The sequence below is a fragment of the Lonchura striata genome, chromosome 3, assembly GCF_046129695.1.
Source record: "Lonchura striata isolate bLonStr1 chromosome 3, bLonStr1.mat, whole genome shotgun sequence".
NCBI classification, from domain to species: Eukaryota; Metazoa; Chordata; class Aves; order Passeriformes; family Estrildidae; genus Lonchura; species Lonchura striata.
The window spans coordinates 7532596-7664703 of NC_134605.1; the positions used below are offsets into that span (position 1 = coordinate 7532596).

General features: G+C 41.6%; 1 protein-coding gene across 3 annotated transcripts; it reads left to right on the forward strand.

Annotated features, from left to right (window-relative positions):
• The first annotated feature begins 39447 nt into the window (after positions 1-39447).
• On the forward strand, positions 39448-109229 carry SUSD4 (sushi domain containing 4). 3 transcript variants are annotated; one of them, XM_077781862.1, is made up of 9 exons: positions 39448-39572; positions 40130-40285; positions 79487-79699; positions 86938-87117; positions 90443-90631; positions 104509-104700; positions 105213-105357; positions 106594-106976; positions 108151-109229. In XM_077781862.1, the coding sequence occupies exons 2-9, from the start codon at positions 40165-40167 to the stop codon at positions 108348-108350; spliced, it is 1623 nt and encodes a 540-aa protein (XP_077637988.1). In that variant the 5' UTR covers positions 39448-39572; positions 40130-40164; the 3' UTR covers positions 108351-109229. The 3 variants fall into 3 exon arrangements, with proteins under 3 accessions (XP_077637988.1, XP_077637990.1, XP_077637989.1); XM_077781864.1 differs by lacking the exon at positions 39448-39572 and adding an exon at positions 39897-39994 and having other exon boundaries at positions 108149-108287; XM_077781863.1 differs by lacking the exon at positions 39448-39572 and adding an exon at positions 39946-39961.
• The last annotated feature ends 22879 nt before the right edge of the window (positions 109230-132108 follow it).

Genomic DNA, 132108 nt, shown 5'->3' on the forward strand with positions numbered 1-132108 from the left:
AGTGCTATGTTTTCCTAAGACCTTGTAAAACATTTGTCCTCTTAAGAAAAAGCTCATCTCTACATTAAATTTCATAGTATTCTAAAGAGTAATATCATAGCAATGCAGGCAAAATAATCTAGCATTCTGCATTAGCAATCAGAAGGTATTTCTGGAACTTTCAGGAATGATCTGACAAGACCATGTATGTTGTGGTCAGTGACATGTCAGAAGCTTCTCCCCAGGAGCAGAAGGATTGCAGGCTGACATCTGTATCCTCAAGGCAATGTGGGGCCAAGACTGTCTCCCTCTTTCTCTTCAGTGCTGGGCTTGAGAGAGGCTTTTCTTCACACCTGCTGGTTCCTAAGCTCTTCCTTTGAGCAGGAAGAAAGCTGTTTGTTGTTTGATTCCCATTTCTGAAAACAGAATACCTGGTGACAAACTCCACACCTCACATCTCCCAGCATTTCTTCTTGCTGCTCACAGCTGTCTGACTAAAAGGGATGCATGACCTGTGTCAGTATACTACTCTGCCTTTCTAATTGATGTCCTCTAGTAAAAGAGAAATAAATATTTTGTTTGGGTTGCAGGATAAAAGCAAAGTAGGAACCACAGGCTTTCCCCTGCTGTCCCTCTGCACATATCACTGGCCATGACCTGTGTGCAGCTGTCATAGGTTGCCACCAGTTTCTCCTGGCAGATATTTGCCTGCTGACCAACAACAGACGCCTCTGTACCTGAAAGGCAAAGTTGCCTGGGGCAAGATGAGCTCTCCAAAACCACCAGAAAATTCTGGTGAATGCTCTGCCTGTTCAGTAGGATGAATGTGTCCTTCCCTGCCCTACGTCTTGCATATGCAACACGTCTCCTTGCTAACCATGCAACAGGGTGAGCTGGCTACTTGCAGCTTCAGATTTGCTTTCTGCTCACACGCGCTATTCATGAGTTCATTCCAATTATGGTCAGAGAGGCCTCTCTCCACAGGACTGGGAAAACTCAAACATATGCAAAAATCCATTGCATGCTCCCACTTCTTCTCCTTTTACAGCAAGCCAGATGCCCCCATCACAATAATTCTCACAGTTATCTCAATGGCTCTCACCCTCCTGTACAGGATGGGCAGAGTGCTGCACTCCATCTTCCTTTATCTTTGGAAAGCAGGCAGCTCCAGAGGAGCCACCTCTTCTTTCATTTGTTCTTTGAGTACAGCACTTGGCTATCAGGTCTTAGAGAACAACTGCTCAAAAATAAGCCTTTTCACGGGATTGAATGTGCTTCTCCTTTTCACTTGACGTGTCTGCAAAAAGATGATTAATGTCCACCTGATTTTCCTTCCCTATGCTGCAAGCTGGGCAAATGTCTGTGCTCATCAGTTCTCCCAGTTAGTCCTCATGGGGCTAAAATAGCTTTTTGACTAAAATGCCTGCAGCAGCTTCTGTGGAAGCAGTGGGGCATGGAGAGCTGAGCCACAGCCTGGGCATCTGGACTCGCACTCTTACACTCTGCATGTTGGCTGTGCTTCATTTTTGGAGCTGTGAAGGGCTGCAGCTCTCCTTAGATTTGAGTAGCTCAGTCATGGGGAATTATAATACAGGCAAGTCACAAAGGTTCATGAATTTGTGATCTGTTCCCTGTCACAGTGAAAACTCTGCTGCGTGGCATTCTCCACACTTTATAGATATGGCAGGGCTAAAGAGACTCCCACAGAAACTCTGCCACAGGTCTTCAGATCTTTCCTCTCTCTTTCCACTTGTCCATAGAAATGTTTTCCTCTGCACTGCATGCTGGTGAACTGGAAACTTGAACTCTGTACGTTTCTTTGGTAAAATGAGATTCACATTAGACCACATTCAGAGTCCCACATGCCTTGTGCACTAATTGCTTTGTGGTTGCCTACAGAGGAACTTCCCATGGGTATAAATCCTACCCCATCAGCATCTGACTCCAGCTTTGCACCAGAGTTAAGTATCTGCATTGTGGACAGGACAACCACAGGTATTTGGGATTCTGCCTATCAGCTAGGAGAACAAAAAGAACCAACCTTGTATGTGCAGTTATCTGTCCACCCTCCCAGAATAGGAGATTTATAGGGAGATCAATCCATCAGTGCAGGCTAATGATCAGACCTATGGCTTATGAGTGAGCACAGAAGGAACAGTGCTTTACAAATTTTCTTTCAATCTTTATTTCAGGCAATCCTGCTGAACCTGACTCAATGGTATGTTTTAATTCTTCCTTTCCATACAGTCCAGACAGCCAGGCAGGCCTGGAAGTCATGAGATACTGTAGGCACATTCTTTCTTTCCATGTCATTCAGGATGCATCCAACATCCCAGCCTGCTATTGTTATCCCAGGCTAAGCTTGTAGACTGGAGATTCAAATTCCATAAAAGCAGATGAGATTCTGGGTGCAAAAGGAACCCAAATTCCAAAGCTTTTGAAGTTTCTCCACCACTAATGATGTCCCCAGTGATAGTTCATCTTAAAGTGGTGCCCTGCTCCTGCCTGACAAGCTTGTTGCCATGGTGTCTGTCTCTCTCTGTATAACTGGCACGTACAGCATAAAAACCTCTCTTTTTAATAGAGCAAATTACTTCACTTGTTACTGTTGGCCACTCATTAACTCCTTCCTCAGTCTTTGAAATCTTCGATGCAGGTCTCACCTGACTTGCACTGTGTGGACAGGAGGTGCTTGGGGAGAGTTGTGTGCAAAGATGAAGAGCAGGCAGCAGAAAATAATCCGTAGGAAAATAATCCGTAGGACCTGAGGGATGGTCTCAAGAAGAACCTTGACAAACACTGGAATAACAACCAGGTAGAAGATGAATGAAGCAGCTTTTTGTCCACTCAGGAGCTGAGCAACATCAGGAGCTGGAGAAAATGGGTTCTCCTCTGACCCTGCAAGCTTCAGGGAAGAAGACATGTACACTCCCTTCAAAATACATATGGCTGACTTAGAAAACAAAATTCTCTTTTGCTATTTGGAAAGCTCTGTAAAACATTGGTGGTTTTGTCTATTCACTCATCTCTAAACACGTAAAAACTACATAGTCAGCCCAAGGAGTGATTAAGGTATTTCTTCTAACCCACCTTTTATTCATTCAAAGAAACCATGAACCATCAAACTCAAAGGTATTTTCGTTAAGTTAAAACTAGCTGGTGTGCTCCTCAATGTGATCCCTCACCAAAATAGGTTTTCCTAAGCTAGTTTAAACAGTGTAGCTTGATCTCACTCTTACAGAGATGATAACAGTGAGGGCCCTCTTCCAATGTCTTAAAGCATTTCAAGCCTCCCTAAATTCCCATATCCTTTTTGATAGTCTCTCTCTTATTTTCCTAAAGGCACAGACTGTCATATTTTTATCTCTGCTGTATGCTTCTTTTCAGCTGATACAGTGAAATGTTTCAGTGTTCCTTTGTTATACATAAAAAACCACTGGAGGTTGGTTTTGAAGGGGAACTTTCGTTATCGTCCTCAGTTGTTCACTCCCTGCCAGTGAGGACACAAGCTAGATCACAGGGTTTGCACTGTGCTCCAGACTTGCCCCACCACCAGCAGTTGCTGAGGTGGAGAAGCAGGAATAGCTGCAATCACTGGCAAACATCACCCAGGTGCTCTGCTGAGGCTTCTTTGAAACAGCTTGCAGAACTCGGGTACATGGGGCACAGAATCCCCAAGAAAACTTTCAGTCTGTACACGTAGAAAACATCTCAAATCTTCCCAAAGACGTGTCTTCATTGCATCATAGATACATGGGTACAGTTACCTCATTTCAGTGTAAGTGGATGTTTTCTCTGTGTCTTTACTCAGCCCTGTTGGCTCCGTGGGGACGCCACTAAACTTCCCACCGCAAATGTCACTGCCCTGGCAGTGGCATCACAGACTATGAGGAGAAAATGAGCAGACAGCCTCCTTGCCATTGAAGGCCTGCTTCTGTGCTAGACACAGAAACTGGTTTATTGCTAACCCAGTAGCTCTCATTGCCTTTAACACCTCTGAAACTAGTCGGGCTACTTGTTTGGTGAAGCTTTCAAATGAAAAGGAGAATAGGCCAAGGAAGCATGACATTGCTTTAATGCTAAAATCATCAGTGCTCTCTTTAGTAATGATGGGCATCCTTTTGCCACAGCTTAGCTACAGATAGCACAGGATGTGATATTTCCAGAGATTTCTCATTTCTCTTAGTTTCTCAATGCACCTTTACTTGATTAGCCCGCACTCCTAGGCCAGTTCTTGGGCACAGCTCCCTGGATACCTGGACTTCAAGATTACCTGTCTTTAATGTCATCGATATAGGCTTGATCAGGAAAAAAAACATTTCTTCTTATTTAAAGAGCTTTAATTGGTAGTTGATATGAGTAAGATATCTGGCACGGTCTCTAAGCCAGCCAGCTTAAAACTGTGAGTGTTTGTAAAACTGTGTGTGTTTTTCCAAGCTGTAATCACACTCTTAGTCTACTGTGCAAATTTACCCAGTACACATACCAGAGCAGGTATGATCTCTTGGGAATTTCAAGGAGCTTTGTGACCAACATATTTTATTTCAAATGGTGGTTTGCTATGTTTCAAAAGATCGTCGTATTTACTTATTAATTTGCATGGAGTTGGAGCTCAGAAAATGCAGTGCTTGTCAAACATGAGATTGATGACTGGTGGTGATTGGTGTTGTGGCAGGCAGTGGGGCATCCCACAGGGTCTCTGTGTTGGGATGCAGCAGCATTCCCAAGGGATATTCCAGTGTGCAGTTTGTTTCATATGAAGGATGATCCCATCTGCCTTGAGTGAAAGAATCTTTGCTGGGGAAGCCTTGCCCGGCAGATGGCAACTGTGAATACAGGAAACTAGGAAAATATTTTCAGCTTCAGAGAGAATCACTATAAAATTAATTAAACAGGGAAAAAAAAGGATTAAAGGAAAAATGAGAAAATTATAAAGTACTAACCTGACCTCTAATTTGTAAAGCACCTTTAGCCAGAACCCTGAGAGAAGGAGCTATCTGAAACAGCAGTAGTTAGCTTAATAATAACGATGCTGATTCCAGCAGGGAGTGCCAGCTTTCTACATGTTGATTTAATTGGAACTCATCTCAGTTTTGGGCTGGGATTTTTTTTTTTTTTTTTTTTTGGTGTGTGTGTGTGCTTTTATACATGCTGATAATGTTTGAATTGCAGACACACTGGTCTGGTGCATGAAAGCTTGAATGAGAAGTTATCTAACCAAATTTTAGTGTCCAAGCTGACAGGAGTACAAGCAATGAACAAGCTTTATGGAGAGAGAAAATACAATTAATTTCAGAGTTTACACCTTGCACTCTATGGTGATACCAGTAACGTGAGTAGGAAGAAAAAAAGAATGATTTTTAAAATTATGTGGGTTATCATTATAGGTTACCCTAGCAAATTTAATTTTGCCTGTATTCATAAAAATCCTTGACCCCCTGCCCCCACCTCCATAGGATGCAAATATTATTCTAGTTTATAGGATATCTCCCCTCAGTACCTGATGTCCTATCACTATTCTGTGATATAATGGAGCTCTGTAATGGTGATGCCTTACTGTCTGTAGGGATGTATGTTTCTTTTAACATAAGGTACATTTTGTGAATAACATATAAATGAGAATATCTTGAATAATCACAGTGTTTGTCGAACCATGGTATTGCTTCTCTGGATTCCTACACATACAATAGATGGAATTTCCTCAGATACCAGGAGAATGTTTTTTTATTTGAACTTTCTTTTCCTCTGAATGAACTCTTCTGTTTTGGGATTCCTGGGAGAAAAAGGTAAGTAAAATACTGTTGGCCAGGTCTCATTCATTTCATTTAAAAGGAGCTGGTAACACAGTGATAGCTGGCTTGAGGATACTTGATGTTTCCATCCCAAAGTACAAGATCATTTCACGGAGGGTTGGAGACAGCTAAATCAGAACTCAGCTAGAAGAGGAGTAATTCTGGCTAGACTAACAAGGTTCATTGCATTGAGCAGAAAGTGCTCAGCATATTTTGATATTGGTTCTGGTAGGCTGGAGTTTTCCACTGTTTGTAGTAAATTATGCTCCATGACATAGGAGTGGTCAATAGAGAAATCTGGGAATACAGCTCATTCAGAGGCACTGCAAAACCAATTATACCACCAGCAGATCTCAAAAGTACCACAGAGCTAGACAAGCCTATGCTGCAATATGCCTTCAACCTGCACTTCCTATGTCTACATCTAATTAATTTTCTTAATTGCATAACAGCACTCTTCCTAATTACACTGGGGAACCACTCCTGGTTCTTTATCTATTGCTCAGACTCTTCTGGCTGTCATTGTCTCAGCACAGTCCCCAGCCTAATTTTGTGCTAGCCCACACAGACTGCCTGGGGCGTGCTGGGCACATCCTCAGCTGCTGCAGTGACATCCCCCAGGCCCAGATGGATGCCCTCACTCACACGGGGCTCCTGGCTCAGTAGGGCCCTGCAGCCACGGGGCTGTTGTGGAGACATTACTGTGTGATGGAAGGATGTTGTTAAGGTCTCCTGTGAAAAAGAGCCAGCAGAAGCTGCTGGCAGTGCTTATCCACAGTTTTGTTGGTCCTACAGTACCCAGGAGCTGGGCTATGTGCTCCTGTCCTAGGTTATAATATTGGGGTGTATTCCATTCTCAAGCTGCAATTCCTTTATTTCTTTCCTTATGTCAGAGGTAATTCCCTCCAGGAGGACCTGTTTTTTTAGCCACATGACTGATAAGATCACACATTCTATTGTGAGATACTCCACCCAGAGGGAGGAGCCAACGATGCCATCAAGGATATCGGTGGGGCTGTGCAAACAGCAAGCAGATCCCTTCTTCCAAGAGGAACAGCTGAGACCTTCTCTGCACTGCACCCCAGAGGGAAACTACATCAGTCTACAGGAGCACTGCTTGGACAGAGCCATTCCTGCTACCACCACCCTAGCCAGCAAGTGTCAGGTTGTATCTCTAACTCTGTCAGTGGTTCTTTTGTGCTATTGTATATATTTAGTTCTTTGTTCCCTTTTCCTAATAAATTGTATTTCTGACTCAGAGCCTCTCACTGGTTTTGCTTTTCAAACCAAGACAGTTCCTCAGTACCATTTAATTTGGGGAATACTAAGTCTTTATTAGTAGATGGCATGCTCGTGAAACAAGGAGCACAATGAAAATGAAAAAATCACCCCCAAATGAGCTGACAGACAGAAGGAACCTCCCACTCCAGGTACCTCCATTTACCCCATCATTGTAACTGGAATATACAGGGCTGCAGGCAGGCACGCAATAAAACCATGCAAGGGGAAATGCAACCAGCAATTAAAAGCCAGGTAACCCAAAATCCCAGTGTGAGGAGTCTGGTTGCCAGGGAGCACACACATCCCAGTGCTGCCAAATACATCTGCCAGGTAGTGGTGCACTTTTCCTTTCACTCAGACTGAAGTTAAACACCTGAGGTGCACTCCACATCTATCCATGGCACCAGTGTGCTTTAACACAGCATTGGTGCATCTGGGTTTCCACCACTCCTGGAAAGTAGCTGGAGTCTGGATCCTTTTGGCACTATCCCCATATTTTGCTGAAACCAGCCAAGAATTTCATAGTAATATTTGGTAGATTTTGTATCTTTTTTCCTCCTTTGTTTTCAAATTTTCTAGAATCTGACTTCTTAGCCAATGGGTTTGCCAGGAGCTCTCTCAAGAAAGCATCTGCTGTATTCCAGGAGAAGAAGATGTTCAATATAATATTGAAGTAGCACACTTAGACCTGATCAAAGGAGATAGATTTTACAAATTCTAAATAAAATGCAAAACTTGTTGTAACTGGATGTAGTTGGTCTAGAGTATTTGGCAAGATGAGAAGAGGGATCAGACATTTGTATGGCAAAAGGGCAACCAGTGGTTTTGCTTTAATCTTTATTGCTAACCACCTTTTGAAAATTATGAAACTTCATAATTTTAGGCTTTGACCCAACCACTAATATTAGAGATTAAGAGCAAACCTGCTGTGAAGTTTAAAATAACCCCCCATATATGTGGCTACTCTGAAACACTTGATCTTGGACGCTTTGAGACAGGATGGTCCACTGGATTGACCAGAGATCCCTCCCAGGAGACCAGTGCTTGCTCCACGTTTCCTCAAACAGACTTGTCCCCATCTGCTGTGCAGGTACCACCAGTGCTTTGAATTTCACCCCTCTGGGTTGCCAGAAACCTCATGCCAGCTTCTGCTTGGCTGAACAGAGAGGAGCTGACATGCCACAGAGCAGAAGGAACTTGTGCCCTCTCAGAAAGATTTCACTTTTCCTCCTCCTTCCTTTGCTGCTTTTACTGCATCTTAAATAATTGCTACAGAGTGATGTTTATTCTTTATTCATATGTTTATTCTTTATTTATAGATTTATAAGGCAATGAAATTGTGAAAGGTATTTGCAAAGTCCAGTTCTGGCCAATTATTGAATTGGCTGAAATATTTTTGATTAGTAACAATTACTCTAAAGTAGAAGAGAACCCAGAAAAGCAAAATTGGTTTGTTGTTTTTTTGTTTTTTGTTTTTTTTTTTCCTGTACAGATACTTATAATATGTGGGCTTGAGGGCACTAAGACAGATACCAAAATAATTTTATATTATCCCGATCTCTGCCAATTGAGAAAAACCTCCCTGGGACTCTAGGGCTCCCTCAGGAAGCACAACATGGGAACAACCCATGGCTCTGATTTTCAGATCTGATGATGACAGTGACTATAGACCCCAGATCTCCTGAAAGCATCCCTTCCTGACTCCTGTTTTCTAGCAGCTCTAGAAAATTACTTGTGGGATGGAAGAAAAAAGACACTAGAATTTAAAAAGCTATCCTGGCAGGGATCAGTCCCCAGAGAAGAAGCATCTGGGTGCCCAAAGGGACAAATATCTCTGTCTGTAAACATGTTTCTTAGTGATGATGATACCCAAGCTGTAATGCTTCCTTTTCATCTAGCCCTTTTAACTCACTCCCAGCAACACAAGGCTTTGGCCTGAGATTTCCCCTGTCATCCATTCCCACAACCAAGATCTGTGAGACACATCTGCTTTTAAATTGGGTAGGACATGTACCAGGTGCTGCATCCACGAGTACTGCACAAACGGTGAAATCCAAAAATTGCCTTTCAGCACAGCCTGATTAAAACCAGTATAAAACAGCAGCAAGGTCTGTCTGAGCCTCCAGACCAGTCATATTGTTTTGGGATCTCTCTCGGTATGTGACAGTCTGCTCTGCTGGAATTGCAGCACCATGCATCTTGGTGTTGAGTTTTAGAAGAGAGTTCTCTTTCAAAAAGAAAAGGTCCTTCTGCATGCAGGCTGGCAGAGCCCTATGTCTTCTGTCACCCACAATATCCATTTAAATCTATATGCTCAGTTCCCAAGTGAAAAAATACTTAACTTTCTCGATGCCCCCCATTAGCCTGGGCAGATGTCCCAGACCTTTGTGTTTAATACAGGTTCCACCAAACAAAATAGGCCCTGATACCTTTTTCCAGCCTGGATCCTGCATGGAATCTTTGCTTCAAGTGAATTTGCAGTGTATAAATGTTTGGGAGCTCACTGCATTATTTCCCTGGTGATAAAGAAGAGAAATAAAATCTGGACCACACTTTTCAGGATTTATAGGAGTAACAGGAATAAAAAGACAATAAAACATGAATTATCACTGAAGTCACAAGCTTGACTCTAATACAAGCAAAGGTCAGATCAGATAATAAAACAGTTCATTCTTTCCACTTCAGATTAGGAGGGTACTCTAATCCTCAAAACAACCTTGTTGAATATACTCACATATGCCAGTGCCAGTGGCTAGCTCTAAAAATAATAAATGCGATTCATTTTAGTTTTGGACATGAATTTTTGACTGTCATGACTCAATACACAGGGAAGAGTCAAGAAGATATCACCAGTTCCTGCTCAGAGGAAGGAGTTAGTACCACTTGTTTTCAAAAGCATTTTCAAGACCCAGTGAGAACTTGTGTGTGGCAGGACCTCACAGGGATGTTCACCCCATTTTAAAGGTCCTCTGCTGAGAAACCTGCTTAAGAAACATGACCAGAATGATCCAAAGATGTGTAAATGATGGAAAGGTGTTGCAAGTATCTCCTCTCCCAGAGAGGCTTGAGTGACACAGTCTGAGCTGACCTTGCTGTAATGTCTCACTTTGATTGTTGAAATTCCAGTTAACACTTTTTTTAAATTATTATGTCCATTTCTCTCCTGCATGTAGCACCTTCTGTCTTTAAAGAGACATGGACAGATTGCAAAAGCTCCCAGGTATTGATTTTGTTGACATTAAACTTTAAATTTGAGCTGATTTCTGAGCGGGTATAAAGAATATTGTGAATTTGTTTTAAAAATACCTCCATGGAAACACACTAAAATTGGCTGGAAATATTTAAAATGTAACATAATCCTTATTTGGATTTTATAGTGATACATATAATTTCTCTTTAAGAAAAAAATTGGAATGGCTCCATGATGTCTGAAAAGTCAATTAGAATAAAGCTTTCCAAGTGGCTGCATCCTTTATTTCCAGCTGGGAAGAGATGTCCCTGACTTTATATTCAATACAGGTGTTCTGCCAGTGACTTCCACCAGTGCTGGAGCTGCCTTCCAGAATTGAGTGCAGAATCAAAGTCAGCACAGGATGGATCCCAAGCCTGAACCCAATCCCAGCTCACATCCACTGCTTTGATGCAAACTCTGCCCAGGGACAAGCTTTGGGTGAGCCCTGGCATGGGGGAGAGGAATCAAGGACTGACTCTCTGTGTCCTCTCACAGAATCACAGAATATTTTTCTCTTGTTTGATAAACATTTTGTGACTGTGACCTGAACACTGCAAGATAAAGCTCAGTTGGGTAATTTTAATGAAATCTCAGAGGCTTGGAGAGAAAATTCTGGAGGTGTTTAAAGAAAGTGCTTCTATTTCACACTGTGATGCAGCAGCTGAAATTAAATTCTGATTAATATTGATCAAAAGCAGTAGTAAGTGACTGTACTGACCTTTGATTGTCAGTGGTTTTTTAATACATGCCGGAGTTCAAGCAAGTAAAAGACCAAGGAGAGATGGCCGGGGGCATGATGGGGAGAAAAAAGGGAAGGGGTATTAATATAATAAGTGTGGCATGTACATGCCTGTTATTTAACTACAGCTCCTGCCTGCTTCATACCCTCAGGCAGCCTGAAGCTAACTAATAACCCTGTCATCTGGAGAGAAAACACAACACTGATCATCACAGTTTCACAAATAAGTAATTTTAAATTAATTATATCACATCCTAATAAGACCAGCTCTGATTGTCTCCTATCTTATCTTGGATTACTTTATCAGCACTGAATAATAACTTTGCAGATAAACCTGGGAGTGCTTGAGCAGCAGCTGATGCTGAGTGTCTCTCTGTGTCACTGCCTGCACCTCCCTGACCTCCTGAAGTCCTGATGAACAAGGCTCACCGTGCAGGGAAAGCCAGGGAATTTTTCCCTTTTCATTTAGCATTGCCTGATGCCATCCCACAGCTGCACCCCCAACCCCCCTGCCCCCACTGAGCTTATTACAGTCACCTCAGCTATTCCAGATTATCTCAAGGTTCACCCCAAATGCAAACCTGGAGTTTGTGACTCAGCTCTCCTATATGAAGCTATGCTCCCAAGCAGCTCCCTCTACCATTTTGCTAAGCCCAGAGTCTGTTGGATGACAAAGCAGCCCCTTTATTTTGATATTCCAACGATATGAATGGCACTGACAAGTTGGAGAGAGGAGAGCTGTACTCATGGTGAAGTACCAGAGTGGGCAGAGGGAGATCTTGGAAAACTCTCAGCCTGCCTCTGTAACAGCTACCTGAGAAATGATCCTTCAAAATGCTCTTTTTGTCAGAAAGTGCCTCTCTGTTGAAATAAATCAGGCTTACTGCATTTTCAGTCTCAGAAGAGAGCTGAAGCAGAATCAAAATATCAATGAATTGATGCAATTTCTTTTTCCTTAAAATTTTAATTTACAGGAAAGGCGTTTGAAATCAAAACATTGGCATGGTTTTAATATAATCTTCAAGCAAAAAACCCTCATGGTTTCTCCTTTTAAACAATAAAGGAGAAGCAAGGATATTCAAAGTAATGGTAACTGTCTTAGGCCAGTAAAATATTCCCCACCTGGCCTGGCATGCTACAAACTGGACACAAATTTCAATTTTGCAACAAATGGGGGCAAGTAACTGCTATAACAAACTGTGTAGGAGACACTACATTACAGCAGTCCTTCAGGTCACTCTTTGAGCTCATGCAAGAAGGATTTCCCTTCAAACCATTGATGACTGCTAATGAGCTCCAAGAGAAGCACATTAACTAATGGTCACCCCTTTTGCAGATGTCTTTCTTTGAAGAGAGAGAGAGTGGCAAAGCTCAAGTGTCAGGAGTTCAGGAGCTGCAAGAATCAGACCCATTAGTATCCTCCCAGCAGTCATATTTTCACCCTAGGAAAATGAAACTTTGCCCAATTGGCAATATTTTATCACTTTTAGGATAAGAGATCACCTCTCTCAACAGCTGTTTATAGTTTTTCCAGTAGAAGTTACCTCTGTTAAAGATAACCAGGCCTGATGACTTCATTGGCAAATGTTTTCAAAAAGTTTGATCTGAATGCAGAGTTGGTGGGAGCAGGAGTGAATTATAGACTTGAGGCTCCAGTCAAAGTAAATAGTTTCTAGTGAGTGCTCAAAAGGGCAGTTGTAGCAGGATGTTGTGCCTGGAGTGGGGGGGAACAACTCGAACAACACTGGTTTTGCAAAGCTATCAGCAGTGAAAGGAGAAGGGGGCTGGCACACTGCTTTTGGTGTTGGATGATGCTGAAAACATCCTGACTCATCGTTCGCAAAGATAAACATCCTGATAGGGAGGTGAGGATGTGGCAGACCTGATAAAGTACCTGATATAAAGGGACAAGCAAGTGATATTGCTGATAACTTATCTAAAGATGCTGAGCTGACACAGCTGGCCGGGAGACATATGACGGACAGAAAATCACTTTATATATAAAAACCTAGTCCTGCTTTTTAACAACAGGGTCTTCATGGAATCACAGAATGTTTTGGGTTGGAAGAGACCTTAAAGATCATCCAGTTCCAGCTCCCTGCATGGGCAGGGACACCTTCCACTACGCCAGGTTGCTCAAAGCCCACCCAACCTGATCTTGAACACTTCCAGGGATGGGGCAGCCACAGCTTCTCTGGGCATCCTGTGCCAGGGCTCACACCTTTTAACATACTCCTTCTTGGAGTGTGTTTGGAGATTCCTCCCTGAAGTGGGGACACCCCTGAAGGTGATTCCTTGAGGATGAATGAAAGAGATTTCCCTGCAGTCGTTGGCATGGGTGAGTAACATCAATCTCTACTTAATAATTGGTTTTGCTTGCTGCAATATAATTGCTTCAATATTGCTTCAATACTAATAGCTTCCTCTATTGTGCAGTAAATAATTTTGATTAAGATCTTTTAGTCTAGTCATGAAATTATTTATTTTTATATAAATATATTTGGTTCCCCGTCCTTTACCTTGTGGGACAAAGTTGTATGAAGGTTCAATTACACCTACATAATCATTGACATAAATCATTGACAAATCTGGGGCTAAGATTGGATCCAGCAGCACCTGGACTCCTCTCTAGGAAGGAGTTTAGAGAGCAAGGAGGTTCTTTCTGTCCCTCATGACTCAACAGAAGGGCTTCTCTAATAAACTTTATCCGAAACTTGGCGCTGTTGAGGCAGGACGTGAATGAGACGACTCCACTCAGAAGGTGAGAGTAAAATGCTGATTTATTTCAAAATACATCACTCTTTACAGACAGCTTTGTCCAGGCCAATTCCATTGGTCCTGAAGTGAAAGCAACCCATCCCACTGGTGCACAGTGCATGATGCACAGTGGTAGAACTTAACTATAAACAATGTGAAAAACAAGAGAGATAAAGAACCTTATTTACATTACTTTCGGCACTTTCTCAGGCTTCTGACTGGTTAGAAACTTTCCTTTTCTCTCTTTGAATGAATCTGAGACCGACAGAAGCTCTCATTCTGCCTGAGACAGCAGGATAACCAAAGCCAAACTCATGCAGATCAATGAACTCTCCACACTTGTATCGTGTTGATTTTTGAATTCATGGGAGGCCTGGACAGCCCAGACTGGGAACCAAAATGGTGCTTGGAGCTGCACCAACTTGTCTGCCAACTCATGTGATCCAGCTGTCTTTCTGCATCAGGGAGAGAACTGAAAGAGGGAGATGTCCTGACCCTCAGCTCTGGCTCCTCTCTAGCTGCTGACATAGGTTAGGGACAACTTGACAAATGGCTCCTCTGCAGAGTGTGCTGAGGAGCCCAGGGTCCAGGCTGATGCTTTATGTCCTGTGCAGTACGACTGAACAAGAGCCATACGTTTGCCAGGGGACTCATTTAAAACATGTTTTTACTCATCCGCTCCACACTGGCACAGTGGTCTTGTCTGTAGCATCACAGAGGAATTTTCTCATTATTCTACTCCCTGGGCCATATTGTTTCCATGTGCTTTTATCTTGTTTTTCAGTATAGAATTCTTGTCATACCATTTGTGGCTGAGACAGATCTACCAAAGGAAGCAGAGAGTTTTATTCTTGCAGCTTTAATTTGGACTCCGTATTCAAATCCCTGTGATCTTATGAAGAGTCTGAGGGCAAGATGTGCATCACTGCTCCTCTGGACTGTTGCTGGTGGCATAATGTGGTGCCTCTCAGGGCATTCTGAGGACATCAAAATTGATGCCTGTGTCTTTGGTTCTTGTCAGCAAAATGGTTTTTCTTTCCCCACTGGGTATCAGACTGTTGCACTGCACCGGTGCTGGCTGGCCCCAGGTGCTCCTGGAAGTCCTGTTCAGCTGTGATGTCACCTTGTGTACAGCACTGACCTCAACCTACCCCCAGGCTAAACAACAAGAAGCTCTCTTGTAATGGTTTTCTACAAAATGCTGCATGCAATCCCTTAGTTCATGAACTTCCCTGAAAATAGTGACTATATTCGGATCTTCTTGCAATAGAGGCAGGCTTTTGTGACTAGACTAGGGAAAAGGATTGCTCCTAAGCCTCTGTGGAAAATACCTTGTGAGAATTGATCACAGGAGACATCCTGGCAGCTCAGATGTGGGTAATGTCACAAATAAATGACAGTTAATTTGAGAAGGGGAAAGATGAAATGAGAAAGTGTAAGGAATAACAATCGTAAGTTTAAAATCCCTAAGGAAAATATCAAGTCAATATTTAAGGTCAGAGCAATTCTATTTTTCAAGCAAAATCATTGCCTTTATTAAGAATAAAAAGAGTGATAATGTAAATGTCTTGACACTGTGTTTTCATTTCAGGCTTGGTATAAATACTTGTTTAAATCACTGTCAATCTAGTCCCTCCTATATAGATCAGACTCATCTTTTCCACATTGTTTCTGTGCTTTTTCCATTTCTACCACATCAGCCCATTCTGACCTTGAGCAAGTCTCCCCCTGTATCTCTGCTCCCTTTCTGTAAAATGTGGGTGATAGTACAGCAAGCCTGCAAGGAAAAAATGCCCTGGAAGTACAATTTCAGAGTGGGTGCTGTGAACATAGCTCAAGGAAATAAGCTCTCAAAGACAAGGTGAATTCAGGTTTCAAAACAGCTTTGATGACAAGTCGATCTAAAATTCTTGTTCCACTTGCCCTTGGCTTTTTGGGGTGTTTCTAAATCGTATTCCAGTGCAGGACCCTGGAGCAATGGGCAAGGCAGTGTGGCTGCATGTGCTGGTTCACATCAGTGCCTTTGCTATGCAGGGCTGAGTGCCAGTCAAAGGCTCCCCTCTTCCAGCTCCAATTAACTTCATGTCGTTCAGCAATGCCTGCTCTGCATGCATCTGCTGCTTCACCTCTCGTGTTTAGACTAATGAGGACAGAGCCCACACATCTTGTCAAATGTTTGCTGTGGTGATCACTGTCACATTCTTGGAGAGGCTTGAGAAAAAAAAATTAAGGCCAAGATCACCAGCACCCTGAACTTGGGTAAGAAAAGGGGATCCTATGTATTGTAAGAATATATTATATTCTTGTATTTGTATTTGGTAAGAAAAGGGGATCCTATGTATTGTAAGAATATATTATATTCTTGTCTTTGCATTTGGTAAGAAAAGGGGATCTTATGTATTGTAAGAATATATTATATTCTTGTATTTGTATTTGGTAAGAAAACGGGGATCCTATGTTCATGAAGATGCTGGAATAATGACACAGCACATCCTGGAGATGTGAAGGACATGTAGGTGATTGGAACTAGGAGCCAGCATGAATACAGCAAAGAAAACCCTGCTTGCCAAACCTGATAATCTTCTGTGGTGACACGGCTGGGCTGGGACTTGAGGGGAGTACAGAGGCCACTGGCCGCTTCAGGAGGACTGTCTGCTGGAATAGCCTCATGGAGAAGCTGGAGAAATGTGGGCAGGCTGAGCAGAATGGGAGGTGGTTTGAAAGCTGGCTGAGTGGCTGCGCCCGAAGACTGGTGGCCCAAAGTGGCACCAAGTTTATCAGAGATCAGGACCAGCAGTGAAGCCCAAAGCAAGGGGAAGTGAAGACCAACAAGTGAAGGGAGATGACCCTTCCCCTCAGCTGTGCCCTGATTCTTCCCTTGTGTGTCTGCCAAACTTAACATCCCTTGAGAAAGAGACGAACTTCTACCCTGCTGCGTGTCCCTCTGGTCTGAGCCCTGCCCCGAGAACTGTGGGTGCTGTGTGGTGGGAAGAAGGCAGTGGGGCAGGAAAAGAAAGGGAGGATGGCAGCAGCAAGGCTGCCTTTCAGCTGCCTCTGGCTGTGCAGAGGTGATGTGTGGCCAGTGGGGTGAGCTAGTGTGGGAAGGAGGGAGAGAAGGTCCAGCTGTGCCCCTCAGGGAACACAGAAGGTTGGAAAGGCACCAGGAACACCAGCACAGCCTTGGTGGTGGTGATGGAAATCTGCCCAGTGGGCCAGAGAGCCCCAGAGGGCAGAGGGTCCCAGCTGTGCCACGCTCAGGGTGCTGGTGCTGGGTGGCAGCTCCCCAGAGACCCTTTCTGCTCTCTAAGTACAGCCTGGTTTCTGCAGGGTGATTGCAAGCAAAGGGCTCTGACTGCCCTGTCTGAAAATGGTGGGAGTCTTGCTGCTCACCATTTGAATTTTGGAAAAAAAAGGCAGGGTGAGTCTTTCCTCCTGAACCAACACAACTGAGGATGCTGCAGGGTGAGTTTTCTCCTGAACCAACACAACTGAGCATGCTGCAGGGTGAGTCTTTCCTCCTGAACCTCTGCAGAACTGAGGATGGTGCTGCTGCCCTTTGCCCAGAGGAAGTTGGTGCCCATCACGCTGCAGCAGGAGAGAGGGAAATCCTTGGGAACTTTCAAGAGTGTTGAGCACTCCAGGTACTGCCTGCTTCACCTCTGTCCTCAGAACTGGGCAAATGGGTCCCTGATCCCCAGCTGAAGCTGGGAGGAGCTGTGTTTGCTTGTCCCCTGAGTGCTGTCATGCAAGGGTGCACAGATGGAGGACATCTGGAACAGTCAGGGCATCCACTGGATGTGGTTCTGTGGGGACACACAGCTTGGAGGAGGCAGAAAAAGGCTGGACCAGGCTGTCCTGTAATGTGACAGCTCTGAGGAACCTCCAGGCCACAGCTGCTGGCTGCTTGCCCACCCTGCTGCATGGCACAGCCAGCTGGGAGCACTGCCTGGCTGTCCCCACTGATGGGTGGAGACTCCTGCTCTCCTTTCTTTTGCAGAGGGAGGGATCAAGAGCAGAAGGAGGAGAAAGGGGCTGCCCTGCCCTTTGCTTTGTGGTGGAGCTTGGCCACTGCCCAAGCTGACAAACTTCCGCCTGAGATGGTTTAAAATATTCCCCTCAAATGATGCGCCCGCTATTGATCACACAGAGCTGCAGCTGGAAGATTTCATTCAGTTTGCACAGAATGACTCAACTAAATGGTCTGCTGTCTGCAGAAATGTAATTTTAGAAAGGAGCTTAAAGCACCTGAGCTCTTAAGAACTGTGCTAGGTTCTTTGCCCTTGATGAGAATGGTAATGCTGCACACTTGAAATGAGCCATTGTCAGGGTACACTGACTTGTTAATATTCCCAGACACTGGCAATGAGGAGCACTGTAAATATCACTTTTTCCTGCCTTTGTGACTCCAATTCAGACAGGCCAGAAGGGAATAAACTCTTTAACAGAAGCAGATATATGAGGGTGATGAGAGCTGGGGACCTTAAAACTCCAGGCTTGTGTTTTTTGCAGCCGCTCAAGCCAGCGCTGGAGGAATACAAAATGCAGATGCTCTGATTTTCTGTCATTTCTTAACCCTTGTGCATTTTGTATGAGGGGCTTTGAAAACAAGAAGCACGAAGGTAGAGAATTGATGTGTGAATATGGCTTTCCCTTGAGAAAGGAAAAATGACTGTTGCCCTTGGCAAGCAATCAGGAAGATGCATCTGGTGCAGTATTAGGAGACAGGTACACTGCACAAAGTGAGAGAGGATATCTGTGAGACTTTCAGTAAGATGCAGAAGTGAATGATGGGTGGAGAAGTTGCAGAGGGAGACCTTCATAGGAGCATTTTTCACAGTATTAAATGAGGGGAAAAGAGAAACAGGAGTGTTTTTCTTTTAGATCCAAGGTTTCTGGGTTCCTTTTGGTCTTTCCATCTAGGGGCTGACTGAAACCTCTGCATCTGAACATGGAGAGATTTTCTCTGAAATTCAGCACCTTTTAAGCAGCCTTATACTTACAGGTCTGGTACAAAGTACAGACATAGCAGCCATTGCTAATGGCCATAGTAACCACACAAAATACAAAGAGTTTTTAAATCCCAGTCATCCAGTGGATAATAATGCTGGAGGCAGGTTCATGCTGTAATTTGTATTCAAAGCCTGAACATTAAAGAGAGACCATTGCTAACACCTGAAATTCAGAACAGGTCTGCTATTCACAGCTGGAAGTTAACAAATAGGTGTGATCTCTTATCAGTTTAATATTTGAAATGAGAGACTTGAAGGTTTAATTTTCTCCAAATATTACAAAGCAATCTATGGGAGGAAGAGTAAATTGCAAAAATGAGTAAGAAAAGATTGTTCACTCTTTATTACAACTCAGGAATTAGTGAGAAACAGATTAAATTATTAATCACAATAAATGAAACTAAGCACATCTGCACACAAAATGTAATTAAACTGCACACCTTCTTGCCACAGGATGTTTTTTAAAGAAGCAAGAATGGGCAGAAGAAGCAATTAGACAGAATCAGTAAGAAAGGTCTCTTATGGGCCATTAAGCTCGGGGAAGTGGGAACAACCTTCAGAAGACAGAACCAGTGACAGTCAGCAGATAGAGAGCATACCAGGGGAAGGAGCATGCTATGCTTATCCCATTTCTCATGCTTTTTTCCTACACACCTTTCACTGTTCAGCCTCAGAGAAAAGATGCTGAGCTAAATGAACCTGTGGTATGACCCCGTGTGGCTATTCTCATGAATTATCCAAGGCACAGTTTAGACATGCTAGGGATGCAATTCACATCCACACAGAGCCCCGGCTCAGGGCTCTGCAAATCCTGCTGGGCATTCACAGGGAGAATTTCAGCAGAACCTAAGTGGCTGAGTTCATGCATTCATGGGATCCCACTTCACCCTATCTGAAATTGCACGCTACCTCTTCGGAGGCTGCTGCTTGGCTTGGGTGCAATTTTATATGCAATTAGTCAAACATCCTCTCCTGCCAGGTCTGCCCTGTTGTGAACAATTAGTGCTGCAGAAGGGAATGCATTCCGAAGCTGGAGCCCGGGGATTCCTGTCGATTTGCACTGACAGTATGCTCACAAGGAAGGAGCTGGCAGTCCAGCTGGAATTAAGTGCTAGCAGACACAGAGGCAGCCACACACCACCCCACAGATGGTCCAATTCTTGCTCGCATTTTCAGCTTTGCCCGACTTGAGCACTCTTCTGTTTTTATATATATTAAGCCAGATACTGAGTAAGCTTGAATGTCCAGAAATGCATTTCTTAATGTCTCAGCCACAGAGTTAGTAGATTTTTTAATGTGTAGCCCATGGGAAGAAAACAGTCAAGTCATTATTTACATACAGGACATATTATTTGCCAGAGAAGTGGGAGCCAGCTGTCAGGAGTCTGACCTGATGCAGTTCCCAGGGTGGCCAAGTAGCCTGAGTGCCAACTCCACTTAAAGAAGGGACAACTTGAGCTAGCAAAAGAGATCAGTTTGCTCTTAACAGTGGTTCTCCAGAAAAAATCATGCTTTGTGGTGATGAGTTTTTCTGCACATTAAAGCCTGCTCACAAGTAGCTGGGTATCTTAAAAACCCTTGTAGAAGTTACTTATCAAAAAAAAAAAGAAAAAAAGGAAAAAAAAAAGGAAAAAAAAGGAAAGAAGGAAAAAAAAGCAGCAAACTGTCTCCCAAGTCTGCAAGTCTGCCCTCATCCAGAACTAAATTTTCTGGGGGAGGACAAGAAGGGGTCATTTTTTTAGCGATCAGAGCTCATGTGTTGGAAAAGTTATCAGATGCTGTCTTTTTTTAACTTTGTAAAGCCATTTAGCTATGTTCTGGAAGTAATTGGCTTTTAGTACTCTGGCTAATCAGATCCCTTCTTGGTTTATCCTGGACTAATTAACTCTCATCTCTTCAAATTATTCCCAGTGCAGCTGATCACCTAAAGACCTCCCATCCCCATGCAGCAGCTGCTGTCCATTGCTGATAAGGTGAGACATCCTTCCTCACGAGCTGTCTTCCCAAGCAAAAATAGAACAAAATGTTAAGCAGTGCCAGAATAATGTACCAAATAGCAGCCTTTTCTCTAGCTGCAAATTTTTCCTCTCTGGGGAACACTGCCTACAGTTCTGGATGCTGTTTTTCTATTATATGGGTTGTAAGATGTTACCAGGAAACAAGACTGCGTGCACAGGGGACAGCTCAGCTGGATCAAGAGCCTTTGCCCTTCTGTGGCTGATGATCTGTGGGTGGTAAAAGACTGCAGCCCTACATGGGTTATAGGGTGAGGTGTGCAACACCATTTCCCAAGCATGAACAGCATTCCTGGGTTACATATCACCGTGCTCCTCTGCCCCTGTTAGACAAGAGCGTGGATGCAAAGAATGGGTAAATTTGTTGAGGCTGTGAGTGGAAGACAAAGCCACACACCAATGCTAATGTTCAGGATTTGTTGCTTTGGAGCAATGCAAATGCCAAGAGCAAGAAAACATCAGTTATTTAATTCTGAAAGGTAGAATGAAGGGGGATGTTCTTTGGAAAAGAGAGAGCTGAGACCATTAAAGAGTTTGGGTTAAACATGCTTAGAAATGCTATCCCAGGGGGTTTGTGTTTCTACTGCCATAGCTGTGAGCCTGTCACAAGAAATTCCCTGAAAACACTCAAAAGACTCACAGAGAAGCTATGAAGGTCCACTGTTCAGAAAACTTTTGCTAATCTTTCTCTCTCTGGTGCTAAAAGAGAAGATGCAGCCTGTCTGTGTTATTGCTTGCCCCTGAATTCAGCCCTGAGACTCAATGACATGTAAGGGAAGGTGGCACCAAAACTGGCTGAGGCTGTTTGCTTCTCAAAGCAGTCCCAGGTGGTGACTCAGTTACTCTCTCCACCCAGATGGCCACACAGAATCCCTTGTTATCTTTTCACATGACCCTTTCTGATTATTTACATGCCCAGCTCTCGAGCAGTCAACCTTGGCATCTCTAGCACAGGAATGGAACCCTGTGAAAGCCTTGACACTGAACCCAAAGTTTCAGAAGGGCCCTTCCTGTGTGAGCCACCCAAAATGCAGTTCTGAGCAGCTGCTGCAGTCAGTGGTGTCTGAAATCCATCTCTGGATCCGAGCATTGCAGCACGGCCTGCGAATCTGTGCATAATTAACCTTCCAGATGGAAAGATGAGGAGACATCCCTCAAAAGATGGATGTGCACTGAAATTTTAATTAACGGTCAATGACCTTTAGCAGTGAGACAAAGTGGTCTATGTGCTATGTAAGGCATCATAGACATCCTAAGAAACTGCTGAAATGATTAATTTATTTTTTTTTTTGAGTTGGACATTTTTCTGATAAGATTTCAGCAATCTTATTCAGATTGGAAATGTTGCTTATCTGCTTTTCTCTCAAGGATTTTAACACCTTCTCAGGCCTTCAGCAGACCACAACAGGATGACTAGATGGTCCCCCAATGTAGCTTTATCAGTATCCAAATCCATCCTCTAGTTTTATTTATCCCAGGACATCCATGAGGAGTTAGCCCACTAAGTGTGTCTTCTTGAGTAGGTTCAGGGGGTGCTTTGCTTCATTCTATTCCCTCACTCTACTCAAACATGCCTCTTACTCCACATCTTCCAGATACACCAACCACAGCGTCTAAAGTCTCTCAAGGTCTCTCAAGGTCAGTGATTCTTTTTCTTAGGGTTTTGGCTAGAGAAGTGGGGAGACCACCAAGAGGTTTGAAAAGACAGGAGTCTGTGAAGGAAGGCAAGAGCCTCCTGTGAAATGGAAAAGGTAAACCACCTCCCTCCAAATTACCACAATTTCAAAATTAAAAGGCTCTCAGGCAAAGATATGGGAATGGGAATAACAGTTCTTTAAAAGGAAAAATAAATAAATAAATAAATAAATGTAATTAGTACAAAAAAACTAGTGATGGAGTCTGAAACCTGACACCCTGAGGAGTCAGAGTGTTGGTAATAGTCCAGTTAAATGGTGGCTGCTCCTCCTGGAGTGGCAGAAGAAATGCTGCTGAAGCAGTGATCTGTAGAAGGGTGGAGTTTTCTCTGAAGGTCTGGTGATGGAGTAGGTGGGCCTGGTCTTCCTCTGGGAATCCAGTGGGGAAGAAGCTGCTCCTCTGGGAACCCAGCAAAGGGCTGCTCTGATGTCCCAAAAAATGCTGATTTTATGCAGGTAGGGGTGCTTGGCTCCTCCCTCTGGGTGGAGCATCTCACCATGGGTTGATGGAACTTTACCTGTCACACAGTGAGTATTCAATGGCCCATTAACAGAAGATATCTCCCCAGAGGGAGACATTGTTCTTGGAAGAGGTAAGAAAACTGCCCACTTCCAACAGATGGCAAATAGAACACATGCTTATCTTGCAAGCCAGGACAACCAGGAAAGCACTGAGGGTACATCAGTGTTACTCCAAGAGCTGGGTTGCACGTCAGGTCTGGTGATCAGCATAGAAGGGAGAGGGGAGGATTTCTGCAAAGGAGCCTGGTCCCACCTGCAGGACAGCCACAGGGAGGCAGGAGCACTTCAAAGTGTTTGGCTGGCAGGGAACTGCTCTGCTGGTGTAACCTGCCTTGCCTGGTACCTACACCTCCCTTGAAGAGGCAGCCATAGGACACTGATAGTATTAAACATATTATTCTTCTTGGCTGCAATTTTTCTGGATAAAGCAGACAGATTTGCATAATGCCATCTAAAAAGGATGCAGATTCATCTGTATGATCAGATTACATGTAGCTACTTTGAAATTGCAGGAGGCAGTATGAAAACTGGAGTTTGGGATTGTTATTTGATCCCTAGTGTGATAACTAGCTTGAAGAAGCTGAATGGGTAAGATTTCCACTGTCATTTAGTCATATTCACCAACTTTTGCCCAGAGAGACCTGATCTGTGGTAAGGGTTGGGGGATAATTAGATTTCTGTCTGCTCAACTTCAGAATTGTTAAAACTCGGCATGACCAGTTCAGCTGAACAGTTCCCCTGATGTTAAGGGATTCAACTAAAGAAAACTCAAGCTCATTTTAGAAAGGCAAAGTAAAATATATTATCACTAGGTTTTTCCACAATGAAAAGGAATTAATAAGATGCCAGTTCACCCAGTTATCTTTCTATTGCAATGTTTGCAGCAAACAACATTGCTGTTATAAAAAGAAATTCATTTCATCATATCACTGTGGCATTCCCTATTTGCTCTATTTAAATATAAAAAGTTTTGTTTTGTGCCACATAATTCACCCATACAGATTTTGAAAGCCAGTAAATAGTCTGAGTACTGAGATATTCAAATTCCTACAACACAGAAAGCCATTTATGTTTACAGTAAGCATCCTCACAGCAGTAGGAGCAGTGATACACCCCACAAGAAACTGCTTGTTTCACTTATCTCTCTGTCCAGCAAATCGACAAGGCATTATCTAGAAGACCAAAATCTTGTCACTAGAGATTATGAGAACTTCACTATTTAATGCAAACAGAATACTAAGTATGAAGAGGGAAAAAGTTAAAATTTTTCATGATGCCTAATGAACCTCTCTGAACTTGGATATCTTGCCCAAGATGCCTGGAAAACACCTTATTCCCTTCAAGCCCAACTAGATGAGATTGTTGAGATGTATATGAAGTAACCTTTTTACTCCTTGTTCTGGGATTAGCAGTAGAATATGGGGCAGTGTTTTCAGAGGTTATTTGAATAAGGCTTAGTGAACTGCACATGGAGAGCAGCGTCCTTTTGTACCTGGATGTGAGTTATGATTGCTTTTTTATGTGTTATCTGCTTCAGGTTTTTAGTGCTGCTGGATACAAAGGCTTGCAAGGTTTCAAACAAAAACATTTAAATCAAATGTAGAACTACATCCCTGTTTTTTTAGTTTAGGGGCTTGGATTGGGGTTTTGTGCTATTATGTGGCGAGAGAGTAAAGAGAGAGAACCAGCAGCTTGCTGGGCTCTCTCTCAAAATGAATGCATATCTGACTGCTTTGTAGGTGGTGACATATCCACTTTGCTGTCATAGATCAGATTCTTCAGCTACTGCACCCTAAACAAAACATAAACCCAAATATTGCCACAAAATGACATTTTTTTCCATAGCTTTTAAGATTTCAGTTTGAAACTCACCATTTCACAATTGTTGTTATAGGACATGTGAAAGTATAATGTGAGCCACTGCTATTTGCAAGGTAAAGAAGAAAAAGGCTTATTCTCTGATTCTAACTTTTATACTTTTCCAAAGGTGACAGTGGATTGGAGAGTGAAGGTGCCACCTCTCCAAAGACATTGGACAAACCACTAGTACATTTTCTCCACCTCTACGAAGGAATGCAAAACAATATGTTGTTTATAGAAAATTGTGTGAGAAAGTTTTCTAACAGAATGTAAACTCAGAAAGCTTTAGAAAATCTTAAGAATCAAGGCAACACAAAATTATGTTCATTTTTGTCTAAAAGGCTAAAGAACTTTCAGATTTATCTCAAGACTTTGGTATTTGTAGAAGAAAATGAGTGTGGCAATGTGATGCCTGAGCTGGTATCTTTCAAGCATGTTTCTCTGTTGTTTTCTTCAGAAACTGGGGGATCATTTCTATGAAAATAAGCACATAATCATTCCTAACACAGCTTTCCTTCTCATCAGAGTCAAACTTTATAGAAAGCAAGAAATTTATGCAAGACATAAGCATAAACACTATAATGTGATTTGGTTTCAACAGATATCCTTCTTTTGCAGTGAGAATGGGTTTGAAGATGATTTCTCCTACAAAGAATGTAGATTGGTCAAGTATTTCTTCTGTTGTGCATAAAAGCCTTTTATTTTACTAGTGTCAATGAACAGCCTTTAAATTCCCAATGTGTAATTCTAAGCAATTGAGCATGGTGTGAAGCACTTTTCATGGAAATGCTCACTCTGGGATTCTCTGAGCAGACTCTCAGACTTCCTTGGTGCCTGCAGTGGCAATGCCCACCGTGGTTGTGCTTTTCACAGCTGGAGTCTTCCCTCAGATCCTTGACAAGGTTAATCCATCCTCACAGAAAAGTAATAGGAAATTAATTATTGCAGTCTCTGATAAACAGTGAACTTTTGGGGAGCTGGCAGGGCCAGTCTAAGCACTAAGAGAATTCAGCCAGGGGAGACTCAGTCGCAGGGCATTAAGCAGTTTAGCTTCTCAGAGTGCAGGAACTCTTCTATTTTAGAATTATTGACAATTGCACCTGAACGCCAAGTAATAAGAGCTTGAAATGACTCCAGACTGATTATCACAGATGGATATGTAATGGAATAGCCAGAGGTGATAAAGACATTGCAGAGGCTGAAAAGGAAGTGGCTTACATCCCAAAGTCCTGGGATGCTCGTTTGCTCTGCTGCTAGAAAGAACAGAAGCCACTTTGCATTTTTCCTTTTCTAAAGCCATCCAAGATGTTGTTTGGTCAGAGTTGAAGTGAAAGTAGTGCTGATATGAGTTAGAAGCATTTTGGATGCTTGTCAGGGAAAATGTTAGGGTGTTGAACATCTATTCCTAAAAGAACCGAAGTCGAAGCCCAGTTCAGCAGCAGCTAAAACCTCATAGTCATACAGTTGGAATTACAGATCTGTGGGCAAATTTAAATGAAGGTATCGTTCCTCAATAGTTTTAACAGTACAGTGCAAGCATGACAGTGATAAGAGGAAGATATGGATGTCAGTGTAGGAACTAAATCTGCTCTAATCTACTTGAGTGTAAATCCACTTACTTCAGCTGCATAGCACCTGGGAGTGATTCCAGGGTGAGAAAACAGAATTTCACCCCACTATACTCTTTTGTTGTTGTGTATTTTTCTTTATGATCTTTTACCTTGTAGTCACGGCAGATAAGGTGAAACTGTAAATTGTATATTTTCAGAATTGTGCATTCCCAAGGACTTTTCTGTTTGTAAAGCTGGAATGTGATCAAGCAGGAGGTACAGTTGAGATAACCCGTGCTAGTACAAACAGGAGCAGAGTGCTGAAAGATTTCAATAATGATCCTCTAACTGCTGGGGCCAAAGGCAAATCCCCATGAATTGCAAAGGACTTGTGATCTCGGTTTCCAGCAGGTGCCTAAAGCTGTTATGGCAATCCTGTCTCTGCTTGGGTAGCAGTGAGAATAAACAGATTTGTGAAGGGACCAGGAAAAGAAAGCCTCTTTCTACCAGGATTATTAAACAGTTCTTCCTTCTATTGTGCACGCTGGTTTTAGGTGTAGAATCAACACTCTGCAGGTTTTATCTGGCCCCAGAAGCAATGGCTGGGATGTTTGCAGCTCTGCCCCAGCCACAGCCAAGGGCTGCTGAAGGAAGCAGAGAGTTGGGATGCCTGGGGTGGGAAGAGGACACAGATGCAACATCAGTCCCTCTCCTCACAGAACAATTTGTCAGATAATTGTAATCATGCTTTGGGATATATTCTGAATAGCCCATAAATTCTTATGAATCAAATTGCCTTAGTCAGCACTGCAGCTTGTTAGCATTAAATTACCATGGTATATAATCCAGAAGGTAGAACCTCTAAATCTTTTGAAAGGTTTGTTCTTCTGACTAGTAATTTAACAATCTTGTAAGAAGCTGAGATATAAGAGCTTTCTGGCAGAGAAATAGAGAAGAGGCAATGAAAAAGGTGTCATGTACTCATCTGAATCAATTGTAGTGTCTAACTTACATTTCTAATGAATGATGAAAGGTGAGATGATTTCTCTCATTTTCCTTTAAACCAACCTGGGATCAGATATTGTGATTGCTCCTTTTTTTTTTTTTTTTTTCGCATTGTGTGTGGTTTTGTATATGTATTTGTGTGTGTGTGTGTGTGAGAGATATCCAGGTTTTTTGGCAGGGTAAAATATATATAAAATCAGGATGTTAATGTACTGCATGTGCTTTGTTGCATTCGCTTTCTGTGTCCTGTCCATGCTTATGTAGATAATGGAATGATTATCAGTTTTTGATGAATGTCTTCATTTCAGTGCTCCCTTACATATCTCCTGGGCTTTGCTCTGTTTGGGTTTCCCACTGTTTTTGCAAATAATAACCTAAAAGCTTGACAGAAAGCCCAAATAAATAAATAAGCATATTTCTTTGGCCTTGAATGACTGAAGAAGTAGACAACATGCTAACTCAGTACAGGGGCTGGGTTGGGCAGCTTTTAGTTTTGCTTTTCCTATGCAGATATTTTTCCTCTGAGAATTCTGTAAATGTTGCCTAGAAACACCTGTGCCTCAGAAGCATCTGAGGCACAGCAAAATAGCCATAGAATCAGGTACATGGAAAAGCCCATCTGTTCCCACCAAACTAAATTTGAGGAGACAATTCCCACATATTTGCACTAATCAGAACACTGTTTGACCATTTTTTTTCCTGAAAGGTATTTAACTATGTCTTGCATCACCCCTAAATTTACCACTCAACCTTAAAAATTTAATAAGTGCAGTGCATTAATATAATATTCTGCTCCTTCCTGAATAGGTATAAGTAAAGGTTTTAATTACTAAAATTATGCAGTTCCAGAAATGATTTAATGAAATTATTCTTCCCATTTGCATTCAGGGGCTGTCTGTAGGATGAGGCGTGGTAAATGGCACTGAACTGTGGTGGAATAATTCCCAGTGCTGTAACTCTGCCTGAGGACTGAGCACCTCAGTGGTTTCAGCTCCCAGCAAAATCAAACCACGGGGAAGTGCTCTGAGTGCATTGTAAGGAGGGTTAAACATAATGTATGGCTTTTGAAATCACTCTCCTTTCAGTTTTATTGATGGACTTCAGATCTTGGCATGGATAAAATCACTTCATGGTCATAATCCAAAGGGAAATGTCTGTGCTTTCAGTGAAGTCCTTTCTGTAGCATCTTCAGCCATGCCTGGTGCAGAACATGTGCCTTGCAGGAGAAGGGCTCTGGATGATGCCTTAATGAATGTGCATCCTCTCTGATATGCAATGATGTCTGTTTATTTCAAAACTAATTACTTCATTATGCTTTCCTCTGCTAAAAAAAAAATCTTTGGTGCCTGAATGAGACTGCAAACTCTTTGGGGCAAAGACCACATATAACGAGATAATGTTATGTTTGCTAAATAATGTAAAAGGAAGGAAGCTTGTGAATAAAATATATGCTGAAATTTTGTAACTCTGGTTATAGGTAAAATTTCACAATTTATCCTGCATTTGCAGTCATAAATAATCCTTTTCCTCAGATTTATAAATAAATCATCAGCTGAAATACAACCTGCTACCCAAACAGTCTCAAGTGTTAGAAAATAATTTCTGACTTGACTATGATGGACTGAACAAGAACTCCTGGATTCAAATCAGTTACAAGAACATTTCACAGTCCCCCTTTTTTTCATAAACTTTATGTAAGGAAAGAGCAGCAATATCCTTCAAGACTATTTTGAAGGCTTTTTTTTTTTTTTTTTTCTAGAAGTTACAAGAGTAACTTTCTAATCTTGAACACCCATCTCAAACAAATCCAGTCTGGACCCTTCTGTTACAGGTAAAGCTAAGTCATCAGCCATGGAATGGTAATCACTGCTTGCCAGTATTTACAATGGGCAAAAAGAAAACAGGCTTTTATACATTTTTAGTGTTTCAGAAGGACTTGTTTCCCAGATGAAGAGAGTGATAGTGAGAAAAAAAAACCCAGAAGGAGCAAATGTGATGGAGAATATTGAGCTCTTTCAAGAAGAGCTCATTAAACAGCCAAAAAGCTGTGATTCCAGTGCCAAGAAAGATGACAGCACTGCCTGAAAGCCAAATTCTGGAGGGAGAAAAAAAAAGTGAAAGCAGTAATTAGGAATAAGCAGTGATATACAATCAATAAATATGGGCAACATATAACGATCAATTATAGATGAGAATTTATGAAGTGTGGAGAATGGAGGAGGGACAAAAAGAAGTGACAGTGAAATCTTTCATTCCTTTCAGGCTGTGCAAAAAGGAGTTTAGGCTTTTCTTTAGGGGCAGGACAGCCCAGTGTTGGGGCTGGTGGCTGCCCTCATCAGCATGGAGAAATCCCTTTGTAAAAGGGACTATTTGACTATGAACTTCTCAACAGTGAAGCCAAGCCTGAAGTTTGCAGCTCCAAAGAAGAGAAGAGACCACCTCTTAAGAGAGTTTCTTCCTGCCCTTTCTTGTCAGGACTGAGCAAAGCCTTTTCCACCCTGGCCCAGGCTTCTCCCTCCCTGCACAGGGCAGTGGCTGCCAAAGGTGGGAGCTCAAAACGCTCCTCTCCTTGCTGCTCCTGATGCAGGAGCAACTTCAGCCAAGGCCTTCTCTGCCCAGCAATGCTTTCCCTTCAGTGCCACAGCAGTGCTGGACACAGAGGTGGTTGAGCAGGTCCAGTTCACAGGGCCCACCAGCTCAGGCATGCCCCTGTCATAGAATAGAATCACAGAATCATAGAATCATAAAATGGTCATCTAGCCCATCTAGGGGTCCTGCCCCTGTTCAGTCTTCTCCATGCCAGGTGGCCCTGGAGCTGCTCAAACAAGCTCCTTTTTAATACTCTCAGTGTGAGAAATTTTTTAAGACCTTGCTATTACCTTAAAGAATCTTGCGAAGTGCTTCAAATGTGCTATTGAGGTGTTTTCATGAGAATAAGTACAATTATGAAGGGACTCCAAATGAGGGTAAGGGGAAATCCAAGTGAAAAAAGCCTCTGAGAAATCATTGTTTGTCAGCTGAAGTTGACAAATTAAATTTGGAGAGTTGGAAATCTTATTTTCACATGGAAAGTAACCAAGTGTTTGAACAAACTAACATAAGTAAATTGAATGTCCTGGAAACTCCACTTTAACCAGACACTAATGAGGTTCAGCATATAAAATATAATGGAGCAACTGAGAGAAACAGAGAGATCAGGGGCACATGGAAGTTCTGAGCTGAAGAAGATGTAATTATCATTGGATTTTGAAAGCCTGTCATGTGAAGTTCTTGCCATCTCACCACCACACATTGTCCCATCCATGTATTTAATACCTGATGCTTTATTGCACCAAAAGTGTATTGGCATTGCTATACCAAAAAAAGTTAGTTTATGCTTCAGTTTGTGTTTTACACTTTAAACAAAACAATCACATATAAATAATACAGCCTGAACACCTAAGGACAAAGAAGGGCAAAGCTTTAAATGGCTCTAAGCTTCAAAAAAAGGAATAATTAATATTATGACAATTAATCTGTCGAGGAAGACTAAACCTGGCTGGATTTGCTTTTCATTAGCGAGCATGAAGAATCAGATGACTCCCCTGGGGATTTAAATATCTGAAAGTCATCTTATTCATTATAAAAAAAGGCAGAATTCCTTTCTCTGCAGAGCTACGCTGGGTTTCAGCCATTGCTCTGGGGAGCTGCTGTCCCTGGAGGATGCAGTAGACCTTGTGCAGAAAAGGCAGGGACACGAGGAAAAGAGGATAGCAGCATAATTTCAGAGATCTTTCCAAACCATGCTGGTGCCACTTGCACCAAAGTGTCCCTGGCAGGGTGCTGCCTTCTCCAGACTGTGGAGGGTTTGCTCTCACTCCCATGTTTTCTGTTCCCAAACAGATTATCACAGGGTAGCTCACACCAGTTCCAACAATTTCCTTTTTCCTCACCCTCTTCTCCCACCTTCTGTTGCTCTCCACCCACAGCTTTGCCTCTGTGGACCAGAGAGAGCAGGGACAGCCCCCAAGTCACAACTTAATCCATAACCTTCAGGGCTGGCTGGACTTGTCCTGACCTTCTTGCACCTCTCCTTTAAGGAACTGCTGGAATAATTTTTGTCTGGACAAAAAATTTGGTTTTGTTTGTTTGTTTGGGGTTTTGTTTTGTTTAGAGTTTCTTTTGCTAAAGGAGAATAGCTAATCGAACCTAATCTAGTTTAGTCTTCAATTCAAGCTAATCCTCTTGTTGCTATGAATTTCAGGGTGGCAACAGCAAGCAGGAATGGTGATCATGTATTTTCCTGACAGCTTTAGATTTGTTATTATCTCACCTGATAAGAGCTGACAGATATAAAACTACAAAAATGCATCAGCAAAAAGGAAGAAAAGGATCACATGCAGGGAGAAACTCGAGCGAACCTGAACTGTTGCCTGTACTGAGAGCCAGATGAACAGCTGATGCAATTGGCACAACTCAGTGGTAATGTGGCTACAAGCAGAAGAGAGTTATTTTTGTGTCTGTGTGAAAAAGGTAGAAAATAAACATGGAAATTAAAGATGAGAACAGCTCAAATCCAAATCTCTGCATATTCAAGGTTTGCTCACATCAAATTCTGTCTAGGATCTTTCTGTTCCCTTTCTTCTGTCTGCACTAATTCCCACTATATGGCTGTTGCTTCACATTGTGGACTCTTGGAACAGTTTTGGAGCCTAATACTGTGGTTTTTAGTATGTGCATCAGAACAGATGCCAGAGGAAGTTACAAAAATTCTAGTGTAACACTGACAGAACGATGCTCTTGCAACTTTTCCATGGTTTTGCAAAGAAATGAAGTTAATGCAAATTGCTCTATGCCTACCAAGAAACATAAAAAAATGTGTAGACATGGAATACCTAAGATGCATGTAAATTGATTCTAATTCTCTGAATTCATATTTGACCATATGTTATGAAGCTAAGGTTTTGCATGGCATTTAGTTAGGACTCAATATAAAAAAATCTCAATATCTTAGGAAGTCATTATGCAGCACTATAAAATTGTGACATTTTAATTTTTTCTGTTACTATGCCTTTAGGATTGTAAAGGTACAGATATTTGCACAGGAAGGGTTCTCAACCAGCTGCTCTTTTTTTGTCACAGCTTTTCAAAGAATGTGTTTGAACACATCTGCTTCAGCTCTCTGATTCTCCTCTCTCATGGGGACTCTGTTGCATTTCCTTATTCTTCTTTCCTTGTGTCCTCAAGGAATATAAAGAGCTGCTCTCCATGCAAGGAAAAAGGTAGTGCACAATTTTTTACTTTTCTACGTGGCTTAGTTAAATGCTTATAGGCAAACACTCTCTGTCTGCATCAACTCTGCAGAGACATGAGATGCAAGGGCCAGAATCCAAGGGCCATGGAGGCCAATTTCTTCATCACCTGAGTGGAAAGCTCAACTTCTCTCTTTGGGCAAAAGAAGGCACATCTCTTCTGGTTTGAAAGACATTTTGTTTATCAGAAATATTGTGAAACCTTCTGTGAATCCAGCATCCAAAGGTACAACCCTACCAACCAAGCCACAAAATCCCTGCTGCCAGGGCTGAGCCCACAGCATAAAACACAACTGCAAACTCCTGGGAATTTTTGCTAAGAGACAGTGAAGTGCCTTTGACTTAAACTGCAGCTGAACTGGGGTCTGGAGGCTGCAATTTTGGATGTAGGCACCTTGTGGGGGAGCTGAATCTGAGAGACTTTCTTGTAGCTGTAAGTTCAGGCAGAGGTGGGAAGGAATTTGTCACTGCCCAGCCCAAAGGCACCCTGGCACTCAGGTCTGATTCTGCCAGACTGATGAAAAGGTCAGAAAGTGGGATTTGGGAACTTTTCCAGGAAGTAAATGGATGGGGCTGAGTACCTTAATTTAAACAGACCAGTGAGTAATGAACTTGTAAGCTGGAGATGAAAGACACTGGGGTCCTCTTATGCAGAACTTCAGGTATCATAATGCAAAGGAAATGGACAGTGCCAAGTGTGCTGTGGGCATAGGGAAATTCATCATGAGTTTATACTTAAGGGTGATGAATACCATTCAGGGCTTAGAATGGTGTTGCAAATCAAACACTACATATTGTATTTTGCATTTTCGAGTCTCTTCTGGTCTGAGGGGACGAAATGAAAAGCACTCATAACCAATTTAAATTGTTTCAGCTCCTGGTGTTGTTTCATTTTACATTCTTCTGCTGGGAGTTACTGTTCACTGGAAAGCAAGGGCCAAATGTAGTCACAGGACTAGTGGCAAGTTCAATTTGGCTGTAATCAGAGTACAAAAATCTCTTGTGTTCAGCCAAAGAATTGGCTTCCTAATAAGTGGGATTTGGTCTGGTTCTCCAATTAGCTAGGTATCATTTATTTCTGTGATGTTGATGGAAATAAAAATAAAGTATGGTTTTCTGTTAAATAAAACTTTTCATTAGTTATGTAGGTCAGTAGGAAACACAAAAGTAGTTCAAACTCCATCCTCCCTATACTGCCAGTTTTTCTAATGAAATGTAATTAGCACTAATTGGTAAAACTACACTGATGGCTGGTTATTAATGTTTGTGTATTGGTCCCAGATGTGAGTTTATGGCTGTCAGTACAAATGGCTCAATGAAGGAAAAAGAATCCTTTCATATTCCTGCCATTTTCTTCAGGGTGTCCCCTGCTCCCTTAAAACAAAAGTGATTATATTTAGGGAGAAATGTTCTTTTTAAATCCTGACTTTGTGGGAAAATGAATGCCTTCAGCTTTCCTTTCAATTTGGTAGGAGTTGAAAGGAGCCAGCACTATTTAGCATCTGCAGAATCAGGACTCTGCAATTTTAGGGCTGCTTTCCTTGAGCCATCATAACTGTTAGTGGTTCAGAATTCATCAAAATAATTATCCTCCTAATGGCTTACCTGTTTTTGAAAGCACATTTATGAGGGAAGCCTCTCTTATAAGCAGTCACCTTAAAGTATTCTGTTTAGAATAATTGCTTTCTTTCAATCCCTGCAATTACTGTGTGTCCAGCAATCACCCTCTTCAGGCTGAGGTAGGTGAGAGAGCTGGCCTTTTCAGACCTTAATGGAGGGAAATGAGGAAATCAAGGTTTCCAGTGCAAATCTACCCAGAGATGTGTAGGGGGTCAGTCTCCTGCAGAATCAAGCAAAGGTAATGTCATGATGAAGAGGAGAATGTCCAGGAGTACCCTTCTGGGCACACTTGGGAATAGATTGGAAAGCACTCAGACACTCTTAAATTCCTGAATATTAACAGTAAGTCATCACCATTAACATCTAAGAAGATAAAACCTTTCTTGGCAAAGCATCTATTTATTCTTACATGGTTTAATAATGGGCACCTCCCTAGGATTACCCGTGCAAATCTTATTTTTGTGAAATATCAGCTCATCAATATTTCTAAGTTCAGAGGGAAATACAGTGTACTCCAGGTATGAAGGAAGTGGCTGAATGCCTTATCTGATATATAAGGGAGTTCAACAAATGAGTTTTTACTTGAAAATGCTTGAAAGCCTGTTAAGAGTACAAGTAATACAGCATATCTAAGGCTGTTATCTTTCATAAGGACAAAACATGGTCATTATGAATCCTAGCCCTGAATAGTTTTGTGCCTTCCAAGGCATTCAGAACTCTTTTAGCAACTCCCTGCATTTTGTTAGATGATGCGTGAGCTCTTTTTCTTAATTTTGTGTGCAGAATTGTATTTACACCAATAAATACCTGTGAGCTCGAGGCAACAACTCTTCCTTGTGGCCAATAAAATTGGAAGCTGGTCTGTGGCCAGGAGGTCTGGAGGATGTTTTGCAACAATATGTACTTACAGTCTGGATTGATGTTCTGCAGCCAAATCTCAGTGCCAGTCATTGCCATCTTATATTTTAAAATAATTAATTGCAGACTTCTGTGTTAAGCTGTTCTTTTCCCCATGGTCTGACCACGCCTTTACTCATTCAACTGCCACTAACATGCCCTGGGGGCTATTTTTTTACAGCCTCACACTGTCAAATATTAATTATCTCTTTACCCTCAACTACAACCCTCACCACTTCCTTTTCACCCTTTCTGGAGTCCAGTTTAAGGATGAAACTTGCCTACCCAACAGCCAGATCACCAGGACAATTCCTTCTGGCCTTGCTTTTCAGCAGGTAAAACATGATAATTAAAATCCCCAAACACTTAATCCAGTACCCAATATTTTGGGTTACATTTTGCTAGCAAATTAAAGATGCCTATGACCACTCATGCATGCAATGAGGCCAAGCAGAGTGTTAGGTACCCAAGAATTTGGACCTCAAAGCTTCCTTTCCAGATGACTCTTACCACAGTGTCCTGCTTTTGGCTGGGATGGAGCTGATTTTCTTCTTAGTGGGTGGTGAGTGCTGTGTTTTGGGTTCAGCATGAGACAGATCAGTGTTGACAACACACTGATGTTTTAGTTGTTGCTGAGCAGTGCTTACTCTAAATTAAGACTTTTCTGTTTCCTATACTCTGCGAGTGAGGAGCTGTGGGAGAAGCCACGAGGGAGCTCAGCCAGGACAGCTGACCTGAAGTGGCCAGAGGGATATTCCACACCATAAAGTGTCATGCTCAGGACATAAACTGGAGAGAATTGGCCAGGAGGGACCAATCATTGCTGGGCATCAGTCAGAGTGTGGTGAGCAACTGTGCTGTGCATCACTTGTTTCTCTCAGGGCTTACTATTCTCTCTCTCTCTCTCTCTTTGTCCATTGCTATCATTAGTATCCTTACTATATTTTACTTTGTTTCAATTATTAAACTGTTCTTATCTCAATTATTAAACTCGGAACTCATGTTCTCTTCTCAACACATGAGTTTCTTCTCTTTTTTCCTCAATTCTCCTCTCCTTCCTGTCAGGATGGTGGAGGACTGGATGAGCACATTCATTCCCTAGTTGGTTTTTTTTTCTTTTGAGTGAATAAATTTGTTCCCTTTGAAACAATACCTGTCACCAGTTCTGGAAACAATTTAGTCCAGACACCTTCCCAGTGAGCAGTGTGAATGAGACTACAGCAGATTTGGCTGCTCCTGTCCCACTTTGTCCTGGTTTTTGAACATTCTCGAGCACTTCGATGTGCCATGGCAGCAGCTGTGCAACACAGGTTCACCTTGCAATGGCACCACTTGGACTGGTGATGCCACAGACTCTCACATTGCCATGGATGCTTTGAAAGATAGTCCCTACTTCTTGACACAGAGAGAAAATTGTATCCAGGACTCAGGGTTGAATGCTGTGTAGGGTGGGCAGGCATGCCTTCATATTCCTAGTCCTGGGCAGAGTCAAGGCTGCTGTCACTAGGCTTGGAGTGAGGGGACACTTTTTGGGTTGAATGCATTTAACTGAATTTTCCAATCTAGCTTTTTATCTGGTACAGACCTCAGAATAAGATAATCAACTTAAAGAGGGCACATGAGAAGATAAAAATAAGAGAATGAAGCAGATGAATGTGTATGGCAAGGCAGAACTAAAATCCTGCAACTACAGGAGTTATACACACAATTGTTTATTCATCAAGGTGATTACAAAACCCCAGGGGAAGATGAGCTGCAAGCCCACAGCCAGCCAGAATCTGGCTGGGATGCTCACCCTGCACTTGCTAAAAGCAGCCAGGAGCTGACTGTGTGCACCAGCTGGAGCAGAGCTGAAGCCTCTCCCTGAAAGCAGAGTGAAGCTGGCCAGGAACACCTCTCACCACATGGCAGCACCCACAACCTGCTACGAGGAAGAAATTATCTCCCCCTGCTCCCACCACCACCTTGATGCTCCTGGGTCCAAACAACAGGGATCTGGGTCTGGAGGGTGCAGGTGAGCACTGGCACTTTTCATCTACATTCTAAGCAGTGGCATTTTTAGCTGCAGAAGCAGTGCAGGGAGATGGAAGCAGCTTTGTGAGTACATAACGAAGCAAAAAAAAAAAAGGTCACATAATTTCCCTGACTTGTTTGCAGCCCATCTGCACCAGCTCCAGGGAGGGTTTATCCCCAGCAGAAACAATTCAGGGTTAGTCCCCACAGGTTTGAGGCCCATCTGTAACTTGCTTTTAAAAAAGAGTGCAGGGGCAGCCAAGTGTAGGAAGGCACAGAAATCATGAGATCCGGGTGGGATAACCAGGGGACAAATCCTGTATTTTTCAGTCAGTTCTAGGCAACAGCAGCTCAGAGCTTCAGGTCCAGCCCACTGATCACTGCTCTGGCCCCACTTCAGCTCAGGAGGATGCAGTAAAATTGATTACAGATGTCAGATTTGGTCACAGAGCGGTTGTAGCCCTTCAGGCAATCCATCCATCCCTTCCAGAAACAAAGTTCAAGCCAAAGCAAAGCAGCTCCATCCCCTCTGCTTCTCTGTGCTTGGGGTTGCCTCAGGCTTCATCCTCCTCCACCTTTTGCTGCTCCTCACTCAGTTTAGGCTTTCCCGGGCTGCAGGAGCCCTTCCCTCCTCCTGGCTGACACGGATTCCTGCTAAACTCCTTCAACTGGGGGGCCAGCACCCCCCCCCCCAGCCCCTTCAGCCACTGCCACCACCTGGTTCACACTTCACAGCAATGAATTTTTACAGTTCATTAAGGTTTTGAAGAAGAGCTGCTGCACAAGAAAACCTTGATTTCTTGGTGCTGTTTGGAGCAGTGGTGCTCCCACTCACATGGGATGGCTGACAGGTGCCTGGAGCACTCAGTTGTCCTTCCTCAGGCTGAATGGTGTCAGAGGTGCAGCAGCACTAGTGGGGATAGGAATAAATGGCAAAAACAAGGGTTAAGTAGTACCTGTCAGCACTGACAGACATCAATTAATTTTCCTCTTCCTCCTCAGATGTCTCCGGGTGCTCCATCCACACTGAAGGCAGACATTGCATCCAGCACTTTGCATTTCAGTTGATGGAGAACACAAATAGTGTCAGATTGCTCAGAGCGTTATGTTTTGCTATTTTGATTTCAAAAATGAAAGCTACCAAACCAGTAACATAAAGATCCTCTTATTACAGACAACAGGAATTGCTGCATTATTGCTCTGTCCTGCCACTTGTAGTAGTCAATGGCTTATTGCCTCTGAAGAACATCTCTATCATGTAACTGCCTGTGCTGTGCTTGCATGGCTTACAAGATCTATTACTGCCCTGAACTACCTCTTTGAGCTGGCTGGGGACATGAAAACTGACCCGGTCAAGAAAGGATGCTTGGTGGAAATGCTCTATAGTTTCCAAATTTTCCTGTTTAAAAGGAGCTGAAAAGGTATTTCAGAGATAATACATTCTCTTACCTGAAAATTGGCCAATACTTCCCCATTCTTAGCAGAATACCTACATTTCACTGTGAGATGCCCATTTTCTCCAGGGCACATAAAGAACTATGCTTCTTACGCAGGCCTTTGAACTGATTCATGATTTGAACTAAAATCTCTCCTGAAGAGCTTTAAGTTTTAACTTGAGGAGGCAGCAGCAGATAGCTGAGATGCTTGAAAAGAACTTCAACCTTGCCATTATTTACTATTAACTTCGAAGCATCAGGATGTGCTATGTCCACATGCTGTTAATATTACCCCATGTACCTTTGGGTCTGTGGTACTGAGCATATGTATGTTTCCTTACAAATGTGCATTCCCTTGTCCCTGGTTTTGTCCCCCTGGCTGCGTCCCGGGACTGTGCCAAACACCTTAATCTACTTAGCAGAGTTCTCTTCAGCTAGAGGACACCCTCTGCTACCTCTGAGCAAGGGAAGAGAAGCAATGCCCAGCTGTGGGCAAAGGGGCAATGCCCCTAACAGCACACTGGGAATGACACCAGGAAATACAGAGCTACCACAGCTGCTGGAGCCACGAGACCGAGTCTCTGATTCAGTGATTCGTGGCTGTGAATTTCACAGATTCACTAAATATAGCTGGATGCTGATTCCTAACAGTAAATTGCTCCAGCCGGCAGGCCCAGGCGTCCTGCCTTTCCCCAGTGGAAGCTGATGGGTGAGAGTGCTCAGGAGCACACCTTCCCCCTCCCGAAAACCGTGAGAGATGCGGCGCTGCCACCGGCGCTGCTAAAGCGCGTCTCGTATCTAGCGCTCTGCCTACGTGACGAAGCACAGGGCACTCCAAAGATGCTCCGTCAGCGCTGCGCACCGCGAAACCCCGTTTGAGGTGAAAACGAGCAGAAACTACCGGGAGCGAAGCCTTTAACTTCGCCCTCCCCCTACCCTCGGCAGTGTCGGGGCGCCCCCGGCGCGGGGCAGGGGTGCGCTGAGGCCGGGCAGCCCGGGCGGGACGGGGCAGCGGCCGTGCCCGCGGCTGCCATGCGTGCCCGGCGCGCCGGGGCCCCCCGCGCCGCCGCTCCGCTCCGCGCCCGGCAGGTGCGCGCTGCGGCTGCCGCTGCCCCGCTGCCAGGTGGGGCCGGCCGGCCGCGGGGAGCGCAGGGGTGCCTGTGCGCCTGTGTGAGCGCCGCGAGTGAGCCAGTGCGTGCGTGTGCGCTCCGCCCGGCGCCGGCAGGCTGCCGAGCCGCAGCGGCGGAGGCGGCGGCAGCGGCCGCGGAGGTACCGCCGGCTCCGCCGGGGGGGCCCCCGCAGGTAGGGGCGGCGGGGGCACGGCCGGGGCCGGGGCGGGCGGGAGCGCTCCGGGGCTGGCGGGGGGAGCGGCGGCGGCGGCGGGGGCGGCGCGGAGCCCCCGGGCAGCGGCGAGGCGGAGCGGCTCTCTCGTTGCAGGTGGCGGCGAACCGGATGCCTTTGGCGGGCAGAAGATGTGTCATGGGAAGCAGGCGAGCGGCGGCGGTGCCCTCCCGGCGGCGCGGCGGCGGGCGCTGGCCGCGGCGCTGTGGCTGCAGCTGGCGCTGAGCCTCGGCCCGGGGCTGGCGGCGGGCGGTGAGTGAGTGAGGCGCCCCGGCCCCGGCCCCGGTCCCCTCCACCGCCCCAGCCCCAGCCGGCCCCGCCGCCCCGACCCGGGGGCAGCGGGGAAAGTTCCCCCCCTGCGCCCCCCACCCCTTCCCTGCCCGCCGCGGGGCCGCGCAGCTTTGGGCGCCCTGCGTGCGGACCCCCGGCTAGAGAGCGCTGGCTCTCTCTAAGTACAGCTTCGGTTTGAAACAGCGTAATTTTCTGAATTTAAAAGAAAACAAAAAATAATTTAAAAAGCCTTGCCCCACCGCGGTCCGCTCAGACATCTCTTGGATGACTCTTAGTGAGAAATCCTCCCGCAGCTGGGGAAAGCAGGAATTTGGGGAGGAAGCTGGCGATTCGGGTTTGCAACGTCCTTCAGCACTCTCCTAGTGGAAGAGCGACCCAGCCTCATTTGGCCTTTTTAATTTTAATTACCTTTTTAACACTATCATTTAAATTATTGAGCCTGTGAGATATTTCAGCAGGTACTTTTAATTACAAAATTGTTTTAAATTGATTCCATAATTAGACTTGGATTACTGGAAAAGTCTTAAAGTAAACTGCTTTGCTGCAAAAAATGAACTTAACTGTGATAATGAGAGCAGCTTCACATTCCTACTCTGGCATGGTATTATATATTTGTGTTGGGGGAATAAGCCATTTTATGGTTGAACTGCATCACTAATGGCAGACAGAGCCCGATATAAAAATTGCTTGGGCTTCTTCTCATGCCAAAGACTTATGCCAAAATTTTCTAACTTGAATGCATAAGCCACAACAGCTCCAGTCCAGATGTATTTTCTGTCACTGAATATGGACTTACAGGAATACGGCTGAAGAAGACTTCAAAAGGTCATCTTCTCCATCCTCCCCCTGATTCAGTCCTAGTTTTCTCTCTGGAGACGATAATGCCATTTTCCAATAGAAATCCCGTGACTGCAAATGTGATTCCAGCTAAAAAAGCTTTTAAACTGTTGCAGTCACTACATAGCCCTCTTTAGAAATCAATGGCTTTAAAAAAAAAAAAATATTTTATTGCAACTGTGTAACCCTTGATTTCCTGGGCAGCTCATGTTTCAGTGTGGTGGTGCTATGCAGTTTGTCCTGTGCCTTTCTCCGGATTGGAGCTGTGCATGCTCCTGTCCTTCTCTAACCTCCTTCTTATGGCTCCATTCATAAAATTGAAGCTGCTCCAAGGCCCCCTCCTCCCTGAGGCTCTGCATATCCCACAGTTTGATTGTCAGCACTTATTAAACGATTAGTGCAAGAGGTTCTTCAAAGTATGGTTTATATCCCCCTCGAATGGAATAGTTTTCATCACAGCCTGCAATAAATCACTGTGCAATGCTGATCGTTACTAACGCCTCTGCCTTTCACCTCAGTAGTATAACTAATTCTGTATCAAATTTCATTTGTAAATCATTTTAGTATATTTCAATCATTTGGGGTGTTTTTTTAGACCAGAGTCTAGGAAAAGGCAATGCACTGAAAAATTGTGCATGGGCACAATCACCAGTGAAAAACATTAATTGCTGTTCTGATTATTGCTATTATTTTCCAGTATGGTTGTGCTCAGAAGGTAGGCACTGTATAAATCCCAGCAAATGTACAGTCCTTTCATGTGGTAGAATATACAGTTGTTGGGTTTCTTTCACCCTGAGTCATTCGAGTGGTAAAAATAATGAGCTTTGTAATTAGAACAGAGGACTGTGAATTAGCATCCCTCCTATTTTAAGGCTCTGTTGTATCTGTGAACAAGCTCACTGTGCTTACATAGATTGCTGTCTTTGCTTTGAGGGCTCAGCTTTTGGCTACCCAACCTGTGACACAGAGTTTGGGATCTCTGTAAGCAGCTGTTGGCCAAAGTTGTGATTTCCCAGGACCTTTGAAAATTTCATTTTTGTAGAAGGAGATTTCGTAAAATCATTTTATGGATTTGTGTATTTAGACATGAGGCACGCGGCATTACTGACTGGTTTGGAAAATGTAGCTCCAGTCTCCTTCTATCTTCTCATTATCTGTTAAATAAGGATAATCATACTTATCTCAGAGATTTCAAAAGAGCTTTGATGACATTTAATGAAAATACTATGGAGGTGGAAAGATTTGTTTCAAAAGCTTTAGAAAAACAGCACTGACAATATGCTGAAATAAAAACTACCTCACATATTAAAACATTTAAATGAATAATTTAGGGTTATTTTTTCTAGAAAGCAATCCACAGCTTATATTTTGGATCCCATTTACAGCTTCTTCCCTTCCTTGGCTGATACCAGGATTTGTCTCCTGTAATAATCCTGTCATGACTTGTGTGACTCCTTCTATTTTATATCTGACTAAGCTCTATTGATTGTCACGTTCTACCATTTCACCCCAAATCAATACTACTTATAACTCTTTTTTTCTTGCCAATAACCCTACAGAGAATAACTTTGTTTATTACACTTTGACTTTCGCAAAAGTGAATCTAGCGAAAAGATTTGCTGTAGAAGTGAACTCAAATGAGCAAACGTTCCAGCTATCAATATCCCTCATTCATCCCTGATGTATTTAAAACTCTGCTGATACCGAGGATAAAGTGTATCTCTCATACTTCAGCCTGTGGCTTTCATCTAATCATTTTTGTTTGCAAAATCATTTAGGCTGGAAAAGACCTTTAAGATCATCGAGCCCAAGTGTTAACGCAGCACTGCTGAGGCCACCACTAAACCGTGACCCCAAGTGCCACATCTACACATCTTTTAAATACCCAGGGGTGGTTGACTCAACCACCTCCCTGGGCAGCCTGTTCCAATGCTTGATCACCCTTTTGGTGAAGAAATTGTTTCTAACATCCAATCTAAATCTCCTCTGGTGCAACTCGAGGCCATTTCCTCCTGTCCTGCTGCTCGTACCTGGGAGAGGAGGCCATCCCCCTCCTGGCTGCACCCTCCTTTCAGGTGGTTGTAGAGAGTGATAAGGTCCCCCCCAGCCTCCAGGCTGAGCCTCCCCAGCTCCCTCAGCTGCTCCTCATCAGGAGGAACCAAAAAAGAGACAAAGCTGGGAAGGCTGGTATGAGGAAAAATGAAATGTGTAGTGGCTGGAGCTGATGACAACTTGCCCCAGAGTCTGAAGGTATTGTACAGAGTTCGCTGTGAAAACTGTAGTATGGAGATAATAGCTGTAACAGTGAATTTTTAAATATATTTCAAATTCCTTCCACTGTATTGCAATAGTGGATGATGACGAAATCTCAAAGGAGAGAGAGAGAAAAAAAAAGTTTAATAATCTTCTGTTTTTGAGATTTGTTATGTGGTCTTGTACCCAGATGTGACTTGGGCATGTGCCTGCTTTGTTGTCATGGGTCAGTTGGGTGAACTCTGTTCTTCTGCAGGGCCCAGTGGGGAGTCTAGGGCTGCAGCACACATCACCATAGGCTTGGAGAGAGCCATGACCTTGTCTTGCCTCCTGGCCTCAAGCAGGGTCAGCATTCTGGCTGTATTTCATGGTCTGTTTCATCTCTTTGATGTTCTGCTGCAGAAATGCACACTCCAGTTCCTCCAAAGCCTGGGTGGCTCCAGTTTCTCTGAACTTTTCCTAAGTTTTTGTTGTACTTTCTGGATTGCTGGTCATTTAGACTGTGAGCTTGCTGTCATGGAACCACTTCCCTGTGGAATATGCCTCACTGGCATTGAGCAGAGCTGAGGAATATCCTGTGCCTTGGAGCTCTCCTCCTGCTCAGACATCCCAGATTCCTTTGTTGTCATTATAGGATGATGCTGGGTTATATTCAGCTTCTGGTTCCCTGTAGCTCCCAGGGCAAAAAAATGCCTTTTTTTGGCATTGTAATCAATTTGTGGTGTTTCCCTGGTTGCATGTTTTGCAGGCAACATCCCTGCACATCAGTAGTGCTTTTAAGCTAGGAAGTACGTCATGCATGATTGCAAAGAAATCTGGCAGGTTGTGAAACCTTCAAATATACTGAATTTTAGTGATTCCATGAAAAACAGCAGTGAGCTTCTTTCTGTAGACTAAGGCTGAATTGTTATTGCTCTGTGATTGTATTGCATTTGAATGAAATTTTGGTTATTCCGTGGTTATGGTAACTAACCAATGACTTTGGATGTAGTGGCCATCAAACCACATCCCTTGGGTTTCTGAAGATGGTGGATTTGTTTCCCTGAGGTAACACAAGTTTTTGATGTGTGCTGCTGATGCAGGCCTATGATAGGGCTGACATTTTGGTAGCCTGCAGTTGTTTCTGGCAAGAAAAGCCAGACAGAGATTTGCCATAAGTGCCTTACATGTGATTTTGGGATTATAAAGAAGGTTTTCTGAAAACTCTGAATGTTTTCTGATACCATCTCACTAAGTCTGCAGTTAATGTATTTTATTGTCTCCCTCTCTGTGCGTCCGTGTTTTTTGTCAAGCAAAATAGACATTTCAGCCTCGAGTTCCTTGTACATTTGATGAAATCATCAGTTATTTTGCAGGATTTTTTTAACCTCCAGCTTATTGGAGAAGCTCAGTGTTTTGGAAGGGAAGTTTGTTTTCCCACAGTGACAGAATCTCAGTCCCAGGTGTACCTCATGCAACCTCTGTTCTCAGCACCATTCCGGTGCTGCTCTGATTGCAAGTGGCAAGGCTGGTGACATTAGAGGATGGCAGTTCATCATTTGTCTTAGTGGCACATCCATCTGCCTACAGCCTTGAGAGAGGTGGGCATATTTGATAGATTAATCTCCAATCAGTTTCTTAGCACTGTGCAAGAAGGAGCTTTATCACTGATGTGCTGTGTCATTTGGAGACTGAGGTTAACTTTTCCTTCTCTGCTTTGCTCCCTTACTCCCAGGATTGCAATAGAGTATCTTTGATCTCTGCATTAGGGATGATTACAACTTTAGGAGAATCAATTAATTATGCTTTGCTTTATTTTCTCATCTGTAAAGTAGATAAGCGATGTATTTTGTGGGTGTGTTAGGAGGGAGTTTGAGAACCTCCCAAAGAAAATGTTACTGGAATAAGAAATAGGAATTTTAGCAAAGTATAAACTGAGCTTTATCGAAGTAGAAGGTTATCTACTATTCGTGATTTTTGTTGTTGCTATTTGTGGGGTTTAATAATTAAATAGTCATACCAGAATTAGGAAAATGCTATCTTTTTTAACTTTTACAGATGCTTACAGATTTTTTTTCTGCAGGATTGATCATGTACTCAGCTTTTTTTTTTTTTTCAAATATGGTCTAAGTCTGATTACAATTAATTTAGTTTTATAACAAAATACACATTATTAGAAGCAGGAAACCTTGCACTTGAGCTATGGGTTTTCATGAGGTTTTAGGCAGGAAAAGGACAAAGTATGGCCTGAATTCATAGTTGATGTGTGCCAGTGCAAATGTGATTGAAGGCTGGGCTACACTTACTGGTGGGTATTGCTTAGTCAGAAAATGAGCTCGAGGGATAAAGTGGTGTAGTGTGCACAATTTGATTCACTAAGTGGAAAAATTTGCTTTGCTAACATATTAAGGGACTGAAGATACAAGGATCCTACCAAATTCAGCAATTTAACTGTGAAACTGGGATCTCCTCACTTGGTTTTACATCTCTTCAGCTCCTTCTTTCGGGGTGGCACAAGCAGGGCATTATGAACCAATTATGGGCTGTACATCTATTAATTCTCACAGTGGTTTATAGCAACAGTTTTTGGTGTCCACGCTCACCCTCGACCTGACTGCACAATTGCTTCTGTTTGCACCAAGTTTGGCCTCCTGCTTCTCAGAGGAGGCTCCCAATGGCTTTTCCTGAACAGCTGGGCTGCTGATGGGATTTATCCAAGTCGGGATGTTTCTTTCTCCTCTTACTGTAAACAGAGGAAGTGGTTGGTGGTGCCATCTGTGCTCACTGAGATCCTGTGGGGTAAATGTGTTTCCACATTTGGGACCTTTTAAATCGAGTAGTGTCTATCCTGGGTTGCTCTTCTGTTTGTTGTTAAGGGATTGTACCAAGCTTTCTTTAGCTAAAAGGTCTAAAGGAGGGTCTAAAATTTATCAGGAGCATTTCTGTATTAATTGATTTTTTTCACTGATGACCAACTTCAGAAAGGGGAATAGGGGCTTTTCTGCCAGCACCCCTACTTACTTTTGATAGACCTATCTCATTAAACTCATAATTTGACAAATATTCTTGCTTGTGGTAGCTTAATAGTAACAACAGTACTAAAAATGTGACTTTTTAAAAAAATATAGCTCTTCTCATCCATGGAGTTGAAAGTACTTTATAAAGGAACATAAGTTTTATTATGCTCCTTTGTAGATGGAGAAATGGCTGTAGAAAGATTAAATGTCTTGAAGACACATTTCACATAAGAAACAGATGTTGCCATATAGAGGGAAGAGATCCTTTGGATCTTCATCCGGCACTTTCTTCTGTAAATAGAACTTAGGGAAATTCCTAATCCACATTTTTATAACATGGTCTCTATAATAGGATTTTTTGGCTGTGACTGTCTTCTAATTGAGATGAGCAGCTGATTTCCTATTCACTTAAATTGCTACTTAAGCAAATCACAGAGAGTTTTTCCAGTGTGGTTTATTTGTGTGACTCCTTTATGTCTGAGATAGCACATGGCATTTTTCCAGACAGCAAAAACATCTTCAGAATAACAACCAAAAAAAAGTATCATGAGTTAGGGTAGAGCCCTGAAAAATGGTGTTATGCAGGTTTCTCATGGTGTAAAGTTCATATTAAGAGGAAAGGTATTTCTGCCTTGCTCAGCCATGTGGTTCATGATCACAATTTACACAAAAGGACAACATTAGAGAAATATTGCATGTGTTTTAAATGAATTCTAACATGCTTGAACGGTTAGAGAGAAGATCATTGCATGACAGGCAGCTCCATGCAGGCTGTGGCTTGAGTGTCATTGCCTTATACTGCCCGTCCCTCTTTAGAAATCAGTGGATGTGTAATGTGTTCCCATAAAAATATGGTTTCAGCTTACAAACGTTTGCTCATGAAAACTTAAGATGTAATGCAGAGGACACAGAAGGATGAAACAGGTCTGGTCCCTTGATCCTTTCTGCTAAGGGTGCAGCAGAGTTTCGGCGTAAAGCCAAATTCTTCAAAAAGAATAATGTACAAAATATGGAAACTGAAAAGAGTAAATAGCTTACAATAGCCTGAGGAAGAAAATAGTTTATGTTACTAAGGGTTAGATTATGTAGAAGTTGGGTTATCAAGGGTATCATGAGATAATATCCTAAAAATACACTCTCTTGTACACTGCTAAAGAAAAAATGGGATATGGCATGCACATGAATCAGAGGAATCATTATATCACTGGACTCCCATTCCAGAGACCAAGAGAACACGCTAAAAAGAAGAGGTTGTCTTTGAAAATGCAAAGCCTTCAGATCTTTTTTGGTACTGCAGAAAGGCAGCAGAACTCGTATCTATTTATCTGTCAGGAGGCTGGAGAATGCCATACAGATTCAAGAGAAAAGCTGTCATGCATGCTGGGAGGGAGGAGAAGATGCTCAGAAAAAGAAGCCTGTAAACATGGGGTCCTGTTCTCACTTCTGTCATTAGCACCAGCAAGTGTGTACAGTAAAAAACTATGGAACAGAAATTTCATTTCCATCTTTCAAGCCATGGGACAACACACTTCAGAGCAGTCACAGAAACAGGACTGGAAAAGAGCTCAGGAGTGCCTGTAGTTTACCCTCCTGCCCAGAACACAGGAGTCACACATTTACCTCAGGCATGTTACCATTTGAGACTTCAGGTTGGAAACCCTACCCTCTATCCAAATGCTTCATTCTCAAACCTTTATAAATCTTTTTGTCGAGTCTAACTCAAATCATCATTGCTGTAACACAGGGCTCTGAGGATTTCCATCTCTAGTGTGGGATTCCCAAGTGTAACTTCCTCCACTGTGCTGTTGTCAGTACAAATCCATCAGTGCTGTGTCTTGGGCCATCCTGACTGCTGCTGTCACTTTCCTGGGTCAGGCTGGAAGGATGCACACTGCCCCAGCAAAGAGTTTTACAAAAGTTATGGATTAATTAACAGCCTGGGAGCTGAAGTTCAGCTGGAGCTGCTCCAATGTTCATGTGTCGCTGCCAGCACAGAAGGAGCTGTTGTGATTCTCAATGGTGGAACTTCCATTTTTCTGGTTTAGTGAAGGTCACAGCTAAGTTTGTGCTTAACACAAGATCAGATGTTTTACCAGCAGCTATCAAAAGGGTCAGCTTTACCTTGCTCATTCTGAAGGGCTTGCAAGGCTTTTCCAAAGTCACAAATGGAAAGCATCAGGAATAAATCTCAGAACCCTCCCATAAAATATGCTTATTTACACAGTTCGTTCTCCTTGGGGATATTAGACCAACTCTTTGTACTTGATCATGATGTAAACAGTATGGTTATTGCCACAGTAAATTGCACCCAAGTGAATTTGTATTTTACTTCTGCAGACTGAGTGAAGTTGTATATACTGAACAGCCCTGTGGTACTAGATTAGATCCACACAAAAGCCAGTCAATAGCTTACAACTTCCATGTGTGTTTGCAAATAAACCATTTTAACTGTAATTTTGATAAGCAGCTGCTTGACAGCTGTCACCCCTAGTCCCTGCATTCCCATTTTGAGTGAAATAGTTGGTAATTGTGAATATCCAGCAAGATTGTGTCATTCATTCAGGAATGGCAGGGGGAGAGGTGGGGGATATTGGAGAGTGCATGGGGAGGAGTTGCTTGGTTAGGCTAAAATGGAAGTTAGATTTAGAGCAGCACTAAGGTGAATTAGCAAGAGGGGATCTGCAATAGTGTGGGGATGGGGTAAATCTTTTAGCTGTAAAAACTTCATGGCATACAGTGGGGTTTTCTTATATATTTCTAATACTCTGTGAAAGCCTACCACACTATTGCTGTGTTTGTGTAAGAATTATTTGTATTCTGGAAGCAATGGGTACTTATGAGAGGCATTTTTCTGTATCTCTCCACTTCGTTGACATTTTTAGGGATATTTTGTACACATCGTCTTACTCAGAGAAAACACAAATGATCCACTTAGAACAGAAAATAAATAATAAATAATTTGGTCTCCTGTAAATTGGACTTATAAAATAGCTTGATTGCAATTACCAGCTTTGCAGTAATCTTGAAGGAATTAAGATAAAATGGTGTTATCACGAGCAATAGTAAAAAATGAAAATGCACAGACATTTCTCTTGATCTTGTAAAAGTGTAGAACATTCTTCTCTCCTCTAAACGGGGACCATGACTTCCCCAAAAGTACAGTCATAACCATTCTGGGGGAGCACCAAGCTGCTGCAACCACAATCCTTGCTCCTGCTCTATCCCTCCTTGGGTTCAGAGCTAATCATCCCGGGCACTTCTTTCCATTGCTGACTCATAAAACATCACATGCTCTTTATTCCGCACTCCTTCTTCTCTTCTCCAAGGCCTTAGGTTCTTCTGTGGGGCCAGAGAGGAAGTATGGAGGAAACAGTCTCTTTTCTTTAGACACAATTCCAGGTTAATACCATCTGCATTTACATGGGTGAGCTGGAGGGTGTGACATGATGGTGACAGCACAGTACCCACCTTTTAAAACTCCCCCTCACTCTGCCCTGTGGGATTCATGTCCCAACAAGAGAGGCTGCTGTTTCAGGCCTTGCTCCCTTTTCTTTTGACACTCAGAAATGCTTGCCCAGATGAAAGAATCCAGCTTTCAAGTCTAGCAGAGTCCTTCCCTGCTGGTAGCCTGTGCATCATCTGTCAGTGCTGCTCTGATCCAGTGTGTCTGTCTCAGAGACCAACACAAGAAAGGTCCAGTCTAGGACTGATTTTCTCATGACTAGGCTGTTCTGTAGAGGCTAGGATATTTTAGTTCAAAGGGAAAACACTAGTGAAAATATTCACCAGATAAAATACATGAATGACTGCACAATGTGTGTAGATGAAGCCCAACTCCATTATGCCTAAGATCTCTTGGAAATTAGGTCATGATGGGACACACCTCTGCACAGTGGCTGTAACAGATGCCAGTGGAAGAAATTGCAGGAAGAGGCATTTGGTTATAAAAGAGGGGTATATATCTGTCTTTGCATGCAGCCATGCACTAATGCACTTGAGAGTGCCCCTTATTAATCTTATGGAGAGGTGGATGGGTAGTGAGGAAGATAAATAGAGAGATGTATGTGTATATGCTGAATAAGAGTGAGAAACCAAAAAAAGAGCCACAACCCAGGAATGAAATGGCAAAAAATACACTACACTCACTGACAGTCTTTCCAAGGTTCTTATGCTGGTTCTTAGCATTTACAAGGTTGCTTTTTACACTGAAAAATGGATGAGCACTGCCTCTAATGCTTCTCTTTAGGCACAAGAGTGATACTGGATTCATGTGAGGGATGGAGAGCGGGAAAGTGTTGGGTATATTTAGATTCTATTTCATTTTTATTTCATATTCAGTAATGTTACAGAGACGGACTTCATTCCTCATTTCAAAGAGAAATCCATCAGATAAATTGTGTTCACTGCGGGGAGAGGAATTTTGTCAAAACCAAGATGAAAGATGCCTTGCTGCAGTAGCCTTGATGTACTAGGAGGTGTGTTTCCTGGATGCTACGAATAGGTGTATTTTTTAACCCTGGGTTCTGCATGTGGAAGAGTTTTCTTGGTTCTTCCAAAAGGCTGTCTGAGGAACCTTGTACTTGGAGCAGGCAGATCTATGCTGCTCAGGAAGTCAGTATGTCAGCCAGGCCAAGGTTACAGGACTGAAAAAAAGAGTATTTTGAACTTTTTTTTTTTAAATGCTAATGTTATTAGAATATTAATAAATGTAAGGGGGCACTCATTTAAAATAGCTCAGAATTATGGCAACTGGAGGTTTTGCTGCAGTGCATTAGTATCACAGGTAAATGATTCATGACATTTGCCATCCTGACCTGTCTGAAGCTGTGATTTAAAAAATGCAGACTTCCAGGCCAAACAGTTATAAATCTGATCTGATTTTTAATATGTTTTATAAATCCGATCTGATAATTATTTTTTTCCAGAGGAACAATGTACCAGCTCTGTTGTCATCTTTGCATTTATGATCCCCTTTTGCCTTACTTAATCTCAGTTTAATTCTTTGGTTGTTTTATTGGAGAGGGAAAAGTCCTTTGGTAGTGCATATATACCTGTAGTGTTAGAAGAAATGTTTTCCAAATGCTGATGTTTTCTGTCCTTGCAGTCAAGTGATTCTGTTATCATAAAATCTCCTCAGAAGCACAAACCCCAGGCAGTGCAGGGAGCTGCAGCAGGGTTTCAGGAGCCAGTGGGACTGGCAGCTTACTGTGAATGTTAACACGAGTCTGCTGTTTGTTAGCTTGGAAATCCATTTGCTAGTTTTTTCCCCTGATCTGAACGTGTTTGGAAATAGGATGATGTAGGGATTTTCCTATTCATCAGCTTTCCATTTCTCCTGTGAATTTCCATCTTGCTCCGAGGCAGGCATTCAGGCTGTGGGGACTCTGGTGGCCAGTGCCACAGCCAAATTCCCTACAAGAGCAAATCTGGATCCTCTGTATTACCTCCTACACTTGACCTTGGGAATGGAGGAGGTCGGGGTGGGAGGAGTTTGTGTGAGATGAAGAGATTTAATCTCATGAAACAGTTCTAAAATGGTGCCCCACTCAATGTACATGCGGGGATGAGGAAAATCTGCTTTTTTTCTACAACACAAGATGATGCTGGTCCCTCTGGTTTCAGTGTCTGAAGACCACTCATTCTTTCTCCCTTGCATCCTTGTCCATCTCTACTTATCTCTTCCTCTGACTTATTTTTAAAAGTACCTACCTGAAAATAAAACAAACAGGTGGACTAGTGCCTTTTCTAACAGATTCTCTGGGAAGCTACTAGGCAATTAAAAAAATGTTTAATATGTCTCTTTTTGTAATTTGGCTCCCATTCAGCCTTCTCCGGATCATCTGGTCTCTCTGCTGTCTAGATCAACTGTCTTTTAAAAAATGTCTTCACGCACACTTTTTAACTGTTTGCCTTGATCAGAAATACAAATAAGAGTCAGAAAAACAAGACAGGGATGTGCTAGATGGGGAAAAATGTCAAGGGATATATTATTCAGAGCTTTATCTAAAACTTCCTTTCTTTTCCTGGTTGTAATGGTAGTTTGACTCTTGCCTCTCCTATTGAACTTGACTGTGTTCTTTTGGTTTGTTCTGGGCCATCTTAGTGAGTTTTGAAAGCAAGACCTGGTCAGTGTCCAGTCCTGAGTGTTCCTTACTATCAGTTCAGATGATCTGTGGTAGGAAGGGAGTGATTCTGTACATCCAAGCCTAATGACCTGAATTTGTAAAGCTAAATAGCAAAACCGCTACTGGCATGACTCACTATTATTTTTAGCTCTGAAGAGGAGACAGTGGAGCAAAGGTTCATCTTTCCATACCAACTGTGCCTTTTGTTGAACAATCTGATCCTGCTGAGAGGTTTAATGTTCATCTTTCTGTTTTTAACCAGGTTTCTGCAAGATGCCATGCATCTGTTTGGCTTCTATTCATAATAGGCTCATTCCTTGAGAAAATGGCTCTCTGCTCTTCTGGTACTGTATGGGCCCTTGCACAGGACAGAGACTTTGCAACTTGAATTGTTGCTGGAAACAGCCAAAGCAGAAAATGGGACTGATTTAACTGAAACAGCAACACAGAAGTCTGTGAATTTGGTTTGTGCTATTTAAAGTATAAATATTTTCTCCCTTTTCCTTCAGCATGCTACTTATTTTATATTTAAAGAATGATTTTCGGAGGTTAGACATTTGGTAGTACTGGTATAATAAAGGAAAAATCACATTTGCCCATGGAATAACTGATCCAGATTCAGTTTGGAAAAGGGATTTCTGAAAGCTTTTGCTCCTAATCTCATGGAGTGCTGCAAAGCCTATCAGGCTGCCTGGGCTCTGCTCCTGCCAGGTTTACCTGGGGAATACCTGGTTGTTAAAATCCTCTTGCATCCAAGCAGTTCCTTTTTCTAACATTGAATTTCTAAGTAAAAGTGAGTGCTGATACTGACAGATTTGAATGAAAAAACATGTTTACACCTTAAAAAAACAGTGAAGTGACTTTGGAGTTTAAGAACTGCTTTAGAATTAGCTTAAGCACTGAAAAAAACTTAAAGTCCCTTAACTTTCACTGAAACAAAGGGCCTGAGCTGCTGTGAAGGTACAGGGCAGACCAGAGGTACTCCTGCCTTTGGGACACTTGCTAAGACTGTGACCAAAGCAAAAACCTGCATTCAGATTACTCAATAATGGCATTTAGGTCCTAGTCTGTGGCTCGTAGTGGGGATGCAGCATATTTGATAAGGAGATTGCTGGTTTTATGGCAAGTTGAAGAAGAAAAAAATTAAATCACTTTAAGAAACTGCACATACAGCAACCTTTTAATGGAAAAAACCCCACTTTACCAGGATTTAAATCTAATTTGTATTATCTCTTAAGACAGACATATAATGGTGAATGTCAACTGAGTGATGCTTGTATGTTCTCTGTAGTCAAGTCTTGGTCTGCTACATATAGAAGACTTATCTGAGCCAAAAAGGGAAATAAGGACAGAGAATAAGGAGCACAGGGGAAGAATGTGCCTTGCACTATCAGGGGATTGCAAATTCAGATAAAGTAAGACACGGACATTTTGTCAAAGAAGTCGAATATGTAAGTTTAAAGCTTGCTCTAGGCAGTTTAACTTAGCCAGCACTTCCAACAGCTGATAACCTAAAGTGACACTGACCTTGGCACACTTACAAGGGCAAGACTCGCACAGGGATAAATTATTTCTTGATCAGTTGCTCAAGTATAAAAGACACAGTCCAGCATTACTTCATTCATAATTATGGGTGTTTGTTTTATCCCAGAACATACTGATTGCAGGCAGTGGAAGTAGAACAGTCTCTCTGTATATTTGAGCTCTTCTCTCTCCATTTTAATATATCCTGGGGCATGGTGATGCTATTGAGTTTGTGCTGCTCTCTCCACTCGCCTTCCTGACTCATCTGTTTTTAAAGCTGAAATGCATGGAGTAGGAAGTAGTGGTTTTGTTCAGTAACTATCTGTGCAAGCAGGATTTTTGGCCAGATTGTCTTTTTTCTGGCCTCGTTGCCTTCATGTCCAGGAGATGTTTCATGACCTTGGTGTGTGAACACACAATCCCAGTAGCACAGCTGGTTTTCAAGTGTTGTAAGTGGCTGCTTTGAGGCTGTCAAGTGTGTAGAGACACAGTGGAGGCAACTTAGCCACAACGTCACTATTTTTAATCCACCCTCTGTGTACTGAATCACCGTACCTCTTGCTAAATCTGTCAGGGCCTGTGGGTGGTAAATGCTGCTAGGATGTAATTCCTGTTTCTTGTGAGGAGCTACCCAGACTCAGGAAATAAAATGCCATGGTGGGAACAGAACTCAGCTGTACCCTCCCCGTGCTCGTTGTAGTGGTTTCTGTAGAGCAGAATGGGCAGTTCTGGAGTCATAGCCCTCTCCTGGATTTGTGGCCCAGTGGACCACTTATTGGTTTCTTGGGCTGACTGAATGCTGTCAATGCCAAAAGTCCCACAGATGTTCTCATTTTCAGCTTAATATATGAAAGTGCTTGTGATAAAAAAGCCACCAAAAAATAAAAACCTGGGCCCAAAAATGTTATGCGATACCCCTGGGAAGCTGACAGCTGAAGGGTCCCTTCTGGATCTTCTGCTGAGTGACTTGCTGGGTTCAGAGATGCTTTTGCACATGCTACTTTGCCCATCTGTTCTCCCTGCTTCCTCAGATCCCCTGAGCGGACAGAGAAGCACAACTCAGAAGACTTCTTTTCTCTCTGCTCTTCAGAGAGAAGAAATTGTGTCAACTGCAATACACTTTTTGGATGTAAAAAAACCGTGAATTGGCAGGCAAAAAACCCAGATAGTATCCCTGAAGTGTGTAAGGGGAGCTGCCAAAAGAATCCCAGTCCCCTTGGTTTAGCAGTGGTCACTGAATTACAGACCTGACATTTTTGGACAGCCGTGTTTTTTGTTTGCTTGCTCCTCTGTTAGACATTTAAAGGATAATGCTGTGGTGAGAAATGGATTAATTTATACCATTTGCTTTACCAGCACATCCTTTAAGTCAATAAAATGTTGTAAGACTCAAGCTCTTTGTGAGCTAAATCTCTGCTGACAGCACATGATTGATTCAATTTTGCAGATGGGACAGATTTCCTTGTTTTGTCTCAACCTGCCTTATGATTACTTGCACACAGACCTAGCCACTGACAACCCAAAAATGTTAATGTGAGTGAATGCTAACACATATGCCTTACACATATGTGAACACCCACTCCTTTATGCATTGCTGGAGGAAAAAATATACTTGTACACAAGAATCCTGTTCTTTATACATGGGGAATGCAGGATGCAAAGTTATGCAGCCAGAAATAGGAGCAGGGGGTTGAAATGTCAGCTTGTTAAAAAAAAAAAAAAAAAAGGAAAATTCATATTGTATATTCAAGAGGGCTGAGCATGACAGGGATTTGTACTTCATCATCATCGATCCTTCTTCCTTCAGGAGGTCAGCACTTGTTGGCTCCAAATCTGAAGCTCCTTTCACCTGGAAGCCTTCTCTTACCATATTTTTGTGGGATACCTGTCTGTCCCACAGCCCTAGGCCATTTGACACTAATTCCCAGTAATTGCTGTCAGTGTTGAAGGAGAAGCTGGTACAGAGTCAGCGAAGAGCAGGAATTGTTCTGCCATGCCTGGAAATTTTGCATTTAGCACCAGTTGTCACACAGGGATGCTGTGGCCTCCCTGTGTGTTTTCTGATGTTGCCTGGTTCAGTGAAGACCACAGGAATTCTGCATCAGAAGTAAAATGTCACCATTAAGTGGAGAAATTCAGTTTCCAAATTTTCATGGAACAATTTCTTATCGTAGAATATTCTGAGTTGGAAGGGGCCCACAAGGATCATGGAAATCCAACTCCTGGCTCTGCACAGATTGTCCCATGGATAATCCATTTAGGATCATACTTTCAGAGATACACTAAGCATTTGAAAGCATTTAAAAATACAAAATTTACCTCACTTTTCAATTTTCTTTAGCTTAGTGTCAATTTATAAATTTATATTTCTGTTAATTAGACTTCAGTTGTAGCAGGCTAATGCCTACACAGCAGAAATTTTGTGCCCTGCTTGATCCTGTCTGTAATTTATAAAACTGAGTAGGGGAAACCCTGGGTCTCTCTGAAGGTTAGATTATGACTCCAGTTTATTTGCACAACTGATGGCTTGAATTTCTTTTAGGTTCCAGAGTTTGTCCTCTAAGCATTTATTTGCCCATTTAATGAAAAATCTTTGCCTGGGGCTGAGCCCTGACACATGAGGTGGCATTTCAAGATCAAATGTTATTAATGTAAAAAAAAAACCACTGGAGACCACTGACTTAATTTAAGGACTTATTTTCAAATGTGATTTATCCCATATTTCTAGTAAAAGTCCATGGAAATTGTGATTTTATATCATTTTTTGAAAGCAGATCCTGACCTAAGACACCTCAATCATATGGCACTGTTAGGAAGGAAAGACTTCTGGCCACTCTACTGAAATCTCTTCAAAATGTGACCATCTGTCCAGTGTTCTACAAAGGCAGGAAATACTAATTACAGAATGTTCTGACATCTCTGGACTTGTGACACAGCTGAATCTGACCCAATATGTTCACAAAATAGAAGATGATGTATATTGAAAATTTCACAGCTCAGTAATACTCTGTTTTCTGAACTGCTTTACCTTTGTAATAGGTATATTAGACAAAAAGAGTATATTTTTTAAAGGCATTCAGTTCAAATTTGCATGAAAATGGTACTGTTGCTACAGGATTTATTATGAACTGTTACATAAATTATCTGCTTTTAAACAGCCTCTAAATACCTATTTATGCAATGTAGCAGTTGAAAAGTTAGTATGTATTTTAAGACTGACAGTAGCTTACTGTGTACAGCATCTTTGGCTTGTGCAGCAGAACATTTTTCACTTAACAACATATTTGAAAAACCAAAGCAAATACCAAGAGACACACTGTGCACACACACACTGGATTTAAATATAAATTTCAAGTCACATTATGAGTCAGCTGCAAGCAGGAAAATATTAAACCTGACTTTTTTAGTAGACGTGCTCCTGTGCTTAAATGTTATAAAGGTTATTTGTCAATAGATAATGCTGTGCACGCTATGAGTTGAAGGACCTAAGCCAAAAGGGTTTCTAAATGGATAAAAGTTAAGAACTGGAACTGCACAGTCTGATCCCCTTAGCCAAGCCCATGACAGGACTCCTCTTCAGCCATGCTGTTCAGTTCTGCTTTGCTCTGTCTGCAAAACTGCTCACAGACCTGGGGCCTGTTAACAAGGGCAGTGTCTGCATCATCCTGCCCTTTTAACAGCACTGTTAACATCTTAGTGTTGTTTCCCTGCTTTTAAATCCAGCTTCTGACTCTGTGTTGAGATCCTCTCCCATGGCCTTTGGGTGAGGTCATGTGTCCCTTGCTACCAAAACTGATTGTGTTCTACGACTGGTTTCACTTCTTGTTAGACCATTAATAAACCTTGATCCAAACATCAAACTTAACAGCAAAATTGCAGGTTTTTAGTAGGCAGTAAAATAATCTTGACGTTGCTCCAGGCTTGTATTTGTGGGATTTTTATGCAACGTGCTTCTGGTATGGAGTGGAATATTGTACTCTGCCTACTCATTCTTCTGTTCTTCATGTAAATATATACTCAAGTGTTTGCTGGAGGCAGTGATTTTTTTAAATCAAACAGGTTTTATTTATTTAAGTGTGAATCTTCTATCCACTCTACCCGAGCAGGTGACAGCTCCTAAGACTGATTATTTAGGATGAACATCTCTCCTTATTCATGAATATGTCTTCTGCATGTGCAGGAGGGTACTCATTCCATTCTGAAGTGGTCACCACTTCTGCTCAGTGATGCTGCCACTGCTTTGACCTCACCATGTAGATTCTCCAGGTACCCTTGGAAGCAGTTGCCATAGTGCTGGATTTATCTTGCTTTTAAATTTGTATGGCCATGCCAAACAGCTGCTTTGTGAAAAGACAGCAATGCCCATCTCTGCCCCAGATGTGCTGATCCACTGTGAGCCCATTGCGTGTGGCACTTGTCATGCAGGAGCAGCTGAGATGTCCCTGTGCACCCTGGTGAGAATCCAACCCATATCCTGCCCCCAGAGTGAGTTTGTTTCAGGGCTGCAAAGTTGTGGCTTCATATTTGAAATCTGGAGGAATAAGTAGCTGAAGTCATTGTTAGTAAATTGTGCTTCCGTTCAATTTTGAAATGGATAGATTATTTTTTTCAGGAACGTGTTAGCAGTGCCAAGTGAGAAGACTCCTTGGGCAAAAGATCTGACTACTTAGAAATTAAAATGGTGCAGAAAAGATATAATATCTAGAAGATGATAGTTTTATCCTTTGGGCATATGTCTGTGTAGGCTGAAGAAATTAGTGGAGCTGATCTCCCACCTCAGTTTCCTGAATGCCCTGTATGTGTTTTATACAACATTTTAGTTTTATAAGCAATCATGCACACGTGCTTTCTGATTTCTCTGTTTCAGACTCTGGAAGGTTCTGACTTGTATAATGGGTCTAGAGTAATAAAGATTTAAGTTGTGAAATATGTTAAATAAATAGTATATTTCTTTAGAATCATCCTCAAAACTGAAGACTCAAGATACTTGTTTTGAATGCTTCTTGAAGACTTTCTAAATCCCTGATTTCTCAATTTCCTGGAAGGAAGGTGTGATGACTTGTAGCTTACAGTCTGTCCTTGTATGAGGTACAATCCTTTGAGATGCAGAGGCCATAGGTAATCGATCCTGCATTCATTTTTCAACAAAAGAATTAATCTGACTGATATTCAGTTGAATTTTGCATTGAGAGAGAACTGCAGAAATATTGTGAACCATGCACTTAGACTTTCACATTTTTAACCTTTTAACCCTTGTGCATCTGTCTAATGTGTTCAGAGGTCTAAGACTAGAGCTTTCTGTGAAAAAAAAGTCAGAAAAGGAAACACTGACCATATATAGTCTGTCTTTCCTCTGCAGTGCATTAAGCACGAGTGCAACATATTAAGATTTTTATTGATTCCTTTTCCATTTATTTTCATTGAGAAAATTCTTATAGAATCGTGAGCTGTTGTGACCTGAGCTTTTTGTTTCATTCTGGTAATAGTAAGTTTTGAAATCAGAACCATATTCCATAGGTAAGATCTCAGCAGAAGAGGTGGAATTCTGCCACCTTTTGTGACTGCATCTGTTGTATTGCAGGTTTTGTCTTTGGAATCTCAGTCCTAAGAACACTGCTGTGGCCATGAAGGGGCAATTTCAGGAGAGGGTGCAACCTTCTTACTGCATGATTTGGAGGATCAATTTGATTTTGGCTCCTGGCATATTTGGTCATTGGGAATGTGTTCTTCCTTCCCTTAGTTATGAGCTCCGTAGCTTCCGTCTGCTGCCATGTACAGTGGGATAGGATAGTTGATCCAGAAGATCCAGAGAAAGACGTAGTGTGCTTTGGCCATGTCTTCAAGTCATGGAATAAGCCTTTAACTGTGGAAGGAGATTTTATAGTTACCATGTGGATATTGAATTAAGAATCCAGAAGATGCTTCAGACTGCAACAGGCTACTGACCACTTGCCTTTGATTGGAAGCAATCTTCACTATGTAACAAATTCTGTAGAATATTTTCCTTTTCAAGGATTCTCTTTCCCTTGGAAAGACCTAGGAGTTGAGATAGCCCGGTAAAAGTTTCATTTCTGTGTTTGAAATTATGGGTGTAGAAGGTTGAAGATGAGTTGTTTTTCATAGGAGGCATAAAACTGGTGTTCACGGGTATTTATCTTCTTTTGTTGTGCAGGAGAGAGTGGAATCTTATCAAACTGCACCAGGGTGATGTTTTCAAAGCAGAAAACTGCAACTGTCTGTTCTGGTCCTATGTGAATGTCTGAGAGGAATGATTTAAGTCAGGGTGGCTGCAAGCTGAGCACTCTAAGTCTCATGTTTGACTCATCAACACTTCACAGTTGGCTGTAACAAATTCCACTGCCTTATCTAGTCTAAAGGATCTCTTTTTGCTTTGCCATTTGTGCATCAACATCCAAGTCTGGTGTTATGCAGGCACACATTTTAATCTTATTAGTCAGTCTGGGGCTGAGCAGATAGAAAGCAGAAAGGGAGAGAGGGAGCTTGGGGTCTTGGTGGACAAGAAGGTGACCATGAGCCAGCAGCGTGTCCTTGCAGAAAGGCAGCCAACAGCATCCTGGGCTGCACTGGGAAGAGAGAAGCACTGGAGCTTGTTTCCTGTGAGTAGAGGCCAGAAGAGCTGAGACTGTCCAGCCTGGAGGAGAGAAAGCTCAGTGAAGCTCTTACTGATGTGTAAAAATAACCTGAGTGGGGAGGACAAAGAAGACAGAGCCAGGCTTTCAATGGTGCCCAGTGGCAGCACAGCAGGTAAAAGGCACAAATTGAAATGGAGATTTCCTCGGAACATCTGGAAACAGTTTTTCATTGTGAGGGTGACCAAGCACTGGTTTCCCAGAGAGGTGGTGGAGTCTCCATCTGAGGAGATTTTCAAAGCCTTACTGGACCCAGTCCTGGGCAGCCCATGCCAGCTGCCCCTGGTTGAGCTGGGACTGTGGGCTAGATGATCAGAAGGTCCCTTAGAGCCTCAGCAGTTCTGCTGTTCTGTGATATACCGCATATCAACACACATCAGAGGAAGCCTCCCTGTCAGACTTGTCCATCAGCCCTGTCAGGGAAATGGGAAGTGTGGGAGATATACTCCATTATGCAGACATTGTAAAGCCATGGAATGGCTGAATGTGATGTGCAGGCTGTGTCCAAAGTACATGGATTTATGTGGCAAGTTGGGTGTGAGGCTGTGGTGCACTCACCACATAAAGAAGCAGATGAGGATCTCAGACTTGCAATTTGAAATTTTAAGTGTATCCAGCAAGATTTGTGTACAGACATGAGGACATTTTTGCTCGTGTTCCAGAACCTGGCTAATTCCAGCCTGGAAATATGGCCTAAGAAATACTTAATTTTGGCCACTTGTAATTACCCTTTTTTCCCCTTTCATATCTCTTCTATCTTTAGTCCAGATAAATGGAGCACTTGCTCAGGGTATAACAATTTAACAACCCTTTCAATACAGAGTTAAAGATCTGTAGTGCAATGTAAGTGAAGGGAATGACAGAAAATTAAAACTATAAAGACATTAGGCTCGGCAGTGCTATTGTGGTTTGCTGTTACTGTTACCATCCTTGTTATTGCAGTTATGAGTGACATAGTTGTTTTTAGCATAGCCTGGCTACCATCCTCAGCTGAAATTAGGAAGTTCATTGCACTGGTGTCTTGATGAACACACAACATGACCGTATGCTGCCTTGGCTCAAGTAGGACCAAACTGCTAAGGCACAGCTCATCTTCTTCAGTGTCCTTGTGTTGCTGCTTCCGTGGTAGGAACAGATGGCATAGCAGGAGTGTTCCCAGCTTGGGTAAAACAAGATGCAGAAGGTCAAATGAACTGGCTCTCATTGGAATATGCTGGCTATTACAGTTAGGTGTCATCTAGATGTAATTCTTCATTGCACAGATTATATCTAACATCTCCCAAATATGGCAAGTACATAGCTCACAGAAATAAATATTTTCAGAAGTTGCAAAGTGACTGATTTCACAGCCATACGTGCATTTCGAGGCATTTCTTCCCATATCTGATTCTGAATGTTTTTGTTGTGTAGCAATGAAATGACTGCTCTGTTGGCAGCATCTCGTAGTTGGTTACATAAAAGCCACAATGGCCTTGAAACCTTAAATCTGGACAAAGGGATGAAGAATATTTTAAGCTCATGATTCAGTGACCTTAGTTCAACAGTGACAAGAGATTCCTACCATCTAAGTAGATAATTAAATCAACTCACACATGTAAAATGGATTTTCGGGTTGCTCAGATGTCTGTGTCCCACATGGTCTCCTCATGACCTTTCACAGTTTCATCAGAGGTGCCAGTTTTGCATGAGATTGTAGAAGTTGAGCCATGCTTGGCTGTAGAATTTAACTCCTTGGGATCAGAGAGTGCTGCTTTGGGCAATGGGAGAAATCTGTAATCACCCTCTACTAAGGGTTCTGTTATTTTACTTCATAGCATCTTACATCCATGCCAAAAGGAAAATAATTTTTATGCTTTTTAGATTATATTCAGAGATGTTTGCTCATTGTTTTTTGGCCTTGTGTGCATGCTATTAGAGGTAGGCTAATTTATGGTGGCATGTGATTTCTTGTTGTACTTGTTCCTGAAACTGGGGAGGGAAAATGCTAGGAACAGATCTGCAAAGTGATTTTACCTCATTTTCTCCTTGATTGCTTTAGCATTAGATTGATCTACATTCTCTTCTTTGTTCTGGCATGCATTTCTTGGCCTTTTAATTTTCAGCATAAAATGTAAATAGTTACTCACTGATCCACACGTATATGAAAAGGTGAAAGAGGTCAGTGAAGAGTGTAATGATGAGAGGGAGAGGAAAAGTGCTTTTGAAAATATGTTTCTAGTTTGATTAGATTCTGCCCTGGTTCAAACTATAAAATCTTTGAAAACTTATAACTCTTGTAATGAGGTTAGGTTATATTCCCAATCAATTCAATATTCTGGCCAGCACACCATTAAGCAAGCATTTTCTAGTTCATAACTGCAGAAGAGACAATACAGCAGACTTTGTGAGGAAGGCCTTATGTGGCTGTGAGATCTCTGTTTTTTATAATTCTCTTAATTGGACTAGTAAAATATATTTCTTTTCCTGACAAATGTTGCCTTGATGTATCCTGGAGGCAATCACAGCTACAACAGTATTACTGCTGCTCTGAAAGTCACAGCTGAATATGTCAGCGGGAATCAAAGTAAAAGGTGCAATAGAAATGTTATGAATTATTATTAAGATACATGAGAAAGCTCTGCAGGGAAGAACTGGAACATCTTGGGAAATGGTCTTCAGTCAGCCAGCTGGGAAGGCTGAAGACAGAATCTTAATAGAAATGTTGTTTTTAAAAATCACCATGACATCAACATTTATATCAAGTGCCTTGTGCTGGAGCTGCTTATATAACTGAGATTATATTAGGTGTGATGAACAGATGTGTAGTCGAGAGGGGTTGTGCTGTGTTGGGGAAGGTGGAGTTGGCAGAGAGGCTTATAGCTAAAGCTGCTTCAGTCATAATCCTTGTTTTCAGTGCCTTGTAACTAGATACTGAAGCATTTAAATGAAATATTCCATTCTTGTTTTATCTCTGGCTTAAGAGCTTCGGATTTTGGGAACTATTAGGCAAGATTTTTTAAATACCTAATTGTGCCCAATGTGTTCCTCCTTGGGTTGCCTGTGCAGAGTTATTTTGGATGTGAGACTGAAAGTTTCAACTGACCAGTGTTCCTGGTGTGGGTTCCAGTAGCATATTTGTGTCAGTTATGGGAAAGAAAAGCCCAGAACTGAGTCCCCCAGCATGCACGAGAAGCATCTCGAGGGAGTATGGTAAATACCACACATCAGAGAAATCAGTCTGGTATTTCCCTGGCAGAATTTTTCTCCATTAGTAGGAAGAGAAAAGTGTCACAGTTCCAGACCAAGTAAACTAAAACGTGAGTTTTTGTAATTGTGAAGTAAAGCCCCTCTGGCAAAATTTCTTGGTTAGAAGGATGATAGTTAAGAAATACCAACATAAAAAGTCTTTATGTGGTATCTTCTAAAAAATGACATAAGCAATTCATAAGTAGCTCAGGGACTAGAACAAGTGATGAATATTTCACTAAATGTACTGTTGAAGATAGTGGTTGCAAATATACTGTATCCTTTTTTTATCCTTTAAGCAAAATATGCTTTAAGGCAGATTTCTTCTGAGGAGCCATGGCAGGAATAGGATATAAATCCCAGATGCTACTCTCTAGAAGTGAACTTTTAATATTACCTATTTTTATGACATTTTGAAGGTCAGCTGTCTAGGGAACATGATAGGGTTATGTAAGATGTTGAGAGGTCTGAGAAAGCTCTGCTGTCTTTTCTGGAGATCTCTGGTTTCATCCCCATTCCTGCCAAGGCAGCCGTGGCATATGTAAAACCTGTGTTCACACAGACTTCACACAGAGGAAAGAAGCTGCATGTTTTCTTTTGCAAAAAAAAAAAAAAAAAAAAAAAAAAAAAAAAAAAAAAAAAAAAATTGATACTATTCTACTACCCTACTACCCTATTAATTATATATTAATATCTGCTTGCAAAGGGCTGGCTCTCTCGAGTAGCCTGAATTGCTTCTGCTACTCAGCATGGCTGAACAGTTCCTGCATTTTTAGATTAAGCAACTGTTAATCAAGGTTGTTCTCATCCCAGTCAGATTTTTGTCCTTCCTCTTAATATTTTGCATATTGAAAGGAGGCAGTTATGTCATAAATTACATATTTTCACAAAACCTTACACTGAAATAGAATTTGGTCTTAAGGCAAAGTCACTGCTTCTTGGAATTCAATTTCTCAACTATAATTATTTTCATTAATTTCTCTGTCACTGTCAATAGTTTTTTCTTCTCTACAAAGACATCAGAGGCTCCCTCTCGTGGCTGCGTTGATTGCATTTGAATTTTGATTTTTTTTTTAACTGAAAAAAGCAGCACATCTCCTCATAGTGAAAGCCCAAACCAAAAGGAAAAGTAGTAGAAATAATAATAATAGCTGTTGTACAGAAGCAGCAATGTAGATCCTTAATGAAGAGGGAAAAGGGAATTTCTTGCAGGCAAAGCTGAAGCATATTCGCAGCACAATATGAGCTTTAACACATTTGTACACCATTGCTAATGAACAGGTGCTCAGATGGGAACAGGATTCATATTTCTACTGAGTGAAAATTAGACCCATTATCTCACTTAGAGTGGGAAACTACTTAGATTTTTTTTACTTTTTTAAACAGAATCGTAATGCACAGAGGTTTTTTTTTTAATAATGATGGGGTCTGTTGCACTCAAAAACGCATCACTCATTTCCCATTAGTAATTCATTTTGTGTTTATTTTTCTCCTAGGCCTTTCAAGCATATGTAAAATAATTCAGCAGTTGGGTTGTGCTGTCTGTGAGGAATCCATCTGGTAAACAGTGTGGCTGCAGGAAGCTGAAGCTGCAGCATTTGGTCTCATGGGTAAAGAGAGTTCAGCGGCTGCTGCTGCAGCTCGGCTGCCCCACGCTCCCTGTGCCAAGGGGATGGGACAGACACCAGCTCCAGGCAGCCTCTGCCAGTCCCACAAGTGGCACTGACCCTCCCAGCTGCCAGAGCAAGGTTTTAGTAGTGCCCTTCCCACTTGTACACTGGGAGTTTGTGCTGTTCATTCATTCCCTGCAGGTCATGGGCAAGCTGCGCTCCCTCCTCGTGCTGTTCTGCCTCTCCCCTTTCACTCTAAAAGCTGCCCACAAACATAGCAGCCATAATGCACAGCTAAAGCCCTTTAAATGGCCCAATGGGTTATAAAACTGGCAAATTTTCCATAAGAGATCTACAGCAGCAAAACACAACCAAAGTGCAGAGAAGCTTGTGGGTTATAACTGGATTTTTATACAGTCGTCATTCTTGTGAGGATTTCAGTTTTGCTGGAGTTTGTTAGTAGATGAGACAGCTTAAAACACTTCACAGCCTTTCTCCCCAGAGAGAAAATGTATCACAAAATGTCATTACCAAAAAGAATATAACTCTTCACTGCCATTGTAAATCACACAAAAGCAATTTCCTCCCTCATTTGGGTACACCGGGTTTCAAAAGTACGTGTAATTGTGTGGGTTTTTGGCACTAGATTAAGTTTACCTGATTACTGACTAAATGAATTGTAAAAAAAGATTGCTGAACTCATCCCAATTTGGAGTATCTGTTCATGTATTTTTTCCATACCATGTAGAACAGCTGATAACACTGAGAGAGCATCCCTTGCCTCCTGAGAGAATGATGAGATGTTTCAGCCAGGATTGCACACAGAAACTTTGAGAAGTGGCAGTTTCCTCTATTTTTCCATGGGATACAGTTTTTTTGCCTCAGTCTTCACTCAGTTTCCAGTTAGACTTGTGTACGTGGTGTACTGTGTGTAAAACTGTATATATGACATAGGAAACAATTCTTTTTCCACCAGCATTATCAACAACCAAGCTCAGAGTTTTATTGTGAAACTGGTTTTGAGTTATTGGAGGCAAAAAATACCCATGCATTTCATGTGCTCCAAAGACAAGTAGTCTTGCCTAATCCAGCAAGGCCTCCAAGAATTTTGGAAGGACTGGGTGGTGAGGCACTGGCACAGGTTGCCCAGAGAAGCTGTGGAACTCTTCCATCCCTGGAAGTGTTCAAGGTCTGGTTGGAGGGGGTTCTAAACAACCTTCACTCATAGAAGTGTGTCCCTCCTCATAGTACAGGGGCTGGAACTAGATTATTTTTAAAATTCCTTCCAACTCAAATTATTTTATGATTCTATAATTTATGACCTTCCTCAAGCAGTTATCTCTGGTTTTAAACAAGGTTCAAGATAGTGTCAGATCATGTAAAAAAAAATAAAAATCTTTCAAGGTGGTCAGAAATTGAAAGTGGGAGTATATTTAGGCATGTTCAGCTCATTTTCAGCCATTATGCTCTATGACACACTGGGCTAGGCACTGACTGACTGGGGTTTGGCTTTCTGCCCACCACTGTCCCATTAGCCCATGCTGCTTATGACCTCTGTCTCAATGCCCCTCATAGATGCTGATAATCTATAAGTCTGTCTTCATTACAAGGTAATCTGCAGCCTGGTTATAGGAATTAAAAAATCATATGTAATCATTAGATTAGGACTGGCATACTGTAGTCAAAACAGCTGCTGGAAGCCCATGCCTACTTAATAAACTGCTCAACTAACTCAGTTATTTGGAGTATGTGTCGTGGCTGTAGAAAGAGGTTGTAAATGTAAAGTGTAGATATAATAATTAGGAAGAACAAGATTGTCTAAATAACTTGCAACTGCTCTGTCAAGTCAGGAAGCTTGATGTGCTGCTCCTGTCATGGGGACTAAATTCCCCAGATGCTGGAAGGAGGGCTCAGAAAGCTGTGCATGGAAAAAATGACCGAGCCAAATATTTTGTAAAAACAAAGTAAGATTTGAAGAGAGAGACCCTGAATTAAATCAGGCAGCCTATTATGTGTGTGGCTGGAGTCTGGTGTAAGGAAGGAGCCAGACTCCTGCATTTATTTGAGTCTGCTTACTATATAATTCAGGATAGTGAGGTGAACTAAGCATGAAGCATTAGCTTCAGCATAGAATTTTTATTCTGATCACTGGAGCCTAAAGTTATTAAAAGAACAAACACAATTACGATATCCTAGGGGACTGGCACACATATAAATCTGGATATGCTGCCTGTTTCTTGCAAAGCAGATGTATGGATCCGTGTGCTGCCTGCTCTTTATTCTAACTAGGTTTGCTGCAGCTGTTGCTCTGAAAAGAACCATCTAACACTCTGGGGAAAGAGAGGCTGGAGAAATCCTCAAATGAATATCTATTAAGAAAAATAAGTTCCAAATAAATTGCTTGTGTATATGGTTAAAACTCCTGTCCATTGAATAAGAGCAAAGAACTATCACTTTCCTAGCTCTAGACTTTTCCTAGTTCACAGTTAATCAACTTACAGTACCATAACAATTTAATAACAGCTTCTTCTTCTTCTGTTTCTTCAAAATGATGAGAACCTATTTTCATGAAAGGCAGGGATGATAATGCTTTCTGAAGAACAAAGCCCATAATCTTTACATTTAACTAGCATATATGATTTTCAGATTGGCTTTTATGAAAATATTTTAAGCATCAGGTAGCTCAGCAATACCTATTATCTGTGCACAAGAATACCCTAACTCTCAATCTTTCAACTGACAAATGATGATGTGTATACATTATATAAATTGTACAAGACTTGATCTGACAGTCTCGACTTCAGTGTTGTCAACTCTGAGTACATTATGGAGTCTGTAGTTTTTAGAGGTGTCATCAGGAAAAAAAAATAATGTTTTTCTGATCCAAAAGGATAGGCCATTAACCTTTGAAAAGGCTCTCAGTGTCTTAAAGGCCTCCAGAGTTGTCCTGTGAGGCACTGTCCATCTCTGTTGCCTGTGACTGAGGGTCACTTCCCTCTCTTCTCTCTTGTCCCTTTCCAGTCCCACATTTTGGCCTCCTAGGAACCCTTTTGGGCTTCTTCTTGTGTTCCCATCTCCTCCTCTCTGACCTGCTAGTGGTATCAGCATCCAAACAGCTGTCAGTCAACTTCCAGGCTAACATCTTTTTGTGTGTCCCTACATCCCAGTTCTGTACCTTTGCCAAGTCTCTCCTGCTGTTCCTGCTCCAGTTCCTTTGGTTTCTCTTCCATTCCTCAGCTTCCTCCTCTTCTGCCTAACTTCACTGCCACTGAACTGAAATGGAGCAACTTCCAGTATTTCCCTAGGACACTGTCTGTAATATTCACAGATTAAAGGAGAAAAAAAAATAAAAGAAAGAAAACCACTGCATCTGGCAGTCAGGGACTTGGTTCTCTTACTTCAAAAATTTGAGATTTTAGAGTTGTTGTAAGGTGGTGAGATTAAAAATATTGAAGGTATGATATAAAAGAAAACATAGCTTTTTTAAAAGAAAGGTTGTGTCAGAATAATCTGTTCATCTACTGAGAAAATAACTGTTTTCCCAAGGATGGAAAATATAGCAGATATTGTCCACCTTGACTTTTGTAAACTGCCACTAGGGAAAGTATTTGTGAAGATTTGGGTTCATGGAAGAATTGGAGAATTGATAGAAAACTGACTAGAGGATAAAGAGATAGCATAAAGGAGAAATACTGGACCAGAGGGGACTTTGTAAACCAATGATTTTTTTGGTGATGCCACGAAAATTGAGTCTGCCAACGGAATTTGTCATTGACATTTTTCTGGACTTTTTTTTAGGGGGTTAAACATGGTGACTGTGGAGTTGCATAGCATTTTAATTATAAATGTTTCCATCTTGCTCACTGGCTCTTCTGTGACTTGGCTCTGAGTTGCTTGTTCTGGTGCTGTGAGCAGCCTCCCATCACCTTCTATCAGCTGGGAGTTCCTTGGAAGGACTTTTTGAGGAAAGTGGGCACACCAGGATTAAGTGTAACACAATTGTGAATCAAAAACAAAGGGAAGAAAAATGTGTCTGCATTATCTTAACCTCACACAGATTTTTCCAGTCTTCTCAGTATGGACAGAATTACTCACAGGACAGAGCACTTTAAATGAGTAATTTAAGCTAAAAGTGTTTGGATATGATGACAATATTTCATTATTAGTGCCCAGCCAGACTCCTGCTGACTTTCTATATAGTTTTGGGGTTTATCACATACTCGGAAAAAAGCATGATTATGTTCCAGTTTTCTTCAGAAAATGTATTCTCATGAAGAGAAACAGCGTAAAAGCTGTGTTTTATGCTAACAGTACTAGCAGAACACAGAAAGTATATAGGAACTTTTCAATATAGAAGAAAATCAGTTCTCCTTGAGTCCAGATTAGGACCAAAATCAATAAGGGTATTATTTCTTACCAATGGATATTATCTGCTTGCTTTCTAAAAGCTTTATTTAGAATAAAATAGAAATGCTTTGCAGGGTGATCTGAACCAAATGTTGGAGGTGCAATGCCAGTTGTCTTGTGGGAAGTACCTGGTGAACCTACCAAGCCACCTCATCTTCCTTTACATCTCCTAGACCTGGAGGTAAATAATATCCCAACTGTGCAAGGCTAAGCAAATAAGTATCAGCAAGTAAAACATACAGAGGAAAAGTTGAATAAAAGCTGGATGGTTGTGATGAGGTCCCCATTTAAGAGCAAAGGCCGTGGTTTCATGGGTAGGTGCATATAGGGAAAAATCACTGTAGGGCAAAAGAGCTGTCAGAGTGCCCAGAAGCATCAGAGCGCTGTGATAAGGAATCAGTGCAAAAGCTGGAAACAGTGTGTGTCAGCTCTCCTGTTTTAGTATGTGCCAGCTTTTTAAATCCCCTGTCTCTCAGTCTTCTCTAGTGTGCACTTCATTTAAAAGTTTAATATTACAATATTCACACATTAATCCTGATTGTCCCCATATCCAGTTCTGCCTGGTCTTGGGAAAGCATAAAATCAATTTATACAGCACAGCTGAAAAGCAAAAAATTGTTGGATTACCATAGTGTGGTATACAATAAAAATATAGTGTTATCTAGGGAAGCCTGTAGCTGATGAGAGCATAAATATCAACCCCCCCAACTCATACCCTGAGTGTTTGATTCCTGCATCTTACAGAAACAAGGATCTCAGCTGAACAGTGTGACATTTCATCAGTTTGGATTTGCTGTGATGAATAATATTATATGCTATTGGTCTAGAAGAAGTATTACTATAGTAACTAGCTCATGATTCATCTTTTATGGTTTTTTTTTTGCTATATTTCCTCAGGGTTGCCTGTCTAGACTAAAATTGTTTAAACTAACTCATGGTAATTAATTTTTTCCAGAGTTGAGACAGATAAACAACAATACTTAGATACTGCTTTTTGAAAAACACCGCAGACCCATAACATACTTGAAATTATGGGAATATTGTTTTATTTGTCACAGTTTTATTAGTAGTTTTCTATGCTGTTATTAATCCAGTTTAGCGACCTAAGGCTGGTTTCCCACATTGACAGTATTGCAACTCTAATGAAATCCTTAGACACCTAATATATAAAATGTTACATCTGAGGATGAAAACAGAAATGGGGTTTGTTGGTTTAAATCCAAGTAATGAGCTCACTTATTCATTTAAATCAGTAAAAAGAAAATCTTGGCATAAGTGATGTATTAATATTTTATAGTCTGGATTTGTACATACTTAATTCCTTATGATGATGCTTATGGGTCACCAGTCCACAAGCACACATTGGCAAATATCATCTTTATTACAGTGCCTTATCAGCAAAATGAATAGGAGGATGTGTTAGGTATTTGCCCATTTGCTGAGAGAGCTTTTACTGCATTCTTGTTTTTATTATGGTAAAAGGTGGTGTTTGATTATTTTTTAAAATTGGATTGTTTCAAAAATTAGTCATCCTTGTCAAACCATGTTTAGAATTTTTTTATAGATAGAAATCAGAATAAGTAAATTAAATAGAAACTGGAATAAATAAAATATAAAGAAATTAGAATTCATAAATGTTCAAGGTTCTAATAAAAATGTGGAACTACCATTTCCAAGAACCACCATTTAAAAGTAGTTTAAATTAGCTTTGGGATAATAAATATGCATACAGATAAGCTTATTTAAGCACATTTTGTATTTTAAATTAACTTAGAAACACGAAATATTATTGGAAATTGAAGAAGTCATTTATTCTCACATTCTTCTTTTTCAAGAATAGGAAAAACCTCTCTGGTTTTATACTTTTTTAAATTTCTGGTGTAATTTGCAGCTTGAATAGAACTAGTCATTAAACTGAACTAACTGAATAAATGGAGATTCAGAAAATATTCATTCTATATTTGCCGAAAGCTGACCAAACTTTGTCTTCAGGTTTTTAATTATTTCTGCCTTATACTTGATTTGAGTTCACCCCAGTCTAGGCCTCAGAGTACCAATTTAATCATTTGCAAAGGCTTTGTTGGAAAAATAAATAACCAGTTTAAAAGTTTAGGAGCTGGGAGGAGGTTGTGGGATTTATTGTGTGGTAAATTGGCTTTTATTCACCCTGAATCATATCCCAGGATAGCCATGGTAACTTTCTGTAACAAGAACACAGAAGATGTGAGCTCTGTCGGCACAACCAGCAGCAAATTTGCTTTCTGCCTTTTGTTTTTCATTTAAGTGATGGCAAGTTCAGAGGATCACAGAGCAGCATATGACATTTCATAAGAGTTCATAAATTATGCAGTCAGACTTGTTGGATTACAAAAGCCTGGGAGTAACAAGTGCTTCTTGCATTATAAATGAAATGGCTTATTTACAAAGATGACATAGCTACATTAATTGTGAGAAGTTGTGATTAAAGGGATAAGCCTGTGCTGTTTAAGATGTTAATTAGAAGAAACTCTTTTTCCAGAAGAAACAAATGCATCTTTTTCGTTTGCTGTGGGTTTGCCTAATATCAAGGCAATAAAAGAATCCTGCACCAAGGCTCTCATTCAAAATTCAAGCTGGTGCTGGTTTCCATGGGCAGGAAATTCAGCTTGTTCCCTGCTGTATGACACTGGTCAGGCACCAGCTGGGGTGTGCTGTCAGCTGTGAGTGTGGAATGGCAATTGGAGTAACTAATTGGAGGCGTGACCCCTGAAATAAAGATGCTGTTATCACATCTGCAGACATCCATGCAGGGCCCAGGAACCTGCTGTGCTGACACTGCAGCTCTGCTCCTTCCTCCCTGCTGGTGTTCCCAGGCACAAGCAGCTCCTGGGTGGCTCCTCAAAGACCCATTTTGTCCTCTGAGGACACTTTATCCTGCTTGCAGCTCCTCACATTCCATCCCCTGTCCCCTCTCTGGAGGGAGGAGAAATTTTTGGGCTTTCCAGGGAGATGTCAGTTTGTTGTAGCACAGAAATCCCAGGGACTTGTCATGCCTGAGTAGGGATTTTAAGGTTGAGCTGATGGTCGCCCTTAGGAGCATCTCTGAGTGACTTTCCAAGGGCCCATTGAGAGGAGGAGAAAGGGAGGTGTGAGCAAGATTTGGGATCACGGTGGTCTTAGAGGAGAGTGCAAGGGCAGGTGGGGGGTTGTGGAGAAGGGGGATGGAGAACACAGGTGGGAGAAGATGAAAGATCAGAAAAATGGGGAATTGCAAATGAGTCAAACTTTCAGCCATACGAATGACCAATTGCCTCTCTTGGAGCCTGCTGCCCTTCATGCAGGGCTTGCATGTTCATTTTTTACTGCAGATGGGTCAGTCTGGTGCTCATGAGCTGCATTACACACTGATTTTCTTTTTTCTGCTATGATGATGCTCTTGTGTCATAAGAAGGATAAAGTAGCTTAATGGTGTTCTTGATTTGATAGATCAGCTTGTGACTTAAGCAAAATAGCTGCCCTTGGAGGTCTTTTTTGCTGTTCTGTTTTTCCTACAAAGTAATTTGAGCTTCTCTGTTTCTTCCACTGGCTTGCTAGGCTGCCCTGGGTAGGGCTTAGCCAAGTGAGGAGGGATATGCAGTGTGCTGGGAGCGTGTTCTGCAAGGATAGCAAGGGAGGCTGTGATTCACATCCTAAACAGGGCAGAGCTTTACAAAGCTGCTGAAGTCCCAGGGAAGCTTAAGCATTACTGACCTTTCAGGTTTTAAGGAGAGTTTAGATTTTAGCAGGCATTTCACTAATGAAATCATAGCTTTATAATTAAATTTCACTTCCAAGTCTAGATGCTAATCGAAGCACATCCTTCCTTTTTTTGTTCTGGGGTACATGGATAGTTCAATTAACATCAGCAGCAGCAAGGAAGCATAAACAGCCAGAGGCACACAGTGCTGTGCCTGCATGGCTTTCACAGAAGAAGGGCAGAAACTCCTGAAGGGATGAAAAAGACTTTTCCTTTGTACAAGACAAGCAAGCCCTTGGCATGTTTACACTTGTGGCCCTTCTGTTTTAGTCCCAGAATGGCTTTTTACTGAGAGCTGGCCTAAGATTACCTGCTCCTGCAGTGTTTGCAGACTCCTTCTAAAATGTGCATGCAGGCAGTCTGGTCCTGCCACACTCTGTGAAGCCTCTGCCTCTCCCTGCTTCTGGCTGAGACACATTTAGTGAACCCCAATGCAGGTGTTGATGTGCAAGAAGCTCATTCTCCATCCTACTGAAGACAAACACTGAAAATACTCTCTATCTTGAATATTATTGCACATTATATGCCACTTTTCATTCACTGGGTGTGTGTAACAAAATGAAATGAGAGTGATGCCTCTGTTTAAGAATGACTGCAGTCAGTTCTGAGCTCACATGCATCATCAGTGTGTCAGTGAAATGTTTTATAGCAGCTTTAGAGGCAAAGAAGTACATCAAATCTAGATTAGAAATCACCTTGCCAGCATTATGAATTTACAAGGAGCTGTAAGATATGGGGGTGAAAGAAGAGGGAAACAAGAAAAACAGAACATGAAACTGAGAAAAAGAAACAGAGAAAAACCAATTTATGGGATGAACTGAGGGGTTCTTCCTCCTGCCATTTTTTAGGCATGTCTGAAGCTCAGTTGTGGCTGTTATGATTTCTTGTCATCACATGTATGTAATGTTCCCCTGGATTCCAACATTTGAGGTTTTTCACTGGGGATGAGATGAATAATTTTATGTTTGAGAATGCACAATACAGAATTCTAGGAGCAATCTGATCAAGTTATTTACAATGGTTCATTTTATACCCCAAGTAGGCCACTGCTAATTTTTAATATTCTCATTAATTTTACATTATTTTGCCTGACTGACATTACCAAGAAATTTAGGTAAAGTAACCACCCATATAATCTTGAGGGTTATCCAAATCAAAAGCATTGCTATTTTCTGGTTGGTCCAACAGTAGAAATGTGGTAAATTGGTAAATACCAGACCCAAAATATATTCTATATCAACTGCACACTTTGCTGGTGATGATGACCTTATGTGCTCATTAACCTTGCCAAGAAGATATTATTGTCCATGATATTTTACACAGTATCCCTTAAAGGTGCTGTGATACAGAAAGTCTGCAACTTGGACCAAATATTAACCTATTTTGATAATCAGTTCCAGCAATAATTGTATAGTCTTTACTTTAGGGATTTAAAGCCATGCAATAGCATCCCATAAAGTTGCTGCCAATGATGTGGTATTGATTATGATGCTGCTGGCTTTACTAATTTTTACTATATAGGCAACATGAAAGTTTACTACTCTATTTAACAAGTGTGTTGTATAATGTTTACTAGTAGGTAGTGATGATGATTACCCCTTCCCTCATTTCAACCATGAGAAAAAGTCCAGTAAGCTTCTTTTCCCCAAAGACTTATTGAAGGGTTTGTTAAGAAACAGAATCCATTGTAGTTCTAATTTACTTTCTATCTTATTTGATATACCTTTTTCCTGAAGGATGACAGCTTTTTATTATAGCCAAAAGATTGACTTTCTCTTCCAAAGACTTATATGGTAGCTCTGGCTGAGAAGATTTTTGGCTTTTTTCATCAGGTTCTAAAGAGATTGGAGCATAAAATGTCTATAGCATCTTATCTGTGATATAGGATTACTCCTACCATAAGAAAGTTACTGTGTCACAATTTAGAGTAGCTGCTCTTAAATACATAGTTTTGAAAAAGAAAAGAAAACAAAGATTGTGAGGAAAAAAAAAATTACCAAGCCATATCTCATTGAAGGCGTGTATTCAAAAAATTTTGATAGGGTGGAGCTTAACTAGGTAAGATTATATGGAAAGGATTATTATGTAAAGGGTCTAATTCTGTTGTTATTAAGAAGAACTGGAAGATGGCAATTCTCCAGGGTGTTTGAGCATTATTGTACTTGAATATTGTACCAGAAAGTTCATACTTAAATTGGAAAAGACTGATGGACTTAGCTGTCAGCTAAATAAGCTATTGAAACTTCACCACAGACCTTGTGCAAGATAGGAGCAGCCCTGGTGAAAATCAGAGCAGTTCCTGGCTTCTCTGGATGGTGGAAATTGCCCCTTTGGAACACCTGCAGTGCCTATTGTGCACTGGAGATCCTCAGCACAGGAGCAGGCTCCCCACACCTTCCTCATATGTGTCCTTCCTCCTTCCCAGCCCCAGCACAGCCCTGGCTTCTCTGCTTTGTGCCTGGATCATCTACACTTTGATAAAGAAGCTTGACATACAGGTGCCTTCCACTGTTTCCAGCAGGACTTTGATTTGGGCTGAGTTTACTGTTGCTGTCTGTGGAGCTAAGATGGGGTCAGGGATTTGTTTGCTTTGCCTCTATGGCTTTCCCATGAGGTGTTCCTGTACTGTGTGTGCCGTCTGCCTAACTGGCTCTTCCCTGAGGCTTTTTCCTTCTTCCTTGCTTCAGGAGCAGGCCAGGAAGTGGTGATCTTGTGCTGAGTCCATGTGTCATCTCTTATGCAGTAGCTGAATAACTGCTGGCCACTGGCTCTGTAGAAACCAGAGGGTGCATAATTCAGTTTTCCCATTTGTGTTCCAGTTTCCACTTGGGAAGTCCCCTTGGGGATAGATTTCTTGCTAACAGTACTCAGGAAAAAGAACCTGAGAGACCAAGACACTGAAAAGGGATCCCTAGGAGGAATGGAAATCTTTGCTTGTGAAGGGTCACCAGAAAAGTGGCAGTAGGGTCACAGAATTAGCCTGCACCAGGGAAGGAACCATTCTTGCCTTCCATGTCTGGTTTTGTGCTGACAAGCACAAAATCTCTAACTTTGCATATCTGACTTAATGAAAACCAAGAAATGAGCTTGGCTCATTTTTTTTACCAGGCAAATTATGTGTGACCCCAGCACCTTTCCTTTTTCTATCTTGTTGCAGAGGCAAAGTAGTAGGTAGCAGTGTACTTTTCCCTAATGCAGATAGTGAGAAAGGACACATATCTCAAGGTGGGTTACAATATTCCTCCCCTGACTGCAAATTCCAAGATTACTGAAGTAACAAAATTGATCTAAATGTCATGTTATCCCTTGGTTTAATGAGAAATAATTAAGATCTTCGCTGACATTATTAAAGGACGTGGGCTTGCTGTCTGAAGCATAAGAAGCTTCTTTTTAATCTCCAGTAAAAATGGACAGCCTTTCTCTGCTAATAAGTATTGCCTGCAGCGTGTAATCCCATGATCATGACTGTGCTTCTCCTTGTTCATCCCATTGGCAAATGACAGAAAGTCTGGGGTGATTTGCACTGGAGGGTTTGAGCTGTGGCAGATGAGCAGGCGTGGGTGGAATTCAGGGATGTGTTTGACTTGGTCGCTGCACTGACCCTTCAGTTCCCAGGATGAACTGCACTGGATGGAGGAGGGAAGCTGCACAGGAGAAGCTGCTCTGCTGCTCTTGTGCTGTTTCAGCTGGGAGAGGGGATGCTGGGGAAGTGGAGAGGTGTTGGGGAAGATGAAACAAGGAATCCTTATATAAATATAAATATGATTGCTTAGCAAAAGATTTAGAAAATACAGAGATGAGATGGTAACAAGTTTTGAGATACCAATCCTTAGTTACTGCGCAAGTAGAACACAATAGTACAGCGAGGATGAAAACAATCCCCCCTACTGGCTGAACAATGCCCTTACCTACAGATAGGTCCAAAAGTCAAATGGACTGTTGCCTCTCAACCCCCAAAATGTATGGTTCATCCCACACCTGTAACCCTACCCTGAAACATCAAGTGTCTGTAACACCATTGGCCCAAGTCTTGTTCCAGCTCACCTTGAAGCCCCCTGATAAGGGGTCTCTGAGGGGCCAGATGCCCTCTTGGAACTTCCACCCTCTTGGAACTTCCACCCTCTCCTGGAACATCCTCTTACCTCCCTCTACCCCTTGCCTCTCCCTTCCCCCACTCCCTAGGGCTTGCCACGTGTCGTGTTCTGGTGACTCCAAGCAGGGCCTTTCACCCTCTCTAATAAACCTGATATTCTAAGAGCAGCCTTCAGAGATCTCTTGTCTCCATCCATCCAAACCATCCTGGAGTCCAGCTTCCCCGCAGAGAGGGAGGTCCATGGGTGTTGGAGCACAGCAGAGAGGCACAGCCTGGCTGTTGGTCATGGAATTCAGGCTGGGCTCTGTCCATCACATCATCTCCTGGGATTTGTAGCCTGGTTGGGGAGCTCAGCACAGGACCTGGAAATCAGGAATGTGCAATCCAACCTGGTGACCCCACAGTGTGCCCTGCCTCTGCTCACAGGAGCAGGTAATGGGACATAGGACACAAGGGGCTTGGTGTGGGCCTCCTGCCTCTCTACTAGCATCTGTCAGCCAGGGGACTGAGCAGAGACATTCAGTGCTCAAATGCAAGAGCCCTTCATCACCTTCAGTGCTCTCCATTTGGCTGCCACAGCGTCACAATGAGCCCTTGGCAGAGGGAATGATTTAGCCTCAGGAAATGGAGATTTATTTCAAAAAGTCCTTTACTGTAATATCTTCCTTCTCTCTGACTGCACCGTGGAGGCATTTCATTCTTATCATGCAGGAAGTAGCTGAGGCTCTCTGATACTATTCTTTTAAAATCAAAACATTAAAACTATCATGCAATGATTTTCACATTTTCCAGGCATCCCTCCTGCCAGCATTAATTGTCCCCCCTGCTGTTCCTGTTCCAAAGCTATTTGCTCTTTCTGTATGCAGCCCTTGTTCACTGCTGCACTAAACCTTTGCTGCTTTGCAGTAAAAAAAAGCTTCCACTTATGCAAATGGCATTGAAATGAGTTTGATAAAGTGATAAACAGTCACATTTATTGATTGCAACTGTTGGGGTTTGGTTTGTTATTTTACAGTTAATTTTGTAGAGGTAAAGGACTTCAGAAATTCCCCTCTGGTGACACTGAAGTAATACAGCACTCCCATAACAGTGTTTGGAAAGCGTGGTAGGGCCACCACACCAAAGTGATAAGGGGGTGACATTCATCCAACATCACAGTGTCCCTTTCCCCTGTGGCAGATCTCCCTCCCATCTTGAAATCTCCCTGCACTTAGCAGTTCTCCTATTTCAATTACTGTGTCTTTGGATGGCAGTTAAGTTTCATGCCCCTTTATTTCCTCTTCCTCTCTGCTTCTGACACATTATTATTCTTACCAGTGACTGCACGAGACCTCCAAAATCCCACAGTCCCCACAAGTAATTACAGACACATTACTGAGCAATCCCCTCTGGTAGGCTGGGTCAAGTGCTTTATTTTTATCCAGGGCAGCTACTGAGGAGTGTGGTTGACTTTTGCTTCCCCAGTAGCTGCATGAAAAGACAGGAGTACTTCTGTCACCTGAGCATTTCAGCTGGGGGTGGGTTTTCTCCTGGAGTACCTGGTACCCAAGCAGGGCTGCTAGCAGTCAATATGGAAGGTACAAGGTCCTCATGAAGATAATGGATAAAGACAGAAAAAGCATGAGGAGTAAATGAGCACAGTTGGATTGTACCTTTGTCTGACACAGGGTTTGATGACCTGCAAGCGTGTGCTGACCCTGGAGCTCCTGAGCATGGCTACAAGACACCCAGTGCTGGTGTTTTCTTTGAAAGCGTGGTGGTCCGGTTCCATTGCCAAGAAGGATACAGGCTCAATGGTACTTCCAAAAAACTTTGCGTGAGACACTTTAATGGCTCCCTGAGCTGGAAACCCAGTGATAAACCTGTGTGCCTACAAGAAGGTAAGTCAGTTTTCTTCAAGCTGTTCACCACATCAGTTCTTCTCATTTGTCCATGTACCACGTCTGTGTGTCTCTCGACAAAGCACAACAGGCTGGAGTCCATTTCACTGTGTCTTATTGGATACACACTTTAATTTTCCATCCATAATCCTCCTTTGTCAGATAAATTTTACCATGAGAGGCTGTGTGTGTTGAAAGGGACATAAAGAAACGTGAAAACAGAATTTAACCTTCCCTTTTAACTAGCTACAAATCGATTCAGAGAGGAAAAACAACCTCCCTTGTTAGTTAACTGTAACTATTTATTAAAGCTGCCCACTTAATATTCCTTTCTGCAATATTTTACTAGGAAAATACAGTCAATTTCCAATGCTACTGCTCCTGCTAATCAGGAATTTTAAACAATAGTATTTGGTGATGTATGCATGAGTCAAGTAGAAAAATCAAATACACAGAGCCTGCAAAAGTTTAAAGCCAGGATAAAAGTTTACTCTGAGATAATTCAGACTGTTATGGCATAAACAAATTTATTTTTATTGTATATTTGAAATTGTATTTGGTTTAAAATACTTAGGATGTTACATTGCTTTCTTCTTCTAGGTCTTAGAGGCCAGATTAATTTGAATTTCATAACTGTAAATTTTGGCCAAAGTACACCCAAGCAGCACAAATTATTTATTTCACCAAGTATATTAAACATATAACCAGTCCTTGTTGTTGATTTATTTTTGGTCAACAGAGCTATTAAAGTCAACTAACATGAAAAGTGTTGGTTAAATAAAGTGTTTACATTTTAGTGTTGTGACCTCTCCACTGAAGACATTAGCCATCACCTCATTGTCTTCATGGTGGAGCCAGATAAATTCTACTTCGGGTTACCTTTCAACACTTAAAGTCAAATAAATACATGGATTTTATTCAGAGGCAGTTAAAGACTTATGTGGCTCACAAACACACTTCCTGCATAGGATCATGCATCACTTTGCCTTTAAAAAAAGTGCAGGTACTTGTTTGTGATCCTGGGGGGTGGGTGTGAGCATCCTGTGCCAGGACAGGGATGTGCCAGGACAGGGAAGATCACACTCAGGAAGTGCACGTGAAGGGAGCAGCCCTAAACAGTGGCCAGTGTGAAAGTGGTGCATGAGATATTGGAGAGAGTAGCCAGAGGCAGCTGGTAAAGAGTGCATGGGCTTTCAGGTAGCTGGCCTGTTGGCAGGAGAAATTCTGGTAAAATATGTTCTCCTGGACAGGTGTGAGGCCATGGGCTGCAGAGCCAGGAGGGGCACAGTTGTGAGCTGTCCCATGAGGTGACAGCTGGTGTCTAGAAATAAAGGCAAAGGGGTGCCAACAGCACCTCATCATATGGCCACATGGGTCAGCTTCAAAGAAATAACCTGATGCCTTTAAAAATTACTATGTATGAAAATTCTGCCCTCTTCTGTGACAGCCACTTTTCATAAATGACCTTGTCTCTCATCTCATGGTTATTTAAGAAAAAATACATATAGAGTGACAGCAGCCTGTGTCTAAACTGGCTGTTTTAGAAGAAACTATAAAGAAAAAGCTTTAATGCTTGGAAATTCTGTTTCCTTAAGCACAACGGGGAGCTAGGAATGTTGATGTGCATCTTTGAAATATTGTCTGTATCACCCACTGCAGTTGTTAAAAATAAGCATTAATGTGGTTTATTAAATATTCAAACCTCTTCCCAGACCCTCCAGCACAGTGGAAATCTGTGGAGGAAGTTTCTGATCACAATGCCATCAGCAACAAAACTGCCACTAATGTCAGTGTGATTAACACTCGAGCCAGGTGTTTTCAAAAAAGAAAGAAATTGGAAGATGAGAATGTGATGGATGATGTGACAACAGTTGCTTTAGAGATAATAATTACTTTCCAGCATAGAACGCTTAAAAAAGATTGCTAGCCAATGCTCTGATCAAGAAAAGCACTTAAGCTGGAGCATAACTGTAATTATGTGATTAGTCTTGTTAAAGTTCTGTGCTCAAAATTAGGCAGATGCAAAAATGCTTCTTATTACTTGGACCAAAGAGTAGGACCCTGATTTAGGATTTAGTGAAGCAAGTGCTTAAGTAATTCCCTGATTAACATTATAATAATACCTCAGGTATTAGATTACAGCATTAATTCTTCTTTCCAATGCACAACAGCACCACAGATTCAGAAGAAATACTAAGCAAAGGCTCAGCAGCAGTCCATGAGGTCTAAGCATTGGCTTAAGTGATTTTTAAACTGATCCTTTTGCACACTGGGAGCAGAATATTGAGAGAGGGCCGTGGTAGGGAGGTGGACAGTGTAGGGACGTGGCACATCTGGAGATGAGTTAAGAGAGAATTACAACAGGGTTTGTGAATCTCAGCTGTCTAATGACATACATAAAAGTCTTCATTGCAGAAATTCTGTAATGATATATAGAAAGAAATTTGAAATTTCTAGCAACTGCTGGAGAAGGGAGAAGTTAATGTTTCCCCATTCATCATTACCTATCACAAGGTGAAATAAACTTTATGCTGCATTTACCATTTACGGTGGGGGCTGGCTGCTCCATGGGCTATGGTATGCACTACACGCCTCTCATCCCAGCATATTTAAATGTCAGGCAGTGCCAGCTGAGCTTGAACAGTAAAAACACTCTGTACTTTGGAGTTCATTTATTCTCAGGAGTTTGGATTCAGAGAAGGGTAATTTTATGTCTATATGTTATGTACATTTAATTGTCATTATGTGTTTACTAGCACAGTCTCTTAATCACAAACGGATGCTATTTACCAAAGGAAGCAAAGCAACCTGTTTCAGAATGTAATTGATTTTAGATCTAATACGTTTGCCTGGAGCTCTTCACCCAATTTATTTGATTTTATAGGTCTGTCATTTCTTGTTAAGAGGCAGGAGATTTTAAGTGTCAGGACAAGAATGAAGCTGCATGACTTGGTGCCCAATAAATGCCCTGTCAAAAATCTGTATGCTTAGAGTTATGTTCTTATGTTGATCTACAGCATATTGTGACTGTACCTATCATCAGCTCTAATATGGTTATGCACATAAATACCAAACCTCTGAGGTAGGAATTTTGTATTTACTGTTTAAGAACAGTATGTCATGTTGTTCACACTTTAATCTCATCTTCTCCCACTGTGATAATGTGGCTGCTGAGGCTGTTGCCCTACTTGGAACAAATGCTTGCTCTTTCCTATGAGATTGAATCTAAATTTACAGTCTGCTTGGAGATGGCAACGAAGCAAAGAGCTGTGCCCTCCTCTCCCTGTGCTTCTGCAGGCAGACACCTTGGAGATGTTCTCAGTGCCTCATTCTCCAAGGGATGATAAAGCTGCAGTGAAAGTATTGGACTAATACATGATTTGGCTACAGCTGTCCTGTAGGACATTTAGCCCTCCATTTGCTTGGCCTTTGTCCCTGAATCTATGAGTTGACTGAAGTATTTGTATTTTTCCATCTCTTATCTGTCTTTCCCAGTGTTTGCTGATTCTTAAGCTTGGTTATGAGCACTCTGATATTTGTAACCAGGCCACAGTTCAATGGCCATAGATCTTAGGTGAAATCTCTCTGCACTGTTGCAACACAAACGAAGACAATAAAAAAAAAAAGGTTATTTAATATGCACTAAAATACCATGTTTGCCATCCACAGAACAATCCTAATAACACAGTACTGCGGATTAAACACTAGTAAAAAAAACAAGGGACAATATTGCTCTTTAATTCTTCCTTTTAAGAGAACAGGGTCTAGGTGAGCTGTCTTTGCATCAAACCAATTCTTCATGATATTCCTTTCATCCTTCCTCCCTGTTTCTCTCTGTTCCAGCTTGCCAGTGGTGTGACTGGATGTAGTTAAGGCTAATTCAGAGACTTGTCCACAGTGCGTTACACAGGAGCACCAGACCTCTGCATTTGAATTTATATACAGATAGCAAACAAAACAGTGCCAGAGCAGGGACTGGGGTACAGTTCTTCAATTGTACACACTCTTACAGTGTTGGAAAGGTCCTTGACATGATTTTGGCCAACATCCAGCAGTACTCCCAGTAAATCCTACAAGCACTTTCTTGGATTAGCATGGACCAGGGATAATTTTTGGATGGTAAGGGCTCACCTGCAATTGATACAAGCCACCCCAGGTCAGCTGGTACCCATGGATAGTGTGGCTATCTCCATGGTGTCTAGGTCATGCCTTCCTTCTTAGGTGCTGTTGTGGTCCAAGTGCTCCTGGGAGGAGGTAGGGTGATCTTCCTTCCCTATGGGGTGGAAGGAACAGTTCTGAGAGGTTCTGCATTGTTTGCACCTAAGCAAAACACTCTAACTATATTGTTTAACAAATTTTGTGCTTCAGACCAATCTTTTGTGATGAGGGAGGCTCTTGGTTTGCTAAAGCCAAGAGTTCCTAATGTACAAATCTTCATGAAAGTTAGGGCAAGGTGAGCCCTTGTGTCTGTCAGGCTGTTGAGCCTGCTGGCTCTGCCCCACCTCTCTCTGCCCCTGCAAGATAAGAAATGTGTCCTTTTGGCTGGCCCATTTTCATACTTACTCAGTAGATATAAGCAGATCATGTAAAACTGCCAGAAAGGAGTGTAAGTCATAGCCTTTGCTGTTCGGTGCCGGTTAAAGACCATATATTCACTTAAATGGTTTAGCAGCTTCCACAGATTTGCTGAGAAGGACTTAGAATAAAGTAGTTTATTTTCTAGGACAGGACATTTTAAAATTCAGTCACTTCCTTCTAGCTTTTCCAAGCAGAATTGGTGCCAGCTAATCCAGTTGTTTGTGGAGAGGTGGCTACTGCAGTGTATGCCTAAGTGCTAAACAATATGAATTCAGCCAGTGGGAAAGCATTTGCTTGCAAGGCATCAGGAAAAAGAGCTGTAATATTGTGGTCCATTTGTCTGGTGTTTAGCTGGGGCTTGTAATAAGCCTGTTATCAAAGTCAGCCAGGATGTGGCAGGCAGAGGACGGTGCAGTGAGCAACTTATCGCTGTTCTCTGCCAACATCTACCCGATTAAAGTGATCCCATCTACAGCTGTTCTTGGAATAATAGGGATGGAGTCACTGTGATAGATCATTGTTACAGAATCAATTTCCCCCACTTTGAAAGGGAAACCTCATGTGTTACTGTGCTGTACAGTACACACACCTCCTTTATTTGTATAGCAACAGAAAGGCATTGTAGCAAGAGAGGGAGCTGTTTGTTCACTGACGTTATCTTCTGGTATCCATCTCCTGCTGCGTGGCTGCCAGGCAGGTTCTCCATCTATCTCATCCCATCCTCGTGGGGTACCCAGGACAGCCTCTTCATGACAGCATTTATGGCTTAGTGTAAAGCATTTCTTCTGGGGCATCCTCTGCTGTCTTCTCTGCTGATTAACTTTACAGAGAGAGAGAAAACTGTTCCATCTTTGAAAGCAATGTCTGCACCCTTACCAGTGTATTTTACAACCTCCAGTTAAGGCATGGATCCTCCCAGACTTGTGAATTTATAAATTAATAAATTCCAAGAAAACTTCTTGCTGCAGTTTCTCAGCCCACCTGGCAGGCTGCCAGCCTTTCCTGCTACCAGCAGCAAGAGGCACCTGCAGCAGCTGCCAAGAAGCTAAAAAGTAACAAGAGAAATAGAAGAATTTTTAACTAATAATATGCTCAGGCCCCATACTAAAAAGTCAACTAAGTACAATGTATTTTAGAAACATCCCAGTGATGTTTTAACTGGGGGAGGAACACTGTCCGACTTCAGGTTAGTAAAATTTAGTGACTGAGTCTCAGTTTGCCTAACTAAATAAAAACATTATGTAATACATTTGCTGTTAGTAGTTTGTGAGTGCTGTGCTAAATGAGTTTATCTTCCTTCAACTTGTGCTTCAAAACAAACAAGCTGTCACCGTCACTTTGCTTAGTGCATACTAACAATTAATTGCTAAATACAAATTTAGCTTTGCCACTTCCTCTTTAGTAAGAATTACTAATGAAAATGGCAGAAACTTTCTCTTCTATGCAAGTCTCGAGAGATTTCTGGGTTTGTTTTTTTTTTTGTTTTGTTTTTTTTTTTTTTTTGTTTTGTTTTGTTTTTTTTTTGTTTTGTTTTTGTGTTTTTTTGGTTTTTTTTCCTTAATATGTACAGTTTTCCTAAATGAATATAAGTGTCTCTCATGGTAGAGGTGTTAGGGGAATAAAACATCATAACACAGGCTTATAATATTTTTTCTGCCTTTCTTGTGTTTGAAATATTTCTTGGGTTTTGATGCCTGGAAACTTTTATTACCATCTCTGTCATGGATTGACTACTGGCAGACAAACAAAATTTTTCTCACAATATTTAATCTTTCCTTGTCTTCTGTTTCATCTCATTTTGCCTTTGTGATGAGGATGAGCTTTGAGTTACCCAGACTATTCCCTCATACCCTCTTGGCTTGTTTCTCAATTATTCAGTATTACTAGGGGATTTTTCCCCTGCTTCCCCTTTCCACTTTGTACATCTTTTGGTGTTCTGAGCTTCATTCTGTATTTTAGGCACTGGTACCTAGAGTGAGTACCTGATGCATGTGGCACAGACAGGCACTGGAGCCCATCCCTGTATCACTTCAGGTTTGCAGTCTTTTCTTGAGAATCTTCTACAAGCACTCAAGGTGCTGCTCAGGACCCTAAAAATCATGTCCTCTGAAGACATACAAGTGCAGACACACAAAAATACCTGGTTTAAAACATAATCAAGGAATTAAAGTGAAGGCATTCTCATAATGAACTCTGTGGAATGGAGCTTGATAAATCCTTGTAAATGTACCCGATTTTCATCTGTCTCTCTGCTAAAACTGCAGCTTTTCTGTGTTCCTTGTGCCATATCTGTATTTTATCTTTTCTTTCGTCCTGTCCTTAGTGCTGTCAGAGTCTGCCTTCATGTGGAACCTTGGGATAGTCAGACTTTGGGGTGTAATTGCACATATGGAGGGCCAAAATTAACTACAGTCTTCCTAAAGGCTCCTAATTTTGTTGGTTTTAAAAAGGTTGGGGGAGTGATTCATTATTGTAGCACCTCAGCTTCTCCTACCATGCTATAGACTTGGTAAAAAGGGCACTTTTACTGCAATGAATGCATTTTCCAAACAGTTTAAGCAGAGCACTTATACTGAATGCTAACTTCTGTTTAAGAGCTTGATTACTGAACGGCTAGCCATGTTTTTTTAATTAAGCTACTATTTCTTTTTCTCATGAAGTCACAGATTGCCTTGTTCCACATGTTGAAGATGCAGAGGTTCATAACAAGACATACAGGACTGGCGATAAGTTAATAATCAGCTGTCATGAAGGATTCCAGATCCGTTACCCTGACTTAGACAACATGGTTTCCATATGCCAAGACGATGGAACATGGGATAATCTACCCATATGTCAAGGTTTAGTACTCCAACACGTCCTGTTTTATAGCTCGTGCATCTTGTGAGAGTTTGCCAATTTTTCCTACAGTTGTAAGAATGTCAGTGATCTGATAAGCTCCACAGTGCAGTGTTTGAGTAGTGCTGCTGCTAAGATTTTTTTGATTTCTCTTCCCCTTTGCTCACTGCAGGAAAGATGTTGCTTCCTGTACATTCCCATGCTTATAATACTACTATAAATACTGCTTTTTTGTTTGCAAAGTTCAAATCTGACACAGATACACTGCATCAAAAAGTAAAAAACAACCAAGATAATCAGTCAGAAGTTCTGATGGGCATCTTGCATTTTTTCACCAATTAACTTGTGGAAAAATGTAAGCTTCTAATTGCACTTTATTTTCCTTTACTTTGTGCAGAAGGTAGGGGTAGAAGGGAGAAACTGGAACCTGTTCCTCAGCAGCAGAGGTGTTGATTAAATTCACAGTCCATTAAACCTTTATATATTGACTGAAAATTCAGGGTGTGCACAGGGATGATTTTGGCCAGAAAAGCCATTAGCCGTAGAACTAGAAATATCAACAGCATGGGATCCCAGTTCAGCTTAGACTGTGAGAAATGGCTGGGGGTAAGCCAGATTTAGTGAATGGAAATTCAATAATCTTGGGCTCCCTTTCTCTTCACATTTCTAATAAGCACATCTGAGTACCACTGGCTGTTTTAACCAAGTCACATCCTGGTAACAAGCTTGGCCCACTGACCACTGAGAGATTTTAACTGAGGAGCAGACTGGGTTAGTCCAAATTTTCCCCAAAGCCATCTGTCCCCTTGTAGAGCTAACACTTCTCTGTAGACACTTAATTACACTGCCACACCAATTTGCAGAGTCAGGGGAGCTGGGACACTTCTCAGGAGCAGTAGCACACCAGACTGGCCCCCAAGATCTTCAACTGTGGCAAAAACTTAGACATATTAGCAGGCTAGCTCAGCATTTTAGATGCACACATTGTATCTGAACAGGCCAAACAGCAAAGGGGAGGTTTTGCAAAACTACAACAAAGCAGGCACCAGTTTTGGGGTATCTCATCAGCAATGGCATAATGTAAGGCGGTATGAAGTGTACAGCCCCTTTCTGTGGGGGTGCACCTCACATCTAATTTAGGTAGATTAAAACTTTTGCAGTAGGGGGAGATGAATGTTTAAAAGACTGATTTGCAGATGTTGTATTTTCCAAAGATCCAGGGGTAAACTTTTTCACAGGCAATATTTACCGAGTAAGCAGAAGTACCCCAAATACCCCTTGTCTTGTTACTTCTGTTGCTGTGTTTATGCTGTGAAACACAATCAATTATTCCTACTCAGAAGTCAGTATTAACTGCTTTTCAAAATAAAAGCAGTGCTAATAAAACTTAAGAAATCAATTGCAAAAGACCCATGTGCTGTGATTACCAGGCAGGCAGAAAATAGTCAATTTAGATTCAAGACCCTGCCATATTTTGCCAAATTCCATATCACAGAATTCCAGAATTTTCTTTTTATCATGTCAGGCACTGGTAATATCAAAGCCACTTGGGTCTAGTTGCTCTAGGTAGGCTGTCAGTTAAATTCCTATGGCCCTTTCATTATAAAAGGCAGGGGAATCTTATGACACTAAGATGCCTTTTTTCCCTGCCAGAGCAGTGGGGAAGGATTGTAGAATATATAAGAATCTAATCTCTATTTTTTGCCATGAGATAATAATATTAATTACTTGTCTGGAATGATTTTACTTAGCAAAAAAAAAGTCAAAATGAAGTTTTTCAAGCAGCTTGACTTGTCTGGGGACCTAGGAATTTTCACAAATGCTTGGCTGTCATACAAATTCAAATAAATATCTGTCCTGCATGATCAGGGACATAATGAGCATTAAAATTCTGAGCCAGCAGGACCAAATTTTCCCTGACACAGTTTAGAGGAGAGTAAGCTTGGTCTTCCTTGGGCAATCTGTGCTGTTTCTGTCCCAGTGGGGGCTGCTTATGTTGTCCTGCTCGATGGGCTGCTCAGTTTGCAGGAATTAGTGTGTTGTGTGTGGGGCATTCTTGATCAGGGTAGAAGCAGCAGCCAGCAGATAGGATGCTTGAAGCTTTATTTGAGCAGGGACATAACCAGCTGCTTCAACAGCTATTGAAATCGTTGCTCTGGTGGTACAGCATGCTGCAAAAAGCCTTCAAGCTTTTTCTTTTATTTTCTTTTGGGTTTGTTCCTCTCCCTCGAAAGACCATTGCAAGGAAATAGCTGCTTGAAATGCTGCTGAGGCTTTTTGTTTTACATTCCAGTACCTTACAAAGAATTTTCAGGTTGATTTTTGTTTCCTCCCTAGCTTAAAAGTATGGGAGTTCTATGACCATCCTTCACAAATTCCTAGTAGTGGCAAGAGACCTATTTATGGACTGCCATAATGCAGCTTCCATTAGTCACATAATTCTAAAATATTAGTTTTCATTCCACGATAACTAGTCATCTTTTCTCCACATTATTGCAAATTAAAAAATGAAACAGTATCAAACATTACCCAGAGGATGATTTCTAGGGCCATGAGGAATGACATGTTACAAAGACATGCCATCTGTTAAATTCACTGCTCTTTGTTGCCCCAAATTTTGTTGGTGAACAATTAACTGTCACTGCTCATTCCCAGCCATGATACAAACCCCTCAGGAATCATTCCAGTAGTAGAACTGCAGTATAGTCTATGATTCTGACTACATTTACAATTTCTGATGATAACATATACCTTCACTTTTTTGATAACTTAGTCTGAGACCTCACTCAATGTTTATCATGGGACTGCTCCTAGGAAGTCATGTCCCTTTAGACTTTCTCAGTCTAGTATTTCAAAGTCATTAATTCTGCCTGCAAATCTTTTACAGTTGCGTGCTCTTTGTCACAGGAGCAGTTTTAATATTTAAGAGGGTTTACATGACTGTCATTTTTTAGGAGGAGGAATAAAACTCACCATTTCTATAAATGACAATCTTTATTTATTAAAAATTCTACCTCAAAAAGAGATTGCCATCTGCTGAAACGGTGCATGTTTGTTAAACAAAATCCTGTCAGTTTTGGAAAACCTTTCCTGGATTTGTTGGGAGTGAAGCCCACGCTAGCAAAGCGTGTGGGCTAAACAACAAAAGGGTTTGAAAGAGGATAATAAGGCAGATCTATCTGAGGGAGATCATGCAGACATGCCATTCATAGTGGAGAGGATGAAAAATATCACACTCCTCAATTTAGAAACTGTAACTGAGATGTGTGAAGATGACTGAGATAAGCATTTGATAATAAAAGAAACCTCCCTCTTCTTAATTTGCAGGTTGCCTGAGGCCGTTGGTTCTTCCTCATAGTTACATTAACATATCTGAGTTCGGGGCCTCCTTCCCTGTAGGAACAGTGGTGTATTATCAGTGCTTTCCTGGATATAAACTAGAAGGGACAGAGACCCTTGAGTGCATGTATAACCTTATCTGGTCAGATAGCCCACCTAGGTGCCTTGATGTGGAAGGTAAATGCCTTACTGTTTGTTTCTCTTTCTGGTTTGCAAGACCTGCATGCTGTCTGTGGTTTTAACTGGGGGCTGTGGCCACGGTTCCATTCTCAGGGATGCTGCCACTGGCTGTGCAGAGCCTGTGTGGGCTCTGCTGGGCTCCTGCTGTGCTTTGCTGCACCCTCAGCTCGTGCTGTTCCCAAAGCAGTGTTTGCTCTCGCAGTGCCCCGGTGCAAGAGGGAAAGCTCCTAATGATGGCTTTGCCTTTAAAATGCCAACTCTCTGCTGCCTTTCTGATCAAAACGCTGAGGAAGTTACATAACTCACCTTCCTGTGCAGATGATCAGAGCTCCTACACGTGGGGCAGATTTCCATGCTCAACTAAAAAACACTCCACAGAAACTCTTGGTTTGGGCTGTGCCAGCTGCAGTCATTCCTCAGGGCCACACGGTGCTGCACACTGAGTATTCACTGTCTCCCGTAGCAGATAACCTTAAAGAAGGATTGGCAACTAAAAAACCACTGAGCTAATTAGCTAAAACCACTAAAAACTATTCAGTGTGAAACAAGTAGATCCTACCAAGCCAAAAGGAATAATCTGTGACTAGATTTGGGATGGAGGGTGTTGCAGTGCATTTGTATTTGCATCCCAGACATTTAAAACAGTGAGACCCCATGGATTGCTCCATACATTACCAAAACTGCATAAAATACCCTCCTCCATCTTCACATCTTGAATGAAACATCCTAGGGAGTCTTGAGAATCCAAATACATCCTCTGCATTTCATTCCCCTAAAAAAACTACATTTTTGTTCTATTTCAAGCCTGTAAGGAAGCTCTTTATATGTAGAAATTAGCTAAAAGCAATTATAGGAATTCATACGTGTTGCTTATGTCACTGAACTAAATGTTAAGCATTCTGGAAGTGCAAGAATTTGCCAAAAGCATTAACAAAGAGACAAACTGCACAAAAATAATTAAATTATCCTTATTTTTAGCTGATAATTCGAGTTCCAAAATTCAAAAATGCCTTTGCAATTTTGGAATGACAAAACATTTTTGTTTGTTTATTTAGCTCACCATGAAAGATTAATCCTCAGTCAGCTCTATGTAAGCCATTTTTGGAAGGCTTGTTTGTTGTTGTTTATAGCATGGAAAACACATTAAAAAATCAGAAGGGCCCTGTTAGGCTTAATCCAAACAATATAACTGATTTGAGAAAAATGACAGGGAGATAACAGCATGAAACTCAAGCGTGTGAAGTAGGAAAAGTTATGTCTTACTGTCACTTAACACAGGTGAGCATCCCAGTTGCTATCAAAATACCTGAGAAAACTCATGTACTCATTGTTTCTTGCTTCTGTTATGAAGTCATAGAGAGGTTCTTTTTCTTGACAATTTAAAACATAAGGCAAGAGCTTCTGCCCTGACAGATATACATTTTAAATTACATGTCAAAAATTATCATCCCCACTCAGCTATGAAGATCTGTGATGAGGGGATTGGTGTGTGGACCAAGGCCATCAGAGAGGTCTCCTGAGTTCTGATTTCAATTCAGCCTCCCTTTGTATCACTTTCTTACTGCTCTCTTTAAATGCCAGCACTTGCCATGGTGGTTTCACGTGGGCATCCCATCAGTGCATTCATTCAGTGAACCACGGGAGACCAAAACTTGCAAGAGCTGGCTCTGCTCAGCTTTAGGGAGGAGAGAGAGCTTCCAGCAGCACTGAAAGGTCACTCCTGACAGCTCCCCTTGTGAACTGTGCTGTAGGGCTGCTTCAGCAGGTGTGCAGTGGTCTTCAAAATGAATCCAGATAGGGTAAATCAACTCGAGATGCCCTTGTTTGAAAGTGTTTGTTCAAGTGATTTATGCAAGGAGTGCCAGTCTCCAGGAATCTTAATTAATTAGTGGACAAAATTCCTTCCCTGCATATTTTTTTACTCTCCACCTTGCATTCCAGTGTCAAGCTCATTTTTCAGCATTCCTTTTATGTGTGCAGTGTAATCTCACCAAGCAGGATTTTTCATGGAGGAAATCTGCAAACAACAAATTAATTCCATTTATTTCTTTCCATGTTCAATTAAAAATATATTGTAATGACATTTCCTACTCAGTATTTGAATATGGTAATGATTAAAAGCAAATGACTGCTAGGAAGCTATAGCAAAACATTTGAGAGCTTTTATTCTCCTATAAACAATGCTGCTTACAGCTTCCTCATTTAGATGTATGTTCTTGTTGAAGCCTCCACAGAAGGGATTTCCTAAACTTTTGTGTAGTCACAAAATACTATACATCAATCTGGTGATTTTTTTCCTCTTTGTTAGGGCAAATAAATTCTGAAAGAAGGGTTTGTAGCTCTATTTAAATAGAAGATCACACCAGGGACTACGCAGCTCCTATTGCACATCAGGCTTTCTAATGATTCCCAGCTTTACCCTCAATATTGGTGAGCATGGAGCTTCCACCAGCTCAGGTGAGAGACTCATTTTTGCTGTTAGGGAAGGAGGTTTTTTTTCTGGTAAGTGAAATCAGTGCTGCTTTAGTCAGAGCAGAGCACAGACACTGTGTCACCTGGCACTGGAGAGCAGCCAGCAGTGCAGAGCTGAGCAGCCACTGCTCAGAAACAGCTGCTTGCATCTGGCCAGGGCAGTGGTTATGGCTCTGGAAAAAAAAAAAGATGCCTCTAATTCAGATTTCCAAGTGTTTGCTGGTATGAGATCCTCTTCTTAAATGCTTGTACCTTTACCAGATTTAAAACATTTGGATTGACTTTTGAGTGTCAGCCTCAAGCTGAATCATATGGGTGGCTTCAGCTGAAATGGTTGAGTGATATCAGGGAAGGACAGTAAAGGAAACAGTGTTGTTTTACCAGTTCTAGAAAATTTTGCAGTCATTTAGAGGATAAGATGAATCATCTTCACACTGAATTTTCTTATTCTTTAACTTTCTTAATTTCTTTATTTTCTAGAGGAATTCCACAATTATGCAGAAACTTTTTAAACCTTCTTTTTTACTCAAACTCAACAGACCCTTCCAAGAAAACTGAAGAAAAATGGGCTTTGGGTTTTTTAATATGATTTTTAAATTACAAATTTGGGGTTAATTATCCATCTGTAGAAACTGATGTAAGTTAGTGATTGCCTTCTGTAAAACCTAGTATGCAAAATATGGGTGCAGAATTAATGAGTGAAGAATACCACAAAGGGTATAAATATTAATTGTAAAACAAATCAAACAGCTTCCAAAAACATCAGAGGGAGACAAACACTTGAAAACATACCTGTATGGAACTCTGTGAAATGAAACATTTTAAACCAGGAAATGTTTATGGTATGGTACTTTTAAGTAAATGAAGATATTATACAGGGTTTTGGGGGAAAAAAACCTAACAAAAAACCCCAAAAGCCCTGAATCCAAGAAACCTCAAACCAAACTGAAAAATCCCCCCTTGGCTATGAGTACTTTGGGAACATGATCTGCATACAATTACATTCCTTGCCATCTGGAGTCTGTATTTTAATTTTTTATGCCCTCTGGAAATCTTCCAGGGAGATGTAAGGAATAGTTCTTATAAAGAACAGGGTGGGGAGTGGCAAGGGAAGCTGATAAAGAGAAGAAGGGCTGGGAGAATTTGATTATAGTGCCAGAAAATAAAGCAGTTGTATGGATAGTGTCATCGGGAATTCCCGGCTTTGTATTTAAGAGTAAAAGGGAAAACAGGTTGATTCAATTTGCAAACAATAGACATGATCCTGTTATCTAGAATGTCTTGTTTTACCTTCATCCCAGCTGAACAGAAGAGCTGGTCTTGCAAGAAATCAAATATATTTCAATATCAAAACTTCATTCTCTTTGTAGGACCAGCAGATTCTCTAGCTGAGGTTAAACTTGAAAGAATGTAAAACAGAAAATTTCAAATTTTTGTAGGTAGATTCAAAATTAAAATGAAACAAACATTAGGAATGGACTTCAAAGGGGAGATTCAATAAACAGAAGAGAGTAAAAACCCAGAAAAAACCTGAAGGTATTTCCTTCTGAATTCTGGAATATAAAACCACCTAATTGTGAGAGTAGATGAAAAGATGCAAAGCTAAGTAACCATAAAAGTACTGATAGGATTCTGAAAATTATGGAAACTATGGAAGAAAGGTAGGAGAAGGAAGGAATTAAGAATTTTTACAACAAAGCCAGAAGTGCTAGGGAATCCAACCCCCTTTACCTGAGCACCAGGAGATTTCTGGAGAATAAAAAGGGGCTAGCCAGATGAAAATCAAAACCAACAATATACGCTGCAGAGAAAAAACTACTCTGGAAAGACAGAACAGAACAGAAATTTTTCTTCTCACAAGCCTGGGGATAGACACTCATAGAGGAGGGCTGATAAATCTGACTTAGAGCCTAGAAAGAAAAGGGTATGACAGAAGACGGTGAGATTAGAGATGAAGTGCCATAGCCTATAGAAGTTCAAAACAAAATAGCTGAAACTTTGTTACCAACTATGTGCAGGACACTTTGAAGGAAAGCTTTACAGATCTACATTATTCCATAACAATTCCTAATGCCATGAACAGTGATTGACACCAAGGTGTCTATCTGATAAACTAGGCACCTAAAATCTTTTAAATTCTTGAAGGAACATAGAGCAACACTCTGAGGAAAAGGGGATAGAAGTCAGCCTGTAATCATTTATGTTCAGGAAACAGGACAAAGTAAGCAATCCTAAGCCTGAGATGTTATACATTGGTACAAATGGATTTCTCTCTGTATTTCTCTGCTGACTTTGAGAAGGCTTTAGATAAATTTCAACATGACAGACTGATGTGTATCCTCAGGGATGATAATGTTGATGCAGCACATCTCCAACAGACAGAAGTCCTGTAGAGGGAGCAGAGGGCAGCAATATAAGCAAGTTATGAAACACTGTGGTATTGAGAAATTAAGTGAGGTAGATACCAGGATTCTGGTTTAGGTTTGCACCCACTCATCCAGCAGGCAGGAGGGAGAATAAATTAAATATTGCTCAACAGCCAAAGAGGTCATCCAGGTTAACTGAGTTAATGTTAACATAGGACACGTTGATAGCCTGGTTTTTAATAGCTCTGACTACAGTGGTATTTCACTGCCTACAGCAAAATGTGTGACTCAGAAACTACAACCAGCAGTAAATGCTGAAATAGCAGCAGACAACCATATATCTAAGGACCTTTACTAGGGCAACACCTTTATGGCAGTGACACCTCTAGCCTGATACCCAAAGGACTAAATAGGCTGACAGTGTCTCACCCTGGGGGTGTTTGTCATGGAAAGCAAGTGTGATGAAGAAGTTAAAGAGTATATTTTTCTTTAGAAAAAGTCATTCAATAATTCTTCTTGTTTCTGCACTGTAGACAATTGATTCACTCATCACCCAGGAGTGCAGAAACTATATGCATCCATGTATGAGTGTGGAAGATGAGCACTTTAACTTGGAGTATCTGGAGTTTTGTTCTGTTGGAAAATGCTGAACTTCATCTGTTACCCACAGTTGAAGAGAAGAGGTGTGGAAAAGAATTGATTTCAGAAGGAACACAGAGACATGAAATGCTAGACAGAGAAGTCTAGCAGAAGTTATTCTGCTAAATAGTAATCCAATCTCTTAACCCCAGCAGCTGTATTACAAAGTGAAACATGAAGAAAAATAGTCCAAACCCAAGACAGAATGGATACACGACAAAGTGGGCTTTTTGCCTCTCTTGTGAGGGATGGAGGGTTTAGAGAACAGGCTCCAAGTTGAAGACACTGAAGAACAGAAATTGCATTGTATTTCTTAGTAACTGCTCCTTTTTTGCATTGCAGAAATCTTCTTTGATTTTGGCTGGGATTGAAATAGATGCCTTCTCCACTGTTTGTAGTTCTTCAAGAAAGCAATAGACTAACATCTTGTAATCTGTTTCTTTCATGTCTTTGGTATTGCTTTTTGCACAGGACTTCCACAGTAAATCATTGTTTTACCCCTGCTCTATCCCCTGTGTACCTTTCAGAAACTCCTTAGCATTTCCAAAATCAACCAGACATCCAACTTGTTCATGGAGCCATAATTTCTGCCCTGAAGTTCCATATTAGCTGCCAGATCCATGTAGTGTTTTATCCATAGTGCTTTGAATATACTGTGAGTTAGATGGGGCAAAGCAGACAAAAATTCCTCCTGAGGGTTATGATATTAATCTTTAACTGTATCTGACAAGGCTGCTTAGAAGGGAAAATAACACATTGCCTACCTTGAAATCAAACATCTCTGTGCTTTACAGATATGGTGCACTCACAGAACATATTCCTCAAATAGAGGGAACTGTAGCTACAGACTCTGCATCAGGAACTCTACTCCTTGTTCATTTCCAGAGATAAAACCCAGTATTTAAAGGATGGTACTTTCACCAATCAGTGTAGGCAGGCACTTGGGAACTGAACATAAATAACAGAAAGCAACACTCCTCCATGCCTTCCTGGTCTTGTAAGATGATTTGTGAAATTACAGAATTACAGTGCTAAGATCATCTGCTGGTTTTCTTTTACCCCTCTTTTTTTTTTTTTTTTTTTTTTTTCTCCTTGTAGCTCTCCATTGGGAATGGGATCTTGTGCTTTTTCCTTCCTCATGTGGTATAGCTTGATGTCCTCAGCCTTCAGCTAAATCCAGGATTACAGCTTGTCTATTCCAGCATTCCTTGTCTCCATCAGTCCCTGATGACTGGTGTAGGTAACCCTACACAAACTCAAGGGATTGTGGCTTATAACAGAGAAGAAAAAGCTATTTAAAAAAAAAAAAAAAAGAGAGAGATTAAAGTAACATAAAAACCCACTGATACATCCTGCTTTCAGTGAGCACTGCCTTTTTCAGACATTCCTGACAGGAGCCTTTGTCTCTCTGGTTTTCTTAGCCAGCTTCCTGACTGCTCTCTCTCTTCCCTCTACATCCAACATACTTCTCAGCACTTTGACCTTTTCTAGTCTTCAGGTTATCCTGGGATGCCTGTCAAATACCCAAGCCTTGATTTATTTTGGAGTTTTCTAAGTCCTTCCTGCAAAATGTCTGTGTAGTCCCCAGCATCTGCTTCTCAAAGTCCTAAAAAGACCATTGTTGATCATAAAGCCATCCATGCATGAGGGAAGAAAGAAACAAAATTGGAAGAAAGTGATGAAGAAAGCCAAAATTATCTGCTGTAAATGAGACCACAGTGCTCTAAGCACTCACATGTTAATAATGAATATAAATATTTCCTTAAATATAATCACAGGCCATTTGCTAAAAGAAGTCTTAGAACTCTAGCTGAAAACTTGTCATCAGTTTTTTTGTAGTTTAAATGAAACTTTCACTGTTTAACTTAGACTTTATAGGAAAATATCACTTAGAGTGTGCTTCATCCTGTATTTGTTGTGAAATGCATTTGAAACTTAAGACTTCAGCATTGATATCAATGTTTCATGGGGTACTGTGCTGGGAAGGGCAGAGTTGGTGAGGTTGAGTGTGAATTTGGAATGATGCTCCTGTAGGAGCTCAACTGACTGGAAGTGCAAAACCTACTGTGTAATTTGCAGTTCCAGGAAGGAAGCATGTACCATAAGTGATTGTAAAACACTGTCTGTTTCCATTTTGGAATCAGCTAATATTAAATTATTATTAAAATATGTTTCATGAAATTCTCATTAAGATGGTGTTTGTCAAATCTAGACCAGAGAAGCAGCTTTTCTTTAAAAAACTTGATTATTCAATTCATTTCACACTCTGTAGAAGGTGAGAAGTTCTCACTGTGTGCACATTGAAAGGCTTACCTCAGTGTCAAAGCTGGTTCAGAATTACCCAGGGATGATTTTCTAGGGGTACAGCCAGCAGTCTGGAGCCAGGAGACCTGGGGTACGTTCCTGGCTTGCTGAGTGGTTGAGAAGAAATTGCTTACCTGTCAGGTGTCTTTTCAGTAGAAAGTGAAAATTGTGAAGGTTACGTAATCAAGAAAGGTTAAGATTGAAAAGAATTTGGATGCTGTTGGCTAAGAATACAATATAAATAATAATTCTTGCTCTAGGCTTTAAGGAAATAAATTCTCTGGCAACTTGAGAGTTCAAAGTAAGCATCTTGCATCTTCATTACTTTACATGTTCAGTCAGGCCTAAATAGGATTTATGTATGATTGCTCAGTTGTTTCCACCAAACCTTCTATTCTGTTATTACTCTTGGTGCTCTTTTTTTTTTGCTGTGGGAACAAGAAATCAGAAAAATTCCTGAAAGCATGGCATCACTTTCAGAACATAAATTCAATGGCCTCTGAGTTTGTTCCAGTACAGCTGCAATAGGCACCAAGTTTCCCTTCACAGTGCCAGCAGAATTTGTTGTAGGAATGTTTCATTAGGATATTGTTAAGCTGATGTTCACAATCAATGAAAATTTACTCCAGTAATGCTTCCTGTTCTGCTTACATTCCTGAAGAGTGTCATTAAAAAAAAAAAAAATCATTAAGCAGCTGTTCTTAGAAGGAGATGTATTGTCAGGGCTTATTTAAAAGCAACTGGATTTGCTGTTTCCTTCCTTTTACAAACCTCAAAATTTCTTCTTCAAGCTTTTGATTGGATATGAGTGGTCAAGTCCAGTAGTTTTCTTCCATCCTACTTAGAATACTGGACATTTTAATGGGATGGTTTTTTTGGGGGGTTTTTTGGGTTTTTTTTTTTCTGTATTAGAAATAAAATACACTGGGTTTTGTACATTTCTGTAAATTGAAATGTAAGTATAGAATAGAAAAATCCCTTTTTTTAGTATTCAAAGTGCAGAATTAATTTCCTCAGGCTCTGTACTGTGCAGTACAGGTGTGATTCATTTGCTGGTAATATCTGTGAAAATGGACAGGTCTGGCAAGTGAACTGGACAGGAATTCTTCTGAATATGAAAGAAAAACTTCTTGGTTGATGATTTGTTTTATTCTGAAGGTATGAAGGGTGATGACACTGAGGGAACCAAGAAACCACGTTTATTAGCACAGTGTTCATAAAGAAGCAGGAAAAGGAACAAACATAATCTTCAATGTCTATATTCCTGGAAAAAATACAATTTTCAGGTTAAGCATGTGTTTATATGAGGGCAGTATATGGAAAAGGATCCCTCCTTAGACTCCAGAAGCCAGCCAGGAAAGCTTCAGGTGGGGATCTGGCCACTCTCAATGAGAAGAGTCAGACCTGCTGGGACATACACAGCTCTGCTCTCATGGAGTAAGTGACAGCTTGAATTTAACATTGGTTTGGATGCCATAGCCAGTGGCAGTTGTCCAGATTCCTGGTGATAATTAGTGTCCTGATGTGTACAAAAATGACAAGTGAGGGTCAGGAGAAACTCTTGTTCTCTTTCAGTTTGTGAGCAAAGCAGAGAGTGTCTCCCCTTCTCAGATGATTCTCTGAGACACACCAGCATTTTCCTGCACAGTGGAACTGGCAGGTTTTTATCTGTGTCTTTCTCATCTGGAAATTTCATCTTAATCTGTTCTCATTCTTTTCATAATGAGCAGGCATTCACTATGTGTTTGGCAGAGGTGTTATTCTTTATAAGGTGCAAATGTCTCTAATCTTCTCCATCCCTGTGTCAAACAGAAATGGCTGGCCTTACACTGGGGCTTTCTGCTAACCCAGCTAACCAAGAAATTAATGTCCTACACAAAAGATGAACTAGTAGCTTGAGACAAATAATCACAGATGGAAAATAAGCTTACTTGTTCCTATCCCTTATTTTTTTTTTAATAAGTAAGGGTCCCATACTTCAAGACATTTTTGCTTTTAGTTTTTGGCTTACATAAAAAGTACTGGGCAAAACCTGAGTGATTTACCACCTGTCTACTTGGACCACAGACTAAAACGATTAGCCTTTGAACATTGACTAAAAAACGGATTTTGAGCAGGGTAAATATCTGTAACTCCACTGTTATCTCTCTACCAGTGGCTTTTAAAAAGTCATGCAATGTCTTTATTCTGTGCTATCTATGTTAATTGAGAATATGCTAATGCCAGAAATCTTCCCTCCCTCCTCCAGTTCCAGTGTCAGCACTGCAGAATTACTGCAGCATCCTCCAGGCAGAGTTTAAAAAGCTTCTTGACCATAATGGGTAGATAAAAAATCACTGGGTGAACCTCATTAATTCCTCAATTAAAGAGGAATGGAGCCTGTGCCACCCTCCCCTGGCCCTGCTCCAAGGGATGTGGCTCTGTGGAGGCTGTGATGGAGAGGACACTCCGTGGGGCAGACCAGCCCTTGCCTCTGCTCCAGGCCACTGCCACACTGCTGGTAACACAAAGCTCAGCTCCCCAGGTTTTAAGCTCTTCTTGGTAGTGCTATCCTTCATTAAAATCATCCAGAGCATAAAGCTGATCTCAGAAGAGAGCCCTCAGCTCCAGCAGCTCCTAGGAGCAGGCAGGGAACTCCACCAAATCAAATGAGAAATTCTTCCCTTCAACTTCCTTGAGTAACAGGACCCTTGAGCATGCAGCAAGGGATTTGTTTGCCATATAAACACAACTGCTCTTTCTTTTTGATGAATGATTCAACTTTTCAGCTGTGAATGCTGAGCTATAAAGTTCCTGTACGTCCCCTTACAGTCTGTGGCTGATTGCTGTACAAAGACAGCAAAGACCTGGGATCACCTGCTGCAGGACTGCCAGCAGACACTGTTTAAATTATGTCTGTCCCTCTGCCAAGCTCCAAAGTTAAGGACACAGGCATGTGGTCTTTTAATGCTGGTCGTCAGAAAATACTACTGGATTATCCATGCTGGATGTTGTAATTAGAGCATTAAAGTCTCCAAAGCCTTATAAAGTGAAGATGCTGAAAGCTATTGGTAGTAAAGCTTTAGTATCATATTTAAGAACAGCACTTAAGGCTTTTTTTGATCTGTGAGAACTTTCTGCAGTAGAATTCCCTTGTTTCTATGATTATTGTGCATACTGCTATTGTGCATTGGCAGTGAAAATTAACCTGTCAGATATGCTTTTATGGCAATCAGTTTATGGCTATTTTCATTCTGTGAGTTTGATGCATTTGTCTGAAGTCCATGGCCTGTACATGATTAGGGTTCATCACTGGGAATGCTAAAATTTTGAATTTCCTAAAAAACTTCAGTGACCTTAAGTTTGTTACCAGAGTTTCTCTCCATATTTGATCTGACACATTCCTTTAATCCACTATCATACCCTGGCATCTGGCACAAATAAGGGTTCAGACTCTATAAGGTGACCAGCTCTGCACTAAAAATTTTCTGTCCAAGAGAGCCAAGAGAGTTCAGCTGCCCTGCAGACTTTCATAATCTTTCTTTTCTATGATCAAAACCAAGGCCACTTGCTGGCTGTTCTTCCACAGGACACCTTTAAAGGATCTTGGATTAGGATGATCATGGGAATGAAGTGAGTGGAGAAAAGGACTGAGTATATAACTAACTGCCCAGAGCTCAAAGTGAATTCATTTAGGGTTGTTTGTGATGTACCTTTGACTTGATTTATGAAGAGAGGCTTTGAACCTGAATTCTATGCGTGGGGGCCAGTTTGCCCATGGAAGTGTTAAAGGGATCCTGAAACTGGTTGAATATGAAGTTCAGGGAGGTGGTGAGTGACATTCCAGGTAAGTTAGAATCCCTGGCTCCTGCAGTCCAGTTGACATAAGAATGAAGCACTGTTTCGACTGAGCTAAAAGCCCTCAGTTTAAACCTGTTCCATTGCATCTGTTGGTTCCCAGTGTTTCTTGCAGGAGCTGTTGGCAGGTATGACTTCATAAACCTTGACTAATTCATGACTAATACTTGGCAAGGCAATAAAAAATTGTTTGCAGGAGTTTCCAGGCAGCACCAATACACAAGCATTTCCCTTGAAATATGGATGTGTCCCTGGAACGAGTGGCACCCTTTTTAGTGCTGGGGACATGTCCTACACAAAGAGTGATACTCTCATTTTTGGGTGTTATAAAATACACCTCCATTTGTAAACAGACTGACAGCTCCATATCTGAGTTGTCCCCACAGCGTATAGCTTTAAATCTGCTTGGAAATGTGTCATTCCTGAGCTGACCCACATTGCTGGGATGCCAGCTTTGAGGGATTTTTCTATTCAGCAGGCTGCTTTGGCTCTCGATGACATTAAGAGGTTAGGGATGATGTAGCAGCCACATTGCTGGAGGGGAAAATTAGTTTTTTCTGAGTGTTTTAATTTGTGATAAGGTGTGCTCTACTTGCTCATTGCCAGAAAGGTTGTGGACACCTACACATCTCTTGTGCACTGCCAGAGCTTGGCAAAATTCGGTTGCAGAGGAGCTTAAATTGTTCTCTTTGTTCTCACGCTCTAAGCATAGGTAATAAAAATATAACAGATTTCCTTATAATAGGCCAGGATCATGGCTTTCACTGATCATTTTCTTTTTATATACAAGAATTATTAATAGGTGCTTTCTTGGTATTTCAGTCTGACAACCTTACCCTAATCTTAAGAAAATTGTTTTCAGTCTTGAGTTGACTTCTCAGTGAAGCATTCCTCTTTCTTGTAGGCCCAGAGACTTTGGAAAGCGTGTAGAGGATGTGAATTTTTATGTGAATTACTTACTCTGATTTCAAGTTATTATTAAGCCTTGCCAGTGAAAATGCAAACAAAACCATATCTCCAGAGAATGGGGAATAGACACTGCTGCACATTGTAATCAGCCTCTCTTGAAGATTCATTTAATATCTTGTGTATTTTTTTTATGAAATGCATTATTCATGTAACAAGATTCACAGGGAGAAGCAGCTGAATTGTAATTTCTGGGAAGATTCTTCTTCCAAGAGATGTCATTTTCATTATTTAAATCAATGCAGCAGGTCTTGCCTGCATGGGAGAGGCATGAAGTGAAGGGAAGGGCCTGTAGATGGGGCACTGAGCCAGCCAGGAACTGCCTCTGAAGGGAAATAAAAGCAGCCATCCAGTAACTGAAGCCCTTTTGGGTCAGTATGCAGTCATTTGAAACATCATTACATTTTGTAGGGTTTTTTTTGCCCTGTGCTAGAAGCACTTAAGAAAGCAGTAATCAACCAACACTTACACCGTGGAAAATTTCCTCTTGTAAAAATACTGCTTGTGAGCTGCTTTCCCCACTGCTGTTTTCCAGAGTGCTCCCTCAGTTCTCCATGGAGTTCATCTGCCTAGGCTGTCATTCCAGGGCCTACAGGAAAGGTCCCACATGTTTATATTGCAATTCTCTCTTATTTACCTAACCCTAAATAATCCACTCTACTTAATTAACACAGGCTCAGCCTCTGCTATATTTAAGACCTCACTCCACCAGTGGTCCCACTGAGATCAGTCAGGCTGCTCAGAAATAACAAAACACAAATACCACCAAGTAGACTTTAAGCTCAACTTAATAAAATTACAGTGATACAGACTTCACATGCTTAAGCAACACTAGGTGCTTTGCATCTCTTGCAGCACTGCTGATGGCAAACTTATTTTTTAAAAGGATTTAATTAATGCATATAACCATTTAATTATGTTAATGAAACAAAAAATAGCATGTTACAGCTGAATTATAAATGCTTTATGAAGAGCATGATTCTCCTTATTTTGACTGCCCTGCTCCATCCCCATGAAGCCACCTGATGGGCATGTGTCCCTTTTTGCCTTCTTCTCACCCTCCTCTTCCCACAGTGGGTTGGAAGCTTCCCAGATCCCACCTCAGTGACCCCCTGGCATGTGCATCCTCCACTGGTGTGGATGGCCACCTGGCCATCACCTACCCATGACCGCAGGGAGCCGAGAGGGAGCCTGAAGTGTGCCTGCTGCATTTTGACACTCTGAAGCGGCCCAGTGGCGGGTTGCTGGCATTAATGTCCTTCTCCTTTTCCCTTTGTTTGTTTGCCCAAGTTTGTCCACTACCTCCAATGGTGAGTCACGGGGACTACATCTGCCACCCGCGGCCTTGCGAGCGCTACAACCACGGGACGGTGGTGGAGTTCTACTGCGACCCCGGTTACACCCTCACCAATGACTACAAGTACATCACCTGCCAGTATGGAGAGTGGTTCCCCTCCTACCAAGTGTACTGTGTCAAAACAGGTAAAGGACTGTCCTATCCTAACAGCCCTCTCGTCTTACAGCCCCTCATTTCGGAGCAAATTTTGTAGGTTAGCAATGCCTGGAGAACTTCATCTGTTTCATGGTTAAGTGATGAGCATTGATTTTAAGATGCTGCTATTTTCGAGCTCCTTTTCAAGAGTCTCAGGTTTTGAAAAAAGCTAAACATAATGCATTTCCAAGATTCTGAATGGTTCTAAACCTTTTTGATCATTACCTCTTCAAATGTATTTTTTAACATCTGGATATTTTTATATGTATGCAAGCTAAGGTCATGATTGCATGTATAAAAGACCAGTCGAGGGGAAAAAGCAAGATCCAGCCTCTGTGACAGCTTTAAGACTGCTTTTGGTACATGGCAAAGGGGTTATGTGTGTTTTTACAAGTTGCATATAAAAAATATCCAGTCCCAACTGTCATTTCTGAGTAGTGTTGAATATAAAATAACAATGGGAATATACAAGCACAACTCTTGTATTTTCTTTCTGTTACAGAACAAACCTGGCCAAATACACAGGAGACCCTCCTAACTACATGGAAAATAGTGGCATTTACTGCTACCAGTGTTTTATTAGTACTGCTACTGGTTATTTTAGCCAGGATGTTCCAGACCAAATTTAAGACACATTTCCTTCCACGGTTTGTACTGGTTTCTTTTTTATTTTGAGGGTTGAGGGGTTTGATTCAGTTTTCACACTCAGCACTCCTTGCTGGAGAGATGGAGCAGCTCATGAGCCTTGCAGATACTTTGTTCTGCTCTGAGCAGAAGTCCCTGAACCACTGGTGTGGAAGGGCACCCCCAAAAACCTGCAGTAATCCTTCATGAAGCTAAGATAAAAGGCAAGGTTTGCCAGATTCACTCTGGGAGTAATTACCACTCTTCTATTGAGAGCTGCTGCTTCTGCCTGTAAAAATAGCTGACAATATTTTTAAGTACTCGTTTTCAGGTGCTGGGGGAATTAATTTTTTAACTACTGTAGACTTAGTAATGTAAGTTTTAAGAAAGAATTTCTTTCTTCTCTATGGACAAATTTATATTAAAGGTTTTCTTTACCTCCATTAGTGTTATTTTCATCATGATTTATGAACATCTCCTGTATCTTCCTTTGTTTCCATAAAATATCATGGAGCTGGGAGCATTTGTCATTGATTGACATAGTGCTCTCCATGAGGAAGGCCTATAGCCTAGACTTGTCTAGCTTACTAAAATGGCTTTCAGTCCTCTCCTTTTCAGATGTTTTCACATCTTAAAAGTACCTGGGACCAATTCCCTCCTGCCTGGACTATACTGTGTTTAATAGGCTACTAAGCAGAAACTTTAGGGTTTAATGGATTTTCCCAATTAATAGGAATGTTTTCCTTAAAAAAGAAGCCAGATTTATACTGGTTAAGGAAGCCTCCATCATTTGAAAGCAAGGCCTGAAGGAGGCCACAAGTCTTGCCACTAAACCCTTTTCATCCAGCAGTAGTGATCTCAGCACCCACTTACTTGGGCTGTAAACGCTTTTATGCTCTAGCGTACATTTTGCCAGGGGTTCAGACACTTTTTCCTGGTGAACTACATCTCTGATCTTATATCCATGATACCTACTGTGCACAGCATAGCAAATGGTGCTCCCTATCTCTTCCACATACCTGTTTACCTTCCCTCCTTGGAACTGTTTTTCCCATTACTGGTTTCATTTTTTCCAGTTGTAACAGATTCCACCTGTCAACCCAAGCATAGTTTGGCAAACATTTCTGTGAATGTGGATGACCCTGTAGCTTCATTCAGCATGACTGGAAATTGATGTGTTTACTGGAGTTCAGCAGCTGCTGCAAGGTACTGCTGACATGCCCCTGCCCTCTGTGATAACCTTTCTGTGTTTGATGTAGAGGCAACCAGGAGGGCTCCATGGGTGACCCTGACTTTGTGGTGGTGGATGGTGTTCCTGTCATGCTGCCTTCCTACGATGAAGCTGTCAGCAGTGGCTTGAATGCCCTGGCACCCGGATACTCATCTGCCACAGACCAGGGGCATATTTTGCAGTCAGAAGATCAGAATCCCCCTGCTTACCCCGGTCCCAGGATTCCAGACACACAGCCCAGTGAATATGAGGCCTGTGACAGTAGGTTGGGTTCCTCTGAACTGCTCCAAAGTTTGTACCCATCCATGACGTGCCAAGCAGAAGCACTTCCTGGCTCAGATCGAACTGACGTATCCCACAGCACTGACGGGGACGCTGCATCCACGAGTCCCCGGATCGATATCACAGATGGTGAGTCTTGCATAGGTGCAATAGGTGAGTCCATGGACAGGGGACATCATTTGTTTGTACAGGCAGAGCAGGAATTCACCCAGCTGATTCGCTCCTACTTTCTCCATGGTTCTGTCTACACCTTAATTCGAAACTTTTTGTAAATCATAAAACTCCATGGTTATAGAATTTCATGTCTGTGATATGTCCTTGCTAGCTCTGGTATATGTGATTTGAATGCCAGGCCAGAAGGCTCCTGTCCAGACCCCAGTCTCATCAACAGAGATGTCAGCAAACACCTGTGTACAGCAGCAAAGCCAACCCTCATCTTGCCTGTGCTGGTCTGTTCATCTGCTCCTCAACTCCTACGTTCACAGCTCTCTCACATACCCTGGCTTTTGCAGCAAATAACAAGATTTTCTCCTTGAAAGAGGAAATAAATCATATTTTCATACTGGGCCAAAATTAGCAGCCTTTATTAGCAAACTCATCATGTCTGTGCATCCAGCAAAATGTTCCTTCCATCTGAGGCATGTGAGCCTTCAGCCATGGACACGGAAGTCACAACATAAGAACGTGCCACTGGTCTGTGTGTCAGGAAGGAGCTTGCCATGTATTACTGCTGGCCTTTAAATCAAACATGAGCTGTACTGACGTGATTTCATGGAGTTCTGGTTGGGGCTGTTCAGCGTGTTAAGGAAACTGGGTGGCATTCCTTGGAGACATTTAGAGAGAGAGGCTCATATCCCTCTCTCCATTGTCACTGAGCTGAAGCCCCACGTCCTAAATTCAGTGTGGGTGAAGGTCTGGGTAGAGGAAGTCTTCTGCTTCAGAGGGGTTTGGATAGTTTTACTGGCATCGCAAGGGAAACAGGAAAGCCAGAAGGAGAGGAATAAGTTGTGGGGCTGCCTGTTAAAGTCCCTTCCACCTTTGCTGCTTCAGTGATTAATGTAGTAGCAAGGATGTTTGTGTTTAAGCTTTTGTGATCCTAACTTGTTGGAGAAAATCTGTGTAGTTTTAGTTCTATAATTTTCATAGAGGTGTTAGAGTCTGAGTGGGTCTATAGTTGGCAATATCCCATGTCTTGTTCAGATTTTGGTTTTGGTTTTGTAGAATTGATGACAATAATACTCTGCAAAAGCGAAAAGCGAAATTGCAATCAGCAGTCAATGCTATTTCTTTGTTTCTCCTAGAGATTCCTCTGATGGAAGAAGACCCTTAGCCTGCACTGAGTCGTGTCCTCGTCACATTGCACTGTTGGGTGACATGAATCATGAGGATTCAGAGATAGAAAAGACTCTCTGTGGATTTGGGGAGGGTGTTTTCCTACTTACCAATCTTCCACACGATGATGTCACCAGGTTGGATGTATGTCTCAATCCACAGCGGGGATAACAGCGTCCGCATTTGGAACAGCAGCAGTTTTATGAATGAATCCTGGGGATTTGATGAGAGCAGATGTAGAAAAAGAACTGTGGCTTTTTAGAAATGAAATGTGTATCTGCATCGCAGAAAGTCATATGGCTCTGTAAGAAATGCTATTGGATTTTGATACTAACTGCCTCACAAAAGCATGTCAAAATATGTAAATTTGCTTATAAAGACTGCTTTAAATTATCTTTGGATCTCTAGTTTATGAAGAATCCTTTCAAGTTTAAAAATATCAGTACTGAAACACACAAAAAAAGAGGAAAGATCCTCTTTGGCTTTCCTATGATAACCAGGAAGTTTTTGATTTAGTTGTTGGTGATTTTGCTTCAGACCATGTCTGCAGAAAATATAACAGAAATGATGGGATTCATATATACTTTGATGTACAATAGCAAATATATATATAAATATATATATATATATATTTAAAAACTCTTAAAGAGAAAGAAAAGGAAAGACTCCCAGGTCACATAATGATCTGGAGATTTTTTTTAAGGTAAGGCAGAATTTATATCATAGACAATATTCAAAGTAAAATATAAATATTTGTATTTATGCAAGACTTCTGTGACTACATTGCATTTGATAAAACCTGCTGTAATATGAGAGATCTAGATGATGTTAAAATTATGAAATACATGCTTAAAAAATGTTGAACTACTGTGTTTCAACCTTTCTTAAGCTCTTAAATATATATATATATATATATGCGAGTAATCTACAGTCATAGCCCAGAGCACTGCCTTGTCCCTGTACATTGTGGTAGTATTCTGAGCCATTATTGTAGAATACTTTTTTTAAAAAAATAATAAAGCTGAGTTTCAGTTCTTTTGACTTATCTGACTTTTCTGTAGTTGGCCTTTTTTTTCCTTCCTCACTTCTTTCACCAGCTCCTACCTGAAGGTAGGAGGTAGCAGAACACCTGTCCTGTAGGATTTTCAGCTTTACATCCATTATCCAGCTGGAAATTTGGTTAAGAAGAGCATAGGGGATGAGTGCAGCAGGGGCACAGCATCTGCAGATGCAATGTGGGTCTCACTGAGGGTTTTCTCTGCTCTGCAGGCTGGGCCAGAGCATTGTGCTAAAGCCTGTGTGAGGGGTTCACTGCGTGGTGGTACAGGCTATTTGTTCTTTGTCAGGAAAATTCCTGGCTGTTTCACATACTTACTGAAATCCAAACAGATTTTCTTGTCTTATTTTTGGTATTGTGCAGATGAAACATCTTAAACTGGCAGTGTTTGAAGGAATAACTTACTGTGTGTTAATGACAGAGATTCCCATCATGTGGGCTAATCCAACCCAAAGGGGAAAACATGACTGAGTTCTGATTTTATGTACAAAGTAAATTAATAATATCTCTATTGCTGTGAATAGAGGATCACTACAGGCTGCTCTATTATTTTTTCATTATTGTTTTATGATTTATTTGTATTGTGGTAGCATTTAGTGGCCCCTCTCATGAGCCAGGCTAGTGGAATAATAGATGTGCTGCAAGTATTCAAGACAAGTTTATTAGCATCCTGTCAACAACTGTACATGACAGCAAGAAGCAAAAACAGACCAAAAGCTGTGGCAAGCAGAAGTAATTCTGTCAATTATCTTACTGTAAGATTGATGAAAACCCAGCCATTGGTACTGAAAAATTAGATATGTTCCATATTATCCTCCATCCTTGCTTAGACAATATTTGCATTTTTCTTCTCCTGAATTGTCTCAGTGGCAGCTGTATGCTCAGGTTATCCCACAGATGTATCTATCAGGTGTTTGTACTTTCTTGGCTACCCTTTCCTTTTTAGATCTCAAGCTTTCCAGAGGTGTTTGCACAACCAACTGAGGCTCAGAATTACCAGTCCAGCAAACAAGACAGGACTGCTGTAAAACCAACCCTGAACTGAAGCATGCCCCAAGCCTCCAGTCAGTTATGTGATTTCACTTTCATAATACCATTTAAAAGTATTGGATTTGCTTAAAATGCCTTATAAAATATTATGAAAACCATCTTTGCTGGTCTTTAGTGGCTCATGAAATTTCATCCCTTATTAATTTTTTTTTTTGCCTCCAATTATTAATTTCAGTTATGAAAGCTTCTTGATTAATATTTGGAGTTCTGAGGTTTTACAGATTTACACTGCTGTGTGTATTGTATTGCAGACATTTTATTGAGGGAGCCAGACAGGGTAACTGAAGAAATGTAAATTTATGACTTATTAGACCATTTTTATTTTAAGAAGTGCAGAACTGCAAATTCACCAGAAAACATGGATGTATTAATTTTGCTTGATAGCCTTTTGATGGGACTCTGCTAAATACAGTTTTTAAAGGGAAGAGGGTTTTACCATTTTTTGCTTGTGTTGGATAAAACTTCCTGAAAGGCTGTTTTGGAAGGAATTATTTGTATGGTTGAGTTTGGGGGTTTTGCATGCTTGAATATCTGGGATGAAAGAGCGGATTTTTTCTGATGCTTTTTTTTTTTTTTTTTTTTTTTCCCCATAGGGCTTGAATTCTCATGAGAGGACTGCCTGCCTCTGGATCCACACCTGTGTCCCAACCCACAAGGTGACACCCTGGGCTGGGGGCTGCCCCCAGGTGCCCTCAGCCTGTCCAGCAACCTGGCAATTCTGGACACCCTGGAGAATTCCACAGCTCCCTGGCCTAAAACCTCAGGATTTTTTCATGGCCTCAAGAGATAAGAGGGCTGCCATGACCACAGCAGGATTGTCACTGTGTAAATGAGACCAGATGGGAAGATTAGCATATCTTATGCAGATCATAAGCTGTTTTCCCTTGAGCTAACTGGATGTGAAATAAAACAGATCCAGAAAACCCTTGGTGGTGAGGAATTAGTGAAGATGGACAACCCATGTGCCTTCAGCAGAGAGATAAAGGGTGTGAACTGAGAACTCCAGGAAAGGAAAACAAGAACTGGCTTCACTCTGCCAATATTTCTAAAAATGAGAAAAGAGAAGCAGAAGTAAGCAGTGTGTCAGCCCTGAACACTGACTTACGAATGGGGGCTTGACCTGCAGAATGCTGGGTGAAGGGTAGGGATCCAAGGTCTCACAGGAGCCCTGCAGGGAGTGAATCACAACCTGAGCATGAGTCAACAGAACCTGCCTGTCCTGAAAATGTTAAATGTCAACACAGGAGTGTTTACACAGAACTGTAACTTATAAAATGCATGAAGCAGTTGTTCAGCTGCACTCAGCACTAGTAAGGCCTCAGCTAGGCCAGTGTGTCAAATGTTAAGCAATTTTTTTCCTCTTCAAGGGCAATGTGGTGCAGCTGGATGGCAGCCAAGCAGAGAGAATCAAGCAAGAGAATTGGAAGAACCTGTCCTATCCTCACAGGTCACAGATTATGTAGTGTTCAGTGTGAACAACAGAAGACCAAAGACAACACAGAAATTTAGTTTTCTGTAAGAAATATATTTTGCAAAGAAGATGGGATTTATCCATATAAGTAGGACAAGAATAATAGATTTAATTGAGGTTTGAGAGAATTAGGTTAGATATTAGGGAAAACATTCTAGTCACAGGAATGGTTACTAGGAGAGAGAGATGGTCTGAAGAAGCTGTAAAAACCTCTGAGGGATTTTTAAAGACTGTTTTAAATAAGTGGAGATCAGGAAAACATTGGGGGAGATGCACAATGTGAGTTTTGGGACCCCTTCTCATTCTGTCTCTGCATGGTTCCCAGCTTGTGAGGACTGAACTTGGCTGATGCCCAGTTTTGCCCATAGACTAATTCCAAACTGATGGTACTGGGCACACTGGTCAGTGCTCATCAAAACCACAGCCAGAAATACTCCCAGTTCCACCAACAGAAGCTTTTATGTAGGGTGGGCTGAACTCCAATAAAATCCTGTGAATTAAACCCTGTTGCACTGAAGTGACATTGATTTCAGAATTTCATTCTGTGACAAATCCAAACTTGGGATTTTCTAGTCTTCATGTCTATCTTAGGCAGCTAAATGAATGCAGCCCTGCTAATACTCCCTGTGCACTAGGTGAAGTAAATCCTCTCTTGGCAATTATCTGAAGACACCTATTGAGCTCAATGAGAAACAGCAGCTCAGGCAACTGGAGCACAGAGCACATTGTCATGCTTATGCAAAACTTGCTTCCCGTGCCCAAAGGCTGTTTGTTCCTTCCTGCTCTGTGCTGTGGATGGTAGCACAGCTTAGCACCTCAGCTGACAGAGGGGGAGTAGCACAGATGAGAGAAGCACATCTCAAGCTCCTGTTCCTGATCTCCTGTGGATGCCCAGGCATGACTTGGGGACAGAAAGAGTTACAAAGCAAGTAAACATCTGCCCCAAACCCAGGGGGATCTCCCATAGTCAAGGACATATCCAGTCCCTTCACACAGTTCCCAAAGGAATTGTACTACACAGGAGGGGAAGCCTTGTGGCAGAGGGGAGATGGGCTCTGCTTTGCCTATCACTCTCCCAGGCCAAAGTGTGCAGCCAAGATAGACAAACAAATCCTTCTCTCCCCATGTAATGTATATAACTTACTTTGTACATCCAGCTTTCTCTCCTCACTACTATTATATAGTGGCCCACAGACTGTTCTTCGAACCCTACATTTTCCAGGACAGGAAGATAGGTTATTTAACAGCAACAGAAAGAGCTGAGATTGAATTATCCTCTGTCCAGGCGTCAGAGCAGACTTTTAATAATTCACAAAGACCCCATACAGAAATTGGATGGATGAGGCTGACTGGGACTCGCACCTTTCCTCAGCAAGGCAAAGGGGCTGCCCTGCAGGGCAGGGGTAGCTGCTATGTGAAGATATTTTATAACCCAGGAAAATGGCATTCACCTGCTAAAATATATTAAGCAGAAACTTGGAGAAGCAAGAAAAGACATTAAAATTTAAAAAATTCCAGGGGACATGTATAAATATCCCATGTTCTCCAATAAGAACAGAGGGAGCTTTTTGTCTAATACAAGTGGTTCAAAAGGAAGTCAAGAGGCAAGCCCAAACCTCCAAGTTTTCAGGCTTCAGCAGCTCTTTTCCTTCACCTCTGCATTTCTGTCATCAGACTGGTTCTGCTTACAATGAAGTTTGGAATCACTCTTTCTATTTTACTGTGTTTGCGTTTATTTCTCCTCTGCTTATCCTTCTATTCGCTCAGCTTTTTTTGTTAACTAATACTGTTGTTCCAGTTTCATCTGCCACCCCAGTCATGCTGGGAAGCAAAACAAGTTGCTTAATTGCAGTGCAGAACCCAGCAGGACACTTTCCCTTCCATATAAGAGGTTGCTCTTATTTGCCTTGCTCATTTAAGTTCTCAGCAGAGAGGACAAGAAGGGACATGGAGCTCCTCACTCTGCTGGCAAATGGTCCATGAAAATGGTTAGAGAGGGGCACTGAGGGGAGCCCACACTGCCTCATGAGTGCTGTGTCTGTGCCTTGGTCCCAGCACTGTCAGCTCACCAGCTTTCATTGGTGATATTCACACGTGCATGTGAATGCTCCTATGAAAACAGCGGTAGCCAAAGGCTTTAGGGATCTGCTCATGTTTTAGGGTGTTGTTAAGGTAAGACCTTTTAAAAGACCACCTCCTTTCTGAATCTGGTGAGCTCACATTTTCAGAAAATTGGCACTGATACGGTCCAGTTAGGGAGCACAGGGTGCACAGCAGGTCACTTCATCTGCCTGCTTCCTGGTACTCCAGTATGAATTTCTTGTCCCCTGGATAACTGCTTGAACTAAAGAGTTGCTGAGCTGTCAGGTTCACATATTTTCTTTTTTCTTTTTTTTTTTCTTTCTAACCTAATGAGGCTGGATTTATTTTTAACGTTCCTTATTACCATCCACTTCTGACTTCCATCCATCTACTGCTGAGTACATGCTGCTCTTGCCAAAGCAAGTGTCTTCAGCAGCTCTGTGAGCCCCTGGAGCTGCACTGCCCTGCAGGGGATCACATTTGCCACCCTTGTCCCTTCTATTAATTCCATGGCAGCGCATGCTGCTCGCCTGCCTTGTTCAGTGCTCTCATGCTAATTACTGTGCAACCAGTTGTTATTTCTTTCATAACCATTACCAGAGCTGCCTGTTGTTAATAATTCAGGGTTAATTACTTACTAAAAAGTTTAGCAGAACGATTTAGCTTCACTTAGCCTGTTCATTGACGAAGACTATAAATGTCTGCAGTCTATCACTGATAGAGCCATTATTGGAGTTCAGTATAATTGGCTTTTACTGAAGTGCTGCAGCAAAAATGAGGGTTAGTCCAACTGTCTGCTTGTACACCTCCTGCTTGGTTTTCCATCAGATTTTGGGCAACCACTTGTGAAGAGAAGTGCCACAATAATTTAGCAGGTTTTTTTACATATCTATTCACATTGCAGGCGTGTGCAGTGTAGGCAGAGCTACAGAAGTGCTGAAGCCTGGCATTAAAACAGACATCATGACAGCTGTAAAGTGTCCAGCTTCTCAATTAGGGCTGATCTATCACAGATACATCTTACTGGGGATAGGCATACCTACAACAAGGTTTAGAAGATAGTGTTCTCTTTGGTTTATGGAAAAGGTGGGAGGGAAAATTGCCAAGAAGAAGCATCATTAAAGATAATGATGTCTCTTCAGTCAGTTTTCTCCAGTCTGGGAGGCTCCTGTTCCCTTAATTTCTGAATCTAGGAGCTGTTACAGACAGAAGGCTCTGGATATACACACTGCTCTCAGAAATGAATGAGAACTAGGACCCCTTTCAGCAACAAGCTCTTTCTGACTGTGTAGTCAGAGTGCCCATCTGATTCCTAGTAGCAGAAGGCCACGTGCTGCCTTCCAGGGGAAGGTGGAGTTTATCACTGCACTCCTTTAGAGCAAAACTGGACTCTGGAAAATCTACCCAGCCTTCTGATTTTACCTGCATTCCAGCATTTGCAGTGACTCGGGCTGACTGGGTGCATTTTGGTACTGTGGATTTCACTCAAATGAACAATCCTCACAACACGTGGGGGCTGGGCAACAGATCATCAGCAGCCTTTGGCTGCCCTGGGCAAAGACAAGCACGTGAAACTAAGACAGTTTCCCTCTTAGGCACTTGAAAATCCAGAACAGCACTGCCTTCACCTTTGGATGCTTAAGTGTCCTAAATATGCCTACATATCTTCATATTAAATTATGGGCAATAATGTGATTAATTGTCCCCTGACCTTCGGTCTCTTCACTGAGGCAGTGTCACTAAACTGTATTTTATGTCACTAGGTGACAGCAGATGTAAATCAACTATCTGCCTCCTCTAGAATATATAAAAAGAGAGGAAGTGAAATGAGAGTTCAAGGAATGACGTGAAATGAAAAGGCAAGAAATGAAAAGGAATGAAATGAAATTTTAAAAAATTATTAGGAGAAGTTAAATTGTTGGTATTAACTGCAGTGCAGTGAAATGAACTGAAACTTACTGAAATTATGCTCCTTGGAATCTTGAAAAGAAATTAAATGAGGAATCAAGGTATGAAGTTAAATGAAAAGACAGGAAAGGAAATAGAATGAAGTAGAACTGAATATATATAAAAAAGAAAATACTGAATTGAAGGGGAGATAATGGAATGAAATGAACTGAAGTGTAGTGAAATGGTTTAAAACAAAATTATACTTGTTCAAATATTGATATTTCATCTCATGAAAGGAAATGAATAATTTTATTTAATTAAAGAAAATGAAATAAGAAACCAGGGAATGAAGTGAAATTAAAAGACAGGCAAGGAAATAGAATGAAATAAAGTGAATTTGTAAAAATATTCTGAAATTAAGTAAAAAAGAATGGAATGGAAGGGAATGAACTGAATCTTGCTGAAATTATACTCATTGAAATCTCGAGATTTAATTTCATGAAAGGAAATGAAAAGAAATGAGAAATCAAGGAAGGAAGTGACATGAAAAGATAGGGAAGGAAAAATAATGAAATGTAATGAAATGCAAAAAAAAGATAAAATTGTGAAATTACATGAAAACAATGAAATGGAATGGAATGAAGCGCAGTGAAATGAACCAAACCTTATTGAAATGATACTCCTTGAAATCTTGATATTTTATTTCCTTGCATGAAATGAAGAATTTTCATTTCACTAAAGGAAATGAAATGAGAAATCAGCAAATGAAGCACAATGAATAGAAAGGGAAGGAAATATAATTAAATTAAATTAGATTTAATTGATAAAATATAAAATTCTGAAAGAAATTGAAAACAATGAAATGGAACGGAACTAAATGAAATTAAGTGCAGTGAAATTGTATTGGTTTAGCATTGCCTGGTTTTGGTAGCTGGTGGGACTACAGGAGTGGTTTCTGTGAGAATTTGCTTGAAGCTTCTTCTGTGTTTAGCAGACTGAGTTCTGGTGACTCCAAAGATGGACATGGCACTGGTCAAGCCTAGCCCAATTAGAAATGATTGCAAATCCTCCTAGGTTTTTGCCTCAGCGTTCTTCAGCACTGTCAGATCTTTGTATCAGGATGTCTGTCAGACCTGGCTCTGTGAGGCAGTGAATATTTTCAACTCCCATCAGCTCCAAAGTGAATACAATAAGAAATAGTTTTTAAAATAAATAAATAAATCAAGTTTAGGAGTAGCCTCGTTGTTATGTTGTCCCCATGCATTAATTTTTCTCTTCAGACTAGTCATGCACTTGAACAGGAATTTCACAGTAGGGAAGCCAAATCTTATGTTCCTAATTTGGACCCTGGAAAGAAATGCAGCCTGCAAACCAGAGAAATATTAGCCCATGATTACACTGAAACCTCGACACTTAGTGCAAGACGTGTTCATAAGTGCTTTTCCTAGGAAGCAACAGCCTCTGCCCTGCAATTACATATTTAAGCTCTGTGGAAAGGAGTTGTTTACTGAGTGAGAAAGGCACAAATCCCAGGCTGGGTCAGAAAGAGTCCTGTGTAATCATCAGGATTACACCAATACAATAGTTCAAAGACCTTTGACATTCGATGAGTATTTTTCTCTTTTACAGAGTGAAGAGTGTTTGGACCTTAAAAGGAAAGTAAGCTGAGGCTTTGATTAGAAGAGCCACAAAGAAAGAAATGAAGAATGATTGTGGAGAGCCATAAGTATATGCTGAAAGCTTACAGGGAGACTGCTGGCAAGCAGGTTGTGATACATTTTAAATTCCAAATGTAGATGGACTCGCATGTGCAGATGCCAAACACAACTGTTTCAATACAACTTGAAGAAGGTAGGAAATGCAAGAAACCCTCAAAAGCACAGCTTTGTAGTAACTGGCAAATGTTCCACTTGAGTAACTGCTTTACCCCTTGGCATGGTCATAGAGAATTGGTTCTGCTCTCTTAAAAACAGCTGTTCACTGCTGAAGGCTATTTCAGCTCCATCAGTACTGGTGCACTGGCCACAAAAGGCAGGAGCAAAGGTGACCAGGCACCAAATTCTCTCAAATGTACAAAGAAAACAATATCAGCAATGGGTGGGGTTACTGAAAATGCCAAGCATGATCTTTTCAGGCAAATATGATTTCTGAGGTGATGGTTGCTTCACAAGCAGTGAGTCAGAGAAGCTTCTTGGAATCTGCTGCATCTCTCTTTAGGCAGTGACATTCCATGGCAGGAACAGGTGTAGATAAGAGCAGTGTTTTAGGGCTTGTGCTGATAGCACAAAATGAGCAGAAACTGCTGTCACATCAAAACAGGCAGAAAAAATACAGGAAGAGGCCACAAAAAAGTGAAATACATTTAATGCCTGAAAGTTGGACTTTCAGGTGTGGATGAAGCCAGAAGTGACATCCCGCTCCAAGCACTTTCTCCAGTTACTCCTGGCTGGCAGGTGCTGGCGGCGTAAGATCAGGAGTGCAAAGCACCACTTAGTGGAGTTTGGCTAAACCAAGCACTGGGCAAGGTGGAAGGAGCTGCAGAACAATTGCTGCATTTTTCTATTCTGTACTCACCCCATCAGTGTGATTCCCTGCTGTGGGGCAGGAGCTGGAGTGGACTGGCATCTCTCCAGAGAGGGCTATGGTGGCTACTGGGAAGCACAGCCTCTGGCACAGCTCTCTGTTGGGTGGGTCCTGCTTGTCTGCACCACTCTGGGGCCCCTCCTGCCCTGTACATAGGAGCCAGAGGCAGAGCAGAGCCTCCTATCCTGCCCTGGATAGGAGCCAGAGGCAGCAGCAGCAGCAGAGAGGCTGCCAGCCAGCTTGGGAGTTCATGTGGCCACCCAGCAGTCCTCCCTCTTGAAGAGAAGATTATTTCCACCTGCTTCTTGGTAAAAGTGTGATCAAGTATTGAGACTTCAGGTTATTCTTTTAATGCCTGCAGGAATCTTCCCATGTGGGAAAAAAAGGACTTTTTCTCTAGGATGTCACATGCTCTGCTACTAAACCACTCTGGAGATCCTTAAAAGAATAATGTTCTGGGAGTGTAAGAAGTGATGTTCGGGTTTTACGCTCTCCTTGTCCGCTGTGTTTTTGAGTGGCACAATATGACATGTCACAATTCATGTGTCGTTTTTACACTTGGAGAAGTGGCCAGCATGGACCAGGCCAGCCATCCTAGCTGAGTATGCTGCTGTTAACTGACACATGTCTTGAGTGCCACAGGAGTCACAAGGATACAAGGCTGTTGTCAAGGTGCTGGCCTTTAAATCCCAGCTGCATGCACAGCCCTGGCATCTTGTCAGCATGTACAGTTTTCAGTTTCATGGGACATTTCTTCTGGGGTTACCAGAGGACTTTGTTTTACCTTCATTTCCTCTTTCTGTTAACACAGCAGAAACTCATGTCTTGATGCTCTTTCCTGTCTTTCTCAATCCACATGCACTGTGTGATTCCATGGCAGAACCTGAGCTCACACAAGTGCTTCACATGGACTCTCACATCCCGATGCCAGACAACTGAGTAACACAAAAGTTGTCACAGGTCATTTTGCTACAGCCCCAGTGTTTGAAAGGTATTTAGGTTATAGTAAAACCAGATTTCAGCTCCAGTCAGCCTTTTTTCTCAGGATGCAGAGAACAGCTGGCTGGTGGATGTTGCACGAACAAAGGTCTCCTTCTACTCTGAGTGGCCTCGAGGGGCAGCTGCTGCTGCTGCTGCTGTGTCTGGCTGGTCTGACAGCAGGATCCAAAAGAGGAATTTATCCTGTACAGCTGTGGAGGTCAGACAATCCAGGGCTCTGTTTTGCCCATAATAAAATGTGGGAGTACATTTTTCTACTACAACCTACCCAGATCCGGGAGAGAAGCAGAGCAAGCTATACCAGTTCCTCCATCACTATCCTTTTGCATATTTTTACCTTGGGTTCAAGAATCTAAAACAGGGTAAACACAGCTCTGAGGGTTTCTTTTTGCCATGGTCTGACCATGTTAATTTCAACAGAGAAACTTTGGTTTCAGTGTGTACGAAAATATTATCATTTTCAAGCTAAAATGTAATATATTGAATTATCCTTGAGACAGAGCACTTTATTCAATTGATCAAGCTTTGCTCAGTTAGCCTTTACTGAACTTGCTTTTCTCTTCTTTGCTCAAATTAACACAGTCATATTTGTAACTGAAGTCAGTGGTAGCCAAGGCTCTAAAGGCAGATAAATGCAAAAACCTGCCTCTCCAAAGTCTTTAATCTCACTAAGCAAAAAAGCTCACAGAAGGAGATTGAGATCAAAATCAGTGCTACCTAGCCCAGGAAAAAATAATTTGCCGGAGTTCATTTTGGATTCTTCTGTATACATAAAGAGAGAATCATTAAGTTTGTACATGTAGCATTTTATCTTTTCTTATTCTCTCCATTATGTGGACAAACTGTTGAATTCACTGCCTTGATAAAAATCTTTCTAGAAGACTTTAATTATTCCCAAAATACCACTTTTTTCCCCTGTCCCTTTTTTTTTTTTTTTTAAGTTAGAGGTTTATTAAAGAGATCATAGATTTTTCTAATGTTAGTTGTGAAATCCATATGGGAAAAAAATCAAATCATTCTTGGCATTTATTATGATAATCTTAACTGGGATTCAAAAGGTAAAGGAACTTAATGTCATTACCTATGCAAGATCTGAGAATGTGCATCTCCAGAAATAATGACCTTATTACAGCGTTGATCTTGTGTGGGTGGAAGTCTGGTGTAGAGGGAGCCTGGGGGAAATGCTCATGTATTTCACCTGCCTATTGTACATTATAGGTGAGCTCAGAGGTACAATAAGATACACATTTGAAAGTGTCCTACAGGTAAGAAACAGGCAATTTAATGCATTAATCAGTGGAGTGCAATTACAGGCCTTAATTTAGAAGGTATTAGTCACTTGCCATAGATAACCTTCTGTGGCTATTAGAATTTAATAGGCTGAGTACATTACAACTGGCAAATATCATTTGCACAACCAGTACACACACAATGGGCTGGTTTTGGCTGGAAGCACATTTTTTTTCTGTATTAAATCCACTTCATTAAATACAAGAGAGAGCACCTCTTTGGGTCTTATTTCAATAAAGACTATATCCTGGCTGCATTTTAAGGGAGCTTATAAAGATTGCATGCTATTCATGTATTTTATTAACATGTTTAAAATGGGGTGGGATACACTGGAAATGTTATGAGCACATCAGCAGAAGACACCACAGCCGGTGATAAACCCTGGCAATAAACGACCTATGAACCTGTTGCAGTCTTTATCAAAATGTGAGACAAATAACTATAAAACCTGTTACAGCATTTACTGATCTTTTATAAATGAACCTTTATATATGGTATTTTCTTGAAATTAGTAATGTGATTAAAATTACGTTTCTCAGCGCTTAATTTCAAGAAGCTACATAAATATAGGAGACAGTAAAATTCTGTAAGCAATTGTTCCTGATTTTTGGGTTTTTTTCCCATGCATATTAGAGAGGAAATTTTTACACCCCCCCCCCCCCCCCCCCATCCTAATCCCTTTTGGTGCCTGCTAGGTGTCTAGCTCACTGTGTGTATGTGACTTGCATAAGACAAGGGAGGAGCAAGAAATGTGTCTGTGCCTAACAGAAACACCTTGGCAGGAAGACAGCTTTTGTTTTTGTTTCCATCATTTCTTTCAAGTGACAAAACAGCATGAGAGGGCTGTGTAGGTGTGCCTTTTGTGATCAAAATATAACATGCAGGACATGCTCATCTGCATCATTTGGAATTGCATTTCTTCCTGTGTGCTAGAAGGCACTGAAAGGTGTCAGCATATGCTACAGAAAATACAGCTGCATTAACAAACAACTTGGCTGTTTCTTTTCTCTCTGAGAGAGAGAACAAACACAGTAGTTGAATATTTTGGCATCTTTATTATAGAGTCCTGGGATTTATGCACATGAGGCCTGGAGGTTTTTAATAAGTGGACCAAAAGGATTTAATCCAGAAGCAAGTCTTCAGTTGTAATAATGGTGTGCAAGCCTTGTTCAGAGACAAATCAGCCAATGCACCCACCCCAAAAAAGTTCCAAGTTGGATTTTCAACCATAACTTAGAAAGAACTTTTGCAAAGAAACACTTGTGTAAATTCATGACCATTTGTTGGCAGCAGGTGACCGTACAACATGCAGCAGTTAATACATTGCTTCTATACTGAAATGTACATTATGTATTAAACAAAAAGATTCTCAAAAACTATGGCCATAAAAGGATAACAGTCCTGCTTACCTGCTGCTTCAGCCACTTCTGAAGTTTTCACAAACTGAGACTGGCTTAGCTGGCACCTGAACTATCACAGCATTTCAGATCTTGTTTTAGTAATGTCAGTATAAAACATCTCAGCATTTTAGATATATGTGCAAACAGTAGGAGGTCCAAGCTGACAGGATCTACAAAACCTGACGTGCTTCCCACCTGCAACAACAGGATTATAAGTGAAGTATCTACATCAGACAGATGTTTGTGGCCTGTGAACTGGGGGCAAGCATGGTTAAATCATGATGCTGCTTTGTACTGTCACCACATAAAAAGAGGTGCCATGGTGGTAGACTCAGTAGAAAAGAGATTTACTACAGGCTTACTGTCTTTTCCTATTTTTACAGCTAAGGGTAATTGTGAAAACATTCAGAACTTAAAGTGTCTTCTATTCAATTATAAAAGGGAGAAGCAAGACCAAAACGAAAATAAGTCATATTTTTGAGAATAAGTATCACAACTGTTTCCTCACACCATAAATTTGCACAAAACAATTTGCTTCCAGATACTTCTCTAATATCCCATGTGTCCTCAAAGAATTGTATAGGACTTTTCCTGTATTTGGCTTTCTTCAATTCCCTATGTTTTATCATTCCAAATTTAGCAGAATTACCTTTCTTTGAGGTCCCATTTTCTGTGGCCTTAGGACTGTTTCAGTGCCAGATCTGTCACCTGTTTTAATGTAAGTATAATATACCCCAGGCAACCAGAGAGGTGCAGTAATACAATTTCATCAATTACTGCTCCTGTCTCTTCAATCTACTTCATTTCCTTATTTCCTTTTCTCTGCACCTCATTTCATTCCAATCCATGTCATCTGAGGTGCTTTCAAAAGGAACCTGACCCGGTGGTCCCTTTTCCTTCTTGATGGCCACTCAGGTTCAGGAAGGGGTTTCCTCAAGCCATTGGAGGTGTTTTAAAGAAAGCTGTAAGGAGGGCAGCAGCCAGGAGTGGGCAAACAGGGGCATGGCACAGTGGTGTACACGGGCAAGGTAAGCAGGTTGGGTGGCAGTCATTCTCCTGGTTGTGGGGTTTTTATTTTGTGTTGGGATTTTGTTTGTTTGTTTTTGTTTGGTTTTTTTTCCAGCAATGGTCTCCAAATGATGAAAAGTTATGGCTAGTAAAAATGTACCAACCAGAAGGATGTGTCTGTCCAGACCCCTGGCTGTGAGGAGTGTTTGAGGCTGTCAGTAGAACCAGGAGACAATGCAAAAGATGCCCACATGTGGTGCAAGCAGGTGAATGATCTCCTCTGACTGGTGGCCAAGCTTAAGGAGAAAGTAGAAAGACTTAGGAGTACTAGGGAAAGTTAAAGGGAAATAGACTGGTGGATTTTCACCCTTTCATTCCTGCAAGAAGCCCCCCAGGAGTCAGAGGACTCCCATGTCTCTTACCACCAGGCAGAAGGAAGAGACTTAGTAGATGAAAGGGAGGGCAAATGAGTCCCTGCTTGGGGAATTAACAAAATTGTATTGTTTTGAAATACATCTTTTTTTAATTTCAATTGCATTTTATTTTACCATGTCATCGTTCCAGAGTGTTACACTTTCTTATGATTTCAAAATTTCATTTCCATTCATTAAAAGTTCTTAATTTCATGGAAGGAAACATTTCATTTCATGAAAGGAAACACAATCTTGTGAGTTCAATCAGGATAAATCTGGCAAGGTTTGGTCCACTTATCTACACTTGCTATCAATCATCCTATTCCATTCTATTGTTGATTTACAATTTTCTCTCTTTTTTAAAAATTTAATTTCCTCAATTTCTTCTCCTGTCTCTTCATTTGACTTCATTCTGTGATTTCGGGATTACATAAAGTATAATTTTAAACAGTTTCAGTCATTTTCACTGCAGGTCATTATTTCATCCCAATACATTAGGTTGTAGTCATTCCATTTACAAATTTTATTTTTCCTTCTTTCAACTGCATTTTGTAATAACATATCTCCTTTGAACAGAGTTTGTTACACTTTCTTTTCTGAATTCAAGATATTTTTACATTTAATTGAAAAAAAATAGTCATTTAATGAGAGGAAATGAATATTTGAGAATTAAATGAGGATTAATTTGGCAAGGTTCAGTCCATCTCCCTGGATTTCCAATGTCTGGATGGGAACTGGTCCCTTTTCAAAGGAAAACAATACTCAGCCCCCAGTGTCTCAGAGTCAGCTCAAAGGTGGCATTTGGGGCTCTAAGGGCAGCCAGATTCCTAGCTGGTGGCAGCTTTCTGTAGAAATGCTGTGTCATTTGTGAATTTTGGAGGCAGCACCCCACTGTCTGCCAGTGTGACTAGATGCAAACAGTGGCCATTTTCCATGGGGAAAAACCTCATTCCTCCAGTGTCTCAGGGTCAGCTCAGATGTGGTGTTTGATTCTTCAGTGGCAGCCAGAATTTAGGTATTGACAGCTTTGAGCTGGGAGAAGTCCTACCATGTTCATTATTTTAGAAGGCAGCAGCACACTTTGGGCCACTGTCTGTTGCTCATATAATCCTATTGGCTTTTATTGTTTTTGCTTTGTTGCAATATTTTCCTTTGCTATAAGTTTTATTTCATTTATTTAATCTTTTGTCTTTTTGTTTGATTTAATTTCAGGATTTCAGTAAGTATAATTCTGCCAATTTTTGGTTCTTTTCACTGCACATCATTTCACTGCAATCCATTTGGTTTTAGTCGCTCTGATTTCAAATTTTCTTCTTTTTTTTTTTTTTCAATTGCATTTTATTTCATCCTATCTCCTTTCCCAAGTGTTTGGTACACTTTCTTCTCTCATTTCAAGATCTCAAGTGCAGGAAAGTGGACCAAATGTTGCCAAATGGATTCTCACTGAAATAGCAAGATTTCATTTCCTTTCATGAAATGAAAGATTACCTTATATGAAAGGAAATACAATCTCCAAGCCAGAGAACAAAGTGAAACAAACAGACTGGGGTGAACTTATAATGAAGTGAAATTCAGTTTCAAGAAATAAAAGCAAATACTGAACTAAGTGATTGTAATCCAATGCAATGAGATTACAGGAAGTGCTCCCCTTTGCATGCCTTTTGTGGTTGCAATGTCCCTGGAGGCCTAGGCTTTATGGTGTGCAATCATGTATAAGTACTTATTAGAGGAGTGATATAAATATAAGTAATTAAAGGTACATAACACAGATTAGTATGAAAATAAGTACTTGGGTGTCATCTCTGGCCCAGTTATTCCATAGAAAGCAGAACAGCTTAAACAAGAAAGAATAAGAATTTCCTGTCTAGATATTTTCATTCTCTGGTGGGAGACCAGGGGACATCAGGGACAGAAGCAGAGTTTACAAAGAGGAGGGCTCCAGAAGAAGCAATCTGGATAGGAGAAGGATCCACAACTTGGTGTGACTTGTGAGCAAAAGCTGCCTTAGGCACTTAATTCCAAAACAGGTTGAGACTTATGCAACCCCAAAAGACTTGAGACTCATTTTATTTAATAATCTTAAAACATAGCCCTCAGTGCTGCATTTCCAGCTGTCCAGATTAGGTGATGCTTTGGTTAACAAGGTGTAGATCCAGCACTTTATCCATGTCTCCCATACAATGTTTCTGAATCCCCAGTTCTCTCCTGTGGATATGACTGTGCAAAAGTGAGCTCAAGAGTTAGCTCATAGATGGTCATTTTTTCAAATAGCATCAATTTCCAGAAATTTTATCTAAATGTAACATGAAAACCTAAATTACTATATTTTTTTTTTAATAAAAGTTACCCTGTCCTCTCTTTTACCTCTCCTTTTCATGTCTGGATTGCTCTCTAAGAATTACAGTAACAGGCAAATAAATCACTTCAGTTACAGATCTATCATTCAGTCCTAACTTCTTTAGGAAGCCTAAGTATTCCACTTAGTATAAGGTAATGTAGGAAATGAAATGTAATGGCCATTAGAAACAGGATAATAATATGAGTGGAGGATCACCTGCTTACAGCTATCTTGGGTCAGATTAAGTGCAGATCAGAGAGCCAGCTGTACTGGAGGTAAGAGACAGAGATGTGCTGACTCTTTCCACCTGAAAAAAAAGAGCAAAAGAAGCAGCTCAAGTACCAAGCAGCTAGCAAACAGAAATGCTCGTGTTTCTTTGACTGAGACGAGTCAGTCTGATCATCTCCTATGGATTAAAATGCAGCAAAGGCCTTAAAAGCTGCCTCCTGTCTCTGGCTGCACCCCGCAGTCTGGCTTTCCCTGGCCTGACCCTCTCCGATGGAATCACGGAATGGTTTGGGTTGCAAGGGACTGTAAAGATCATCCAGTTTCACCCCCTCTGCCACGGGCAGAGACACCTTCCACAAGACCAGGCTGTTTAAAGCCCCATCCATCCTGGCCTTGAAGAGGCATCCACAGCTTCTCTGGGAAACCTGCTCCACTGCCTCACCACCCTCACAGTGAAGAATTTCTTCCCAACATCTAATCCAAACCTAACCTAAATTCTGTCCGTTTAAAGCCATTATAACCCTCGTCCTATCGCTACATCCTTTGTGGAAAGTCCTTCTCCCGCCGTCTTGTGGGCTCCCTTTAAGCACTCTGAGGTCTCCCTGCAGCCTTCTCTTCTCCAGGCTGAACAACCCCAGCTGTCTCAGCTGTCTGCACAAGAGAGATGCTCCGCACCTCTAAGAACCTTTGTGACCCTCTCTGGAGCTGCTCCAACACTTCACTTCCTTCTTTTCTTGCGGCCCTAGCGTTCGCTATCCTGCGGCCGATCTTGGAAAGCCAGGCAGGATTTCCATTCTGCTGGGGAATTTACCTTCCTGATGATTCTGCCTTTTAAAAGATTTTTTTTCTCCCGCTCCATATCCACATAATCACCACTTCCCTCCAGTCCCTACCCCCGCGGCTCCCGGGCTCTGCCCTGCGTGAGGGAGCAGCTCAGCCACGCTCCTTCCCGCTCCCCGCGGCGGCATTCCCGGCATGTGGAGGAGGCTCTCCCGCTCCAGCCGCCCGGTGTGTATGCGGGAACAGCGCGGGGAACGGGGCACAGGGCAGGGAAGGAGGCAGGGAACGAGGCGGCTCTTCCCGGCCGGCTTTCCGAGCGCGGCCGCTCCGCCCCGCAGCGCTGCCGGCGCCGGGCTCCGCTCTCTCCCGCAGCCCGGCGCCGCCAGCGCTTTCCACCGCCCCTTTCCACTGTCCCTTTAAGCCGCCAAGAAATAAGGTTTTCCACACCTAGGAGAATGTTTTGGCAGCAGGGTTTCGATTTGCATTTTTCAGAGCATTATGTTAACTTAGCACTCATTCGCTTTCCCGCCTCGAGGCAGGAAGGTGTTGCTTAATAAGACAGCGCTGCACCTGCGCCTGGCCTTTGAAGAGTCCAGTTTATGGGATTTCTGCAGTTCTACCCTGGACTTTAGTACCTGGGAATTTGAGCACGAAGTGTTTTGCTTTTGCAGACACGCAGCAGTGCCCCAGTCTGGCAGGGCTGAGTGGCGAGGGTCTAACATGGCTAGCACATGGCATAGGTGTTGTCAGGCAGGCTCCTAGCTCCGACCTAGCATAAAGCACAGCAGCCTTGTAAAATGGAGCAGTGAGCTATTGCTGTATTTCTTTAATTCCATGACTTACAGCTGGGACCATTCACCCGGGTCATAGGAGAGTTCAGCCCATCAGATCTCTGCCCGAGGGTGAATGAGACATGTGTCTTCCTCTTAATTGGCAACAGGCTAATTTTGGCCGTCTCCAGCTTCCTTGTGAAGCTGTGCCGTTATGCAAGAACTTTCGGAAGCTGAGTAAAGTGGTGAAAGACAGGAACTAGAGGACAGGGCTAGAAGGACCCCCACAGTGTTCTCTAAGGATGGTTTCTGGGTTGAACACATGCACAATGAGAACATGGAAGCAGCCCAGAGCAGATCTTCTCCCTTCCCTCCCTTGGCCCCATAGAAAGAATCCCCAACCCCTCATTAGTCTGAAACATGTATTTGATTTAGAGAATCTTGAACATTATTCACTTAGTTGGAAGAACTGTAACAGAAGAGGAGAGTTCCTCCTGTCCAAAATAACCAATGCTTCCACAGTTAGTGGGTATGGGTATGAGAAAAGGGCTTGGTGTTGCATTGTGAAGAGAATGCTGACTTGTAGCCGTTTTACTTGAATTAATATGTTAAATAAAGACATAGCTGGCTTTCTCTCTGGAAAGAGCTGAACAGGGAGAAAATTTAAAATATAACCTGCATGGAGATTTCTGCTTTGGCAGTCCCTTGGTGTCTGACTGCAGGTCTTTATGGATTCAGAAATCAGGTGCATGTTCTTCTAGATGCACTGCATGGAGTGTGTCATTCAATCTCCTGCTTCCACTCTACACACCTTTCATCTGCTTAGCCTGTGTGACAGCTGTTCTTCCTGGTTGTGTTGGGACTAGCTTGTGTAAGGATAATCAGTGGATAAGCAATTGATCTGGGATACATATGCAGGTGAGCCCTAGGATGCTCCTGCCATGGTGGGAATTGATGGAACAGCTCCCTCACCAAGAGCCTCCCACAGGAATGGTTTCAGGAAGGTTACACATCTTCATTGCATCACAGGTTCAACAGTACAGTTTTGTCAGCCATAGTAATGAGTGAAATTTTCATGCTTTTCCCCTCCACCACCAAGAGCAAACCCAAATTCATTCAGATCTAAATCCCATTTAAAATAATTTCAAACATCTCGATTTCAGGAAAGTCTGGAGCAGGTTTCTAATTTCACCTAAAAGCTGGGCAGATTTCATCTCTCTTTATATTATACTTATGGCCCTTTTGTCACTGGACATTTGCAGCTTGGTATCTTTTGATTGCTTTTTTTAAAGTCCGTGTGCAAAAAGAATACTTGCAAAAGCAAACATCTCTTTTATAATTAGTTCCATTTGGCTCCACATATTCAGGAATCAGTTTCCATACTTTTTAAATAGTTTTCTAATAAAAAATGTGCCCAGGTTTGGTCCCAGAAGTGCAGGAGTGGTAACCATTACCCCTCTAGCTGATCACTGATACTCATCTTTGCTGACTTCAGGCTACCAAACCATTACCACTGGTTTTATGCCTCACAGCTGTTTCACAGACAAAGCAGCACTGATGAGCTTTATAAAAAGGTGAACTGTACAGAACTCTGTACAGAACTGTACAGAAGTCTGCTTGTGACCCCAGGAGTTACAGTCTGAATGCTGCTTCTCCACTTTGTCAAGAATTCACTGCTTGGTGAAGGATTTCTCTCTCATCTGTGAAAGCTGGCTTCCTGTAACTTAAAAACTTGACTGTCATTCCTAAGACTCCTTTCCTATTATCACTTTGATCTTTTCCAGGTGAGAGCTTAAATCCTGGCTGCTTCTAATTATCCTCTAAGCACAAAAAAGGAACATTGTGTCCCTGGGCTAAATCCAGTTTCTGAAAAACAAAGTTATAGCAAAGAGAGAAGGGACACTAACAGGAAGGAGACTTTTTTTCTCACAGAGTGGCTTCTGGTGTAGACCAGGCAGTTCTCACATGACAGCTTTCAAAGAACAAGGAAAACATGGGCTCGAGATGTGAGGTAAGAATCCCTGAGTGGTGACTGTGACTTCCAGAGATGTCACTCATGGCAAACAACAGTAGTAAAAACTTTGGAAAAACAAAAAACCCTACCAAACGAAAAACCCCCAAACATCGAAATGAATCTTTGCTATCCTCACTGAAGCCCTATTTCCTTAGGGGCTGGAAGACAGATTGCTGGTCCTCTTTGAGGCCCAGCTGAGGCTCTTTCTGCCTTCATGCTGTCCTGTGGCACACAGGGCAGAGCTGGGCTGCCTGGGGCTGGCTCATGGACCAGTGCCCAGTGCTGGGGCCATTCTGGGACAAACAGCCCAGCTGGCTGCTGGGCAGGGAAACGAGCAGGCTGGTCCTGCTCACCAGGGACACACTCAAAACTGTGCTAGAGGCTAAAAGCAGCTAAGCTAGGGCCAAAAGCTGAGGTCTGGGTCTAGGACTCTTTCTCTGCATATCCAATTTATTCCTGTCCTCCACAGAATAGCCCAGAGCATGTTTTAGTCTCTGTTTTCAAGTTTATTTTCCTATCCTGGGGACTGCTCCCCTGTAAAGAACTGTAATACTATAATTAGTGGAATCACATCTGTCTGTGTGTTTGCATCTCATCATATAATCTGATGGGACATCAAAACAAACAAATAATACAAATAGGAAGTAGATCATTACACCCAAACCAGTACTGCTTTTATGGTCCTTCTGCTCTGCCAGGCCATTAAATGCCTTACTGCCTTATGCTTTTCTCCATCAATGGTAGGAGCTGTCACAGTGCTCAATTACCTTGTAAGATGCTTCCTCATTTTAAAAGGAAATATGCTATATTTGATTTAAGCGTCCTGGCAACTTAAGGGAGAAACTGAAGGGGTGGAATGGGGCACATCCATCCATCGTCTGATGAATGAAATAGTTTCTATTTTAGATCTTAATTGGCTAGAGGGGCCCCATGACAAAAAGTGTTTACACTGCACAACTTTTTATGAGCACAAATGCATATATTGTGATGGCCTAAAGCCCAGTCAAAAGCTTGAAGCTTTATTTTTGTTTCAGTAAGTAGATTTTATCTAATCAGATAACTGCAGCAATACAAATTTTCACACAATAGCAGTTGGTCTTTATCTGACCAGTTTAAGAACAAAGGCTTCTTGTTTTGCAATATATCTTTCAAGATACCTTTTATGACCTAAATAAATATTGCAAACTCATTGTCAGTAGGCTTTCTGTTAGATTAAAAGAAAAAGGATGCTCTTTGAAGGTCTTTGTGGGGTTTTTTTCTGAGACACTTTACCAACCACCAAATAAAAATAGTCCTTCACAGTCAGTGAACATCACCAGCCTCTGGGAAAGATAATCATTATTTTTGCCATGAGTGAGGAAAATATGAATGATACTAAGGCATCAGGCAATGATCTTTTGTTCTATGCTTTCTCCAAGAAATAGGAATGATTCTCATTTCCCTACATAATTGTGACCTGGGAATAGAAAGAGAAGACTGCACAAGGGAGACTCCTTTGGAGGGCTGGAAGGTGCACAAGATCTGAAGAAGGAGATTGAGACATCTTTATCTATTCAGGTGAATTTTCATGGGGTTTAGACAGCAATTGCACAGCAACTTTTCCAGCACATTTTTGCTGGGGGTGTAGAAAGAGGAGCAATAAGTGCTTTCTAAATTTCCATAAGAGAGTTGCTGCTCTGCCATGAATGACAAAAAGAGACAGTCTGAACTCTCCTTTTTAGCTTTACTCCAGGCCCTGCTTACTGACAGTTCCTCTGGGTGTCCTCAGGCCAACACAGCTGTGCTGAGATAGACAGACCCTGCTACAGAAGCCACTCTCAGGTACTGCCAATTCCCATCCTCCTTCACTGTGGTTTGAAACCAGGTTAGCAAAATCAGGTTTTAAAACATTGAGTACAATAGGGAGGATCAGTTCCAGGTGACTCAAAGCCTTCCCACTTTTGCCCTTCCCTTTACTACTTACCCTTTCTGACATCAGTGCAGTAGAAGGAAACAGAATCTCACATGCAGGACTCTGGTTCTCTGAACTTCAGTACTCCAGTTTTCAATGATGGAAATTTTCAGTAATTGTCAGGACAAGAGGATATAGACTCAAGCTCCACTAGGGAGGTTCAGGTTGGACATCAGTAAGAATCTTTTCACTGAAAGGATGTTTAAACATTGGAAGAGGCAGCCCAGGGAGGTGGGGGAGTCACCATCCCTGGAAGTGTTCAAGAAACAAAAGGACCTGGCAATTATTGCTATGGTTTATTTGGCATGGTGGTGTTTGGCCAAATGTTGGACTCGTGATCTTGGTGGTCTTTTCCAGCCTTAAAGATTCTGTGCCTCTATGATTCTATTAATTGAGCGTTTACACATCCCTTCATCTCCATGTCCCTGCAACGACAGGTAATTGAATGGGGTGATCCTTATTTTGGGAGAATATTCTTCTCAAATATTCTTCTCAAAAGGTTTTATATGCTAATGAACAGTGGTGAAGGGTTGCATAAATGCTAAATGATGGGATTCTGATAAATTACAAATCTTTGTTGTCTTCATGAGAGCAGTAAGAGGCAT

Coding starts and splice junctions, on each gene's coding strand:
- SUSD4 (XM_077781862.1), top strand. CDS start 40,165: ATGTGTCATGGGAAGCAGGCGAGCGGCGGCGGTGCCCTCCCGGCGGCG. Junction 90,632..104,508: donor TAGGTGCCTTGATGTGGAAG/GTAAATGCCTTA, acceptor TGTTTGCCCAAG/TTTGTCCACTACCTCCAATG. Junction 104,701..105,212: donor AGTGTACTGTGTCAAAACAG/GTAAAGGACTGT, acceptor TTTCTGTTACAG/AACAAACCTGGCCAAATACA.